Genomic DNA, 140,567 nt, shown 5'->3' on the forward strand with positions numbered 1-140,567 from the left:
TTCTCCCATTTGTAGAGTAGTGTGACATAAAAACAAAAATAATACAGAAAATAGATCTATAATATAATGATATATAAATTTAAAAGCCTACTGATACTGGAGATTCTAATTTATCAGTGTGGATGCCATGATATTCTGTGAGAAATGTGTGTGTTTTTCCTGTGAGAAGACAGCAGGCAGTTGATCCTGCCTTCTTTTGTACATAACTTGCTGTGATTGATTGTGTGTCCAATAAAGTGCAGCTCTCTTGTACAGTGGCGATGTGTGATCTTCGTGATAGCATGTTTACGTCAGGAAAGGAGTGCGTTGCTTTCGGAAACAGAAACTGTGGACGCAAAGTGTGGATGCTGTTTGAAAACACAAATGATGTAACCGATGATGTCGGTTAAAAAGACAGATTTATTTTAAAGTCATGATTGTTCTTTTTATTACTTAACAGGCAACAACATTATAAAAGTCGAGCGTACAAAGTCATTAGGTGCCACGGAAACAATTTGATTGTTTTAAACAAGATTTGGAATCAAATTTATGGACTGTTCATTAAAAACATCAAATATTTCCAACTTAAAATTCTATTTACACAGCACATTCATGCTAAAATGTTGGCAAAAATACACACTGCCATATGGCTAATTATGTTATGTAATTATAATAATGTTTTGATATACTGTATATACAAGAACATTTTAAAGCTTGTTCTTTTGTTTGTATGCTTGAGTGTGATTCCAGTTAAATTTGCAAAAAGCCTTGGACAAGAAGTGGCTCAAGTGTCCTGGCGCTGTGCTGGCCGTCGACCATCTGTCCGTCTGTACGGTGTGTTCCTCAAATCTGAGGCAAAGCACAAATACAAATACTGAGGCAGCATATAAACATCGAACACGTATCGGGACAAATGTTTAAAAAAATCAGCGTGTGACTCCTCCAGGAATTTACTGTACCTGTGATGATGTCCTCCAGGGCGCCGTCCTTCCCCTCGCGTACCTGTGGTTTCACCTGCCTCTTCTTCAGCTCGGCTATCAGGTCCATCTGCGGCATCTTAGGCATTGCAGGCCCCTAGGAAAAGTCACATAATAAAAGCATTTGAAATCAAAGTAAATTTAGAATTTTCAACCCCTTAAGAGTTGGAGTGTCCTGGTTATTAATCACAATTTTTTTTTATGTTTTGTGCTGTAACAAAAACATCAAAGGTTTATACAAATCTCTCATGTATGATTTCTGAAGACTGAAACTTTAATATCTCACCTTTGGTACCGCAGCTTTGTTCGGAGATGGTGTCTGTTTCTCCTCACTGCTCTCACTCTCCATTTTCTTTTTCTGCTCAATCTCTTGCTGTGCTGTCTGTGTTCAATCAGGAGCAAAAGGATTAACAAGCAATGCAGCAACTGTATTGGATAAATATCAGAAGTCTACCGCACATCCTCACCTTATAGGCCTTTATGAAACGTCCAAACTGTGGGAAAAACATGGAAGGCTGCGTGGTTTTGGGATTCTCTCCGAAATACTCCACCACAGAGCCGTATGCTTCCTGGAAGGAGAGTCACAACAACAGAAAATGTATGTCTGCAGGTATGATACAAGTTGTACATGTTGTTCACAGTCATGTGTAAGTTTGATATGAATTGCAGGCTAACCTGTGCTGTCTTGCTGTCTTTGATCAAAGATTCCAGTTGCTCGCTGTTGACTTTGATGAATTCCTTCAGCACTGGGCTGTCATCCTGCACCAGGAATTCCTTTTTGGTCATTTCCATTCCCCGTTCTAATGAGCGGATATCCTGCAGAATGCCGTCCAGCGATACTGGCAAAGAAACAGAATTGAGTTTAGTGTTAAATTTAAATTGCAAGCAACAAAACTGGACGGTCTGACTGTTTGCGTGAATGTACCAAGGGCCGCCTTGTCTACAAAGTGCAGCTCAGTATGGAAGTTGGCCAAGTCTGAGTATTTTTCTTGGATGATGGCGGTGATGAAGTGAAGCAGCGTCTGCGAGCGGTCAGTGGACTTGGTCTCCAACAGCTGAAAAGTAAATATGTTGACAAAGTGGATTTTGGTTCTTGAAAAGACACATAACTTGTGCTTAACAGTGGCCACTGAGATCAATTGCAACAGTTATTGGCTAATGTTTAACGTAGTGTAACAGCAGCACAAATAATGAACATCGTCGTGAAGTCACCAAATATCATAAATGTCAGCTGCACAGAATATCTGTCAAAATAACATTGGCTACCATTTTGCTACGAGTCATACCAGAACAAATAAAGTTGTACCAGTTGAAATTATGAGTGTACTGAACTGAGCAAATGTTCAATTTACTGTTTAAGCGTAAACAAGTAAAAAACAAAGGTTACTTACAAGGTCCAGACTCTGCAGCCGAAAACCGTACACTGCACCCCTCTTACTGCTGTTCATATAGTTGCCGAAAGCAAGAACAATCTGAAGGGGAACACAAGGTTTAGGACTTATGCAAAAACTCCTACATTTAGAGGCTACATTAGCATGTTGTATTCTCTTTTACTTACCTCTAAGATCTTCTTCAGTTTTGTTGAAGACTTGATTGACATGGACGCAGCAATGATGGAGTTTAGTTGCTGTGGATGAAGTAAAAACAAAATCAATACATCTGTTTAAGAACTTGAGTCTAAGTTACGGTGCATTTTATAAACTGACCGGCTGCAGGCGTTTTACAGTGTCCGGGAAGTTGCCCATGAAAGTGAGAGTGTTTATTCGCTGTTTCAGACGAGGAATCTTTCCGAATCTTAGTATAAACTGATCCTCGTCAGCAAGCTCCTCCATCGGGCGGCCATCCTTCTCATAGTTTAGCAGCAGCTTCAACTCAAAATCTGATGGTATGAAGTGCTCGAGTAGTTCCAGGAAGTCTATGGACAAAGACTGCTGGTCATACCTGTGCAGGAGAATGGTGAAAGTCCCACCCGTTAGTGTGTCAGAGACAGCGTGGAGGATAGTTTAGAAATATCAATGTCAACAACGGAACAGATTTTTCATGAAGCACTTACGTCTCTATGGCAGTGCAGATGGAAGATGGATTCATTCCCCCCTTGCGTAAAGTGATAGCCAGATTTTTGGCTTTGTTGGGGTCAATCAAGGATGTCTTGCTTGGGGCCTTCTGGACTACCTTCTTCTTCATATTGGACACGTCTTTTGTGTTACCCTGGGCCCTAGTCTTGAAGTGATCCTCAAATATATCCATATTTAACTCCTGATGTAGACAGAATAAGACAAAGAGAGGAATGAAAAGGATGACATGTGTTTTAACAGGATAAACCATACAAGGAGATGGAAGAAAAATGGACGATGCATCTCCTTACCCCTAAGACCTGCTCATCATCCAGTTCACTGAAGATGGTTCCTGACACCTGGTTTGGTTTTAAGGCCTGCCAGTTCAGCAATGGCATCCTGAACTTGGTTTGAATAGGCTTCTTGCTCTTAAGCCCTAAAGAAACAGAAAAATAAGAGGAATGATGAAACAAAGAAACATATTTACTGTAGCTACCAACTCATGACAGCTTTCAGTATGTTTCACTTTATCCGGTCACACCTCCTTACCAGATTGAGTATTTGGTGCTCCAGGAGGGGGTGGGGGTCCACCACCAGGCGGGGGAGGTGGAGGCGGGGCTCCTGCACCAGGTGGGGGAGGAGGTGGTGGTGGACCTCCTCCGAAAGCAGAGGGAGGTGGAGGAGGAGGTGGAGGCACAGCACCACCACCACCTGGTGGAAATGGAGGTGGCGGTGGTGGTGGTGGTGGTGGTGGAGCAGGAGAGGCAACTCCCCCTGGACCACCAGGAGGTGGAGGGGGAGGGGGAGGTGGAGGAGGTGCCAGAGGGGCAGAGCCAGAATCAGAGACAGGGGCTGGAGTACTGGGCTGGGCGGCTGAGGCTGGGGCTGGGGCTTGGACGTATTCAACCACAGTGACAGGCACAACCTGGATGTCCAGACCTCCAGAGGCACTGCGACCCAGTCGGATTAGCCCCTTGTCCTGCAGCTCCTGGATCTTCTGCTCCAGCTCTGAGGACATCTGAGGGGTGGAGGTGCTCAGACGCTCCCTGTCCTTCTCCCTCTCCCTGTCCAGCTCTCGCTCCCGTTCCCTCTGCTGCAACGTACTGACCTGGGAACAGGACTCTCGCAGGCTTTCCTGTTAGGCACAAACACAACCATAGAAACAGACATCTCCACAAAGATCATGGAATACAGAGACTGTCTTCAGGCTTTAAAGGAGGCACATTCTTAAACAAGAGTCTACAGCTGTAGCAGCGGTCCGAAGATGTTTGAAATAAATTTTAACATCAGCATATTTACAGTGCTAGGTAACGTTTAGCGTGTTATCGTGCTAATGTCTGATAACTAGCACAAACTACAAAGTACAGATTAGGCTGGTGGTTAAAATCAGAAGTATAGGACAAAATAAAATTTTGACCTTTTGCCTTTTGTCCCTGCTCAAAAAGTTAGAACAATCGCCATTGCAACTATTGCTTGTTAAGACAATTCAGTCTCAAGGGATCATGAATGTCTGTCAAAAATACAAGGCAAACCATCCAATAAATGTCAAGACATTTCAGTCTGGGCTAAACATATCACCCCAATTTCATGGCAATTTGAGAAATGGCTGTTAAGACATTTCATTTGGGACCAAAGGGGTCATTGAGACTGACTGACTGCCATCCCTTTTGCTAACATCATTAAAAGCAAAGTCATTTATAGATTTATTTGTCACGTGCAAATTCTCTCAGCTTTTCATTTTAAATTGAAGCTGATCAGATTTTACTTTCGTATTATTAGAATAAAGTGAACTCTGGCTCTTTTGAACTCATTATAACTAATCACTTTGAGAATGCTACACCTTGCTGGGCTAATTGGTCTCATTAAACTCTGTACATGTTATGTAGCAGCACTTACTTTGAGCAGCTCAGTCTCCTTGGTGGCCTGCATGAGCTGAGTCTCAAGTTCAGCTATTCTCTCCGTAGTCCGACTCTCAATCTCCTCAAGGCGGGTGCTCAGCTACAACACAGACAACTCTGCCTTTAACATCTCAACATCAAACCCTCTTTTTGTTCATATAGACTCTTGTATTTCTTCATCTTGCTGCAGACCTGTGTGTTGTGTTCCTGCAGGTCATCCACATGCTCCAGCATCCCTCCTCTGTTCTCAGCATCTTCCAGCAGGGCTCCTACATCTAACACATTGTCCAGGTACGCCTGGATCTGGACCTGCAGCTTCTCGCTCTCTGTTTGCTTCAGACGCTAGACACACAAGCACATACAATAATGACATAATATAGCTATGAATCATAATGTATATTAAATATGATATGGAATAATATGGCATTTATTGCGTGTTTAGAGTGATAATATACATATGGCACAGAGAGTGATTAAGATTAACTTTTAAATGAAGATTTATAGAAGATGTTTGAATTACAGAAACATTTGGTGTCGTGTTTGTGGCTACCTAGCAAGTGTGAGACTAACATGAACTCTCTTTCAGCTCTGTTTTAGATCTCGACCAAATCTGGAGGGAAATATCTGCCTCTGTAGCTGCTAAATGCACCGGTATGTTCACCTGCTAGTCACTTACTGTGTCTGTCTGTTGTTTAGTGTTGGGCAGGTGGTGTAGAGTGGATTTTTTAAGAGCTTTTTCACTGAAAACAGCTGCCTGCTGCAGCAGAAAACAACACTGCGAGCACAGTGAGAGCGAAACAGTAAAGCTATGGCCGGACACCTATTTTTATGCACACTCACCTCTAGATACTTGTCTAATGAAAGGTGAGTGAATTGGTACTGCAGATAAACACGGAAGTTCATGTTCTCCACTGAGTGGACCACAATGTTGATGAACTGCATGCAAGCCACCTGGAAATGGACACAATGACGGTTAAATTTGATGGACAGCCACAACATAAAAGCACCAGTTATTTGTTAAACAAACAGTCATTGTGTGTAGGTAACACATTTGTGGACCTACCAGGAAGTCAATGTTGCTTTCATCGTTGATGAAGTACTCCATCAGCTTTTCAAAGCGGTTCTTTTCCCTGCTCACCTGTGAAAAAACACAAACTTTTCTGAATATGCCCTTTAGCTGTTGCTCAAATCAGGGGACTTGGGGCTCGGGGGGCATAAATGAGAAATTTGTCTTTTTCTGAGAAGTTATATCTATTACATATAGTAGGTGGTCTTATTCAGAACAACATAAAATGGAATATGTTTTTACCCTCGGACTGTCCTTAAATTCAGAATGACACACATGACTGTTGAACATGTGCTAAAACAGAGCATGTGAGAGATGGCTTTTGAATGTCACAGGATGAGTAATCAAATAGGGGAAGTCTGAAACAATGGCAGGACTGAATGAGCAACAGTCAAAAACCAAATGCGACCACTGTAAAATGATGAAATTACCAACAAAAAACTCATTTCACCTCTCTGAAGTTGTCAAAAGCAGAGAGAATGATGTCATGTCCTCCTCTGACAAGACACACTGCAGCCAGCAACTCCAGCACAAGGGCTTTGGTCCTGCAGCAGCATTGGACGGGTCAGATATGGATACAGATAGACAGATAACACACACACACACACACACACTTTGTCTCATACACAAATGCAATCACCTGGGATTCCTGCTGTTGAGACTGAGTGTTATCTCGTTCACACAGCGAGGGTGACTCATCACGAGGTTAAACCCAGACTGAAAGCAGAAGAAGAGCATATGATTAAAAATATGCATGAAAGAGTGGCAAAAACTGAGTAAACAGTGGGAAAATGTGGAATTATATCAAAAATAGGCAAAGAAAATCACGTTTAAGAACACATTTTTATGTTTTTGCACCGTAATGAAAGCAGACTATCTTCAGACTCTACCTGGTAGTTCATGATGGCTCTCAGGCACATTATGCACACATGTACATCATCTCTCTGGTGGGAATTGGACTTCTTATGCATCCTGCTGCCCAGAGTGGAGCTTATTCTGCAGAGGGGTAGCAAGTGTACAGACACATGAACACATGCTTTAAAGAAAAGAGAAGTTTCTGTGTGAGCTAGTGGTCGGAAGTTGAGGCCCAGGACTGAACTCTGAGTTAGTTAGTGTTATCCATTACAAAACATCAAGCACCGTTATAAGGATTCACTGTGTCTCTCTGACACAAACAAATGAGGAAAGAATATAAAGAAATGAGGGTGTAAGACATTGAGGTATTTCTCAAGATCTGAACGTCTCAGTTTCAAGAGGAATTGCTTTCTAGCAACAAGATGACCATAAAAAGAAACAAGAAGGGCAGGAAAATAGTGCTGTACAATTACTAACAAATCAGAAAGGACATTTAGCCTTTTGTACCGTTTGTTTCATGTTTTACTTAGATAAAAAAAGAAAAATCTTTGGTTGGCTGATCAGTCAGGGTTGTCATTGTTCATGACAGCATTTGTATTAATGAAGATTTTGTAGATTTGGAGCTAAATATGTAAAATAAATAAACGATGATTTGCAGGAAAAGATGACCCTCAGTTTGACACCGTTCAGCGCATCACTTCATGACATGGCATCTCGATGTCACCACAACAGCTTCATCAGACCACTTCTCCTTTGTATGACTTGATCTATGTGCAACTTTTTAAGTTGAAAGTTACTTTTTAGACTTGAACAAATACTTTTCTATAATCGTGGAGCATCTCTGGGTCTGAAACTTTAGTTTCTCATAGATGCTGCATCACAACAATCTTTCAGGTGTGGAGCTTCTTACCTTACAGTCAGTGCACGAGCAGCTCTGCTCATCCCATGTGACTGAGAGCTGCCGGGGCTCTTGGTCAAGTCTTCCATGGATCTCTGTGCTGATTTTCCCTTGTCTGACACCGTGCCACCATTTTCAACACTCTCCACATCAAACCTGAAGAGTTTGTACAAAATAAACATCCATGGCGATGAAGAATTTCATCCGAAAGACCGCTGTGAGAACGTTCACATGCTGCTGGTACTCACGAGACGTCACTTTGTGCATGGGACAGGTATTCCACCAGGACATCCAAACCTTTGTTCTGCTCATCGAGAAACTCTTGGGCCCATCTGCAAGAAGGAATAAAGGATGAGGAATGAAACACACAATGCAGTTTAAAGCAAAACGTTAGGAAAAAAAAAAAGACAGAATGTTGAATTCATGAGCAGTAAACTTTATTCAACATTCAAGGGTTGTTCTAGTTCAACCATACTTCATCTGATGAGACCAGTAGCTTATGGTGACTAATGCTTGCAAATTTTAGTTATTGTTGTGTCATTACTGAGCCAGTTTACTGACTTTATATGCCACTAACAGTTATCTTGTAATAGTGGTGTTCATTAAAAGTTAAATAATTCAATGCTCAACACGTCACATTAAAAACATAAAAAAAAAATCACATTACACAGCAAATAATCAAATATCAAAAAAGTAGGGCCCACCCCAACTTAATATTCTCACCCAATGTGATTGGTACGAAGTGATATCTCCAAATCTTTAAGCACCTGTGTGGCCTCTTGGATCCGTTTCTTCAGCTAAAGAAGCAGAGGAGGTGAGAATCAAGACATCATTGAGCATAAGGCAAATTAAAGATGTGTCAAATATGAAAGGCCCTGCACTGACCCTGCGAGACACCCCTCCTTGATCCTGGTAGAAGCTCTTGATCTTGGCCAGGTAAGTGGAGGGAGGACTTTTCACTTGGAAGCGCTCCTGGGGACACAGAGAACCGAGTCAAAGAGAGCTTTTGACTGACTTCACTTTGAAAGATGACTGGACTGCAGATACATTTACCAGTATACAGCATCTGAAGCCATTATAACCCATGGTGATAAACACAACAGTGACAAGCTGCCCTCTGTTTCCATGCCAACGCATCTATCGCTTGCAACCACAGAAACTGTGCTGCAGGGTTTTGACTCTACGCTATGCTCTTCACCACAGCCATTTTGGGCGTTTATGTACTTTGTGTCAACTCTGTCCCCGTGAAGGTGCAGGTGCAAGGATCTTGATCAGTGTGATCACATGCATGTTAATGTTTCACTGAGAAACCAGTTTATTATCCAAAAAAAAAAATAAAAAAAATACAAATATATATGTATATCTTACCTGATCACAGACCAGCTCCCACTTCTTTTCATTGTCATACTGACTCAACAGCTTCAGTTTATCTGGAGGCAAGTTCATGTAGCTCTGACAGAGACAAGAACAAAGAGAATTACAAAAAAATGAAGGAAAAAAGTCTGAACTTAATTTTATAAGCAAGACTATGACTGGATATAAATAAACCACTGTTTGTTATCAGTCTCACAGTCTTCTTTCTGTTATACAATTCATCTTAACACCTCCATTGTCACCATGGACACAAATATTAAATTTCTTCATCCTTCCTGCAAATACAGCAATATTGAAATCTATTAAAGCAACAAATGCACTTTCCATGTAAAGCAGACGCGTGGTGACTACCTGTCGGAAGCAAAGATGACTCAGTGTTTATATGTGTGTATTGATGGTTGTCATTAGGTACCCTGTGCGTCAGAAAACACATTTTTTGTGGTCATAAAAAAGACTTAAGTTTACACCAACGTTTAGTAATGACTTGTACTTTCTTTTTTTTTTTTTGAAAAGATTGGACATTTATCTTAACATTATCTCTTGCTTTTACGTCACAAAATGCATAGAATATGTTTATAATCCTCTCATCTGTATGGAGAATTTCACACAGCTCGAGAACCCCCCCACCTCCACAACTCTGTGGTGCAGGTTGATTCAGCTACTGAAGGACTTGTCACATTCACGCCCAAAAAGTACAGTTTCACTTTGAGTTATGACCCACAACCTACAGTGAAATGACATTTGGTGTAAAGGTTATCCCCCTCTTCAAACAGCCTAAGAACTGAGTTGTTTAATGAACCGTAATTAACTCTTATGAATGATTCAGAAGTGGGAGTTTATGTGTGTGTGGGTTAAGTTAAAGTTAAGATAAAGGGTGATACATTTTTGGAGCAAGAGTTGAATCTACAAGTGTGTACATTCAAGCTGTCATTTGTAGTTTCCCTTTCACACCTTAAAAAAAAAAAAATAAGAGAAGCAAAAACGGAAATGGCCGTTGTTTTGCTTCTGGGGTGTTGCACCTTTTCCTTAGTGGGGCGAGGGAGGGGTTTCATTGTGGTTTCTAAGGTACAGCAAAATGAGAAAAAGAGATAAACATCTGTGTGCACATTCACTTACCTGACAATCACGAGCACATATTAACCAAGTATAAACCATATAGAAATACAGAAAAAAAGTGGATCTTTCATTTCCTTTTAGAGTTTGTTGCAGAAACAACTGGAAGTCTTTTGCTGAAAGAGGAAGTGAGGTCATGCTTTTCGAATCATGCCTGAGAGGGCGTTGTTGGCAAGAAACAGCACAGGCCACAATGTTTTTTATATGAGCAAAATAAGCCACATAGATATGATGAGATAGTTAACCCAAAGCCTCACTAAGTTCATGTGTTTTCTCATGTGACAACAATTGGCAGACGTTTGGGCAATTTCTATGAAAAAAGTCACATGTGGATGTTAACATAAATAAAGTCTTTATGTATAAATGTACACATATCTACTCTCTGTCACACGGCTTTAAAAATTCATAACTTTTCAAGTTTCACATGAATATTTGGATGCATGTTGTCATTTTTGGTTTGCTGTTTTTCAAGTAATTGTTACAGACAAAATGACATATTTGCTATATTTTCATTTTAGTCACAACAAATGCCACAACTGTCACTGAAAAATAAGTAAATAAATAAAACTCCCTAAATTCTAAATTAAAGAACTTATGTATCCAATATTCTTTTTATTTTCTGTGATCTGAGGAGGAAACATCTTTCTGGCTGCTGATGATAGCCTTTTCATGGGGATTGTGCCTCACTGTCCAAAATAAGGCACAGGTAAAGTGGCTCAAAGATGAAGAGAAGACATGTTAATGTTAACATTCCAGCATCTGTTCGCTCATCTGCAGACCACTTGGACACTCCCTGCTATTCACCCAGATGACAAAAGATTTCGCTCCATCCTGTACCCCATGGTGTCACACTTAGCTGGAGCACCATAAAAATTTAAAGATGGGATGGATTTAATTTGTTTCACCAGTGAGCAGGGAGCAAACGTGATATTTGAAGTCCATCTAGTGTAAAGAAATGCTTGAGAAAAAGTGCAGAGATTGACAGTTAGGCTCATTAATTAAGTTAAATGGGCTGCTTCAGGCTGCAGTGTGTCAGCATGACATCTTGTTTGCGCTCAGTTCACTTTTAGTGCTCAATAACATGAGGCAAACCAGCAAGAGAAAAACAGAATCAGAGCTTTAGCTTGTGAGAAATTCTTTTCTGATAAATTAGACAGATTTCATTTTTAACTTGTGAATAAAAATAATCCACAAGTTAAGCACTTCAGCTTCAATGATACTAAACAATTTTTGATGTCTTAAACTTCATGGTGGATGAAATTCTTTAAGTACTCATAAAAAGGTCATTATTTTCCAGCTTGTTGTAACACAGTTGAAATAATGGTGAAACAGTTGCTTTCCGGTCTTATGGGCTCACTCATGTAAAGGTGTTGCTCAACTTCCCCTTGGGGCCATTTGTCCTATCATGCACAGCCTTCCTGGTCTGACATGTTCAAATCCAACACTGAGGGAAAGGACTACGCTGATGAACCTGAGAACTTGTTGAACTTAATGTTTTTAATGTGTTATCCCTGGTTTGCCTGGAGCAGATGACTTTGGTGTAAATTACTCCTTGATAGATCACATTTGATATTTAGTAAAGTTTAACTCTCTGTGACGCACCAGACAAGTTTGCATCATATGCAGTCTGTGTTTAGTTCAAATGTTAGCCTAAATGTTCAAAATGGAATTCAGAACAAGCTCTACAACTTCAAATTACAGCTGATAGGCTGGATGTGGGTTGTTTTTGTGTGCCTCCGAATCATATGTACCTGCATAATTATCCCAGCCTTTACATGTAGCCTCTACTACAAAACTATAGCTGGCATTGGTAACAGTAATTATAAATACTATGGGTGTGTGCCTTTTTGTCTCCTGTGAAGCCACTCACCAGCACCACATTGAAGCGCTCTTCCAGCTCCTCCTCTGGGGGCATTGGCAGTTTGGGGGGAGCCGGCTGCTTCTTCTGCAAGGTTGGAGTGGGGTTGCTCATTCCAGAAGCTGCTCCGACTGAGTTCCTGGCCTCCCGGCCCTCAGCCGGCTCCGGCTCCAAGCTTCCTGCAGCCGCATTCCCCATCACTAATCTCCACAAGTAATCCAGGAGGAAAGCTTTACACAAACCCTTTCTCCTGAGAAACTGGTGTATTCCAACGAGTGAGTGACAAAATGTGATCACTCCAAATGTCTCGAATAAGCAGGCCTAAATCAAACCGAGTCGTTGTACCTTCAGTAAGAGAAACATCAAGCCTGGTTAGGTCCTGAGAACCTAAGTGAGTGATGAAAAAAGGTACTTCGTCCTCATGTTGGTCCCCTCATCAATCTGTCCCTCTCTGTCCTAAAGCACCTTTGAGAATGAGGTTACGAGCCTTGCGAAGGCCTGTGGGACATTAAGAAAGTTTTCTCTACACCATTTGTCAGAAGAGTCCTCTGGAGAGTGAGTTCATGCAGCCGTGTGAGAGGAAGGAGAGGGGAGTGTGACACACTCTGTAATGCAGACAGAAACCACAGAAGCACAAAAGCAGAAGAGTAACTTCCTGTGCATGACAGCAACACAACCAGGGGTGGAGGACGATAAACATGGTAACTGTAAAGCATACCATGCATGCAGTAGGTGAATGATGAGTAAGCTAAAGTAGTACAGGAGTAAAAGAAAGCAATAAGTGCCAAAGCTTAAGGAAACATGCTATCAAAGCAGGTGCAGATGTAAAATGAACTCGCAAGCAAATCAAACTTTCTCTAACTTTTCCATGACTCCACTTTCACTACACTGGAGCCATTTGTACTGCTCCACGACCCTAGAGTTACACTAGTCTCGGTCCTTTCATTCCACAAGAGGCCAGATTGATATGGCAGTCAGGTGAAGCCCTAATTGACAAGGTAAAGAGGATTGTCCTACAGCGCCCCCTTGTGTTTGAAGCCAATTATTGAATGTGTAGTTGCTGCATTCGCGATCTCATCGGAAATTGCGCCATGATCTCCGACGTTGGAGCACAGAGCTCAATTCAAGACGCTTGAAAATTAGTTAAGTGGTTATTTATCGATCCTGTAGCAAAAAAGGTTAGAATTACACCGATGCTAGCTTTTACCGTCGGGTTTTCCATAACGAAGCTTTTAATAGGCTCACGCACACAAATTAGTTTCCCGAGTGGCAGTGATTATACCATGGATGTAAAACATTGATTCAAGGGTATGCGAATAATCAAAGGTTTCCCGATAAAGCTGTGTGGGCGAGAAGTCCTTATTAGCGACTTCAGTTTTCTGCAACTTTTGTCGACGAAGAAATTTACGTGGAGCACGCGAAGGCAGCAGAGGTAGTAGTTATTTTGCATTCCAAAATGACGGACCCGACTACGTCGCCAGAGGACCACTGGAAAGTAAGTAACTGATGTTAGTAAACCTCAACTTTTCTGCTAAATTGATCGGCACGTCTGCCATGTGACATCATTGATAAGTGGCAGACAGCGTTTTGTCTAAAATTTGAAATTGTTCTAACGCTATGGGGAAGTAGGGCTTTGTTAGCTCGACAGCTAACGTTAGCTAGGTGACGTTTGCTAACGCTAGTAAAGTAAACAAAACGTCCCGACCGGACAATTCGTATTTCTCTTTTAGAATTCATTTTTAGTTAACATAAATCTGCACCCATTTAAAATAGCACTGTTTTTATATCTCTCTCTTTTTGTTTAATTTGTTTCAACGTGAAAATGAAGTGCAGATTCACTGAAGCTGCCAGAATGGTGCAGTAAGTGGACCATTTACTGCTTTGCTATTTGCAGCCCCACCACATATAAATGTACCTGCGGGAAACGCTGATCTAGCATAGCAGATTGGCTTTTTGTCACCAGGAAATTACTTGGTCCACTTTTCCTTTGGCAGAGGTACTTTCCTCTGGGCGGCGTATAACTTAATCATTGTCTATGCGTCGCATCTGATAATAATTTCAACTGCCAGCGTGGAAAACTACTGATTCTCCACTCAGTTGTAGTCGGTAAATAAACGTACTTTTAAAATTATGTCTTAATTTTTCCTTATGTTAGGGCAACCTTTTCTATTGTTAGGTCTACTCAGGGAATACTATGTTAATGTGATTCTGCTGTAGGTAGAGAGAAGGTGAAACCTTTGGTTAGAATAATCACTGTCCCACACTGGAAACTTCCAGCAGGCTTTAGTGTTGAAATTGAACGCGTTTAAGTGTTTTGTGCGCTGGGATCACCGGAAGAAAATTGACCGAGCTTTGAGAACCACAAATTAAAGAACCATTGTCGTGGTGCCCCAGATCTAAAGTGGATCTGTGATTGAAGAAGTAAATTGGTGCAGGTCTTTACCCTCCTGCATATTGGAATTGGACAAATCAGGGCAATGCTCAGTGGGGGGTTAAGACCGTCTATCAGGCAGGCCAGCTATTGGTCTTTTGTCAGTGTATTTTGGGCAGGACAATTTTCCCCTTGTTATTCCAGCCTCTAAGCCTTTATTTTCTCCGTTTTCCATTTTGTGTTGTCTGGTGATGGCTCAGCAGACAGACGGTGCTTTCAGTGACAGTGGCTTTGACCCTTGTGAGTATTCAAGTTTGTTCATATCCCGTTGTTTTTCATGTCATTTGATGTTTTCAGTCTATGTGATGGTGACCTTGTGTTTCTGCTCTCTAAGATTAGCACGTCAATCTATTTCTGGTCTTGCAGTGAAAGATATTTGATGTCAGCTCTCTTGCTCTCTAGGTTTCTTTACCGAAACTGCTAGAAAGGGTACAGTTGTGTCCAGGGCCAACAGCATCGGCTCAACAAGTGCCTCTTCGGTACCAAATACAGGTATTGTATTTGTAACAGAGGGGAGCTGACATTGCTGGTGGTTTTAAGGGACAAATTGTGATGTGGGATAGATTGTGATGTGAATGTTTGTTTCGCTGACTGTGCCTTGCTTTAACTGACATATTCCCCCGTCATTCACATACTTGTACTCTAAATTCTGTGAAATATTGAAATATTGCATTTCAAATAATAATAGGATTTATTTATGTCTCACTTCTTTCATATTAAAAGCTCAGTGTTAAACTGAGACAGAGGCTGCTTTCTTTTATTTTGCTTCTTGCTTTTGTTAAAAGGAAAAACCTGAGTGCTGCTCAGATCACATGTTGTATTTCTTAACAGGATATAATAGGACAGTAATTATTAGAGTGCTTTTTAAACCAGTCAGAGGAGTCTATCCTGTTTGATTTTTGTTTAATAAAATGCAGTGGATGCAGAGCTGTGATCAGCCTGATTCGTTTTTGTTCAGACTCTGTCAGCAGGGTTTTTCTTGAGTTTGCTCTGCTGAATAATGTCTTGTGTAGGCCAGTTTAAAGCTGTCAGCGATAGGGTTTGGTTGAAGCATGAATCAGTTTCTCTGGATCCTGCTGAGATGAAAAATGTACAGCATAGGCTAATTTCTGTGATTGGGGAGGTGGACACAGACACAAGACTCATGTCGGAGTTTGACATTTTGAATCTATAAACTAAATAATCTAATAGACCAGCCTTGTAAACTAAAATGTGCCAAATGCTCATTATGTTTCCTAGAAGTTTAATAACAAAATAGTGCATTATGTATTTGTCAGCATTCCTGCTGCTCACAGTCATGGTTCAGAGGACTGTTTCTTAATCCGAGTATTGATATATTTTTGAATAGATGATGAAGACAGCGACTACAGACACGAGACATCGTATAAGGATTCGTATAAAGATCGACGGAGACAAGCACACACGCAGGCTGAGCAGAAGCGTAGAGATGCTATCAAGGTAAGGTTATTAACGATTGCAGGTTTCTTACTTACCGAAGATAAATCGCACACCTTTTGAAAAGTTGTATATTTTTACATTTTCATTTGGAGGTTATTAATGACTTCTTTTTTTCCTAACTGTAGAAAGGCTACGATGACCTCCAGTCCATAGTACCAACGTGCCAGCAGCAGTCTGAATTTGCAGTTGGAGCACAGAAGATCAGCAAGGCTACAGTACTGCAGAAAAGTAAGATGTGGTGTTAAAGGTCACCCAAGATACTGATGTATGTATTTGGAGTAGGAGCTCATAATGCGCCACGTGAAATATCACTGTCTCTATCGAGGCAAGTTAGTAAACAGGAGCAAGTCAGTAAAGGTCAGAGTCTTCAGTCTAACTTTCAGCACTGCCATTATTATCTAGTAGTTTTTCCATAGAGTCCTGTGGTGACTGGACGGGCAAGTCCACAGGTTTATTCACTTAGTTCACCGATAGAAAGAAAGAGATAAAAATATCACAGCATGCAGACATCTGTACACTCGCCGGTTGTCCTTTACAAAGGGAAACAGAGGAAGTGGCAGCGCTATGATACATGGGAGATGGTTGTGAAGGGACCACACCTCTGGGGAAAATGGAAGCCTTAAATCTGCTTGGAAGGAAGAAATGCCTGACTTAAGCATTTGCGTGTTTCCTTTTTGCAGCAATTGACTACATCCATTTTCTTCACAAAGAAAAGAAGAAGCAAGAGGAGGAAGTTTCAGTGCTAAGAAAAGAAGTGATGGCACTGAAGATCATGAAAACGTGAGATTATGGTTCTCAAATTTCTTAGCCAAGCTTTTTTTTTTTTTCACCTACTTTTTCCCCACTTGTTGGCAGACTCTGGATCGAGATGGATTTTAAACTCTCGAGTCACACTATACACAGTATAGTATCGAGACACACTATAGTATAAGGAAACAGTGAATAGTTTCCTCATCGTTTTCCTTAAGCGGACATGGCCATTGACTAAATTGTATATTTTGTAATGCCAGTAAATGGTGAATGTCTTTCCTAATAGGAACTATGAGCACATAGTGAGGGCCCACCAGAACAACCCACAGCAAGGAGAGGATCAGGTGTCGGACCAGGTTAAGTTCAACGTCTTTCAGAGCATCATGGACACCCTGTTCCAGTCCTTCAGTACTTCTGTCTCAGTGGGCAGCTTCCAAGAACTCTCCGCCTGTGTTTTCAGCTGGATTGAGGAGCACTGCAAGCCACAGGTAAGAAATATTCTCAACACATTGTGGACAGATGATCAGACGCAGTAACAGAAGTGATCAGTGCTGCCTTGTTAATGTTGACATATTCATAGTTTGTGGGCTTCTTCTTGTTTCTTTCCTAGACGCTGAGGGAGTTTGTCGTCGGGGTGCTCCGGCAGCTCAATAGTCAGCTTTATTGATCGGGTGAAACCTCTGGACAGATATTGACTTTGGGCTTTCTCTGGCCTCTCAGGGTGGAGTAAAAACTCCAGTCAGCCTCAGTCCACACCACAGTATTCACACTCACTTCAGCTCACCAGTGACCCCGTGGCTGCGATTTCATTACCTCAGCACACACACACACTATGGGCAGAGATGGAAAGTTGATGTAGCAGTTGCGTGTTATGAGTATGTCAAAGCCTGTTCTGACCGCTTGTATTTTTCTTACTGTTGTTCTGCTAAGAATTTCAGGTGACAAAAACAGGAGCTCAGAAGTCCAAGTATGAGTGTGCAAATGAATGTACAAGTCAAATGCATCAGGTACAGTAGATGTGGTCACTGAATTTGCAGTAACTTAAGCCCACGTTGAGATAAATCAAAACCGAGACTCCTCTTGCAGATTGAGCGTTTTGCTTCTACAGCCTGTCAACCTAACAGAAACAGAGAGAAGAGAAAGAACGGAGATGAAACATGTACAAGTCCGCGTCTTCTCCTCTGTTACGTCTGAACGCTTAACTTTGTCTAATGCTGATCCAAAGGTCTTGTTTCAGCTTCAGTGCACAAATGATGTGAGTCAGCCGTACCACTCCTGAACCATACCAGACAACTGTACTACTGCAAGGTAACCGCCATTTCTCCTCAGTATATGCACGCTTCAGCATTTTATCACTGAGGTTTGATTAAAATGAATCTCTTCTGCTGTCAGCGTGACAAAATGTGAGGTTTTTCTTAATGCAGCTTGTGACAATTTGCTGAAATCCGACGAATGAAAGGTGTGCAATGCAGGCAGCGTAAAGGTCTAAGATTTATGAATGATTGTTTATATAAACTTTGTCATGATTTAGCTACAGCACACATCGTGTTAAATGTTATAAACAGGCAGTTATACGTGTTGTGTTTGTTTGGAAAATGTTAAAGTGTTGATTGTGATGAACCTTTCAGATTATTCTACAACAAGATTTTTTTATTAAAGTATGTATCAGTGGCTTTTCTGATCAGGTTCCTGGTGAGAACCACGTACAGAGATGTATAGCCGCTGTACTGAATTCATTTTTTTTGTACTTTGAGTTTTAAACATATGTTATAAAGCAAATTTTTTGCAATGACTTATGTCATTTTTTTCTCATGCATATGGCTAATCTGTTCGATAAAGTTACAGGGAAATATGATCTTGTTTCAATACTTCCTTTTTAAAAGCCACCTACTGTATAACACCACCCAGAGTCAACCTATGTAAAAGAAAATAAATACTTAATGTTTGTCCTGTTTAATTTCCCCAAGTCAAATGCAAATAAAGTGTGAAAGCCAACAGCAGAAACAGACAAATATAGCTTAGCGGTGGTTCCCAGCTCTGCAGCTGATGAACCTCTAAAATCTCCTGATGTTTTGTTGCTGAGACAGAGATGAGTTTGGTTGGAAGAAATTCTGTCAGCACTCCGCATCAAAGATTACTTTCATGAACAGTTAATAACTCGGCAGCAATGGTGAACGACAGTACGAAGGAGAGGGAAAAGGTCACAAAGATACTTGTGCTTTGAACACAGTGATTCTTTTATATATATACAGTTTTCAAAACAAAAAAGCTCCACTTGAACATGTAATAAGAACAACAAAGAAAGTACAGCTCTCAAAGCTATAATGAATGCTTCACTGACATTTTCATCACAGGGTCAGGATTGGTTTTAGGGCTTTAAAAATGGAAAACAACATGACGGGCGTCCCTCAGAGGCATCTAACGTGACACAGTCTTTCACAAATGACAGCTTTTTTTTTTCCAACATACTTTGGGAAAAAAAAAACTTTAGGAGGAATCTGTTCAACAGAAAAGCCTATAAATAATGTGCAGCGGCCCAGGCTGCTCTGTTGTATAATCCACAGTCTCAGCTCAGCACTGCACACACTCACATTGACAAAGTAGCTGAACGAGCATTTTTTTTTTCCCTTTCTTGTTCTTTTCAACTGCTTGGGAGAACCACCTTACAGTCCTCATCGGTCTCCACTCCGGCTTCATCCTGTGAAGGCAACGCCACGTTATTTATTCAGTAGTGCTGTGGAGCACAACATGCACAGGTGATACCGAAAAGTGAGCCTCCTCCACAACATGAGCTTTCTTCACTCACCAGGAACTCCTTTTTGCTCCTTGGATACCCTTCCAGGATTGCATTGATCATGTCTGTAGCCTGAGGGAAACAAAGCACAACAAAGTTTAAGAATTTCAGCTGACTTCTTTCTATTCCAAAGAACACATTTAACGCTTTCTGTTAAGAATTTCCCCTCGGGGATAAATAAAGGAATTCTGATTCTTTCTTCCTTTCCATTTATTGACTATAACACCAGTGCTGACGGGAAGAACATTTTTGTTTAGTATTTACTAATACTGAATATTTAAAATATGAGACACAGCTGCAATAGGCAATTTTTTAAAATGTGTATTCAAAATATACATTTAGTTCCCCAAACAGCTATTATTTTAAGTAAACAGTAAATGGTTTTGCATATAAATACAACTGGCTGAACAATTATTTTACTGATTAATCTTTGATTATTCCAAAACCTGTAGAATTAATTCATTAATTTTCTGCTAAATTGACTGATCTTTTAAACAGCCACTTGGTCTATAAACATTACCAATCTCTTCCTCTTTTTCCACTCCTTCACATATACATCCCGCTCTTTGTAAACCTGTAAATCAAAAATATCATGAGAAATGTAAAAAAAATAAATAATAATAATAATAACAACATATACATAATATGCATAAATAACCTCAGAAATGCATCTTCCTAACCTTCTCTTTCTCTTCCGGTGTGACGTGATTTGTGGCTGACTTTATCTTTTCCAGACGTGCTCGGGACCCAGCACACTCTGCTTTCAGCTCTTGGATCTCTAAAACCGTTTCCTCCGTTGTCAGGGAGCTGTTGAGCTCTTTCAGCTCTGTCAGCAGAGATTACACACAACATGCCCTTTCAAAGAAATGCAGTACAATAGAAACACAGTCCCTTCAGTCTAGAGGAGTGTGATGCAAAACATTAACAACCAGCAGGAAACAGTGCAAAGTTCAAATATGTCTATGTTGTGTACCCCACCTGCCTCTAGCTGTCTGCAGCTCTGGGTGAGGGACTGCACCTCAGCACTGAGCTCTGTGATCTGACAGTCCATAGCCTTCAGGTCTGCATCCTTCACGTCTTTGAACTGAGCCTGAGGCAGAGATTAGCACATAACAGATTCACCTGAAACATTAAAGACTGTGCACGTTACCTTCAGGGACTACTTTCCACAGTCAGCAACACAACATTTCAGAGGAACAGACTAACCTGATCGGCAAAATAAATCTTTTGCTTTCCATATGTTTTCTCCTTTATTTTCCCCTCTATCGCCAGCAGCTCCACGGCTTTGACAACTGCCTAGAGTATGATAAATGCGCAATTATTAACTGCAGGATACACAAACACACACACACCACTGCCTCTCGTGGATACGTGTTATTCTCACCGTTTTGCCCAAACCATGCTGCTTTTGTAAGTTGGAAAAGACATCCTGAGCACTGTAGGGCCGGTTCTTCTCATTCAGATAGGCCAGAATGAGTGTCGCGCCTACAGGTGACAACAAGGGAATCTGATCATGTGATCTGATACAAACACTCTTAAGTGGTACTTGCATTTAACATCATAACCAATACACCCCAAACGTAGCTTGGAATTACAGCTACATTGTTGCGGTAATTAATGGTGCCCTGGCCCCTACTATGGTAACGTTTCAGTGGACACAGTACGTGTTATGTCTGTGTATGTTAGGTAACGTTAGTGTTAGTTCAGTAACTTCACAGGTGAACAACGAAGTTATATTCTATGTAACAAAATGTGATCACACAGTTGCAGTGTTTTAGAACAATGAAACGTTTTTCGAGTACTGTCACATTAAAGTGTCTGGCATCTTTGTGGTCCGCTAGCTTATCATGTTGACTATGTTTGTAGGCTATGTGGCTAACGTTAGCTGGTAGCTTCTTAGCTAGCCTCTAAACGTTCTTATTTATAATCTGTGGTATCTAACGCTCGGTATCAGAGATCAGAGATACGCCAGCTGTCTTGATGAAGTAAAAAACATCATGACATAAAGCTAAACTCTTACCGTTTTCTTTTTTGCTCATTCTGAAATTGTCCACTTAAACTTACGCTACCCAAACCGAGTTTCGCGCGGAATGTGCGTCATCGAAGAGATCGTTTATTAGTTGAGATGCACCACACCAGTAGGTTATCTCCGCTGCTCTTCGATAGGTTGTGGACAACCTTCATACATGAGGTTTTCTCTGTTAACTATCTCTCAAGAACAGTTTACCTCTGCATATTAACAAATCGTAACAGAGGTATAATAATTTGCCCGGAAATAAGCAACCGTTGTGTATAACTTTGGCTAGCGTTTTTTATGTTGTTGCTTTGTTTTTTTTTTAAATAAAATACGAGATAGGAGCGCATAGCTAAGTGAGAGGTCTGTCATTTTGACTGCTCTCAGAGAGTTAATACAGGGTCCCGGGCTAAACCATGTTGATAAATAATAGTATATACATTTAGTTTATGTTGGAAATTTAAAAAAAATAAATATTTGAAAGTGTTGCATGTTCAGTCTGCCCTGAGAAGAATAAATTGCCTTTAAAGACTTTCTTAAATTTTTGTCTTAAATCAGAGACTTCTGATTACTGCACACCTTTCACTTCCCAACACATAAAATAACACCCAAGACAAACTTATACGTAAACATTTTATTCAATATGATTTTCACATCAAAATATATCAAAACCAGTTACAGAGAAGAAAATACACTAATATGCACATTACACTGTCAAACTGAAGACAGATCACTCACACTGAGGAACTGACTCTTCATGGTGAATTGAGGTCTCCAGACAGCTGAGACTAACTTCCTGTCCTCTCTTTTAATAGCCTCAAAATCCCAGCAATTTCCTGTCAGTGCACATTTTTTTCTACTTCATCTCCATGAATGTGAATCCAGCAGGTTTTTTTTTTTTCTATTGTGCTAAATCTTTTGTGGCTATGATTTTCATCTCATTTTCCTCTATTAAAAAACTCAGCATTTTTAGACTTTTTGATAATTGGATTTCAATAAATCTAAACTGAGGCTCATTTAAGTTATAAGTGCCTTTTCTGCTGTGAGGTTTTAACATGGTTGGACACAGTTTGTCCAAAATGAAATCAGATTGACCAGCACGCTAAAGCCACGTTACACCTTTACATACTAACACTTTCAAAAAAAGGATGTAAGGAAAAGTTTTGATAACAAATTTTCATGTAAACATGTTTGCTAATTAACGTAGAAAAAGCTCCATGAATTAAAGAATATTTAATGAATACAAAAGATAAAGAACTCTGTTTAAATATTACTTTTGAAAAAGTAAAACACACAAAGCTGGGGCCTCATTCAAGGTATTAAACACGGACACAATATGTTATCGAACTGTATTAAAGCGCAAGAAAATTGAAATCATTCTGAACTTCTGAAGAAAAGCAAACCTGGAGCACAAGATCATAATAACAATGAACAACAAACATAACATCAAGTGTTCTTCCAGGTCCAGAATTTAAGACTGAAAAGTGACAATCTTTAAAGAGAATGAATTCCAAAGAATGCATGAAAATGTCTTCATATGTTAGACAGCAGAAAATGAAAAGAAAAAAGTAAAAGAAAACCATGCAGAGAAACAACTGAAAACATGTATCCAAATACTATTCAACTTAATCATAAAAGGGAATCGCTGTCAAAATCCACACCCGCTGACAAGAAAATGTTCATCAAATCTCTGTAACATTAAACAAATCATCTTCTAACAGCTCTCAGCCGCATTACTTGAAAGGACAGCAGAGCAATAACATCACCGGCAACATGAAGTGCTCTTCCTTTGACCAAAAGCGGTAGAACAAAAGATCATTCCAATGACTAAAAGAACTTCAACATCAATGTCATTCTAAAAGCAACATGGCTCAGCTCAACTGACAGGAATGTCATATTTGGTCCCATGTTGAATAGCCCTGTATGTGTAGACCTCCATGTAGAAAAGATTTTATGGGCACTGCTGTTTTTATTAATTTATATTCACTAACAAGTACCCTTGTAACTTTTGAGTGCATAAAGTTACAAGACAGTAACAAGGCTCAATAATGCTGGTTGATTCAATGTTTGAATGTAGTTTATTTTTGTTGTTGTTGCATTTCCTATTGCTCAGCCTACAAAGTAAAGGTTTTCTGGATGGTTGGGGTTTCAGAATTCCTTTATTTATCCCCGAAGGGAAATTCTTTAATTCAAAGGATGGAGAAAAGACAGAAAAAAATAAAATCCTTCACAGTGATAAACTGATGCCAATCAGAAACAGGGCTGCTGGAACCTAAAATCATCTGTCTCTCTCTCACACACACACACACACACACACACAGTCGCAGCTCATCAACACGTACACTGTCCATGAACTCATACAGACACTCGTGTGCACACACACACACCTTACTATGGTTTGCCCAGCAGGCTAGACAAGAAGTTAGACCCCTGGCTCTCTCCCTGTCTAGTACCCCCTCCTCCTAATCCTCCTCCTCCTCCTCCTCCTCCTCCTCCAAGGGGATCCATCTGGTTCAGTTCAGCCTGATCCAGCATTTCAAAGTCCTCTCCGTCCAAGTCTGTGTCCAGCTCGGAGCTGGACTGCTTGCGGTAGCTTCGGTGGGCTGCGGCCCTTGAAGAACCTTCTCTGCGCTGAGTAGCAGGGGGCCGAGGCTGCATCGCCCCCATCAGCGCTGCCTGGATCATGTTGCTGGCGATGACTCCGGCCAAGTCACCAGCCAAATCAGAGGCAGGTGGCATTCCACTGAGAGAAAGTTCTGCATCCAGATCCTCCTGGTCCGAGTCCAGATGAGTATCTACATCCAGCACTGAAGCCCGGTGACTACCCAGCCCAGACGGACCAAGACTTGGCAGACCAATGCTTGTGTCATCGTCATCATCCATCAGAGTAGCATCGGGATTTATGGAGGGGAAGTCTGGGAGGTCTTGAGCAAAGGACTCCTCAGCATCACTGTGTCTGTCAAAATCTGATCAAAAAACAGACAGGGACAGAGATAAAGATAAGACCATACCAATAAATAAACAAAAAAAAAATCTGCAGTACCTGTGTACTCACCCTCAGAGCCCTCTGTGAGTGGGGTCTGGCCACGAGATAGGTTGAAAGTTCCATTTTCAGTGTAGGACACTTCGGCATCAGAGTGCTCAGAGTCAGTCAGCGCCAGCTCCTTTGCAACAACAGCATCGTCAAACTGGGAAAAACAGCAGATTCAAAAGGTTAAATATTTTCTACATTTTCTGAAAATCTTTTCATAAACTTATCGCTCTGCCATAAGCAGTTTACAAACCTTCTCTGTTCGACTATGTAGTTTTACTTTCTCTCTGCTTGCTCTCACACCTTTTGCAGGCATCAGTACACACAGACTAACAGGCACATGACAGATACAATATATCACGTGAAGTTCTTAACCTTAACAGGAAGTGGCTCAGATGTGCTGTATCTAAAGCTGGGATGCTTTGCAAAATGAAAATAAAAACAGAATGCTATGATTTGCAAACCCGTTTTGACACGTACTCAACTGAATGCAGCCCTGTGACACAAAGACAAAATATTTACTGTTCAAACAGACTCATTTTGATAGGGGCAATTGAAGACTTGGAAAAGTTGTTTAACGCTCCAAAAAATCTCTGCATGTAAGGGTCATGGCAGAAAACCAACACTGAAAGCATATGACCTTCGACACCTCAAGTGTCACCGTGCTGGAAACCAACATGATTCTGAAAAGCACATAATCAGATGGACTCAAGGAGTTAATTCTCTACCATGCAAAGCAAAAGCCATATAACTTTACTGGGCCTGAGCTCATCCGAGATGAACAGATGCAAAATGGATAAGTTGCTGCGGTCTGGCGAGTGCACATTTCAGATTGCTTTTGGAAATCATGAATGCTGTGTCCTCCGGCCTAAAGACAAAAAGGTTTTTTTACAGGCACATATTTCAAAACCAGAATTTAGTCATTTGTAATTTTGGGAGCAACATGTGCTGCCATCCAGGCGACGTCTTTTTCAGGGACGTCCTCCAAAAGACAATGCCAGGCCACATTCTGCACACGTTAAAACATGGTGGCTTCAGCGTGTGGGTACTGGACTGGACTGCTGTCTCCCACTGAAGATGTGTGGAACATCATGAAGTGCAAAAAAAAGTTTATCTGTTTGAACATTAAATATAATTCCCCGGGCGCTGCACGCGGTCGCCCACTGCCCCGGGTTTGCTGTGTGTGTGTGCACGTCACTTGGGTGGGTTAAATGCAGAGCACGAATTTCGTTGGAGTGAGTTCCCTCCAATGACAAAATATGTCACTTTCATCATCATCACTTTCAAATATGCTGTTTTTGTACTGCATTCAATCGAATACAGGTTGAAGAGGATTTATTCATATATTTTAACTTCTACCTTTCCACATTGAGACGTTAGTTGCTTTAAGTACCCATAAGTCCATTTTCCCAAAGGATAAAAACACTCCATAAAGAAGACAGAAGTGTGTGTCATGGTATTTTAAGTAGAAAAGCTTAGACATGTCTCTACAAGCACGTACATCATCACTTAACTGACTGATGCTAAGGGAAAGTAAAGCTTGGATTTAAAGGCTTTATGTGCGGCATGTTGTCACAACTACTAAGTGAGAGCACGATATGAAACAGTAAACTAGCCCTGACTAGTGAGAGTTAAACAGACTTACTGTTGGACAGAAAGCAGCCAACTCCTCCTCACTGTCGCTGGCTTCACCCGAGGCTGCACCGTGGATTGGCCTCCGTAGGACTGCAGAGTGAACCACAAACACAAATCATAACTAAACTCAACGGAGGTGGTCTTTAAATTAGAGGAGGGGGAGGGAATAAAAGCTCATGTACCACTTACACTGATTATCAATGGGCTTTGACATCATGTATCCATTAACACTGAAGTCCAGCCACTGCAGGGCCGGCTCCAGCTTCACGCACACACGGTGAAACACCCTGTGATAGGCTCCCAGAGGGGCCAGGAGAGCAGCCAACACTAGAGGAGAGGAAAAGAATACCAGCCATTATAAAAGAAAGAGTGAATTTTGTTGGGGATGAACACATGACAGGACTAGAATAACAGCACTGTGGTTGTTGCATGCCTCTGTGCACCAGTCAAGCTGCAGTTTACATGCATGTCTGTCTGTCCTGACTCATTTAATATATGAATGTGAAGAAATTTATTAAAAGGTAGTAAGTGTAGCATAGTTCTTGGCAAAATGGAAGTTGCCACAGTACTGACATGCATGATCCCAATGAGAAACATACTGGCTTCACTTCCGTGGTCATGGTTTACAGAGGAGCACAGAGGACTGATAGAGAGCTTCATCACATGGTGCAACGACAACCACCTGAAGCCCATTTGATAAATAAAGCTGTGTGTGTATTAGTGTGTAAGTTCAGTGACAGAAACAAAAACAGTCAAATTCCTTGGGTGTGTTCATGTGATTGGCCAATAAAGACAATTCTGATACAACACGAAGAAGCTACAACTTCTAAAATGTGAACATTTCACACACTCACACACACACACACACACACACACCCACCTTCAAACACAGAACAGCACAGAAGAGCTATACAATCAGCACAGTTTCAAGGTGGACACCCAAGATTAGTGATTAATAAGGTTGAATAATAGCTGAAAAGTGGCTTGAGGAACATTACAATGTCACTGTGAAGTTGACCTTTGAGCATTTGGATAAAAAAAGTCATGATTTAGCTTCTAAATTATTGTCATCACTGTACGTAGACACAAGCCTGCCCGAGCGTCAGTGGAGCTACAGACAGAGTGAGGCAGAGGGAGCAGCAGGGAGGTAACAAATAGACTACAAGCCACTGTGGACTGCGTCAAACGTGAGTGGACCTTGGCAGGCTGGGAGATTAGCTCCGTCTCAGTATGACCTGCTTATCTTTCTGCCTGGCTCCTTTCCCTCCTTCACTCCTTCCTTGTGTGTCTCATGCCGGCTTTAATCACCTCACAGACTAGGCCCTGGTACCGGGCCCCCCTGCAGATCTGGTTTCACCACCCATGCATTTTTAATAGGACCTGTCTGAATGAGTTTCCCTGTCAGCTTGGTCCTGCATCTGTAGTTAGAAGTGGTTAAACCTCTGGGACTCACCAACCAAGTAGGAGAGCACCAATCCAGGGATGTAGCGTCCAACCATAGCGAAACTGGCAAACACTGCACACGTCAAGATGCAAAACTGACACAGGGAGAGAAGTCACTGTAATTACCGATAATCACCATAGTATGGAGTCTGAGAATACTGAGACTGAAATGACTTACAAAATACTTGAGATTTTGCACAATTAAATGATTAAATAGGGCAGACAATAAAAGATCAATTTAAAAAGCGTGCGTTCCTTACCAATATCAGATGCTGTGATAAGTATATATTTTTTTCATACTGTGCATGGTCCTCACCTTGCCAGGATTATGTTGTTTGTACTGCATCAAACTGGATGAGAAAATTACGACACTGACCCAGGCCTCCGCCATGTGGTGGCACAGTTCAGGCACACTGAGGACCCCAGGCTGCACCAGACCCCAGCTACGCAAAGAGAGAAAATTATTAGCATCTTTCTCTGGGTTCTACTTGTACTTACTGTTGGCATTATCTTTGACCTAATACTGGCTGGTGGTTACAGTAACAAACCTCTCATTTTCTGATTCATCCACTTTTCTGACTGTGTAGAGAGAGAGAGAGAGAGAGAGAGAACATCTATTACTAAACTCAACTACACAACAATGCACATTAATGTTACAAATGCTGAGTATACAATATATAAACGTAGTCCAAATTGTGCTGAATGTCTGAATCTTGCTTCCCCTCTTTATAAAATCTTTGGGACCTTGTACACTTTGTATGCAAGACAAGTTCACAGATTAGCTGTTCCAGATGTAATACAAATCACTTGCAAAATCAAGAGTGTAGGGCCATTGGCTGATGGAATATCTACCCTGACAAAGTACATTTGTTGCAATCACAGTAAACTGGGGAATGACCTATGGCACAAAGAAAGAAAACAAATTAAAGCGTGGGGCGTAAATGGAAAATTCTGGGTTTTTCTGAGTCCCCATAAAAAGCAACTCCTATCACCTCTAATCTTTGGCCAGATCTTATTTCTCCAGGTATCAACACAGACAAGCACAGCCAGACCAGAAGCCAACAGGAACAGCAGGCGCAGTGAGGTCAGGGCAAAGAACCTGGAGGGGAAGGAAAATGGAGCAAACATGTGAACAGACAGTACTTCTAACGCCCTGGGAGAAAATGATAGACAAACTTCCACAATGCAACAATTTAGAACAGAATTCATGACACCACAAAACCCTGATGATCTACGGTTTCCTTTGGCCACAACTAAATAAAGAGGAAGCCAGTCCAACCTCTGCGGTGTGTTACACCCATTAGTTGTCAAAGGTGACTGCACTAATGTAATATAAATAGAATGTAGGGGTGACAAACCAGTGAAGTGTTGATAAATAAATTTCCCACTATCACTAACAGTGAAATGCTGAAGGCTGTGCGTCTAGATTTTGACATCACAGGTGTTGTTCAGATGTTCACATAAACTGATTTCACTTCCTCGAGCCTGAACAGTTAAAATCCCCAAATGTTGCCCCACTTTCAGATCACAAGACTTCAAAATTTGTTGACCACAGTAATGTTAGCGGATTCTGCCAATCAGCGCTGAGAGATTAACCTAACAAAGAATTTGCTGGCAGAATGAGTTGTGTTGGTATTTGGGCTAGCAGGGCAATTAGCTACAGTTCTGTTTTCCTTTTGGTACTTTCCATCCATCCGTTTTCTATACCGCTTATCCGTCAGGGTCGCGGGGGGGCTGGAGCCAGTCAGTTGCAGAGCTGACGCACAAAGACAGACAACCACACACACATGCACACACTCACACTTAGGGGCAATGCAGAGTAGCCAATTAACCTAATGTGCATGTTTTTGGGACTGTGGGAGGAAGTCGGAGTACCTAGAGAAAGGCACTGGGAGAACATGCAAACTCCACACAGAAGGGCCCAGACTGGGACTCGAACCTGCACCCCTCTTTCTGTGAGGCGACAGTGCACCACTGCACCACCATGCCAACCCCCCCCCCCTTTTTTTGGTACTTTCAGAAAGAAAATCAAGACAACCTCTGTGACCTACTGTCAGGGAGTATGCCCACATTGCCTCCGCATCTCGATGTGACCTGCCATCATCAGTGGCTTCATGCATTAGTGTAGGCTATGAATGCATCTCTTGAGGCAGAAACTAGCGTGCACCACTGAGTGTGTACTGAAGCATGAGTAAAAGGGAGACAGGATGAGCGGCCTAACGTGCCCACTGGTCTAACCGAAGAAAGGATGAATGTATGAAGTCCACAAGCAGTTTGGCCAGCCTGGCTTTCCCTATCTGTGTCCCAGGTCGGTGATTCTCACTATACAAAAATTTTAAGGTTACCTAATTTAGCAAAAAATTACTTTCACTTTCAAATTTTGGGGGACATGTTCTCGACTTTGTTCCCAGTGTTTCTTGTTTAATTGTATCCAAAGTTTAAGGCTGACATGATGTTAAAGCAATGGTACACCTGTGCTGCAATCCACTGACATGTGCTTTACAATTTAATACCCTACAGATCTCCTTTACCAAATCCATAAACAAACAGAAATGCTTACAATTAATTTCCTCTTACTCCTGTCGTGACAACTCAGTGACTTGTAAATCGATCAAACCTCAATTTACAGCCTCTCACACTCACACACAGCGACAATGAAACTGGCAAAGCAGCCACACTGTTTTCAAGAACAAGAAAACGATTCAGTTAGGAGCAATTTTAGTGTGAAGGTACAAGTGTGTGCAGGGTGTGTCTATAAATAGTCCCACTAGCCTGCCATCTGTGTTGTCTTGAACTGACAGGTGAAACATTTGCGTTACATAAAAGCACCAGCTGCTGGCAGTCACGTTGGCTTTGCCCTGACGACCAAACTGTCGCTGTATTGTCTCAGTACAGGTTGCTATAACACTAAAACAAAGAAAAGAAACAAGTTTGCCATCAGAATGTGCTAAGTTTAACTGACATCAACTGAAACTCACCAGAACACAACGTTGACCACAGTGTAGAGAAGCACACATTGAAAGGGTCTTTCCCAGACTAGGACGGACTGTAGGTAGGTCAGGACGGGCTCGTAGGGCCCTAACCTGGACTGAAGCGCCGCTTTGACAGCCCGTACCTGACTGTCTCTCTCGCTGGAGCTTGGTCGACTTCGCAAGCAGACACTAGAACCTTGCTTGGCTGAGCAATCCTCCACGGATGCGTTTTCCATTGCCCTAGTGTGTGCCATCTTAGCGTCTACAATCGGTAAAGTAAGCCTGTAAAACAAGGACTTAAGTGAAAAGGTAAACCACTTGATAAGGGGCACCACAGCGCCACGGAGCAGCTTCACTCACAACATCGCCTAACAGACTTACTGAAATGCTAGTGGCATTTTAAGCTAACAGCAAGCAACGCCAGCTGCGCCGTTTTAACGGTTAATGCCAGGCATCTGATTACAGCAGAAGCAACGGTGTTACCATAGACAGTGAGAAAGGATTTCAAAATAAGATGACACTTAACTATTTTCTCATTTTTGCGGGAAGGTAGCGCTGTCTTCAGAAGCTGACAATATGGCGTAACCTGTTTTTCTGAACCCTCGGCTATCCAATCACAATCCACATGAGCCCCTGCGTCATGCTGCGTTCAGGTGGAATAGGAATACAGCCTCTGTTTACGTTGGAGCACTACATGGACAAATTAACAAGCCATGGAAATCTTGAGCCCTTCATAACTCTGAATAAAAAAGATCGTTACTGTCTTATTTTAAATAACGATTGTACATATATCATGTGGAGAGCGTTCACCGGACCATTTGGCATAGAAACACCTGCACTGGATGTAAATACTGTACATGTAAATACTGCACATTTTTAATTTTATTATTTTTATAAGGTTTCTATTTTACAATATTTAATTGTATTTACCTATTTTTTTGGTAGCAGGGACAAAAAGAATTTCATTTCACATTGTACCGCGTGTGTGAGTGTGACAAATAAACCTTGTATCTTGTATCCTGTAGAAGTGAAGCCGTATAGGCTACATTCTCTCCCCTTTGCCTATCTGGATCTCTATAGCCAATGTGAAAATAAACCTGAAATGTAACAGCAGTTACAACAACGAAAATAATAATAAGAAGAATACGAACAGTAATAATAATAATATAATGAATTTTTATACTTCCATGTAGTTACACAATATGGCCGCTGGAGGGCACCGAACAGATGATTGCATACCACCATCAAGGCGGAAATAATGGCAACTAATACTTCCGATGAATATATTCAAAATAAAACTTTAAAAATCATGATAAGAAGCAAATTCAATCTAGAGAAACGATACCGCCTTCGTAGTGCCAGTGTAGTGCTAATGTGATTATTGCTTGTAGAAGAGAGAAATTTATCCATCTCGTCAGGATTTTTCTGCTCTAAATGTGTTGTTTAGTGTGCTTTATGACTCGATGCACTCCAATCCAGTAGACGGCGGTATCTACCTTTACTGTTGGCTTCCAGTCCGTCAATAAGAACACGAAGAAGTCTGTTTGACGATCACATCAGTACCAAGCGGGAAGAAACGGGCTGGTAGTGAAGCGGTTAGAGCAGCAGTCTACTTTTCTGGTATTATTTAGCTAGCAAGCAGCTAGCGGGCTAGCTAAATAAGGAGCAACTGAACATGCCGCGGGAAATTATAACTCTACAGCTTGGACAGTGTGGAAATCAAAGTACGTGAAAGACGAAGTTAGAGTGAAGATTGCTACCCCTTTTTGCTACCCCAGTCTTGAATAACGTTAGCCAGTGTCCTGCATTTAATGTTAAGTTAGCTAGCTAAGATGATCTGTCAGGCTTACTGCTGTGAAACGGCGTTAGCTAGCTGAAGTGTTAGAATGAGCTCTAACTAAACTCAAAACAGAGCAGCTTAATTGACTTCTGACTAATAGGGTCCCTACATAGCAAATATGTAACCTAATACAAGTTAATATTAGCTACCTGTGAAGTGTCATTCAGAAACGCTTTTGTTATGGTAATCGACACGTTAACTGTTTGTCTTACAGGCCACAAACGGCTAATTAACGTGACTTAACTTCAACGTTTTGCTCACCTGCTTCTTGTTCTTGTTTGCAGTCGGTTTTGAGTTTTGGAAGCAGCTGTGTGCAGAACATGGCATCAGCCCAGAGGGAATTGTTGAGGAGTTTGCAACTGAAGGCACTGATAGAAAGGATGTATTCTTCTATCAGGTAACAGGTTTAAGTACTGACCGCTTCATTTCATCACGTTTCATGTCATAAGTTTAAAAATGCGTATGTTTTTTTGGCGAGTTGGTGACGCTTATGTGCAGCTGAAGTGCAACAACACTGTGTGCCACTAGGTGGAGTGGTTGTAGTTTAAATTGAAGTGAATCTGACCCTGCAATGGCACATCAGCCAGCAGACTCTGCAGTGTCAGCCAACCAACTAACTCCTGGTTATTTATAAAACTCCACAGGCAGACGATGAGCACTACATCCCCCGTGCAGTTCTCCTGGATCTGGAGCCAAGGGTGATCCACTCCATCCTCAACTCTCCTTACGCTAACCTGTACAACCCAGAGAACATTTACCTCTCTGAGCATGGCGGTGGTGCTGGAAACAACTGGGCCAGTGGATATTCACAGGTGATCACAGGAAATAAATATAATAATTAATTAATTAAAGACTGAAGTCTAAGTCAGTCTAAAGTCCTGCTCTGCCTTTTTCACTCTTGTAGGGCAAAAAAATCCAAGAAGACATCTTTGACATCATTGACCGCGAGGCAGATGGTAGTGACAGTCTGGAGGCAAGTGTGCCATTTATCACATACTTTCCCTGGGGCTGGGAGTGATCGGGGATGTGGCTGTGTGGAATTTTAAAAACTGATTTGAACGTAATGCAATATTGCTGTGAGTAGAAGTATTACATAGTCATCTTACCATTCTACCTTGCTCAAGGGCAACTTGCTACTGGAACCTGAACCTCAAACATGCAAGAAAATATCAAAGGCATTTGTTGTTAGTTAATGTGATGAGTTCATTTCAGATTAAATCTGTAGAAATAGAGGGAGTTTTGTCTAAATTGTGAACTGATTATGAGACAAAGGGTCTCTGGACAAAGACATGAAGAAGGCGCCTCATTTCTCCTACACAGGAGTAAGACCCAGACTGAAAGAGACACAACATGACCACACTTTATCTTTTTGTGGTCATATTGTGTCTCTTTTGGTGGTTTTGTGTCTCATAGTCATTTTGCATCACTTTGTAGTCACTTTATGTCTCTTTATGGTCATAGTACTTCACTTTGTGTTTGTTTTGCATCTCTTGGTGGTTGTTTGGTGTCTCTTACAGTGACATTTTCAGGTAAAGCTCAGGTGGCCCAAGGGCTTTTGCCCAGTCACCACATGTGGTGTGAATAGTATTTGACTGTATTCAAACATGACTTACAGCTAGACTCTTGTATCTTTCTTGTGGTAAAATCCATCCAGAAATGAGTGACTGCCTGTCATCCTAAAACTAGCAAGGCCCCATCCATGTCTCATTATTATTCTTAGACTTGTCTTTTTTTTTTCTTTTCCCCCCCTTTGGGTGAACTTTCTTCAGCTGCCAACCTCCCATGAAATAACACTCACATTTCCCCTCTAAGGTCTGCAATTTCTCTAACTCGTTCACATTATGACCCTACATTATTATTTAGTGTGTGCACTTGTGTGTGCGTTGGATAGGAAGGTGGGCTGAACTGCCGTGACCATGTGTATGTTGGCAGGGTGTGGTGTGTAGAATGTCTGGTGATAATAGCCGGGCGAGTGTAGAAGGCAGGTATTACAGGGCAGTCTTGGGGGGGTTGAGGTAGCCTATTTGTGAGGTGGGGCTGCACTCCCATTTATATAACAGCCTAGGAAGAGAGGCATTTGCTCACCCACACACATTCAGCTTTCTGCATCAGTAGAGTTTACAGTAAGCTTTATACACATGTGGCACATGCTGTGGCTGCAAATTTAAACTGCAAGCACTAAGTAAGTCTTTTGTCTTTGTAGGGATTTGTCCTGTGTCATTCCATTGCTGGGGGGACAGGATCGGGACTGGGATCTTATCTGCTGGAGAAACTCAATGACAGGTCTACAAATACATATGCAACTTTTTGAAAAACTTTTTTTTTATTTATTTATTTTTTTTAATTCAAGCAGGAGTCATGACTGAACAGCCCCAAAAGATCTCATGAATAATCTATACATGTTCTAATCTCAAGGTACCCGAAGAAGCTGGTTCAGACCTACTCTGTTTTCCCAAACCAGGATGAGATGAGTGACGTGGTTGTTCAGCCGTACAACTCGCTGCTCACGCTGAAGAGGCTCACCCAGAACGCAGACTGTGTGGTGAGCAGCAGCAGCACTCACAAACAGATGTTTGTTTCACAGCGCGGCCCAAAAAACACGACATAAAAATGATTTGCTTGTAATTGTGCCACTTAAAATACAGCACAGTGACTAAACCGTTCCACTATCACCAAGCTGAAACTTGGCTGAAGCAGAAGCAAAAGTAATTTTACTTAAAAAGCGGTAAAGTTGCCAGTAAAATTATGATGTTGATGTCAGACTGTTAAATAAATTTGGCCTCGCGTGTTCTGACGTAAATGGCAGGGGTCAAAATGCTGCAAGTAAGTGCTAGTGCACGTGTCAAAGTGGGTTAGGACATGCAAGACATTTGAAACTCTTGCATGAGTAAAGTTTAAATCTCACAGCCGTGTTACACATTACGGCCACAGTGCTTTGGAAAACTATCCACGCTGCACTGGACTCGTTTTGGCAAGGTTTAATATTATCTTCAAGAGATTAAAGGAATATTCACGCTAAAAAAGAATTATGTATTACTTCAACCTTTAAACGTGTGGTTTGGTAATCTCACTACCTGCTTGTCTTTTAAAGTCCTGTAACGGATATCACAACACACTTTAAGCTTACAATTGAAAGTGTTTGACCACACACTAATACAAGCTTTGGAAGGCATTATTATCCTCAAAATAGAAAAACTACCTTTTAGTCAAGTTCGGAATTCACTGACCAAATTCGTCAAACTTTACAACAAAATCTCAGTTTTTTGGGCTCGATTCAGTGCTTGTGTAGCAGACTAATAAAGAAGCAAACTGCAGGTCTAGCTCTAAGGCCTTACAAATCAAACTCAATAAATCTCTGTCTCAAATTGGTGATTCTATTAGTCTGAGATGCTCTGACAGTCTAATGGTGTTCCCTCTCTAATACCTACTTCCTCCAGGGTCTTGCATAAGGCCCTCATGTTGATTAAATTAGCCAGAGGGCTAATAGAATCTGCCCAAGAATTGGTCCCCCTGTTGCAAGCATACAGTGTGTCTTTTATGTTCAGCCCTCCTAACAACAGCACACTGTGCTGCTCCTTAAGAGGTTCCTTGACTGCGTCATTATTCCGATACCCTCTCATTCCTCCTTTAACAGTGTAGCCGGTTATTGACTTTGACCCTGTTGTTCCGCTGTGGTGAATCTCTTCTGTTTGCTCTTCATATGTCGAATAACTGCCCTCTTTCTGTGTGTTTTGTGTGTCAGGTGGTGTTGGATAACACGGCTCTAAATCGCATCGCCACAGACAGGCTGCATATCCAGAACCCCTCGTTCTCCCAGATCAATCAGCTGGTGAGTGACAGAGACATCAGTGGTTTTCTCAGCTTGTCAGTCTGCAGCTTTTAGTTATAGACTTGGATTGCAGTCTGCCTGACTATTTATACAAAGGCAAATGACAAGACAAACTGCACTAGACATGTGTCACTCACTACAAAAATTACAAGATTCATTCAAACTAGTTTGGCAAGTCAGTTGCATGTCAAACTGGATCTCAGCTTTCTCAGAAAAGAGTTGCACAAGGCTGCATGCCCCAAGTTTGTCATCTTGCTTGACGGGAGCTGCACTCACAGATTTTGAATTTAGGGCAATAAGTGCGAGACTTGCATCGCTTGCAAGGCTATCATTGATTATGCAAAACAGAGGTTATCTCATACAGCTGTCGGCTGTCAGTATTGGATGGTACAGCAAGGTAGAGAGCAGGGATCCAGTTTTAATAATCGACTTCAGCACAAGCAGAAAACTCACACTCTCACAAGTTCATTTCCTGCTGTTTGTGTTTCTTGACGGGGTGGATTGTGATGACAGTTAATGCCTCTGGCTATCGTCAGATTTACTTTTTCATGATGTAGACATTTTACACATTGTGCAAAAACAAAAATTTGAATCGAATTATTGTGATGTATTGCCTAACTCAACTTTTGCTACCAAACTGTAGGTAACATAAATCCATGTCTAACTGAGCCTTCATACACACAGGTTTCCACCATCATGTCTGCAAGCACGACCACTCTCCGCTACCCGGGCTACATGAACAACGACCTCATAGGCCTGATTGCATCCCTCATCCCCACACCACGCCTCCACTTCCTTATGACTGGGTACACACCACTGACTACAGACCAGTCGGTGAGTCAAGCCCAGCGCTCAAAATAAAGTCAAGTCAAGAAAATGACACCTGCTCAGGTGAAATAATCCAGATGGTACAAACTTTCTTTTCATGTAAACCCAAAATCAGTGGACTGTAATGGAAAGTACTCATGGATTTAGCAGTTAATATTTAAAATACTTAATGTCCCCTAAAGTGCTGCCTTTGAATCAGTAAATGCACTGTGTTTCAGGTTGCTAGTGTGAGGAAAACCACAGTACTGGATGTGATGCGGAGGCTTCTGCAACCCAAGAACGTGATGGTGTCCACAGGAAGAGAGAGACAGCCGAGCCACTGCTACATCGCCATCCTTAACATCATCCAGGGAGAGGTTGACCCCACCCAGGTACCAGTGCACAGCATCTCTATTCTTCTGAATTCCAAATGTCCTAACACGTTTGGAAAGTATTCAAACTTGTTTCGCCTGACACCCCCGTAGGTGCACAAAAGCCTCCAAAGGATCCGGGAGCGTAAACTTGCCAGCTTCATTCCCTGGGGTCCTGCTAGCATCCAGGTGGCTTTGTCCAGGAAGTCGCCGTACCTGCCCTCGGCCCATCGAGTCAGCGGCCTGATGATGGCCAACCACACGAGCATCTCCTCTGTAAGTGCCCATCTATTTACTCCTCCAGTGTGGATTTGTACAGTAGAGACCTGTGTCTGTGCGTTGAGTAGTTAAGGATATGCTTTGTCCTAAAACTGAGGTCAGTCTGAGGGGAACTCCACAAAAATTAGGTTTTGGTTTGTTGTTCTGTCAGGCTAGACAGTTCCTTGAAATTGGAGATGTTTCTCATCATTAAATTACTTAACCTTAGATGATTCAGAAAGTATTTACTCATATTACAATGTCTAAATTAAACTTTTTTTGTATTATTTTAGGTCTTAAATTTGAGTAAAGGGAAATTAGTCATCCAGCGAAGTGAAACCGCAGATTACATTTTTCTCTCGTAACATTGAAGTTGAAACAGAAAGTGCGAGTTCTAAAGAAGCCTGAAAGGGATGAGTTTCGTGTTCCCATTCTGAGAATCAGATTTAGTTTTGATGTCCTTTCTGTCACTGTCCCACAGCTGTTTGAGCGGACGTGCCGGCAGTACGACAAACTGCGTAAGCGCGAAGCTTTCCTGGAGCAGTTCCGCAAAGAGGACATATTCAAGGACAACTTTGACGAGCTGGACAACTCCCGCGAAGTGGTCCAACAGCTGGTAGACGAGTACAGCGCAGCAACGCGGCCTGACTACATTTCCTGGGGAACACAAGAACAGTGAACAGACTTTTATGTCCTGTATCTCAACCACAAACCAGTCAGCATACAGGCGTAGCTCATTTACTCTCACTCGGTTTATGTTCCCTTTTCAGTTTTTTCCTACATACAGGTGCCCCAGAGTAGACAGGTATTTGGACATAGCTACTTCTCTTAAAAAAAAAATATATATTTATTGGCTTGTTTACAGCATGTAGTAATATAGTGTGTTGGCGTTTCAAAACTGAAGAGAGACTGAGGGATGAGTGTTAACACCCACTGTTGTTATGTTAAACAATAAAATAAAATTACAAGTGTTTTTTTTCTGGATTCTATCACATCCCGGAGATCGTCAAATCCGTTTTCAATAAAAGCCTTACTCGGTAGTTCAGTGAAGTGAAAGTTAAGTACTTCTTTCTTGCAAGTGTGCAGAAAACATCGATATGTGTTGTACAAAACAATCTATAATTGTTTAATAGTTTTTTCCCTTTGTCCTTGGCCTTTGATCTGTACTCAGCTTCCCCTCCTCGTAGCCTGTTTTTCAGCACTGTAACACAACCTGTTGGTCCCCCCCCCCCTTTCTGGTCTATTTTTATACATGAGTACAGTACTTTTTGTGCAGTTGATTTACAGTACAAACGTCCATGAAATGATTGCCTTGAATAGTGGGAGCATTACTAACCGAATGCTCGCTGGTTGCTGCAGGTTCTTGCGTCCTAGATATTTTTGGCATGGTGCTTTTTACCGATCTTGTCTGCTGCTGATTCACACTGCTCATTTGTTACCACTGTACACGACCAACAAGAATGTCGAGTTGAAGTTGGGCTTAAGCCAAAAATGTCAAATGCTTGCCATATTCACCACAGTGACATTGTAACAGCATTAGATACAGTTTGCACAAATGAACATGGCATGCAAGGATCTATCTCATTTTCACATCTCTATGCGTGTAAATATATTTGAAAGAATTCTGTACTGTCTAAAATGAAAACTGTTTAATGTCGCTTTGCTTGTTGGACCTGTTTAAAACGAATAAACACATTTCAGTTATTTGCTATTTGAAATGTTTCTTGGCACACTTGGTAGGTTTTATGTAAAGGTCATTTTACTTCCCATTAGTTAAAACCTAACCTACCGACAAAATGATAAAACAACATTCCCCCCTCCCCTTTACCTAGAACTTCTGTGTCCTGGCGGCCATTCATCTAACTTGGATAAGGCTCATTACTACAGGGGAACATAAATGCACATAGCAACGCTTGCTCAACCAGCTATTGTTTTTAACCAGAAAAGCTTGGGGGGAGGTAAGGCCCTCAGCTCTGCTGCTGGCGCCAAACTTCAGACTTTCATAAAATGTGCCTGGTTGAAAACAATAGTGTGACACTGCTTCACTACTCATGACACAAGAAAGCACATTTTCTGCTAATGAAACAAAGGAAATGAGCACCGCGACTAAACAATACTACAGACTAAATATGGTAAAATGGTGATTTTTTTTTTATTAATTACATACAGTATTTATAGTTTTTATTGCACTTCCAAGTTAGTTAAAAACAAACAATAGTGCAAATGACTATACGCACATTACATAAAAAGGTACCATGCAGCATACAAACAAGCTTAATACAAAGCAACAATATCCGCAGTTTGATTTTTTTTTTTTTTCTTTTCGTACATGTAGCTCAGAGCTGCCTGCAGCTGCAGTAGAAAAAGCAAAGACCTGCTTCAGAACAGGAGTCAGGGCTGACTGTGCAACGACTCGTCAAGGCCTTTCATGGTGAGAGGTTTTAAGTCTTGAGGCTGGTTATAGCAAAGGGTCATTTAGTAGACAGACAGTACTCTAAAAACTATATTTACAAGGCCTATCTATGGTCTCAGATTCCTACAAGGTCGTCTAATACATCAACAAAAGGTGTACAAAGCATACGACAGGATGTCTTCATATTTTGTCTGACATTCAAGTTTCAAGAAAAGAAATAAGTAAATGTGAGTCAAATATAAATCAGGGGATCTGTCTGCTTTGGGATCATTTCTTGTTATAAAAGCTTTTTTTTCTTCTTCTTCTCCTTTTTTTCCTTTTTTTTTTTTTTTTTTTTTAAAAAAAGCACATCTTTGGTCCATCCTCAAACCCATGACTTGGCGAAACTTTGGCTTCACAAGAAAACTCAAACAGTGAACACAAAGAAGGAGCTACACAGGATTTACACATCTGAACAGCTTCAAGGAGCAGAACCAAAAGCATTTATGGCTTCTGGTTATCAAAACACATGTGGGTATGCAGTTAAGACATAAAAAAACAGTAACAAAAGAAGCATAAATAAAAAAAAATGCAGGGGACAGATAGGGAACTGATTGCTAAATATCTTCTTAAATGATACAGATCTCTGGGGGGGGTTATGTGTACTCTTTAAGCTGAATTTCTTCCATTATATATACAAATTGTGAAAATAACAATAACAAACAGAGAAGCACCTGTTATTTTCAGCAGAGTAGAGCTGCATTAGGATAATAACTGATGTAAGCAAAACTATCTAATCAGTCAAGTGTTAACCAAGTTTCGTGTCAAGGATTACAGCCAAGACAAGCAGCACAACAAAGGACGCATGAGAGCATTTGGTGGAAACAATGTAGAAACAGCTCCAAAAAATCCTTTGGTTTATGTGAAACCCAATTAACTCAGATCCTGAATGTCATCCAGGAAATGGTTTTCTTGATCAAATACACAGACAGACAGACTCACACGCACCCACATACACACACACGAAATCCCCATAGGTAAGAGTCTATATGGCCATGGCAGCCAAAGTGACTTAGCTACAGAGTTCAACATCTGTTTCCAGTTCCAAGTTCACATGGCTCACTGCATCAACAGTTCCAGGTAATGCAAGCCTGGCAGAGACCTTATGAAAACTGACCGTCTCTGAACATGTCAGCATAAGGGCACGTGAGAGAGTGGGTGAGTGAGTGAGCGAGTGTGTGTGAAAGAGAAAGAGAGAGCCAGACGGGAGGGTGTGTGCATGTGTGTCACTGAATGTTCTCAACACTATTCCAGCAGTGCATGAGGGACTGCCTTCTAGGAAAGGCAATACAAATATGGCACACTTAGAGAGGGAGAAAGAAGAGAGTGAGTAGTGTTTTCATTCTAAGCCATACCTTCACGAAGGGAGTACCACAGCTTATTGTTGCTATTAAGTCCTAACTCTATCTCTCCCTGATGCAGCGAGGCTCACGCCAACGACTCACATTGTCAAGGGCGGTTGGTGGTGGTGTTGGTGGTGGGGGGGTTGTTGCCATGTAGGGTAACAGAGGTGGTTGCGTGACAGGATGAGGTGGAGGGTGTGTGACAGCTCATCAGCAACCGCATTGGTTTCTGTGGGTTTCTGGCCTCCCTTGCAAAACAGAACTCCTTGCCTTCCCGTCCCCTCCCCGCCGCCCCCACCTCCCTCCTCCATCGGCCAGCTCCTTCAGCTGGAAAGCTCAGCAAGGGTTTATTTTCACGGATGGGGAGTGAAAACAGCGCTCTCTTTGTTTTGGCTGCCGTGCTGTTCCCAGTGGAGGAGGCATGTTGTCCTGAGGACTGGGGCTGGGCCTCACAGGGGCCACGTGGAGGAGGACGGTGAGGGGTGGGTATGGGTTCCTTTCAAACGGAGTGCGAGGGCAGCTCCAGCAGGGTGGGTGTCAGTGTGGAGGCCAGGTGATGGAATCCCACCTCTGTGCGTTCTGCTATGGTGATGTCTGCATCTTCCCCTTTCCCTTGCTGGCTATGGATGGCACTGAAATATGCATTCATCAGCTGCATGATCTCAGTCAGCTGTGACAGAAAGAGACAGACAGAGACAGACAGACAGACAGACAGACAGACAGAGAGAGAGAGACAGAGAGAGAGAGAGAGAGGTCAGATTGGTGGCAGTCTTAGTGTCGGTCTGGCACTGTTACAGGAGGGTGGAGAGGGATGATGTCATTGAGCTGCTAGAAAAACTGGATCCTCCAGAAGCTGAGGATGATGCCGTTTGGCAAATTGTGGACGACACACACCCCTCCTTCAAGAAAAAAAGAGAGGCTTTACACGTGTGTGTGTGGATATTTCATCATTTTGACATATTTTCTTTGGCAGCTGTTGCAGAAGAAAGGGGAGAGCACTGCGGTGGAGTTCATTTGTTCATCTCTCTCCCCACCTTACCCTGACCTTGGTGGACATGACCACCAAACCGTAAGTCATCATGACCATTACCCTTTTTCTAGTCCTGCTAATACTTGCCTAAACAGGCTGTGCGAGAATACTGAATAATGAGCTTCCACCTGCACCTGCATACTTTCAGCTTTAACTAACCCTTGACTCAGCAGCTAATCATGTTCTCACCCTTAACTCCAGGTCTAACCATAATCACCCCATGCTAATTGGCCTCCTTTTTTCCTGGCCAGTACCTCAAATCCCTTCATGTCAATGCAATATGAGGCCTTAAGTTCATAAAGGAAGTGGCCTTTCTGGGTTGTACTTCAATTCGCCTGTGTATCCAATAAATAAATAAAAGCCACTTTTGTGCTCCCGTGAGAGATCACAGAAGGATTTTTTGTTCTGTGTGGGAAGATGCAAGCAAATCTATCCAGTGAAAGGGAAGATTTGTCCTCTACTGAAAAAAAATTAAAAAAACTCTGTTTGGAAGAACATCCATGTTTCTGAGAAATGTTGCCTCATATTTTAATCTAACCGCTGCAATAAAACTCACCCCCAGTTGCCATTTAATGCCAGGAAGTTAGATATTTGGTGGTTAGCATCGGTTGGAGAGCGGGGGCAGGTTGTGTGCTCTCTATTTAGACCAAATTAATGAGTGTTTTTAAAGTGGGTCAGAGAGCTGAAGGGAGGGGAGGGGGGATATCATGAGCAGACAGCGTGCTTCTTTCACTTACTGTGCAGAACACTGCATGGTGATAAGGCCACTTGGCCCTGCAATGTACACAAACTAAATCCTGACTAAGGTGGAGATGAATTGTGCAGAAGGAGAAACAGTTCCAGTAACATGAGATTTTACTTCCTTTAACTCTAAGCCTGTAAATACGAACCTGGGGTGTGAGCTACTATACCTTGGTGGTTTCAAACAGCAGATCCCGATCCCCAGCTGTGATTTTGAAGGTGTTGCTATCAGATACACCATAGGAACAGATTTGGCCATAAGGGAAGGACTCCAGGGCCTCTGCTTCTCCCTGCCGATACAGAGACACCGATGTAGCAGCAACACCCAACCACAATTTCTGGGAAAAACTTCCTGTAGAACTCTGAAGGGAGGAAGAGGTAAGCAGACGTCAGAACAGATTACAGTCATGCCCCAAGAGTCCAAGTGACTCTTAAGGGCTGAAGGAGTAAATCCAACAATAAAATTAAAGGGTAACTTCATAATACTCACAATATAGAAGTCCACTTCATAAAGAGTGCATCCAAAGCCTGACCACTGACGTGCAATTGTGAGGTAGGCAGCCATACTGTCCCTGCGGCTGTAGCCAGCCAGACCTTTCCAACGCTCCAAAATGGACCCCATGACAGCCGCGGCCTCCTCCTTCAGCCGGCTCCGCAGACGCATGTCCTGCTCCACCTTTTGCTTGTGTGCTGCTGTAGCTGTGTGGCTCCACAGTGCTCCTGCCAAGAGGCCCGAGGGGAAGCGCTGCGTAGCGGGGCAGCCCTGAGCCGCCACCTGACAAGGAGGCAAGGCCTGGGGTGCAGAAATGGACATGAGGACTCGGGCCTCTAGCATGTGACTTGGGAAAAGCTCGTCCAGAGATGGGCAGGGAGCATGTGTGCTGAAGTCACCCATCAGACACTGAAGCCTCAGGGCGGCTAAGGCTTGCAGGTCTTCTTCACAAGCTGGCAGCTGGCCACGCACCACCATTTCATGGCACTGCAGCGCCAAGGCCAAACCCAGGACAAACACGGAGAGACCGAACAGGAAGAAAAGAAGGTACAATTTGTCAGTAACAGCCTCACTCCTGCCATCAATCCCTTCTACCCCACCCTGTTTTATTTTGTCCCATAATTCTTTTATGGGAGTCCTCAGGAAAAATGTTCTAATGAAGCCAGTGCTGGCTGCCTTGTGCCCCCTCTGCACCACAGCCAGTGCTCTTAGTCATGCTTTTTATGCGGCATGTTTTATTGCAATCACCGCCCCTAAGACATTAATGATTGTTAAGTAAAAACACAATAATCCAATGAAATACGAGGAATGAATCACTGCAGGACAATAAATTATATCTCATTATCAGCACCGAAATCTGTCAGAACAAAGACACTCCAAAAGGAGGACTGTGCCCTTTGAGGAGGTGCGTTCTGCTCCATTACCTGTTCAAAGAGAAGAAGATACTCTATGCTGTCCACTGATATGCTGTCAGCATCCAACAGGCAGTAGAGCTTGAAACACAATTTCCACTGGGCTTTAGACTCTGTCTCTTTGGCAGAGAGGCTATACAGGAGAGGGACAGAAAGGGTTAGAAAGTTGGGACAGTGAACAAATAAACTACCATACAAATGGCATACCAAGAATTTTAAGCCGAGATGTTAATGTGTTACATGTTACTGCCTCCTCAATGTGTAATGCTGTTGTTTAGTAACTTGGCAGTTTGCTGAGTTTCATGTTTACCCTGTCACTTGTCACTGTGAGGACAGGGAGGCGCATGCTTGTTAAGAGAAAAAAAAAAAAAACAGAACCCTTTTATTCCAGCTGGATGCCTTATCGTTTCATTCAAGACCCTGCCTTGTACAACCAAATGATATCATCTTCACCTTGGCTGGCTTTGCTGACAGAAATAGTGACACAAGTCCAGTTTCCCAGCAGGGTGTCATGTTTGACCAACAAGACAAGAAAGGGTCACCAGTTATCAAGGATACTGGATAACATTCAGAATGGGAGTCGGGCTGGGGAAGATAAATATACAATCTACTGCTCTGCTCACATTCATCTAACGAGTGACAAATAGCTCAGACTGTTTCCAGACTTAGACAAGGTGTTGATAGCATGTCTGCCTGTTTGGTTTTATTGTGTCTGACTTCCTCATGTTGTCTGTCTGTTGTGTTTTACAAGGTGAAGACTGACATTTACTTTTCAAACCTAGTCAGGATGTCTGCCACCAGAGCACCGCCTGCAACCGGCTGCTCCCACAGTGCATTCTGCTCGTACAGTGCAAACGTGTTTTTGCTCTCATGCAGGCCCAGCTTCTCTTGCATCCTTCGGACCACCTGGTTAGGGCAAAAGTGGGAGTGGGTTGAAAAGACAGATAAGACACACAATGGTTAAACTTTAAAGAGTGAAAACAGAAGAGGGAGAAATGCATCTGATTATCGTGGCTTAGTTAAGTCACTAGACTACAGTTCAGGCTAGGAAGTTTTCCAACAGGAACATGTGAAGAGCTGAAAGGTTAAAAAAAAAGTTGTGCTACAAATTATAAATACAGACAAATGTGCCCAAACCTCATTGGCAGTAGTGTGCGAGCTGATGTAAAGCTGGCAGGATCCGGGGCCAGGATAGTGCACAGTGCACAGCATCTCCTGTCGGCTCATCAGCATCTGGATCTCCTCCCAGGATGGCACACACTCACGACACTTTGTCTTCTCCAGAGCCTCGCTGATGAATGACGCATAGTTGTCCATCTCAGACTCAGGGCTCTGGCTCTGGATCCTGAAAGAAAGAGTGAGAGTGAAACTAGTGGATACATATAGCGTGTGCATGTGGGTGTGCTTGCGCAAGCACATTTAGCACTAAAGGCATTGGCCTGCAAAACGAAAATGTTCAATACATAAAAGTGAGAACTTGTTAATTCTCCCGATGTTAACAATGACTCAGTCTGAAAAGTGTTATGCTACGGTTATGGACTTTCCATCATCTTTCTGATTCAACAGAGTTCTTTATTTTCTTTGGGCTGGCAATGCTTGAAAGTCAATGAGGCGAAGAATGACAAATGTTCTCACTTCAGCTCTTAGGGACTTAAAAGGCTCACCATCCCTCATTCCTTCAAAGAAAAGGAAAATGGCAAAGAAAACATGTTTGACTTTGGGTAGCACACGAAACAGGAAAAGGTGTTTCCGCTTCTGTGAACCAGAGTGACCTTCCACTTCCTCCCCGTGGAGAGTCCAGGAGTGGTAGGTGAGGGTGTGTGTGTGTGCTTGTGCTGTGGTTTAAAAAGAGGGGACACAAAGACAGAGGACAACACACTCCAACTGAAGCCTGAAGTCTCACACACTTTGCAGAGTGTAGAAGGTGTGAAATACAACCTGATGGAGTTATGAGCTCAGCCATGTGTAAACACAGAGGGAAAAAATAGGAAGGAAACAATTATACTGTGATGTTCATCCCAAAATACACAGAACAGGGGACAGAGAGGCGCACAAGAGGGCCTCAAACGTTCTGCCAGACAGAGTGAGGCCATCTCATTCCCTGATGTCTCACTCTCTCATAACTATATGGCCACAGGGTGGGATTTGTCCTGCTGAAACATAATTAGGAATGTACCGCTGAGCTCGTATGATCCCTCCTATATTCTCCTCTCTTCGTCCCTCTCTGCTCTTTCCTCCCTACTTGTACCCCCCTTCTCCTGCTCTACGTTCTTCCTCTCTGGCAGCAAACTTCCTGGGGGTTTCTCAGGGCACTGGGGGAGTGTCAAAGGGTTTCTGAGCGCACTGGCCAGCTCCGGTCTTAGCACTGCCCAGCTGCAGCCTCAGCACTGATCCACACAGTGAGAGAGTGCGTGAGAACGACAGTAAGACATATCAAAACACAGAGGCAGCGAGTTCCACAGTGTAATTATGAATCACCATTGCATGCAACTGTTCCATTAGCTAGTGGGTGATACCCAGCACAGACTTATAGATAGAAAATTCTAGTGGTTAGATGGCATGGCGTTACACAGAACATCTAGAGCAGGGGATTAGCACTGCTAATAACTTAGATTAGCATGCTTGACAGAGGGGCTAATTCAGAACTGCAAATCCAGCCTTAAAACACTGGATCTGTCTGAGGGAACACGCTAACAATGTGAAGGCATATCACGCTACTATATCTAAACTGGTGGTCAGTGCTGCTGGCGCCTGCTTTTGGTCCACTGTCTAGACCTTATGTTTTCCCTGCTACTACACACTACTGGTTCACCTTCATCTCCCAGCAACCAACTTGTTCACTCTCATACGCTCCTCCTCCTCATAAGCAACAAGTGAGTCCTGGACTGATGCACCAACAAGCAAAGTACAATGCAGGATTTTTTTTGTCTAAATCAAACCTGAATGAATCCAACCTATATATCATAGATCTCTCAAGCGAGTATATTCTGCTTTTCTTAATCATAACCGGTATCAAGCATCCTTTGTGTTCATCTCACCTCTTGAGGTGGAATCGCAGGTACTTGAGTACGGTGGGCCCAGGCAGGAAGGTGCAGCTCATGCAAGTGAGGAGCTGCCAGTAGCGGAGGTGTGCGGCAGTATACGGTGTAGGCGTGTAGCTCGTCTGCTTCACCAGCTGGCAGTAGACCTCATCACGGAGGGGTCGCAGGTCCAAGCAGGTCTGCAGCACGCCCTGGATGATGGGAACCGGCTCCCGGGCCGACTCCAGCTGTTGCAGGCAGTTGAAGAGCTTCACGGCCTCTTCGCGCACCGAGCCGTAGCCTTTTCCGCTGTGATCTACAGAAAGGAGGAAGATGAGCAGTGTCAAGGTGTGTTGTACACATTGATCTTCTTTTTGTTTTCTCAGGATAACCTGTATGATGCTAACACTTTGTTATGTACACATAACTGAGTTGCAGCTGGCGTTTAAGCTGCAATACAAACATGTATTACATCATTTTTTCTTACTGTCTTTAATCAGCCTTTTGTTCTCCTGTTTGCACTTGATTTAAAAACAGTCATGACAAGAAAGCTTGTTCTTATCGTGATCTGCAGTGCACTGTGTTAAATGCTGCCTCTAAGCAATTCAAACAGCATAGTAATCAGAGATTACACTGCTTCTTTTCAACTGGCAATAAAGCCTTTGAATGGTACTAACAGAAAATGGTCACTAACAGCATACACACACACAGGCTTGGTGGTTAGTTTCTGTTAGATAGCACAAATAACTTAATATAGTTAGAAATATTATATACAAGATATGTAACATATTTCATAACAGTTCTAATATAGTCATCAGCACTAAGAATCCACTTGTGTTATGATGTAGTAGTTTAAAATGATTTACATTTCAAGCAATTTGTAGTCTGGACCAATTTCTGTTTACCATTTTTATCATTTTTACCTTGAACTTCACACATTGCTATGAAAATACATATGTGTACATCTTACTTACATGTGTGCTCCAGGCTGCCGTAGGGGAAGGGCAGCAGAGGAGCATATAGGGGGTCCTGTGTGTACTTCAGGATGGGATTGTGCTGGTAGATGTGCTCCACTACCTCGGGGTGGAACTTATTCTCCTGAAGTACAAAAATTATAAAAATTAAAAAAAAAATTAAATAAATAAATAAAAAGTCACAATAAAATCAGTAGACACAGTGAAGAGCAAAACTTCATTTGCTTTCAATATGCCTGCAGCCAACCTGGAAGCAAGTCAGCGAGTGGGTGATTGAGTGTGTCCGTCTGTCTGTCAGAGGTGACCGGGGTCGAGTCGACCAGGGTCAACATTCAGCTCTGGCAACTTTCAAAGCAGCAGGAAGGTCAAGTGATGACCCAGCAAACCACACCAGCATGACTGACATGTTATATTTTATCTGCTGGTGTCAATGAGTTTAGTGTGAGGTGTTTGTGTCTTTCGCTGCCTATGTGGATAGATGCCTTCCAGCGGTACAGATGGCTCCCATGCTGCTGCCCTCCAGCACCTGTTGCTCATTAGAAACGTTGCCATCGCACTGGCTCTCTCCTGCCTCTGCAACCCCCCTCCAACCAGCCAACCCTTCTCTCTGGATACACGCCCACTTTCCCCCGTCCTTAGTAGGGCAAAGTTGACAGATTCTTCTGAAGTGTTTGGTGCACATTGATGACAGGCTTGTCTGTTTGAAATGTGGGACTGAGATGCTGCTCTGTAGACCATGTGCAGATGGATACTGCACAACATCCAACATCCATGATATTTCTGCACTGTACACAGATGGTTAGGACCACAGACTGTATCTTATTCCCTTTGGTCTTCCACTGACACATAAGTAGCAGTTCAACATTTTGGGGAGTACGTTTATGTTCTTTCTTGCCAAAAGCTGGATGAGTGATGATTGTGATGACTGCTACCCCTTTCAAGTCGTCACAGTAGATAAGAAGCTACACTGGGTTAAATTAGCTTAACACTAACACAAACAGTGAAAAGGGGGGAACGGCTAGCGTCGCTCTATCCAACAGACAGTAAGAAAGAAAGAAAAATTCAGTAAGAAAGAAAGTTCAGTAAGAAAGAAAAAAAAAGTTAACACCACAATGTACTGTTTAAGATTGTGTTATGTACCAGACTATTTCTTTGCTAGGACCAGGAACTTCTTGAAGTTTCCACTGGTTGGTGGCCTAGCAACTGGCCAAGAAATAGTCCCATAAAACAGTGTTGTGTGGACAAGTGCACTTCCCTTTTCCCTGTAAGAATGTATTTATTCATTCTCATTTATTCCAGTTTGGGTTTTGTTTTTCACAGTTTTGCCCATCATTCCTAACACTATGCTCACCAAAGTAATTGCTGAGATCTGGCAACAATATGGCTAATGTGACAACAAAGTGAGCAGAGGAAGGATATGCAAGCTGTTAGATGAAAAAACAGGTCATAAACAAACCAAGAGTTTAGCTATATTACATAAAACATCTTATTTGGAGGTAAAACCGATACTGCATGTCCCTGAAATATCACTAATAACTCCACAGTGCACAAAAAAATAATGTGTTTGTACATCTACTGTCAGTCCAGTAGGTCAGAGCTGAGCTTTACAGTTTGCTTTCATTTTCTCTTCCAAATAAGTTAAGCCTGTAAGATCATCTGACTGCTCGTGTTTCTTGCTCTGTCAGATTTCATTACTTACACTAACTTGGTGAATACAGTGTTATTACAGACAAGAATAATAATATGACCTATGGTGTAATGAACAGGAACTATCCTTAAAACATAATGTGCGCCATCTGTTCTTCAGAAGTTCTCTTAAGTTTTCTCTCTCTTTTACACATAACCTCTGGTTGCAGGTAAAAACTGTAATCCCTGCTCTCCCTTGTGTCTGTGGCCGGAGCATGAATCTATGCTTTAAAGATAAGCAAGCAGGCCTGTTCACACAAAGCCTCGACTGTTCATTCTCTCTTACATTTTTGCAGCAGAAGTCCTAATCTCACACTCAGGGGGGAAAATACCTCGCCTTTTTGAGAAAGTGTGCCTATGTGTAAAGGTAAGAGAGGGGGGACATTAACAGACTGAGAGAAACTGTGATAGAGAAAGACTGAGGATGTGTCTTCATAGGGGGGGGGGCAAGACAATTAATGAGGAGCACTTTAAAAGCAGGCTTGCTCCGTTCCTTCAGAATAGAAGTATGGCCCCTCCTGGTGAAGCAGACAGGGCCAGACGTAGGCAAGAAGATTAACCACTTTCTTTGAGATTAGAGACTCTCGTTGGGAGATTACGGAGACGGGAGGCCAGGCAAAGGACTGCTTATCTGGCCCTGCTGCTTCACGCCAAGCCCTCCTCCACCTCATCTGACAAAGCTGCCCCTCTCTTCACCCCAGGGGCAGACTGATGCAAAACGAGTCATCCGTCTGCTCAATGAGATTCCAGCACACTGCGCTCTATAGCAACCCCTGGTCTAAAAATATGGCTGCCCCTTATAAACACACTTCATTCTCCTTTCATGTAAGATGGTAAAACAATACGCATCCGTTCAATGTCTATGGATAAAATCTTTCCAAGCGCTGAGACACCTTTACCTTGAAAGGACCTCTTTGTCTTAGGTCTGTTGTTATGTCCTGTCCGAGTGCGGTCGGATATGAGATCATTCAGAAGAGAAAGGAAACCAGAGAAACTTAGTGAGGCAAGTGTGACCCACCTCGATGTCTCGAATTAGGAGCTGTGTTGGTGTCTCCACTGGTGCTTTTGTGTCAATGATTTTCTGGATGGCACACGCCCAGTACGCAGCCTCGTTGAAGTGCTTGGTGTACAGCTTGTAGCAGTGCTTTCGCCCATATACTGTGATGCTCCAGTAGCCTGAAAGACATGCACCCAAAGAAATTTTGTATGACCGAGAAACGGAATTCAAACTGTACCTAAGCACACAGGGAAGAGAACAGTAAAATATTCTCTACACAGGACACCTTTGATATCTGTTGTGACTCTCCCTCCCTGACTTCCTCTTTCAATTTCCCTGAGGATCAAAGGTCACCCTGAGAGGAACCTCAGACCACGGCAAAACCAAACAAGAACAGCAATTCTCCAGATCAGTTAGGACACAAGTGTTAAACCCCTGAGAGCGTCCTGAAAACACCAATAAAAGTTAAAAAAATCTGCACTTCCTCCTTGTGCAGAGGAAGTATTAGACATACCCCAGGCAGCCTGGCCTGATCCGCAGCTCTGCGGCTGTTATCAGGCTTTCCTGCTACGTGACTTGGCACCACATCCTTCTTTGTTTAGGTTCTTGATGGGTACAAACCCAAAATTAAGAGGTTTTACAACAGAGATTATGACATGGTCTTATTGGCCACTTTGAACCTGTTTGGTGCTCTAACATTAACTCTGCTGAAAAAAAAGTCAATGAAGCCAAAGATGCAACCCTTACAGGGAACTAATATTTCATGGTAACAACCAGAAAATACACAGGGGAAGTAAATATTGCATGCAACTCTAATTTCACAGCAGCTTAGGAGGAACACAACAAACTTCAGTAGTGACAGAGCCAACAGAGCTCATGACAAAGTCACTGTTGAAAGTGCACTTCTGTCTAGAAAAGTCCCCTGGGTATGAGTTAGTAAGTACTACGTTTAGGTCTGGGTTTATGGAATGATTTGGATATTTTGCGTGGTTTGTGGAAGTCAGCAGGACATAATCCCCTTCATTGATGGGCAAGCAGACAGACACATACAGAGGGCAACACAGACTTGAAAAGGACAAGTCATCCCTTTGTCGATTCCCATCTAGCAAAGTCTTTCTTTTTAATGTTCTATGGCTTTTGTTTCTTTCATCCGAGAAAGGAAAGGGAGATGTCCCAGCTGATTACTCAAATGTGAGGTTTCTAAACCAACCTTGAGAGATGTTTTGGACCAAACACAGTTGGGGTTTCCCAAACTTACTCAGAATTCCAGCACTCACGGGAAGTTAAAGGGGACCACAAGACGTCATTTACATATCAAAAAACCCAGAACAACTTTCTAGATATTTTTGAAAACAATCACAACACCACAAAGGGGATTAACACACATCTTGCTGGACTCAACCGAGATTACAGGCAAGTACACACAAGCGTGAGTCAGCTATGCATCAGCCTGTCTGTGTGCCCCTCACCCGTCTCCTTGTATGTCTGCTTGTCTGGCCAGATGACAGAGCAGAGGCTGGTGAGGACCAGCGTGCCGAGTCTGCGCGCTCCTTTCTCTGGTCCGCTGTAGTAGTCGAGGGAGTCCTGGCTCAGCACAAACCAGTACCGACGGTGCTTGATCCAGTTGCCTTGCACCTCCCGCAACAGCCACCCTTTAAATGAAGATAAACGCGTGTCATATGACAACTCAGCTGCAAAAATGAAATTACACCAGTGGTCCTTACACATGGCAGCAGAACAGTGAAAATAATTTGATTATTCAAACAAAGGAAAATTAATTTGCAACAATTTTCATAAATAGATACATAGTTTAAGCCATTTTCAAAGTAAAAATGCCAAATAGTACATGGTTACAAATTCTCAAATGTGAGTTGTACTGCTTTCCTCTCTTCCTACATTGAAGGACACTAAATACATTTGGCTTTTGGACTGCTGATTAAATAAAAAATTTGAAGATGTCACTTTGGACTCTACGCACCAGACATTGTGATGGACATTCTTCACTGTTATCTGATCTTTCATAGAAAAACAATTAATCTGCCACTGATTAATGTTTGTTGATTTGTCAGTTTACTTACAGCTTTACATCCCAGCATGAACCCCATGCATCACTGCAGCTGGGCATCATTTGAAATGTTTTGACACTCATGCCAAGATCCTATTTTGTATTGCTAACCAAACAATATTTTCCAATGCTACACTGCTACTCCTGCTCAGAGACCAGGGGCAATCTTGCCAGCATCAACTAAGATGTCAATCTTAAGTACACTGCAAGACAAGCATTTTTCCTGAAAGGCCTGGGTGGTTCGTGGGCTAGTCATGGAGCTACTAAACCAGTGCTGCCACACCATGTCTTAACTAAGAATAATCCCCACGGCTTGTAATTGTCCATAAAGTTTGCTGCAGTCTGTATGTGACTGTCTTGTTGGGGTAAATACTAGGGGATAAAAATATAGCCAGCTAATGGCATTAAAGCCTGCATGCAGCCAGCATAATTACCACTTTAGAGGTTTACAGAGTGAGAAAAGGGGAGAAAAAGAGAGCGAGCGAGCGAGAGAGCGAGAGAGAGAGAGAAAGAGAGAGAGAGAAAGAGAGAGAGACAGACAGACAGACATACTGGAACATTGTGAACGGGACTAAGAGAGTAAAGCAGACATGCCCATTGGCCTTGCCAGGCCTGGCTTTACTACGCAAGATTGTTCTGAAAGTCCTGAGGATTTGGAAAGACTGCAACAGCCCAGAGCCACTGTTCCAAAATAGCAGTGACCTTCTTCTCCCCCTCAGCTTTGTGTGCAAATTGTTCCTTATAAATATTTAATCTCAAAGTAGATAAATAAACTAGTTTGGCAGTTTGGCCGATGCTGCCTGGAGAGAAAGTCAGGAGGTCTGCAGAGTCTTGATGGGGGGATGGGGTCACAGTTCATCCAGAGGGCTGATGGAGAGGCTGGCTAGAGGGTTCTAACAGGCCACCTGGACCAAAAGTAGGAAGGGGGGACCATCTGCGGGGGGCAGGGCACTGCTATGGCAGCCTGCCACTTGTGCTGTGGCTGTGCATATGTGTTCATATGGCTTGTGCATGCATTTTTGAGAGTGGTTTAAAAGGAACAATTAGACAATGTACCTTCAGCTTTCTACCCTGTGAAGACGGCAATGACGCCACACCAGCATCACAACTTCCTCTGTGGTTAGCAAGCTGCGTGCCACCTGTTAGCCAGCGCTCATTTCTCCTGCATCTTTCTTCCCTCTGCACTCACCCTCCTTCTATATACTTTCATCTCTCCCTTTTCTCTTCTCTCCCTGTTTTCATCCTTGCCTCAAAGTGGTTTTCTCAGTCAGCCCAAAGCTTCCACTGCCTCACTTTTAATCCAAAATAAAAATAAAGAGAGAGGAGGGGGCCGAAGAGTCAGCCTCTCAGATCATGTTTCTTGTTTGAGAATGCTTCTATATGATATAAGTGGCGGGTCTGAACCCACCATAAACTCACCCAATATAGCCCTAAGAAAAAACCTTGGAGGTACTTAACACCACATCAGAGGGGGGCAGCATCAAAACCCAACGTGAAATGGATAAATAAAAACCATGAGGTAAGTCAGGCTGAGCTTGCTGACATACTGGATGTGGGACGGAGAGGAGGCAGACAAGCTGACTGGGTGTGAGACATGGAGAGAAGGGCTTGCCTGCTACATTGACACCTCTGCCACAGACACGGGACACCCCACAGATACTACTCTTTTTGGGATCTTTATACAGTGTGATAAGGAAAGGCAAATAAAATAAAAAAAAATAAAAAGCAGAGTCTTGACACCCACTGTATACCTCTGTCATGGTTCCATCTGGATCCCATCTCTGTGGCCTGCTAATGTCTCCCCCGGGGGCCACAGCTCACCCTTAATTTGTTTCATTTGTGACCTCCGACCCCCCAGCACTCTGCCCCCTCAAACACAGACTGAGCAAACAGTCTTTCTCTGTGCATTTCCAGTTCTTTAACTGCAAGCCTCCTGTCACTTTCTGAGCGCTGAGTGTTTGTTCTATTAATGTTTAAATAGTATATCGAAATGAAACATTGCAAACAAAGGTTCGTTCTAAAATTTGTTCCATGCACATATTCGAAGAATTGCTCTGCAGGCAAACATTTCCCTATTTAAACCCTAAGGTCAGCCCCTGAACCAAAGGCCATAACACTGGTATTCACTTCATGTGAGTTTTATAGATGACGTTGTAAAACCAGACAGAAATTATGAGAGTCTACGCTTTATTAATTGCTAATGTTATCATCAAGCTGTTCATGAATTCATATTTTGGAAGTCAAACAATGTAAGTGGACCTCAACAGGAAGAATTTTAATCATTATGCATTATAAACTGGACCCAAACATTTGTGCACAAGAAACTAAACTTTTTCTCCCCATATGAGGTGCCGTTCATTTTGACTGTAAAACAACTAAAGGGTCAGCCAATGTCTTAACATGTATTTCTGTCAGCACTCATGGGTTTTATTATTCACCCTTCTACCATCAGCCTGCTCCTCCAATGTTGGTGACCTGATTTAGATATTGGGGCAACATCGAGCCCATATGGCCTCAGGATGTACTGAGGAAAAAAAACAAACAAACATACAGAAACAAGGAGAATGGTCCTTAAGAAACTGCTGAAAACATATCAGTGCAACACACAGGGAGAAATCAGGCGGGGGATCAATCGCCCTTAGGAATCCGACTGTTGTGGTCGCTCTGCTAGTGTGGTTGTGCTCAAGGACAGGAGAGCTGGTGCAAAAGTTGAGATCTCATGTGACAGTGCAATCAATGGCCCAAGGAAAGTAGCTATTCTCTGTTTTGGAGGGAAAGTCCTCTCCTCCGCCAGTGAGACGAGGACAGAGAGGGGGACAGCTGCGGTAAAGGAGGGGCACTAGCCCAGAGTGCATAGAAACTGCTGTCAGAATTAGGCAATGTGACTGTCGCCATTCCAAACAGGACGTAACTTATCTAAGTGCTGGCATTTTACTGCTCCCTTTCAGTAGCGGACCAAGAAGAGGGGAAAAAAAGAAAAAAAATACACAGAAATATCTTATGAGATCATTCCTCAAAAGCATCAGACACACTAGACGGTGCTCCTGATGCCAGTAGCTATCCTTACATGAACACTGATGGGGGGGGGGCAGCTGTGGGCCACATGTGGTCAGAGAAGGGTTGGCTACAGGGCGACAGCACAGCATGGAGCTGCGACAGTACTTATTAGGAGACAATTAGGGTAATGAAATATACACTACACTTAATGAGATGAACAGCACCAACCTAAGCCTGCAAGGACCTCATTTGTTAACTGAAGCACAGAGTAGGGCAACTAAAGATTATTTTAATTCTTCTTTCATTTTTGGATAGCTTTTCATTAGTTATATTTAATGTTTGATCTGTAAAATCCCCCTACAAAAGAAAATCCAACAGACCAGGTGTTCAAATTGCACAGCAGTTGACAATGCAAAGATATTCCATCTGCAGTAATATAAAACAAGAAAAAAAAAGAAAATGCTGACATAAAAGAAGCTGAACCAGTGAATTTTTGCTAGAATAATCAGTTTCTATCAACTGACTGACTAATCGTTTAACCTGCATGACTACGTTCACCACAAACTAACTTTGAAGGCAGAGGCATTCAGTCAATTGAAGAAGTATTATATTCCCACTCACCTTTGACCACCAGTTCTGGGTCTTCCACCAGGCCCATCTTATTCTTCTCAATTATCAGGCTCTTCATCTCCTCAGACACCTCTGAGACCGTGTGCCTGTGTGGAGGAGCAGAAAGAGAATGTAAATAACTTCGCTTCCCTCTCAACTCCAGTCTTTCCCTGACTACTCCCTCCCATTGGGTAGCTAATTGGCCCAGAGACACACAGTTGGCTGTGCCCCCCCCACCCCATATGACACTGTGCCAACTACAAGCCTCTCTGATACTCAGTCACACGGGTGGGGGGACTGGAAGAAGTGCCACGAATATCTGTCGTCCAGTGTTCTCCCACTTTCCCTCTCTAGCAGCACGCAAGCTGAACACACACCGATACATACCACGCCGCTGTGGACAGCTCGCCTCTCTTTTATCACTTTGGCCGCCAAGCCGAGCGAGCGAGCGACTGAAAATAAACGTGACAGAGCGACGCCGGTCTGACTCCCAGCCAGCCAGCTCACGCCAGTCAGAGGAAGGCAGAAGGTTCAAGAGGTCACAGCCTTGGATAGTTAAAACCAGAAACATCAAAAACATCTGTAAATCTGCTGAACCGCTGCTCTTTCTTTGCCTCTTTAATGACTCATGATCATGTTTGCAGCTACCTCCACATACACGGCGCTTCAGCATCTGTTCATGAAATGTTGTGGACAAAATCAAACTTTGTTATCTTAGGCTAAGGCCCATTTCCAGTCTACTAAGTTGTTTAGAGGTCTTATCTCTCCTCAATTATTTATCTAATTATTTGTTTATTTTCTCCATTTCCGGGGTCTAACTAGCATGTGAAGTACAAGAGACAAAGCCCTCTTTCCTTCCTTCCTGTCCTCCTCTGCCTCCTCTTCCTCTTGGGATTATTGCACAGGAAATGAACCAAGCCTCGTCTCCCAGGGACATTCGGCCTCTACTTGCCTACCCCTTCAGGAGATGATTTACGTAGGTATTGATCTGCAAGGTTCCTCGGCACAGGAGGCAGCAGTAATCAATGAGTCCAAGTATAGCCTTATCTGTTTTGGCTCAGATTGCATGTCTGCAGAAGCCATTTCCTCTCTTTTTGTGTGTGCTGGCCTTATCAGTCTATAGAATGGTTTATCAGTTTAACCTTGATGACATTACTCTCAAACAGACCCTATTTTGCTTAAATGAAGACAGTTTGTTTCCTTTACAAAATGTCTTGACAGATGCAGATCTTAATTGACCGCCATTAGTTTCTGATTTAATAGTCAGACACAATCAAAGTCTGGTTTTGTGAGCCAGTTTTTCTGTATGCATATGTGAACTGGTTCAGGGCAACATCAGAAAGCAGAAGAGAGAAAGAGCGAGTCAGGATCCTGTCACACCATACTCAGTCAGGCTGTATAACTAAGCCAGATCGCCTGCTACAGTGGCAGCCCTCAGGAACCTCTGACAGTCCCTACATACACAGACCCCACTTAGAGACATTAAAATAAACACAGAAATGTGACGACGTCTCCTATTTTAGGTTGTTAATAACCCCGGCTACATAATGGAGACATGCACGCAGACAGGCAGAGTTAGTCAATATGTAGGCCAAATAATTTACGGAAAACCTAAGCCTTGACTGGAAGTCTGTTGTGCTCAGCAGGGTTGTTAATGTTAATGTTTATTAATTAATGTTAATAATACCTTATGATACTTATTGCCTGTCACTAACTTGGCCAAATCTGAATTTCTCAACTTTATTCGCAACTGGTGTAACCTGCTGCAGGATTGGAATCCACAATTGAAGAGGTACTGGTCACACACCCTGGGAGGAACATTCTTGGAGTTCAAAATCAAAGTTGGCTCTCATGTGTGCAGATTTTCAGCCCCATTTTAAAGCTGAAATACTTTATAAGTCAACCTCAGTGTTTCTTTCAGGCCATGGAGAGAGGAATAACTGAAAGGGGACAGAAGCACAGCTCCAAACCCAGGCTTTGACCTTTAGCAGCACTGACCTTTAATTTAAATGCTTCTTTAGCAGAGTCAGTTTGACCATTGTTTCCAAAAAGCCGGGCTAATATCCAAAAGCTCACTGGCCGGTGACCACAGCAGTATAAAGCTGTCTCTACAGAAAAGTCTGCTTCGTATCTCATTATGAGAACATACTGTTCTAAATATTCCAATTCTAATAAGTTCTCTTTCTCTTTATTGCTCCTTATCAAATTGCTTTTTTTAAACTTTATAATAATATAAGAGTAAAAGATACAGTCACAGCGTAAAGACATTGTACTGTATATGAGAAGAGTCTATTAACAACTTGGATGTAGTGAAACTGATCAATCAGTTTTAATAAAGGATTATCTTGTCTTATCTTAAATAAAACAGAATGTTAAAATTTGCTCTTTTTCAACTGAAGACAGGACAATGACAACATATTTAACGTTTTAGCTCAACAACTTCTGTGATTTTTGTAAATAAATGCTTATTATTTTTTCTGAATTTGATGCCAGCAACATGTTTCAGGGGAAGGTTGTGCATTGCTCAAAAAATAAATAAACAAAAAAAACAAACCTGTTTGGAACATTTCACAGGTAAACAGCTTAACTGGTAACAGCTGATAGCATTTGATTTAGTATTATAATTGGGAACGAAAGAGGCATCTGTTCACCGAAGACACCGAAGTGATGTTCACCACTTTGCGAAACACGATTGTACAAAAGATGTTACTCCATGGACTCGGGAACATTTTGTAAAACCACTGTTGGTTTGCAAATTATTGCATTGCGTTGTTATTGACGTTTTACGCAGCGGCCCAACTTTTTTTGAATAAATACAGAAAAGTAAGTACATGTGACATAGCTCGAGGCAAATGTTTGAGCACTGTTGATGTCAGGGCTTTGGGATCTCCACAGCTGTCCGGCAGCCCTAAAACCCCCTACCTTCATGCACCCCCCCTCCCCAGCCCCCCATCCTACCACCCCCACATTCCCAGAGGTCTCCGAAGAGGCCATGACGGTGGGGCCTTTGGCGGGCAACTTCCTGTGGAGTGCAGGAAACAATTTGACATGGGGGATTAGACAGCAAGTCCAAGTGAACATCTACAGACATCACCTCCGTCTTTCTCTCTCTTGCCCTCCCCTTGAGGACTGAACATCAGCTACCTCAGAGGTGGAGCATCATCTGAACGTCACGCAACCTAACCTAACTGTTAACTAGCTTGAAATGTGCTGAAAAATCAAGCAATTTCTTCTGCTCTGTCTGTCACATAGGTCAGACTCAGCATAGAAAATAAACTGCTAGCTTCTTCACATAATAGGAGGGGTGGAAGTCCTGAAAACACACGTCAGAAAAGAAGAAATATGAGAGAGAAAGGGGGACATTCCTATACTGCTGCACAACCGCACAGATCTGATTCTATAATAAATCTAAAGAACACATTTAAATCATGTGCACTTGTGTGGGTGTAAATGTCCTCTAGCTGAGAGGAGATAGTGTGTGGTGCAAAGCCACTGAGGCCCTCAGATATTGTGTGATGTGTGGCTGTTGACACTGTAAAAGGTCACCAAATTCCATGTACTCCAAGTACTGTAAGGTGTATACTGTCCCGCCCTAACAGGTACAACAAAACTAACAGGAGAGTCAAGGAGATGTCAGTGAAGTGCAGTGTGTCCACACCCACAGAGAGAAGAGGTCTAATCAGTCACATTAGTGAAAACACGTGTGTGGCTATGAGGTTAGGCTGCAGGCTTTCTATCAGCAGGAAACCAATTCATTTTACTGCCACTGTACTAAAGGCTGTTGGGAATTCAGCTTAACTACTTGTAGTGCCAGCTTTAACGCTGTTCGGTCTTCCACTGTGGTTATGTGATGAGTAATAATAACTGCAGTTACTTGTTAAAAACTACAATTTCCAATTCTCAAAAACAGTGTAGGAATCTGTGACCTTGCGGCCAGATCATTTAAACCATAATTACAAGCGATCAAGTTGGCAAAACTGTTCACATCAGCCTCCCAGTTTTAATTACAAGTCAGACATATCTTATGCTGACAGCGACAGCATCTACCATTAGGGGAACAGAACTAAAGCCTTGTAAACAAACCATTTGCAAAAGAGGCTGCAACGCCTTCATAGCTGGTCGTTACGTCTAAACACTAATACAGCTAGAACTAATTCAGCTCTAACTGCAACTAATGATTGTTTTTATTATTGATTAATCTGCTTATTTTTTCAAATATTGATAGTGTTTGGTCTATAAAGTGTCAGACAACTGTGAGAAACATCCATAGACAAGTCGTCACACATAAAAAGAAACGTTCCGTTAATGAATTTATTTTTCATTCATCATCATTCACCAGCTGCAGATGAATGTTCTGTTGACTGACTTATTGACTGATAGTTGCAGCTAGACTAAGCTATTCTAAAAACGCACTATCCACAGTTTGTTTGTATCTGATTTCAGTTCTTAAATGAGGCCACAACTCTGCCCCACTGTTAGCCTACATGTGAAAGTATAAATAGGTTCTTCCTATTCTACCAACATTGAATGCAGCATTATTTACACATTAAAACTACAGACTGATTCCAATCACCAGCGTTTCGGTTCTTCCCACATACTGAAATAAGGTCATCTCAACTGGTAAGCATATTGTCTGCAGTCATTTCATGGTGACACACTTAAATCCACCATGTACGAACAGCACAATGAGTTTGTGTCTGTCTGGTGGTAACTGTCGGAGCGATGAGTAATTGATTTCAGTCTAAGGTCTAATCAAAACGGCGAGACGCTAATTAAAGTTAGAAAAGTGGCGTCCTTGCTCTCGGGCTTTGATGACCGTGGGGGCCATGCTGCAGCATACAAAGCAGGTCCTTGTGACCACAAGAACATGCACAGTATCAAACATGACCTTTATGCAGATGTGCCACAGAAATACAGAAAGATTTATTTGGTGGATGAAATGCCAAAAAAAGCCACTCAAACAGATGACCTCATGACTTCAAAGCAGCTGTCAGGCTCACATACACAACTGACGGCCATACATCAAGATAAACACTTAAGTAGACATCCAAACAAGTACCAAGGATAAACAACAGCAAGGGTGAGAGATCGGGCCAAAAAAAATAAATACATATATATATATATATATATATGCCCTTGAAATGCCCAGAAGACTATAGCCAGACTTGAAATAGCCCAAGAATTTCTCCATTTGCACCATGAAAACACAGTATTGCATTAAAAACAGCTCTTTTCTTGGCGAGAGCTCCTCATCTGCCACATTGCTAGCTGTAACTCATCTTGCATTGTTTACAAAAAACAAACAAACAATAAAAATGACCCAAGGAAGAGCCATGTGAAGTAAACTGTCGAAATAACATAGCCATCTAGTCGGCTGCATCTCTCTACTGATTTGCTCATGTAGCACGGATCTACTGGTCAGTGAGGTTATCTGAAGTTTGGAAACACAGCAAAGAGACACTAAATACCACAATCTCTACGATTTGCTTGGAAAGTAGATTGTGGACCCCTAAATAACACTTCATTAATATACAATGGGACATACTGATGCACTAAATAAGCATTTCTCTTTGGAGAAGTCCATTTCTGTCTCTCTCAAGTCTCTATCCCCTCCCCCACAGTGCATGGGATGGCTGCTAGGGCCTCTGGCTGGAGCTGGGCTGGTGGGAAAATGGGAATGTGGTGATTAAGACTGGGCCTATATGACCTCCCAGCTAAAAATACGCTGTTTACTCAAGACCACTGCCAAGAAACTCTGGACTAGGCAGAGGGGAGAGGAAAAAAGTCATGTTTTGAGAAAGGAGGAGAAGGAGGAGGGGGTAGGCTGGGTGTGTGTGTGTGTGCGTGTGCATGTGCATGTGTGTGTGACAGGAAGTCTGAGCTTGTGACTAAAGGAGAGAGTCTTGATCAGCAAGAAATTTTATGACAGAGCGTAAGTGACTTCTCAGTTTAAATGAAGCCATCCTGATGGTGGTACTTGGTGATGGGATCTAAAACTTTCTATATTTGCTGATGTTGTAGACAGGGCCAGTTGTGATGGTTGGATGGCTGACAGACAGGCCGACAGACACTCAGACAGGCAATTATCGTGGGGCCCACTTCTAAGCTTTTCACGCAAACACACACACACACGAAATACATTCTGAAACACTGGTCTTTTTCAGACATTATGGCCTGGCAGCTCACACGTTTGACTGTCAAAAGCTGTCGGGGGGGGCATGAAGAAGTGAAGAAGTGTCCACTTTACTTGTTGTACAATTTGCACTCTGCTCTGCACCAGCTATGAGAAAGAACTCAGGATGAAAAAATAGTGATGATGTAAGTCAAATTCGAGTGCGAGCACAGCAGGAGGGAGCGAACTGCTTGGCACTCAGCACTGACTGAGAGACTGACAGTGGAGGACTTGCACCATTGGCCTGCAGAGACTCGTCCATCACTCCCACCTTCAGTTAGCTAGACAGAATGGTCATTGCAAACACACAACAAAGCCATTACAGGAGTCCTTCCATAGGTCGACTAACATTATTATTTGAAAACTTTATTCCAGGCTCTTCCAGATGAGTCAACTAATCCACTGTATTGTAGGGTGATCACATATAAGCAGAGTCATGACCTATCAAAGCGATATGTCGAAACTACTACAATAGTATATTCACACACTCAATTTAGCATGTTATATAACAAATATTTTCATGATATATACCATAATTATAACCAGGAACTCTAGCTTAGATTTGTGTCTGTAGCCTGCACTCTGTTTTGACAAAAGTGGGCCTCCCTAACCACATCATGCCTGCAGCGTGACAAATTATCTCAGCATTACCATATTAACCTCGGTCTGGTCAGACAAACATAAATCTCCCCCAGTTTGTCACAATCAAATCCAGTTCATTATTCAAACTAATAGTTGAGATTAATGTCTCCTTCTGGACAATTCAATTCAATGGCTCAATGAGAGTGCAAAGTAAACGAGAACTGCCCTGCCTGTAACAGGAAACTAAAGATAAATGGATATGGCACCATTTGCTTCATCACAATACCCTGACTTATCAGAGCCTGGCTTGGCTTTTCCCTTTATACTGCTGAACGTGTGGGTGTGTTGAGTCATTGGTCAGGTAAAGCACTATGCACTCTAATCTCTGCCCAAAGTGTGATGATTACTGCCAGGCTTTTAACACACTCCCTTCAAAACCAGTAGTTAGTTGTGCCATGCCTCTACTACATTGTAGTATTATAAAAGTAACACACACACACACGGGCACACATGCATGCACTCACACACACACACGCTCACATACACACACACACAGCTGAGCCACACCTCTTCTGGGAGTGCTGCTGAGGTAGGTCTGAGTCACCAAGTTAAGTTAGCCTGCCTCTGCCCTCACGTCTTTCCTTCCTTCTTTCCCTCCAGCTTCAGGAGACAGCACGTCCTGTATGACTGCAGCAAAAAGTCTCAGATTCAGCTCCCCTACCCACATCCTGAGGCACCTCTCTTCTTGCTGAGAGTTGTTGCAGGCCCTCGACTATTCATTTGTGGTGTGCGATAGTCCAACATGTCGAGCTTTCTGACTCATTGCCTGTGAGTCGGCAAAAGTACAGCAGAGGTTGTGGAAGAGGGGATGAGGGCTGGAGGAGTGGGGGTGGGGGTGATAGGGGCATGATGCCAGAGAGGAGCAGAGCCTGGCTACATCACTGTCTGAGATCACAGTCCTGCACTAATAATCTGGATCAAGCCCTCCATGAATCACTCCTTTTCACTGGCACCAGCATTCACTCGTCAACCACATGACCATTTGAATTTCATTATTCTTGACGCACAGTGGTTCCTTGTAGCCGGCAGTTCGAGCGTACAGCATTCAAACTAACAAAGTGATTGGATTTGTTGGTTCGAGTTAACCTGTCATTAAAACTGGAATTGATCACAACCATCTCAGTTGAGGACTGACATATAATTGGCCAATGCGGACTGTAACAACAGCCAAGCCAACCTTTGAATGGCAGAACTCAAACAGTCAGGAGGTTAACGAGTGAAAACTGCCTGGCGTTTCCTGACAGCAATCAAAAGCACAACAGCAGCTTGGAAATGTCAGATGATGTACCATTTGCATGCACACACATGAGCATGTGTGTGGCTATGTAGTTAAGCACACGTGTCATTGCCAGGCACATGAGGAAGGCCCCATGAGATATCATATACTGCATGACAAGTGAAAAAAAAAATTGAGTGACTGGCCTTCAGTTACACATGTGCCTGCCTCAGAAGACAAAGAAAAATCCCCAGCACTCAGAGGAAGTGCAAGAGCAAAATAAGGAACTATTACTTCCTAAAATCAAGGTTAAAAAATCTCTCTCTCTCTCTCTCCTTACCCATTTGTTCCATTGGCTGTGCGAGTTGGTTGAGAAACAGTCACCTCAGCTGGACTCTGTCAACAGAAGAGAGGGAATAGGGTAAATAGATGATAATGCAACACAAACAGCAGTCTGTCCTTAGGACTAGTCCACAGATTGGAGTGATCCCTCAGTAGTTTGCCTTTGGTGGATATGTTACAGTAGAGCGTGCAGCAGTTCCTGGCAGTCATAGTACATAGCTGCTCTGTTCCTGTAATGCTTGGCTTTCACTTCCAAGGGGTGAGCTGGTGGAGGAATATATGGCATGCAAAACAGGCTCATTTAATGTAGGAATAGGGAAACAGAGGAATCTTTTGTGCAATGGCTGCATGCACCCCAACTAGCAAAACCCCAAAATGCTTTTATTCAGATCAGTCATTTCTCTGAGAGGACTGTTAACCTAAAAATAACCCCAATCTTTGAGACTGCGCTCATAACAGAGCATAGTTCCCTTGATGTATTCTATGTACATGCTAAAAGTGTCACAAGATGGTGATCAAAAGCTTGATGAAAACAAGGGAGAAAGAAAGACCTCAGCCATTTACTACACAAAGTGGCACTTTGCATGCTAAAATTATGGCACACTAATGTTGATTATCTGATGAACACAGCCACCATTCTTACACAAATCACTAGCTAAATGTTTGAGAGGTTATCGTGACTGCAAGCCAGACACTCACATCAAATCACATTCCCTCTGTCTTAGACATCAGTTTTGCATGGAAACTGGTGCTAGTGCTACTGATGATTACAAATGGGGCTGCCACTGGCAGACACGTAAAATCAAATTTCATGGGTGGAACAATGAACTTTTCATTCCAGGACTCCCCCGTTAACCAGAAGATGGGAAAGGATGTTTCTTTTCACAGCGCTCAGGCCCCTAGATTCCCGACCTGACCTTGGAAAACCCCATCAGACATCAGAGCTTGCCTGTGTGCAATTTGGACAGATTCCCTGGTGGCCAGAGCAGCACTGTGTGTCCCTGTGGCTTAACTTGTTGTCTCTGTGAGCCACAGCCTTGAGCCAGCTCCTGTGGCTGCCCCAGCCCAGCTTGGGGGTGTTGGCCTACCTGAAACACTATCCAGGTCAGCTCTGGGCCCCTCACAGTTCACACACCACACTTTACTATTGGGCAAACTAGGCTAAGTATAGTCCTTGCCCAGCAAAAAAGTCTCTACTGCTTCTTTTTAGATGGCTCAAAAATAACAAAGAAAACACAAATTGCAAATTTATAGGGCCGTATGGTGTGTTATATTTATAAGGCAGATGGACTCTGAGGCAAATGAGGAAAAGATGGGGGGTTGGGAAATGAGATCTGATTAATGTTTAACTCAAAGAGAAGTACTGTAAAAGTCAAACCAGACAGTTAAGAATAACTGAACAGTGTTAGAAAGCAGCATGTGAATGGAGGACTGTGTGTGTGTGTGTGTGTGTGTGTGTGTGCGCGCGCGCGTGTCTGTGCGTGTGTGCGGTACTTCCCTACCCCTGACTGTTAACCATAAATGATTTAACCAATTCAGACAGACAGCCATGACTGCAAATGACAAATCAATACTAATCACATCAACCGACTGCAAAGCTGCAATTCCATGGTATAAACTAATCAGGGGATCAATAAACTAATGGGTCAGGTAGATCAAGTTAGAATATTTTGAGTAATTCTCCACAAAATGTGACGATTTACAGAAAAATAGTTTTCCAATACAGTTAATGGGCTGTGGGATGAAGAACAAGGATAGCGTGCGATGCACAGCCCTGGCAAAAGCTCTCCCTTTGGACGGGCAGGGGATGAATCACTCCAGACTAGAGCAGAGCGTGGAGGGAAAGAGGGAAAGATGCCGTGATGTGTTCGTTCCGTGGCTGACTTCCGCTCTCGCTCCCCCAGTCCTCTCTCTCCCTCTCTCTCTCTCCTTCAGCTCTCCTGGGAGGCTGAGTAACCAGGAGGAAATGCTTGGGCTCAGCCAGTGTCGGCCTGAAGACCAGATGTGTGGCCTGGAGGTGGTGAGGCAGAGACGCAACGGAAACCAAATATAAACCAGCGTACCGTGACACCTCTGAAGACAGAGGGCAGCAGTGACGGTTAATGGGACCCGCTCTCAGCACTGCTGGACTGTGCCCATTTGTTCCAATCTAACAGGATGCACTGCGGTACTCCAGCCCACACTTACAACTGTGCAGGCCTAAACACTCTGTGGCGATAGTTTATTTGTAAACGTGACTTCATGTTACATTAAAACTGAGTAAAGTTTCAGTGGAAATACGAAAAGAAAGGAGAATGACGGATGTCCCATCCTAAAATTAGTGCTTTGCTGTCCCAACACTGGAGGCATTCAGCTCAGTGTGACTGTTTGGGCAGCTGTTGGAGAGTAGTTTCTTTGAATGAGGACTGTAAACATGAAGGGAAAAGGTTCTGACATGGCCCTGTGCTCTTAAGTAAGCACTAGCACTGACTCATGATTCCAACTCCGCTGAGAAGACTCCTGGCAAAGTACAGTGTGTTGCTTATGGCCTTGGTACTGTGGATGCTGCACATCGTGGCATCCTCTGGCAGAATGTTGAAAAACAAGGCAGGAGATCATGGGGAAGGTTTTGGATGCCTTGAATGAGGGAGACTCCACCAGACCCGTGGGTTACTGTGGTCATCCCTGGCAGGAGCTGGACAGAGGCCTACTAAATGGACTATTTCAGTGTTAAGAGGTCCAAAAGACACACACACACACACATTCACCCAGGGAGGTCTGACCTGCTGTCTGAAAATGTGGCTTGTCAAGCTCTGGATGAAGGTTCTCTGGATAAACGATGGAACACAGCCCTGAGGGGCTTTCCCTGGATATCACTGTAGGCCATCTTCAACTTTCTACCCCACCCCCCTACTGACACCGTAAAAAACCAAACAGTACCAGTTTGATCTGCATATTTGGAGAGGAGGAGCTTTGGGGAGTACAACGAATCTGATTGGCTAATAGTAGGTCAGTTGATAATATTGACTTAGAGCAGTTCAACTGTGGTGTTAATTATTGTCTCAGTGTGAACTATTGACACAGAGTTACAATACTCAGCATAAACCAGTGACACAGATCAAGAGGAAATAGGATATGTGGAAGTGGATTGATTACTAGGAAGCACTGGTGAATCAATAATCAATAACTTCAGAACATCTGGTTGGACTTTTTATAACAAAAAAGGATTATTTGGTCCAAAGGAGCAGTCTGCTGCCTTTGTTACTCGTTCAAAGACTGTCAGTTACATCAGTCAATGAAGTGCTTCCTCTGATTAAGAACTAATGTGATAAACTGAACAGGCATAACCACATGACAGATTAAGACAGAATGTTCTTCAAAGGGAAATATATTACTTAGGTAAATACATACAAGCTAAATGTCTCAGGAAAAGTCAGCTCACATTTATTAATATTTACAAGCAAAAAATAAACAAAACCAAGACGCCAATGAGTGATGGAACACAAGTGTACGCGAGAGAGCAGCTCCACAGACAAAGAAGCATTATGAGCAGGACATTAGTAAGTTTTGCACTGCCATGCACAAGCTTATATTAAAAAATAATAGAGGCGTTGTTTGTTTTAGGAGGTATTCTTGTGTATAAATTTCAGTTTCACAAGGGTGAACTGCCCTTGGGAAGAACTGTTAAAATGTACAAATAACCCATGCTACTGCTTCTTCAAAGAGGTTAGAGATAGGCCAGAACCCAATTACTCAATCAAAGCCATCATCACATAGTGTCACGTTCTTCTCAAAACAACATATTGACAACTCAGTAAACCAACATTAAACCCAAGTCACCCACAGGAACACAATTCTGCAGGTGGAGCATATTGCGTTTTAATGAGGGATCCAGCAAAGTTACCACGTTATGCTTTAAAAGGCCATCAGACCTCTCCTTTGGGACATGTTACTGTGATCCTGTATTGATCGTGAATATGGAGTACAGTTGGGTTCCTCTGACCACCAACGGCCAGGCAGATGGTACATTATGACCAAAACGGGGATGTTTGCCAAGAAGAAGAGGGCTACGCACCGACACCTCTCTGAATGCCCCTCAGCAACAGATGTTGCTCTTATCTGGCGGCTGCTGGTGCTGTTAGACTTATGCTGAGGCAATAACTGTGTAAAACTTATCTGCTCCAAACGTTTTCATGCAAACTACTGTGGTGTCGCACTGGTTGGTTGCAAGCAGACAAAGGGCCAAGAAACAGGTTAGCAGGCTATGCAAGTTGTAGCTCCAGGTACAGGTTACTTTCATCTACAAGGCCATGCTGTTCGGTCATGTCTTAGCAGTGCAGAATAAGAACAACTATATACAAACATAATACATGAAAAAAAAATTGAGCCTGCACTCAAGTCAAAAAATATATGAAAATATTCCACCTTAAGCCTGTGTGTGAGGAATAAAAAAAACGCACCATCCCAATGAATTTTTAAGGGTAGATTTTTCTAAAAGACTGTACATAAAGAGCTGTAAGTTGAGTCATACAGATAGAGCCTACCTCAGTTCAAGGCAACAATGCCCCCTCACAAAGTGGGTGGACAATGCTGAACTCTCTGTGCCTGATCAGATGACTAACATTACAGAGAAGACAAGGCCGCAGTCTTATTTGCAATTGAGCGAACGGAGGCCAAACACACACAGGATCAGTTCAACACACTGGGTTTTACAGCTTGCATCAGAGAGTGTGTGTGTGATTGCTCAATGTTGCAAACCTGAATGTCAAACTGGCCAGTCGCAGCAGCAGCAGCAGCAACAGCAACATATTCTGTATGTGCACATTGTTAAGGCTTGTGCTGAACAAACTGATGATTCTCACAGACAACAGAAAACATGTGAACACACTTCAAAATATGTTGCATTTTATCACTTTGAAATGTACACTATTTACTTTTCACAAGTAACCATTTTCACGTTAAGAACTGCAGCCACATCTGTTTGCACAAAATTGAACTCGTGCTCCCGAAGCTGCCTTTGTTTTATGAAATGTTTAATTTATAGTCTAAAATGTGCAAGACGTGCGGGGACCGTTTTTACAGGTAGTGCTTATTCTCTTCAACTGTGTATGTTGAAAAAAATATGGCATAAATCGTGTACATACAGTAAAGCACTCATGCACATGAGTTATCATGTAGTGCAGGTGGAGAGTATTTACCCGTCCATTGGGAGTCAAGTCGTCCTTGTTGCGCAATTCAAAAGACTCTTCCTCCTCTTTCTCCCCATAGTCCCGTCCGAGCAAACTGAAGCCCTGCCTGCAGCACAGAAACCAGCAAACTCCTTGCAAAGGCATTCAAATGAGGTTAAGTGTGTCGTCTTCTGCTATCCAGGTCGGTGAATTCAACGCTCACGGTGTTGCCTTGGCCGCCGCAAGTAATTCCAACAGCTGCGTGAGAGGATACAGGACCCCCCTCTCCATAGATATCCAGCGAGGAGGATGAAAGGTAGCATAAGAGTAAATTCTCCTCTCTGACAACGAACATGTAAAGTGTCAACTAAGTGTACATGACAGAAGCCATGCTCCAACGACAGCTGGTTTTAAGCAAAATCCTCTCTTCTTCCAGGAATCCAGTTCAAGACAAGACACCTTGCTGTCCTTACTTGAACGACTTCACGCGACCAAAGTACAAAAAAGAAAAAAAAAAAACCACTAACAACAACACGCATTTAGTTTCCAAAACTGACGCTTGAATGTTAAAAATACATCGAGTTGAATGCGCTGGACAAGAGCGACACTGTATGTGTCAGCGTTTGATAAACACATCTGGGTAAAGTAAGAAGAAAGCACACCTCTGAAAAGGAGCGACTATCTGACTTCTGAGTTTGAACAAAAGCGTGCTGCGGCTGGGACAGGATGGAGTGGGCGGGGTGGCCACGCCCACTGACATCGCGTTTGAAGTTTGATTGGCTGAACACAGACACTCCCCGGAATGACACGCCCACAGCCAAAAACGTATGAAAGTTGCATATCTGAACAGTCAGTATGAGTAATAAACATAAAAATAAATCAAAACGCACTTAAAGGCACTTAAAACACCATAAAGTGCATTTTAACGCACTTTATGGTGTTTTATAATCAGTCTCTGATGTTATCACCCCAAGAATGATCCTGTCAAAGTGAATTCAAATCACATTACACTCGAATCCCAAATACAACAAAGCAAATTTTAGATAAGATACGAAATAAGAAATTGCATGTATGCATATGAACCAACCAATCAGCCACGAGGCCATTAGAGTCCTTATATAAACAAACCATGAAATAAAGCTAATAGATTTAGCATACTGTAAAAAATATAACTGAGCTGAGCTGGTAAAACCTGATCAAGCATGCAAATTATGTCTCAACTCTTATTCATAGCATCCTGCTCCACTCAACTGCTGGTTAGGCAAAAAGTAAATACAAGTCAGATTAGAGGAGGGGTCTCGTGAGGAAACTGCGCTATCACACTAAGAAAATTTGCTTTCAGTCAATGTGCCTTATCAGTTAAAGCAGCACATTAAGGCAATGCTACCAGCCCACACCAGGGAGCTTAGCACTTATGAATTCTTTACTAGACAGGCACAAACATGGCTTACAATATCTGGCAAATGTCTGTCAATATACAACTTGTATGTTTCTAGGCATCTATCTTCTTTTATCAAGTTCTGCAATTTACTATTGCTCACATCTGAGCATGTCTGACATCAACTTGCACCCAGCATGAACTGATGAGATTTTTAAGGGTCACTGTGACCTCACAAAACATGTTTTCATATTGAATTTCAGGTGACCACCATGTGACCAAGTCACCAAGTTCTCCATCAGTCACTACATACAGTATATGGGACTGGACAGATGTGTATGTGCAGGACGTAACTCTAGTTTCTAACTTGTTTCTTGATTTTAGGTTTAGTTTAGGCTTTAGCATCGTGTCCTAATATCCATTAAAATGATATAAATAAAAAGTATAAGGTAGCGTAGAATGGCAAAGTCCCTCAATTTTTTATTTAAATACAGTGCATTAGTAAAGTATTTAGTTACCGCTGTGAGTGTCCTATGATATTTGATTAGTAGACTTTTAAAAGTGATATAATTTACTATGTTCGGCATACTTTTTCCTATCATCTTGAAAACTGTTTTCATCAGTAATAGTAAGTATTTGGTGATTTGCTTTTTCTCTGCATATCTTCCTCTTTCTCTTATTTTACTCTTTTTCTCTTGCTTTTCTTACGCACACACACACACACACACACACACACACAGTCCTCCCCCGCTCTTCCCTCTTCCACTTTGCTGAACAGTCTACAAAGATACAGCAGTAGGAGGTAGGAGGACTGGTGCTAAATCCAGACACGTGATATATCCAGCCCCCTCTGCACTCATGCTCATTTCTCCCTTAATATCCCTTCATTTCCCCTTCTCTGCTCTGTGCCAACTCCCCCCACACATCTCTGTCAGCTGGCTTTAACCCATTCCTCACCAAGAAGAGCCCTTAGCTGCTGGATCACTTTGACTTGATGGATACACTCCTTTGATCACTTATCCTCACAACACACACATTATATTCATTTTTTTTTTGCAGAGTGCACACTTACGCACACTGACCCATCAGATACTTTTAACCCTTGTCCCCAGTGGATCCCTGAGGGCTCAGTAAATCAAAAGGTTCATGGAGGCATCCTTCCAGCTGGGGCTTACTCAGCCTTATGGACAGAAATCCTGACCACCCCTCACCCCAACTCAGACACACACATTCAGTTAGTACACACAAACATGCTGCCCTACATTTCGACCCCAAATGGTTACAGGAAAGGAGAGATGGCGATTTGCACAGCAAGAACAGAAATGGCTTTCTTTCAGTTTCCTTTAAACATGTGCAAAAGAAGCTGCACATAACTGTATGCAAGAGAGAATATTTCCTTAACTCTTTTCATGAAAGTACAGCAGCCCTGCCCCCTTTGCTCTCTTTCTGTCTGTATCCACTCTGCAGTCTCTCTCTCTCTCCAGGCCAGATTCTCCCTGTCCTCCCCCATATCCCAAAACAATACGCTGGGGGCCCCTGCTCCCACAGACCTGGAGGAACATGTGTTTTATTTTTAGAGCTCACTCCCGCGGCCTACGCTAGTAAAGTGAAAAAAAGAGAAAAACCCTCCCTCCATATATGGTTTCTGAAAGAGCAGAAGTCAGTGCGAAGAGTGTTTAGTGTATCAGCATAATCCTCAAATCGGTAGAAACCTTTAAATATTGACTGTGATTGAAAGAAACAAGTAGAAGAACTATGATGATATTCGCCTGGCTCCCCTTAAAAGCCCCCCGCCCACCAGCCTTTCAGTCTCTTTCACTGTCTTCCCCTGCCTTCTCCTCTGTCGCTCTCTTTCCATGCGACGACACATGATTCTCCAGTAGCACACAGGCGCATGCACACACATTTGGATACATGCAGGATAACCTGATACAGTGTGTCAGGTGGAGGCACCAGATCAGGAGAAGGGCAGATGATTTGGTTGGGCTCCCAGTATGAACACAGTCCAGACTGGCTAGCCTGAAGCAAGACGACAGAGAAGTCTGACTTTGGAGAAAAGAGGCGTATAATGTGAAGGGATGTTGATGCTGGGTGTGGTGGAGCTCTGAAATTTGCTCCGACACCTCTGACAACAAGGAGAATGTGATTTTGCTCGACAGCAGCACAGTGAAGATAAGGTTGTATTTAATTTGAAGTTGTCAGTAATCTTTTGCTTTTCATATACCTTGTGGTGTTAATAAAACTTTGCCCTTCACCTTTTCTTTTTAATATTTCTGTCCGGTTCCACCCACTTCCTGCCTGCCACTCCCCACAGCACCGTTTGTTGAAACTGGCATGTGGGCTTTCCTAAGGAGACGCAGACACGAGTCGCACATGTCAAGTTGATTGGAGGCAGAGCACAGCAGTGCAGTTTACTCCATTCTCTCTCTTTCTCACTCTTTCCCCTTTGGGTTTCTGCCTGCAGGGTCCTGTTTCACTGCAGCCCGCATCACACTCCAGACTCTTAGGTTGGTGAACCAGATTGATTGTCAACAGAAAGGGATGTGAAGTCTTGTCTGCCAGTGAGCTCTTTCCATGGTTCAGAGTCGGGTGGCTGTATGTTATGCTTTTCTTTGGAGTGTTTGGAGGGTGATGATTGATCAAATCTTTTGATATGTTTGAGGAGTACTGTGGGATTTCTCCTTTTTGAGGTTTGAAACTGAGCTTCCAGTGTGGTTTATGATTCAATACGGAGCTTCATGTCTGCTCAAAGCAGCTGCTCTGTCTGTGGTGATCTGCGTGAGTTGCTCTTCAGAAGAGCGGTCCAAGGTCAGCGTTTATCTGACAACCCTGAACTAAGGATTTAGGATAGGAACTGACCCCCAGTGACCCCTCACCTATGCCTCAGACAGGATTTCCTCCCTGCTGTGTCCAGCATTGAACTTAACCCCCATCCTGCTGTGCCACCACCCCCTTTACCACCAGCCAAGTGTGTTTAGGTCCAGCAGCTATGGGTTAGTGAACAGAAGACTGCTGTTTGTCGGGTGCTGGCCCATGTAATGGGATAGGGCTGCTGTGTGTGAAGCCCTTTAACTCCTGCACCACTTGACCCGATGTTCCCACTGTGAAATATCCATCTGCGCGTGTGGATCGTCTGTGATAGATAAGCTTCATAAGGGGCAAATAGGATGAAAATATGATGAAAGGTAATTAAATGAATAATAAAGAAGAACTGTAAGATCTGCTCTCAACTGCACACAACATCCTGCCACAGAGAATCTTGTCACAGGTAAGTGGAAGCAGTGGGATTCTTAGGCACGCAGCTGAGTTCTCATCGATATCATGTCCAGTACCTTCTGTCTTTTCCTGTTCTGTCCTAACGTGCTTCAGGAACAGTGTTTACCAGTAATGGTGACACCACACGGAGGGAGGTGTTTCTAACTCTGGCTCTGGATACATAGGCTTGTGTCAAGGGATGGCCAGGCTGCGGAAAACATTCCCAACTTCAACTTCTGACCCTCTCGCCCTACTTAACTCCTAGCATTCTCCTTTTCCCCTCCTTCATAGGCTTCATAACTGTAACCCTTAGCGCCCCAGACTCTTGCACACTGGATCGGCTTGTCAACGCTTAAACTGCCTGCAATCTTGTGCAATGCATGAATAATTGTCTTGCAAGGAGTCTTCTCAGGTTTTAAGAGACTGAGTGATATTCTACACCTGAGGCATCTGTTTCAGGTACCATTAGATTATGCATCCATTATTGACTGCGTATTACAGCTATTTTTCTTCTGCAGTCTGGAAAATACACAAGGAGAGGACTAGTCCTCGCTAGTGATCTTTAAAGAAATTTCTCTGTTCTCCTTTTAATGCGGCTGTTTCGTGCATGTGGGCAGCAACTTGCTACTGTCAAGAAACATAATATCATCACTCTTTAAAATGATTTGCACCCGCAAGCTTTTAGATATGCCACGGCCGTTATTCATTCTGTCCATTAAATTTAAGTAGTTACACAATTCAGTTTTTCAAAGCTCACAATTCATCTATAGTGTTACTGGAATTTGAGAGGCAGACATTCCTCAGCTTGGGGAAAAAATGAAAATAAAAGGAGTCACAATACCAGATGCCTTATTATCTTAGCTGTCATCAAAAGCCAAGTGAGTTGTACTGGAATCAGAGAGGCAGTAAGAAAGATAGGAGACTGATAGAGATGGAGAGTCAGCCAGAGCAGATAAAAAGACAGCACGACTGAGACTAAAACCTGGAGAGGAAGACACAACAACTGCACAATGCAAGCAAACAGTAGAGACATGCCCTTTTCATATTGTCTGGTATTTTCACATCAAAGAGGAAATAAAACAAAACACAATATTCCTGTAGACACTCAGGATGTCCTCTTAACAAAGAGAGGATAATTTGAGTTAACAAATTATAAAAGACCCTGACCAATCAAGGTGGCTCTTGGTGCACTATCACCTACTTGAGGAAGTCCAAATCAGAATAATTTACAGTTAACTTGTAGTGTTTGGGAGATGGTACTGTAGGTTTAGTTTATTGTTTGTGTGAGAGAGCAGATAACTTATTGCCAGTTAGGGAGGCTAGGCAGAGAGCCAAAGTCCTTCAGCTATTTTTAGGATGCTGACTATGTGAAAGTCCACTGAATACAGAATTGATGACACATTGCCAAAATCTAAGCCAGTGCCAAATTAGCAGTCTCTGTGTGACCTTGCATTTGCACATGTGCATATCTACAAGTGTGCTTGTGCAGAAAAGGACATACATATACATATGCATCCGGTACAAGTAATGTTGAAGTGACTGTTTGTACACTATATAGACAAAAGTATCCAGACACATCTCTTTATTTGGCTGTTTTTCAGAGGTTGGGCTCAGCACCTTGCCTCCAGTGAAGGGAAATCTTAATGCTTCAGCATACCAGGACATTCTGGTTGGACATGTTGAAAGGATTTGTAGAATCACTGGACAAGCTCTGCTATTTGTGAGGAAGACTAGCCCTGTGGCTCTGTGTTCGGTCTTGCTCTTGTTTCCTGTGTTTAGATATCAGCCTTGAGAGTGGCTCTTAGCAGTACAAGCAGTATAATTACTGAATATGGAAAAGGTGCCCACTGCTTTACCTCAGTCTGGGCAGCAGCCCTTCACAGAGCAACTGAATAAACTTCTACTCCTTTGGTCCAACTTGCGAGCGTGTATCCGGGTGACTTTACAAGGAAACCCACTCCAAAAGAGAACTGCACACTCCTGTGATCTTCCACACTTAAAATGATTATTCTCTAAGCATGAATCTAAAAAGGCTCCAGTGTTTGGGACAATGAATGTGAAGCTTATCTTACATGTGTTGTTGCATTTTAGCACTTAAATGACTTTTATTCAAAATTTCAAAAAAGATCTGACATTTATATCAGCAGGAAATCATCATGACATTATGACACTGCACACAATGGAAATATGCTATTAATACTTACGTGTATAGGTTAGCTTGGGAGACGACAAAGGAGGTGGAGTCTTTCAAGAATTTTCATCTTTATCAGACAGTTCAAAGGAGACAGAGACAAGATAGAGACAGAGAGATGAGGGTAACATACAGCAAAGAATGCAAACACAAAAGCAAAAGTTTTAGCATGAAATTGATAAACATTTGTTTGTGTTATCCATATACTGGACTGTCTCCAAAAGATATCATAAAACATGTTCTTCCGTGTAGATAAGTCAGTGATTTGATCTCAAATAACCACATCAGTCATACAGACACATGCACACTATAAAGTGAAAATGCTCTTCTCCTCTGCACTCCAGGTCAGCATCACATCACCAGAAAAAACATTCCAACAAAGTTAGCTTAATATTGGTGTATTTAAGAGAATGCATGTTACTATATGAACTGTGAGTGCATGCCTGTATGTCGTCTCATGTTTCCCTCAGGACTTGATCCAGGCTGTTGCTAGGTGCTGTGACCTCCAAGAGCAACATTCATGGATGCAGAGGGTGAACTCTGAAGTCTGCGAGTATGGCTGTATTTTATTTCTACACCCTCCCCCCTACTCCAAACACATACCCCCACTCACACATTGTATACCACAAACTCCCCCATAGGCTGAGCCTGTGGCTTGTTCACCATCAGGCACAATATCCACTCCCACCAAAACTAATGATCAGAAGAGGTTCTGTCTTTTTCACCCATGAATAAAGGTTGGGGTACATCACTGCAAGCTTTAATTCCTTTTCTGGGTGCACCAATCACTTCCCTTCAGATGCTGCAACCCACACTTGCACCTGGGTGGAATGGGGCCCAGCACTGAGAGGACAAGCCGTTCTGTAGCCTTGCTGCCAAAGGTATACTGGAGCTCAAATCCAAAGAACTGAGCTGAGAAGGGGAAAGACACAGTTTGTATGACTGGCCAGAAATCAGTGTGTGTGTGTGTGCATAGCACAGCACACCGTAGAAACAGACCAACAGAACTATTGACCTTAAGAATTGCTAATGTGAGAAAACCAAGTAAACGTGATGAGAACCATTCAGTTGTTACTTTTTGAACACAAACAGAAACACTGCTGTTTATCCAACCTGACCACCTTCATAATTTGTCATTTGGCGTGACCCTTTCTATTTTCACTCATCATCCTCCCAGCTGCAACTGTCATTTGCTACAGTCAGCAGTTGACATCAAACAAAGCCCAAGGCAGAGCAACAAAAGAGAGAAGACAGTGGGCAAATAAACTGGGAGGCAGACTAAATAACTGCGGCTTGTCTGCTGCGTGAGGGAAACACAACCCAGTGGTGTGTGTGTGTCACTGGCTGTGGTTCCGCATCTATGTGTGCTCACGTTGGCAGCAAACATGAGAAACAAAAGTGTCTCAGCTTCATGCATCTCCACTAGGCTGCAGCTGTTGCTGGTATTTAAACTTAATGCAGGTGTCAGCACTGTTGTCTTTGTGGAGCTGTCGTTGTGCATATAACCCCTCTGTGAATTAACAAACGTTCAAAACATATGTAAGCTCCTTTGTAAGCTGTTTTCATTAACAACACTCTGTATGTGTGTAAAGATGGGCCATAGGTGTCATGACTTGTACATCAACACACAAACCCCACTTGGTTGAGTAAAGTAGAATCTCATGAGAGCTTGAATGGCTTACATGCGTTTCTGCTGTACTGATATTTTATATTTTCTTGACATTAACATTGGTTTTACAGTGGACATCAGAACAAAGTTCATAATGTGCTTTACATGAGAACCAAAGGGTAAAACAAAGAGAGAGGGAGAGAGAAAATAAAAAAGGCCAAAATAATAAGATTACGCCACAGAAATGTTAATGTAGAAAATGCTGAAATTCCAACAACAAAACAGAGTGAAAATGACATAAGGGAACTGTAAAAACGTCAAGAGATCTGGACTGTATGCTCAAGTATCTCAGAGGACTCAGACTACTTTCAAAAGATGCATGTTTGTTAAATACACGTATTCCTGTCCGTATGGTAAGTATGAAGTTTCTGCCAGCCAGGGGAAATAGCTGGAAAATCCACTTCGAGAACCTCTACAAGCTCACTAATTAGCATATTAGATCTTGTTTGTTTTATCAGTACAAAACATGGAAAACAATTTTCCATTGTTTCCAGGCAGGTGGAGAGACCAGTAAGTCACACAGCGATGAGCTGCTTTTATGCTTTAGTTTTTGAACGGATGAAACAAAACAGATCATGTTAATGATTGAGCTTTAGCAGTGCTGGTAGCTCGCTGTTTCCCGGCTTTTCCCGTCTTTGCGCTAAACTAACTGCCATGTCTGCCTGCATGACAACACTATCAGTTTTCAGTTCTTGTCAAGAAACAAAGTTTTTTTTTTTCCCAGACTCAAATTATCCCTTTAAGATCTTCAGCAGAAGCCACCTTTAGTTGGTTTTGGAACATTTCCTTCAGTTAAACTAAGTCAGTTGGTGTGTCCACCCTGAGGTGTGGCAGGTCGAACAGGTTGCAGCAGCTGTCCTGGGACACGCCAGTTGAGCTAACACTAGGGGAGAGATCTTCAGGGGTGGGATCCCAGTTTGTGCACCCCTTACTGGGCTTACTTTCAGCTGGGATTGGCCCCAACCAGCAGGAGGTCATACCAGCGTACGGACACCTGACAACAGGCTGTTTGAATAGTCCTGTTTACAGCAGCTCACCCGCCTGTATGCAGGGACATCAGGTTCCCGTAGGTGGTGGCCAAAATGAACACCTGTCACAGAGTCTGACTAGAACACAATCTTGCTGAATTCCCCAGTTTCTGACACACATTTTTCAAACCAGCCAGCATCAACATTGCCCACTGCTGTTTTGTGTTTGGTATATCAGATACACATAAATCCATCCATCCATCTTTATGACAAGGAGCACTCAGCCATGATAAAAGATCAGCAAAATTATCTGTTGGAAACATCTGGCCATGAGTCATGATGTGACCCCTGCTTGTGAGTAGGAGGTTATTTGTGCGCATATGTGTGAGAATGTCTGCAAATCTATGCGTGGTTTCATGCTCATATGCAGTGTACTGTGGCACCCCTATGGAAAACACTCGCATTGCTAATGGGGGCAGACCAAGGTACAATCTGATACTTTAAAAAAAAAACAAAAAAAAAACAAACTCTGTGAGAACCACGGTCATCGTGAGTCTCCATCTGTGAGTTTGTTTTGCATGTGTGTGTTTCTAAAAGAAGCTTGAAAAAGACATAAAAGAGAACAAGAAAACACACGTATGTGTGTTTTTTGTCTTTTCAAGCTTTTTAAAACTCTCTGAATAACTACTCTGACATATTGTCCCATCAGACCCGTTTTATTAACACAAAGATCACTTTTATAATTTATGTGCAGGTTTGGCAGCACGAAACATCTTTTTAAGACCCGCAGGATAAAGTTGAGTGATGAGCAGATTAAGGGAGAGTTTGGACAACAATATATCAGTCAAATTGTGCAAACTGACACCATGTGTGAGGAATCCAAACCTGAGCTTTTTCTGCCATCTAGTGGTCAGTTGTGGTTGAAGGCTGAAACTGCAGTCATACCTGCAAAATGTAAATTTAGTTCAAAAGCACGTGAAGGAAAGAGTGTTGCGTCATATTGTGCAAAAAAGCATTTCTCTTCTGATTCATGAACCCATGAATTCCAACTTATTGACTGAAAAGTATCTGTCTAAACAGGCTATTTAATCCTGTATTACCTTGTATATAAAGTGTCATAAATAAAAATGTCCACCAATGAGCTGACATGAGTGTTTCACAGATAAGTCAAGTGGCAGTTGGATGTAAAATGAATGTTGTGGCATAGCGTCTTGCCTTATTTTAAGACATTTTAGAGATATTTAATCGAGTCTCACTTTGAAACAGCCTTCACTGTGAAAAGGTGAAATGATTTCACCTCTAACGCAGAAGTATTCATGTGGGAAAAAAGAGGATCGCAGGACTGATTTGGTGGCATATTTGCAGGAAATTCTGCCTCTGATTGCTCTTGTTAATCAGTTTATCACTTAAGCCTATGTGTTGTTTTTTTTCAAGATGAGTAGTTTAACCCCAACCAGACCCTATTACGTCTGCTCTGAACCGGTCTCTGTCGTTACCATAAGGTCAAATGTGAGGGGTCAGCGTGGAAACAGATGGCAATCCAGTCTAACCGCAACCCTCACTGGGTGTGCATGTGTTTGTGTCTACTGTACACATTATCTGAAGACAGCAGAACAGCAGTTAGTGGAAGATAACACTGGTTTTAAACTCTAAGTCTAAGAGAGATGACTCAGTGAAGAAGCAAAATAATACTTTTTGCTCGTTGTTTTACCTTTAGGTTAAATTAGAGTATGATCAGCTTTGTACCAGCTGTGTTGTGTTGAAGCCTGTTTGCATGGCAGTCTTGTGGGATAATTACACAATTTAAAATGCCATTGCGCCTTCTTTGAGTAAATACATCGGTGAAATAACACAGATCACTTCACATTATCAATCAGAAAACCTCCAGGACACTGGGGGAAAATATTATATATTATATATAATATATATTTCCACCGTGACTGAGATAAGTCACCTAACCAAATCCTTTTTTTCCAGCCTTCTGTTGTTAGATACCTTTGAAGTGGTTGGGTTGCATCTGCGACCAGTTTCCCTGCTGATTTGATGTCCTACTTTACCTTTCCGTTTAATTTGCCATTGTATTCTTTCTCTGCAGATATAATTCTATGCTGTTATGGTACTTTAGGGGTGTGGGGTGGGGGGTGCTTACAAACTGACAATCTGATTTGATTGAAAACACAGTAAATCCCCCACTGGCCCAGGCATTCAATCTCACATCATCACTGACACACGGCTGTCCCATAAACCCACTTCTTAATCCCAAAGCCTTTTTTTATTTTGTGGTCAATGTGCCGCTCATCGCAAATCCCGCCCTGCCTCAGTCTCATCCCGCCCTCATCCCTCCTGTGAGTGGGTGTGTGTGCATGTGCGTGTGTGTGCGCGCGCACATGCAGGGATGAGTCTGAGTTCAGGCACAGCTGGCATCATCATCCCGTAACCTGTTCTGGTCTGGGTATATTTGTGAATGCGCTTGCTCGATCCGAGTGCTTCAACAAAGTCAGACAGACGACAGGCAGAACGGTGCAGCCTGCTGGTCTGCTGAGTTGTCATGTCCTTCTCTGTGTTTCTGCTGCTGATACAGGACACTGAGGACTTCCATCCTTTTTTGGAGTTCAAGGCCAGATTTGCATTCCTGGAGAGAAAGACTTCTTAACCAGCTCTGTACTCATGCAGTGCACTATTGGCCAGCTGGCAGCTATGCAAAGTGTGCCAAAGGATGATATGTGGTGCCAAGGCAGAAGACAGAAGGAATACATTTTTGGTGCATTGGTCATATGATCCAAAGCACAAGCGGAAAATCATTGTTTTTGAGTTACACTAGACTTATTTGGATATTGAAGACAACTGCATGTATTTTTAATTGTTTTTTTTAGAAAAATACTCTCAATCTGCAGCAGAAAAGTTTTTTTGTTTCCCTCCTCCCTTCCAGTCTCCTCTGCATCCAGACTCCCCCGTGAGGAACCAACAGAATCCCACTCTCAACCGGTCTCTGCTCGTTAAGCACACTTGCAAATATTTTGACTGTTATCATGCAGGAGCCACACCATTACACGAAGATCATGTGAATAAAAGAATTTAAAGGATATAAAAGAAGAAATGCGCGCTCTCGGCTAGGGGCAGCATCAGCACCAGCATCCAGTGCGCGCCCCCGCTCCGGTAAAGGCTGCCCGAGATCCCGGGAAGAGGAGTTGGAGCTGCGCTAGTTAAAGTTGGTCCAAAGGGGGGGTGAAAGGATGCTGAAGAACAATCTACGATCTAATTAACATAGTCTATACGGAGAAACGTGTCCTAAGTGAAGGATGACTTGCAAAATACTGAGCATATGCCTCTTATTTTTGGGTTTTCAACATTGCTTATCACGTAAGTCTTGTGAAACAGCAACTGTTCATATATTATCTGCTGCTAGAATGTTATTAAAATATTTCAAAGTGTATTTACATGCCTAATCTGCATACTGTTTAGAATCTGATTCGCTAAGAAAAAGATAAGCTTTGGTATTAAGTAACAAATAGGACTGCAGGGCCAAATGTAGCCGGGGGTGTTGGGATCTTTGAAGGACAAGACACGTTGCGATAAAAGTAGACATCCTGCAAACAGAGATCGTTACATTTCGCTGCTCGTCTTGGCTATTATAATCACAGTAATGCATTGTTTTGTGGGACCTCATAAAAAAAAGTGTGGAGCAAACCGCGTCGGTCCTGCAGAGGTGCGCACGGTGATCTCCATCGCACTCAACTGTCTGCATTGCAGTGCTTTCTGTCAGTAGGCACGCAAGTTTCTGCACCGCGCGGGTTAAACTCTCGATTTCTTTGCAAAGCACGATGCACCTTGAGCGTCTACTTTGTTGTTTAGAGCTAATATCATCGTCCCCAAATTGCTTCACCGGTGTATGTTGCTGTTGTCGAAAATCCGCTTTTCAAAGTAGCGGCCGAAAGAGCAGAAGCTCAGCGTCCTGACCGGGACCAGCCCACTGCAGTACTTTTTTTTTCGGGTAGCCTGTGTTCCCATCACCTGTCCACACACGCTCTGCATCCTGCGCACGAATTCACCTGGCAGGGAAATGATTACTGCAAGATCAATGCAACAGTCATGTGGTGGCTTTAGTTGGACAGAGGTGGGGCTGTGAATGGGTTTAGGGAAAGGTAGCATCTACCCCTCTGTCACAGAGCTGTGCATACTAATAAGCTTTATGCGTGATGTCAGTGTCAGGATGGCCTCAGAATTTTGACTGTTAGTTAACCCCATCCAGAGCGATGCATGACTCGTTAGTTTTGATCGCTTGACGATCAGGAAAGAGGGATGCTTGGTCATGTGACTTGCTGATGGCTAAGAATGTGAAATTTAGGAATCGAAGGGTTAGCCACCCCTGTTGAGAATTTGCATGTGTGAATTTTACATTGACATTGTTCACCTTCCTGAGCTCTCTCAGACAAGTTATTGCAGGAAAGTAATATTCCTGTCAAGCACTGTGCAATTATTTGAAGGTACATCAAGTTTTTTGTCTTGTCATATGCTGCTGAAGGTCTCTCAAGTGGTATGATGGGTGTGATCTTGCTGTAGCATCAGGAGAATTAAAGAATGAACAGGAAAGACTGAGAGGGGGCATCATTACATCACTGAAGTGTGGACTGAGATCCTGCTGGTTCTTTGTTGCGGCCCAACTGGAAGTGGACAGTGGAACTATGCCAGATTAAAATGGAGCCTGCAGATCCCAAAGTGCGGTGACTCAGTCTTGGGTTTAGCTGAGACTCACTCTGTAAAGCGTGTGTGTGTGTGTGCGCGCGTGTGTGCTTGAATTGGAGAGTGTGATGCATGCGAATAAACCTTAACTTTATGCTTTATGCATTCTGTCATGGTTAGCAGCCCAAGCAGCAGGAAACCAGCTGTTTTGGTCCATGTGAGGGGGACTGATAGCTGTAAAGACGTTGATCTGTGTGGAAACGTAGCTGTTATGTTCTTTTAGACAGAAAGATTGAGCCATTTCAGAAAGTGATTCTGATGTGCTGCTTTGTTCATGCTTTTATTCCTGGCAGCAGGCACCACCCACTGTGATGCCAGCCTGGGCATAAATGATTTATTCAACCCCTTTAACAGAACATGCTATATTTTTACTATCCCTATGTGCTGTTCTATCGCAGCTTTTTTTTTGATATAATGTTCATGGACATCTGCATTCAGCTGCACACATATAAGGCTGCTGTCTGAATCTTCAGCCACACCTCACGGACCAGTGACAGCCAGAGGAGGTGCCTCTCTGCATACTGTATGTGACCAGCAGTAATGTTGTGTCAGACCAGACGGAGCAGCCTACACTTACAGCAGACTGATGATTCAGCAAATGTGGTGTTAGAGCTCTGCACAGCCACGCTGCTCCCCACAGCCCCTTCATGATAAACGGAGAAAGAGACTACGCTGTGTGGTGCATAGAAGGGTGGAGTGGGGTGGGATGTGCAGGATCACAAGCAGAGGGGTGACTTTATTCTCTGCACAGCCGTCAGGTACACTTTAGGTGCTGCAACATGACAACTCCCGCTTGGGGAGAGAGAGCAAAGAGAGAGAAGTAAAAAATAGCGAGATGATAATTAGGAAGAGTATGAGGCAATATGATGCAGTGAGAGCAAGAACGAGTGGATGCTTTTCGGAGTTGAGATAAAGATAAAGACCGAAGACGTGAGATGTTGAAAAGGTGGGGGTTGTAGAGTGCGTGACTGTCATGAAAAGGAGGAGCCGAGGAGATGAGTGTCCCAGGTTAACCTGCTGTAGCTTGGCATGGAGCTGCTCTCTACATTCAACATCAAATCCGTTTCCTTGCTAATTGAGGAATTGAAGCAAGTCAATATAAGCCATTAGCAGCAAATGAACATTGTCTAACTGCAGGACAAAGATTCTAAATATTTTTGCTTGGGTAGCCATTTCAGCAGTGCATCACTTGAAATGGCTCCATATGTAGCAATGGAGTGGTGCACCAGAGATCTGTTATTGATCATGTGCAGCATAGCAGGCATTTCTGTATGACAAAGATGGTGAGAAAGCCTCTAAGGGAGGCTGACAGAAGTAGGCAGAGACTCAAGGTCATATTTCCTTTGCTCAGCATGTTTTTTCCAGCTGAATGTGCCGTGTGTCCTTGCATGAAAGGTGACTGAACTCCTGCTGGTGTGGCTAACTTAATCTGGCCAAATGTAGCAGAAAATGGCATATTTGTACCTTAAAATGGCTCAAATTTCATGTGTAATTGTGTAATTCAAAATAGTGTAAAGTAGTGGTTGAAAACTCCCTGCTCATTTCAGTGTTTTTTTGGCAGAAACCACTCACCTTTCTGCTCTCTAATTCTTTCAAGTTATTGAAAACCTGAGTATATTCAGTACCCTTCTTCATCTTACTTCATCTGCAACCTGCATACTAATTCTGCTAATGCCTCCTGTTTCCAGTCACTGTCTACTGCCTTTTCTCCTGTGCTCTATGACCTCTGTGACTGTAAGAACAGGGATAACAATGCCAGGACTCCTGTTTAACAGTAAACATCTCCAAGTGTTAGAAGATGATTATACTGATAAGAGAGAAGGAAGAGGAAGATTCAGATCAGATTGGAGCTGCTCTCATTTATGTTATTTGTACTTAAACTGGTCATGTACACACTCAGATTAAAATGTATATAGTGTTCTTAATATTCATATAAAACCTGATCCATCTCTCTCTATATTTTTTAGCTTAGCTCTTAAATCTCTTGGGAGCATTAAAGAGCATACTTGGGCACTTAAAATGAGACAGTGTTTCTCTTGCAGCTTAAGGTGAGGGCATCACACATTTATCCTCAGCAGTGACACAAGCAAGATTAGGCAGAATTATGGTCAGTTTTAATAGCTGTGGGCCAGGGAGCGAGCCTGAGTGGATGGACGGTGGTTCTGTCAGTCTCATAACCACTTTCAGAATAGCTACTTAGCATGGCAGAGCAACAGTCCCAGTTTGATTTTGACTTTCTGGCCCATGAAACAGCAAGTACTTTTTAAACAAATTGCACAGAAATATTCAGACAGACACTAACACACACACACACACACACACACACAAAGACATTCATGGTGTGCATCTTTTTCATTTTGCTGTTCTGAACAACAGAGATCCAGATCCATTTATGTACTCTGCTGTGGCTGTGCTGTGTAAGTGCACAGCATTTACAACATTTATCCCAGAGATATCAGTAGATATCAGGTTTTATCAGTAGCTGTTAGCCATATTTTACTGCTAGTCCCACCCAATCTGTCAACAAATGAAGATGCAAAGATAGTGCACTCTAAGAGCAGAGCCTTGGTTCACCATCTTATAAGGACATTCTCGAGGGACTGTGCTCTCCTGTGCAGTATGAATCTGGGACCCTCACTATCTGTATGCCAGAAGACTGAACATGTTTGTGCTATGCTTTGAATTTAATTGGATTGATGTGGCAACATTTGTTTTTTTACATGTAATGGCACATGCACTAGCCTCTAATTAAACTCCAGATAGTCTTTTTTTTATCAAGCTGTGCAGCTCTGCCAGCCTTTGTTGACTAGAACTGTATAATTTTGGATGAGAGAAATCCTTCTTAATAACTCCTGACCTTGCTGTCCTCCTTATTATCACTGCAGGAGAATGTGTCGATCCGCTGGTCTCTGGGCTCTATGCCTCTTCCTTCCTGGCCTCCTCGAGATATAACTTCCTTTATTCGGCCAATTTTGCCAAATTATATGGTAAGTTCCTAATTTAGTTCATCCATGATATCACACCATTCGTCTCAGACCTTTCTAAAGGCGAATGTTTTAACTTTTCATGGCAGGAAAAGCACAAGTGTATCTAATAACATTAATAATGATTCTGGTCCATTTGGGTGTGCAAGTGCATTATTATGTTATTAGTTACACCTGTGTTTTACAAGTCAGAGTGGTCGTGGTGACGAAGAGCTCATCATACAGTAGCAAAAAAATGAAACCGAATTAGGAAAAGTGATAACTTTGTCAACTAACCTTACAAATTAACTAACAGATATTTTTCTAGCATGAGTAATTGGCTACATTAAGCTAAATAATTTTGTGTTCCTAAAAGCTTTTCCTGTCCCAGGCAAAACAGTGCCTGTTCCCCCACCCCAAATTTGAGTGAGATTTAAAATGGTCGCCATAAATTACTGGTTCACTTGATGTCACACTTGCTTTATAAATGATTTCATCCCTGTCAAACTGTATCTGTGACTCTCCAAATCAAATACTCCTCTTTTTCTGCCTCAGGCAGCAGTGGTTGGTCCCCATCTCCCAGAGACAGACAGCCATGGCTGCAGGTGGACCTGGGCAGGAAGTATCGATTGAGAGCCATCGCCACTCAGGGGACATTCAACTCATATGACTGGGTTACCAAGTACACCCTGCTCTATGGAGACCGTCCAGATTCCTGGACGCCATACATAATGAAAGGAGGAAACTCTGTACGTGTCACTAATCCAGAATGGTTGGGGCGGGAAGAGAGCCATAACAGGAATGAAGCCAGGATTAACTAGTCAAATGTAATCTTTACAGTCAATTCTCCAGTCAGTGGGTGTTCCATTTTATTCATTGTCACTGGCACAGAAACAAAGACAGAGCAGCATATTATCTCTCTCAACACTGACAAAGCTAATCTCATCATCAGTTTATCCCAGTCTCTTAATAAGGCGGTAACACTATTGCAGTGAGTCAATAACTCTCACCCCTCTTTCCCTGTCCAATTTGTTTGCAGACGCTGCCTGGGAACTGGAATTATTATCAGGTGAAGAGGAATGTCTTCCATTACGCCTTTACTGCTAAACACATTCGTCTGCTTCCTCTGGCATGGAACACAGAGAATGGAGGGAAGATTGGTGTGAGGCTGGAGCTGTTTGGCTGCTCTTATGGTAAAAAGGACTGATGGACGCAACACAGGGATTTTCTGCCTCTGATTCACATCCAGGGACATTCTACAATCCCAGTGCTTAATCATATTTGATAATATGCCACTACATCTAAGTGCCAAATATTCATATGATATGTTCCTAGTTAGTGAATGACTAAACTCACCTGATTCATACTCTGAAAAAATAATGCCAACTCATCTGAAGAGCTCTGGGAAATGTGCCATGTAGCTGTTACTTGTATAATCCTTAAAACCCCAATAAATGCTACATAAGACTCTGTATAAGCTAGCCTTATTTGCACACTGTATAAAAATTGAGCAATTGATGATTTTGGAGGTACTGAATTTAGAAATTTTGTCCACAGATTCCTATGTGCTACAGTACAATGGGGATGACTCAGTGGTGTACATGTACCCAGAAAAGAGGTCCCGTACACTGCAGGACCACATTGCCATAAACTTCAAAACTCTGGAGCAGGATGGTCTGCTGTTACACAGTGAGGGGATTCAAGGAGACCTCTTCACCCTGGAGCTCAAGAGAGGCCGTCTTTATCTGCACATCAGCCTAGGTACAACCTCAGTTGTTCGTTGGATAAATAAAGTTGGACATGTTTTGGGCATACACTAGGATACGGACATGGCCACAGGGGAGATCCATAACGTTTAAATTTATGGAAGAGATTTTCTTCTAGAGTTTGGGTAGAGTAAGTATTATCACATGTGACAATGATATCCATCTCAGAGAGAAAAAGTCTTTGCTATATCCTGCAATAAAGCTGAGTTGTCTAAGAGACAGATCTGGTTAGAATGACCGGGGCTCCATGGTCTTTCTATTGTGAAAGTAAATTTATTGTGTCCTTTATTTTTCAGGGAGCAGTGTAATACACAAAGTTGATGGTCGAATCACACTGACTGCTGGCAGCCTTCTTGATAATCTACACTGGCATTATGTCACCATCAAGCGCTATGGTCGACAGGTGAACTTCACAGTGGACAGTCAGACAGTGACAGGCATCTGTAATGGAGAGTTTACACACCTGGATCTGGATACACAGGTACCTTGCAAATCAACCTTGCAATTCAACTAATTTGAATGCTCGAGCCTGATTTTTTGCATTTATTTACAATATGTATTCATTTTCTGGGCAATGACAATGACTGGGTGCCTTAATTACCTTTCACCTAGTTGTACGTAGGAGGTGTCATAGAGCAAAATTTGCCACACCTGCCCACCACACCAAATTTCCGGGGCTGTCTGGAAAATGTGTTCATCAATGGCATCAACATCATCAACAAGGCTCAGAGAGAAGAATCTGACATCCGCATCCCACGAAATGTACTTCATACCAGTAATAATATCACTGTTTCCAATAATCACCATCAGTTGTAATAAAAAAAGATTACTATATCTGTCCCATGCTCACAATACCATTATAATCTGATCTGATTTCTCTTTCTTCCCTCAGAAAAAGATGCATTTTGCCTGCAGGGACATTCTGCTCAAACCGATGACTTTTGCCGGCCCCAACAACTACCTGCAGGTACCGGGCTTCTTCAGGAGGCCCCGTATGTTTGTCAAGTTTAAGTTCCGCTCATGGGACTACACAGGGCTGCTAATGTTCACACGATTTGCTGATGACCTGGGTGCCCTTGAGCTGGGTCTAAGCGAGGGACAGATCAACGTCACTATATTCCAGCCTGGCAAGAAGAAACTCCAATTTGCTGCAGGTGGGCTAATGCATTTTTTGGCCTTGCCTGATATGACAGAAAAGATTGCATTTAGAGTCAAGAGGAAATGAAAAACCCTTTTAGATCACATCCCCAGTCATATTGCTTCCTGGAAAACAAAATATATTGTTGCTTACCTAGGCTTCAACCAAACAATTATATCATGATATCCACCAACTCAATAACTTACCTCTCGATAATTCACTGAGAATCAATCCTTGAGAAATGTTGTGCATGTGATCTTTGTAGTGATTATACTGATCTAATTGTAGAAACCTTGACAAGATTTTTTCCAATCTCTAGGATACAGATTAAATGATGGCTACTGGCACACAGTGGATTTGGCAGCTAGAGACAACCTTCTGACCCTCACAATTGATGAGGAGGAGGGGTCTCCACTAAAGATCACTAACCCTTTCACAATTCGGACAGGAGACCGTTACTTCTTTGGAGGTGAGGTGATAATTTTAAACAGTTGTTGCTCCTGAAATGAACTTACAAATCTGTTTGCTTCATATGTTTGCCTTCATATATTTGCACTCAGGTTGTCCGCAAACCAATAACACAATAAGGAAGTGTGAGACCAAGCTGAACCGCTTCCACGGTTGTATGCAGCATATCTTCATTGACAATGAACAGCTTGATATCGACATTATTTTGCAACGGAAATGGGGGCGCTATGCTGAGCTGTTACTGGGCACATGTGGCATAACTGACAGGTAAGTAAAGTCAAGTCAGTTTTATTTATATAGCATATTTAAAAAAAACAGGAGTTGACCCAAAGTTACCAATTATGAACCCTTATCATATCATAGTGCAATAGGGATTCATTACTTTTGTGTATCTACTTGACTATTTTATGGTGTTGTCAAAGTGCTTCACCACCTCATGCAAGTTTCACTTCATAAAGTTTTATCTCAGGCACAAAGAAAATAGGGATTGTTACAATGAAAGAAAGAAAATGACAAATTTGTCTCATTTTTGTTACACTTAAACACTCAATATGAGCCTGTGTTTTGTTTCCAGATGTACTCCAAATCCATGTGAACATGAAGGCAGATGCATCCAGTCCTGGGATGACTTTATCTGTCTGTGTGAGAACACAGGCTATAAAGGAGAAGTCTGTCACATGTGTACGTGTTGGCTGATAGTCTTATTACTGTAACAAATGTTTCTTACAGTTAATTAACCTTGGTCCATGCCATAATTTTTCTAACAATAATAAATTGATCATCTTGCTTGTCAAACAGCGGTTTATAAAGAATCATGCGAGGCGTACAGACTCAGTGGCAAGTATTGGTCTGGAAACTACACCATCGATCCTGATCTCAGTGGGCCGCTGAAACCATTTGAAGTGTACTGCAAAATGAAGTGTAAGTAATCACTGTCACTATTAAAATACAGCTTCATCAGCAACATGTTCAGTATTAGCTGGATCCTCAGTGGACTGTTAATGAAAAGTTGGGAGAGTGAAAAGTCAGGTTATCATGTTCCTGTAATGAGAACTGTGTACTGAAATTTCATGGGAAATAAAAGAGCTTATGAAACAAGATGAGGCCAGCTGTTTCTCAAGTCTGTTGAGGTGTATTATTATGCGTCCTCTTTAATAGTCGTCTGTGTCAACCTTCTGTTGACATTCTTTTCAGACGTTAATTCAATTTCTTTTCATAGATTGTTGTTCCCGCCATCTTCCTTGAATATTTTATCACTATCACCTGTATCTGTTGTGCCTCTTCACAGCATACAAAGCTTGGACAGTGATTATGCATGACCGTGTGGATGGCACCAAGGTGACTGGGAGTTCTATAGACCAACCATACATAGGAGATGTCAACTACTGGAATGCCTCCTGGGATGAAGTCACTGCTCTAGCAAACACTTCCCTATACTGTGAGCAATGGATCGACTACTCCTGCTACAAGTCTCGTCTCCTCAACACCCCCAGTAAGTGGCCCTGGTCAGTTTATTCAGCATGTAGTGTGCTCATGTAAAACTAAAAGAACAGGAAGCTTAAATTATTGACACCATTTTCTTTTTCCAAATAGATGGAAGACCTTTTGGTTACTGGATTGGTCGCAACAATGTGAGTCACTACTACTGGGGTGGAACATTCAGAGAAATCCAAAAGTGTGGCTGCACTATCAACCAAACCTGCGTTGATCCCAAGTTTCAGTGCAACTGTGATGCTGACTATAGACAATGGTGAGAGAAGGATACAGTGAATTGGTTGAGTCTGTATCTATGGCACTCATGATGAGGTCTTAACATCCCCCCTGTGGCTTTTCAGGTACTCAGATAAGGGCTACTTGGACTTCAGAGACCATTTGCCTGTCAGGAGGGTGGTAGTTGGGGACACCAACAGGACCGGCTCGCAAGCACACTTCACCGTTGGGCCACTCCGCTGCCATGGCGATAGTGAGCTTAAATACTGTGACAGCTCACATAAGTTCAGTTTAGTTGAAAGGTTGAAAGCTGTTTTTGTAAACATGTTTTCATTGCAGGAAACATCTGGAACACCATAGCCTTTACCAAGCCCACCTACATAACCTTCCCTACCTTTAGGCCTGGCTCCAGTGCTGACATCTCCTTCCACTTTAAAACCTATCGAGACCATGGTGTCTTCTTAGAGAACTCTGATGAGCAGCTTCGAAATTTCATACGGATAGAGTTGAATAGTAAGTTGACTCATCTGCTTGTGGGGAGGCTATGGAACTCCTCTGCATATACAACTGAGAGATCTAAGAATTACTGTTTTTATTCTTCCTTTGTATGTCTTCTTTCCTCCTGCAGCCACCCATAACCTTGCATTTATATTTATGGTTGGTGATGGCATCATTAATGTGACACTACACTCCCCTGTGCCACTGAATGACAATGAGTGGCATTTTGTTCAGGCTGAGATTAATGTGAAACTGGCCCGGATCAAGGTTGATTATCAGCCTTGGGCTGTCAGGCGTTTTCCAGGTCAGACTTTCGTCACCATGAAGTTTACACATCCTCTCTTAGTAGGTAGGTTGCTTGAGGTAAACGTGGAAATTTGAGATTTAAAACTAGCATGACACAGTGTGCATTTAATGTGTCCTTTCTAAATTTTTAAATGAGGATGAATTGCCACTGATAAAAGTATTCTTTGTAATAGGTGCTGCCAACCGTACCCTAAGACCATTCTTAGGGTGTCTTCGAGGGTTACGAATGAACGGTGTTCCTCTTGATTTAGAGGGGAAAGTAAATGAAGAACAGGGTGTAAGGAGGAACTGTACTGGACAGTGTCTCAATGCTACTATACCGTGTCGAAACAGTGGCCAGTGTATCGAGGGCTACGCTTCCTACACTTGTGACTGTAACAACACAGCTTTTGATGGCTTCTACTGCCACAAAGGTAGGTGCATACATGTTTCTTTAGGCTCCTTTGAAGCCTTGACAAAACCTTCACAGAGTGACTTACATCATCTGCAGTAATACTTTGGAAAAGATCTCTAATTCCACCATGATCTTTTCTAAGATATCGGTGCTCACTTTGAGATTGGCTCTTGGTTGAAATACAACATACGAAAGAAGCCTGTATCAGATGAAGCAGCATGGGCCAACTGGATTGACCCGCACTATGACAACTTCAGTCTGGGCTACAATGACACATCAGATGACATAGAGTTCAGTTTCAGCACTGTTCACACGCCAGCTGTGTTGCTCTACATCAGCTCCTTTGTCCAAGACCACATCGCTGTTCTCCTGAAAACTGATGGTAAGAGAAACTAGAACTTGTCAGAGATTCTTCACAGTTCTCAGAAAATCTATCACAGCAGTTGATGTATTCATCAAAACATATGCTGTCGGTGTCTGTCATCTCTTTTATCCCGACAGGTAGTGCAGAACTGAGGTATAAGCTGGGTCTGATAACACATAAGTACGAGCTGACTCGCCGAAACCTGGCAGATGGATTCCCCCATTATATCAACATAACCAGACACAACAGAACCATCAAAACACAGGTTCATGCTCTCTCTGCTGTCACTGTGTAAACTGTGTAAAATACTGTATTATGTCTAACTAACTGTTGTGCACCCACCCATCCCAAGGATGTGCAACTAACAGATCTTTCCAAAGAAGACTCCAGTTTTCTTAAAATAACAGGAATACAATAATCCATGAATTTTTACACATCTTGAAGGAATTCTTTAACATTTTTGGGTATATGCTTATTTGCTTACTTGTTAGTTACATAAGAAGACTGAGTCTCATATGTGAAGTTTAGCCTAACATAGAGACTGGAAGCAGAAAAACAGAAATAAGCATATTTCCCAAAGTGTCTTTGTTTTTATGAATCAATTCCCATCATGTAAAGATGAGGTATATGACTTGTTTTGCTGTGCTGACAGGTGGATTACATGGAGCCCATTGTGGAAAAGATAACTTTGGTGGAGGACGCCAGGTTTGATTCTCCAAAGTCCATGTTTCTGGGCAGAGTGATGGGTAAATATTTAATTGACCACTTGTTGGTGAGAACATGCAGTCTAATGTATTTATCTTGCTATCAGTATTATTAATGCATTCATTATTCTAAGTGGGAACTGTTGAGGTTTCTGTTTGCTCTTTCAGAGGTTGGTGACATTGACTATGAAATCCAAAGGCATAATGCTCCAGGCTTCATAGGCTGCATATCTGGGGTGAGATACAACATTTACGCCCCTTTAAAGGCCTACTTCCGTCCAAATGAAACAGACCCTCCTGTAGCGACACAAGGCTATATCTCTGAGTCCAACTGTGGTGCTTTCCCTCCCATCCTGGGTTATGTACCATGGGAGGCAGACCCATGGTTCACTGGTATCGGTAAGTTTATATGTCCCATATTGCATCACTACAAAAGGAAAATATTATTTTGTGTTCCTTCACTTACTTATTTATTTTTTTTTACCTCTGCCTTTCAGAGTATTTCTATATCCATGATGACCTAGGCCTGCTTTGGATAACTGGTAAGACTAAATGTTTCTCTCTTCTTTAATACTCTTTGGTGAGATGTTGCCATTTCTACACAATTACTGCATATCTACCCTGTCTCTGAATTGCTGCATTCAAACATAATAATATGACATTTAGCAGTTTATTCAGTTCATCGTGAAGCAGTGCTCCTCTTCCTCATTTCTGTTTTACTCATAATTTCCCTCTTGTCCCAGATGACACAGATCTGCTGTTTGAAATTCTCGTCCCTTTTTCATAAATCCTCTAATCCTAAATTAGAGCAAGGTTGTCAGATTCCAATGTGTGCTTTTGAATGTTTATTCAAGCATGGCTGCTTGCATAAATTTATTACATGTGAGACAAAACAGAAATGATACTTACTTCTAATCATTTATTATTTTACTGTAGATGAGATTATGTTTTTAATCTACTCGAATATGGGAGTGAAATGAATTTAACGGAAACCTATTTGCCTTGACTTGAACGTTTGTATACTTATCCAGCAGTTGATTATTTACAGTACAATAACTTGTACTTAACTGTGAATTAAGTCTCCTTTATCACCACGAAAACAATCCCTAAAATTATACAGCAATAACAAAAGGCAACAAAACATTAAGAGATGATGAGCTAAGGAGAGACAAAAGGAAATTTTAATAGCTATAATGTAGTTAAAAAACAAAATGCTATTAGACAGTATTGGTAGTTAATGTGTCGACATAGATATTCATTAATTTTAACGAATTTTAAATTAATTCATCATATTGAATGAAATGAATGGAGTCGTCATATCAAAATTAACACAGATATCTGACAACACATACATGAGTACATTAAAACAAGTGGGGTGCTTTGCACTATGTTACAAGAGCACATGTTGACCAGACCATCGGCATGCAGCAGAGTATTACAGATGAGGGAAATAATTAGAGCAGGTCCCCCTGATGAGCAGGAGAGGCTGGAGTCTCAGGATTAAACTGCAGCACAGAGACTCTGTGCTCCATCCCCGTCTGAGACCTTTACTGGATCAGCTATATTTAGTCTGCATGGGCCCGGCTTACCATTCATCACTGATGGATGCTTCAGCTTAATAGATCATTCAGATTCAGAGGTATTATGCTAATGCGGGACATCAGTGTCATTTATGTTTGGTGCACCATTCGGGCATCCCAACAATGGTCCCCCATGGTTATCAGACATCATCCCTGTCTGATATATTGCTCGGGATAAAATGGTTCTGACAGGGAAATTACACCACTTGTTTTAAATATAGTTGATAAAACAAAATGGCCAGTGTTCTGATGAGCTAATTTCTGTTGTGATGTTGAAGACATATGTTTTTCCTTCATGTGTCTTGTGACAACATCTCTCTAACAAAAACAGAAATGTAAACAGAAATAAATACATTTTGCTTCCTTGCTGCTCTAAGCTCTGTGTTTGGTGCAAAATATCTTTGCAACAGCATCAACGGCCTCCATTCTCTATGTCCATTTATTGATGATATGAACCTGAGGGGCTGAGACCTTTTCTCTACGTGCATTGGGAGAAAGGCTGGGAAAAACATTTCACCAGTCCATTGCACAGTGAACATACTGACTGACAAACAAACACACATCTACAGGCAATTTAATGTCTCCCATTTACCTGACCTGCATTTGCTGGACCATGACAGGTAACCCAAACAAAAATGGGGGGCCATTAAAACAACACTCAGGAGGGACTAGTGTAAAGACTTGCAGGCAGCCATCTTATAAAACATGTGAGCACATTACAAATCTAGGAATCATTTGACTTGACCTTTAAAAAAATCATGAAACCTCTTACAGACTCCAGCTAATTCAGAATGCAGCAATGTGTATGTATAAATTCAGAATTGATCAACCAAAACATGGAATATGGTATTTTGAGGCCTGCAATCATGCTGAGTTAATTTGTGATCATCCCCAGTTTAGCATTCTTATTAATAGTTTTTCTGTCTTTCATTGCTATGTACTGTATATATTTCTCTTCCTTTTGCCCTATAAAGCCCCTTGAAGCCCATTTGTATGAAAAGGTACTATACAAATAAACTTGAACAAAAAAGATTACAAAGAAAAGGAACATGGTAGTGTGGGCAGAATAAAAAAACAGCAGAATTTGTACCTCATAAACAGAAAAAGAAAAGATTAAAATATTTAGTTAATAATACTGGCCAGTCTGTGTCATTGACAGGTGAATTTTGTTGTATGAAATACAATAACATGGTGGCACAATGGTGAGATGGTTAGCACTGTTGCCTCATAGCAAGAGGGTTCCAGGTTTGAATCCCGGTCTGGGCCCTTCTCTGCAGAGTTTGCACGTTCTCCCTGTGTCTGTGTGGGTTTTCTCCAGGTACTCCAGGTTTCCTCCTACAGTCCCAAAAACATGCACTTTAGGTTAATTGGCTAAACTACATTACCCCTGGGTGTGAGTGTTTGATTGTCTGTCTTTGTGTATCAGCCCTGTGACTGACTGGCAACCAGTCCAGGGTGTATCTCGGCTCTAGCCCATTGTCAGCTGGGATAGGCTCCAGCACCCCGCGACCCCACATGGATAAAGCAGTATAACAAAATGGAGGGATGGAAGTACAATAACAAACCAAATACAAAGCACACAGCCATAAAGATGTTGTAGAAATCCTGATGTAGTTATTTTGCGTGCAGTTTGGGATGACTTCAGTTTCAGATAGTGGTGGTTCTGGGACTGGGCTTTTTATGTCATTATAATGTCAATATAGATCATTTCAGACCTAAATTCACTATTTTGCCTGATATAATGTAAAAATACTGCATTCAGATCAATTCAATTCAGCATTTCAATCAAATGGTGCCTGTTCTCATTAGTATCTCTGAGAGCAGCTCTTTCCTCATTGTGCTGCAGAATAACTGGCTGTGCTATTTTTATCCTTTATAGTCATTGTAATCCTGGCATTGCTGCTGCTCTTTGGAGGCCTGTATAGCATCTACGTCTATGCGTATCAGCAAAAGGGCAGCTACCGCACCAATGAACCCAAGAACCTGGAGTCCCCTAGCAGCTCCAGGCCACTGACTGAGACCCTGAGGAGAGAAAAAAAGAACCTCCCACAAATTGAAGAGGAGCTCAGGAGTGACTAGCATCACTGGACCTTTGGGACAGCGGGTGGGGTTTGACTGAGGGTTGGGCAGAGGGAAATAGCTCTTACAATAACCACAAAAACCTGTATTAAGTTTTCTAATTCTTTTGTTCTGTTTTTTCACATTTTAGTTTGTATTTCTTTCTCTGGTTGGGTGGGATCTGATGCCTGGTGCTCTACATAGTATGTATTTTGGTAAGGGTTTAAAAAGTCACCTCAAGCCCCATGTTGCGTGAGTAGCCAAAATGTCTCACACTGTAAAGCAGGGTGAAATACTGAAGTGCCTCATCTGAGCAAGCTTGACATGAAGTAACCACAATAGCTTATTCAGATTGGGTTTAGATTTGATGCTATGGGAACAGGAATTTAAGGGATGTTTAATTATAGTTTGAACATCAGTTTAAAGTATTCAGGCTCTTATTGACTGATTTTTTTTTCCCTGAGTCATTTTTTTAGACCAACTAAAGCTATCGATATCTTACTGTATAGATTTATTGCCATCTAAAATATACCTTTTGCAGACAATCTCTCATAGAGCCATTTTTGACATCGTAGCTCACAATCCCAGCTTGGGTTTGAGCTGTGAATATATCTGGGAACCGGAGAACCAAAATCCAGATCACTGTAACCAAAATGGTTTTCATGAATAAAAACAACCAACTGAAGGAAGAACATAGTGACAAGCATGAAGCTTTGAGATGTTAAGCTTTGAAATGATACACATAAAGATTGTAAAAGGTATATATGCTTATATTTGTTGTACAGCAGCCTATAACAGTACCTATACAGAATGGCACGTGTAAGTGGTTCAGAATTGCCATAGTGTCAGTAGATAGCTGCTTATGCTCAGATTCCTCACACATCCTCTACTCTGTGGAAAATGAGAGTGTGATGACCATGTACCTCTTAGTGTGAAAGCTAACAGACTGTCAGTTTGCTGCAGAATGAAAACAAAAGCTGAGGTGGTGAAGCTCGCCTGGGATGTGGTGACCTAAATATATCCGAGTTCTCACTCCTTCTGTCTTACTTCTGTCTGCTTATATTATGGTCAAGCTGCCAATAGCTGCTCGGTGCTACAGATTGTTTGACGTGGCAGACATCTCTAACAACTGTATTAAAAAGAATCTTCTCATAATCCTTTCATCCCAGATAATAAGCATATTTCAGGAAACAGTTGATCCCAGTGGCCATGCGGAGAAGCATACACACACACACACACACAATATGTACAGAGGACCACAAGAGTGTAAATGCTAATCTTTTACTTCTAACTCATACTGCTAGAATATTTTTTGCATTAGGACAGTAGCCACCATGCTGTCATCGCTGATGCTGTTGCTCGTCTAGCTGCTTCCTGTGGAAAGTTTGAAAATTCTACTGACAGTCCAATGAATGAAATTTCCTACTCTGGCGAGATGAAATTTCGTTTGATGTGGAGTGAAACAAAAGCTTAGGGCTACCATCGCTCACTGCAGCTCCTCCTGATTATAAAGCACTGTTGTTTATGTGAAAAAAAGGGAAAAAAAGCAAAACCTTTGTAACACATTAGCTATGCATTTGTAGAGCATGAGCGCACTTTGCAGTAACATGCAATAATATGAGCTTCTGTCAGCCGCCAATGATGTTAATGTTTAATTTGCATTAGCAAGTGTGTAATGAGTGTATACGTGAATATATGAAAACAGAGTTCAACAACTTTTTTATTCCTGTGGTTTATACAAAACTTAAAAACAGTTATGTGGAGTACTTTGAATGTAAATCCTCTGACTCTATAATGTATGAGCAGACAATACAGTGAAGGTTTTCATTGTATAACCTGCATAGCAATGAAAGTAAAAGTATGAATGGTAGCTTTTAAGAATGCTCAGGACAAAGAAAGTGCAGTCCCTGTTCTCTGTAGCACTGATACATCTCCAAAACTCAACCTCGTTGGATTCTTCCATTACAGATGGGCAGAACTGTGCGAACTTGTACAGTGAAAGCATGTACAGAATATGTAAAAACTTACTGTACGGACATGACTTGCTAATAATGTATGAAAATGTACAGATTTGGTCAAAACTGGCACTTACAGGCTATATATAAGGATGCTGCGTGGGAAAATGAGTGAAAATGAAAAGTGAACAAATAGAGTGAAACTGTTGGTTTGTGATTGACACAAAGAATAGTTTGTGTTTTTGTTAACTGGACAATCACCACTCAGAGTTCATATTAGGCACAAGCCAACAAACTTCGTTGCCTATTAGGAAATAGTTGTCTTATGTATTATGTAAATGTATACACCTTGTTGTACTCATTGGTAAAACTACTATAAACACTCAGCCTAGCAGTGTCACTTCCTTGCCACTCACTACTTAATCATGTGTGGTCCCTGAAGTGTGTGTATGTGTGACTGACTGGTTGTTCAGCTGTTTGTGTATTCAGTTTGCCCACCAAGATACAACCAGCAGCTGTTAAAGAATGAATCTTGATAAACAACAAAAAGCAAAAAAGAAAGAGGAAAAAACTAAATAAAACGACGTGCACTGATGCCAATTATTCAGCTTACTTATTGTAGTGCACCAACAATGCTGGTAGATTGATTATATGCAGAGCAGTTCCCCAAGTGTCCATCTGGCAACCCAATATTGAAAGCAAGGGGGTAAATTAAAAGGAATAAGACAAAATGGCCAGTAGAGGGGGTAGGTTAGCAGGATCTTGCTGGCTCAAACAGGGCATCTGCTGATTTTATAAGACAACGAAACATATTTTAATTCAATTCAATTCAATTTATTTATATAGCGCTAAATCACAACAAGGAGCACAAAGGAGCATTTTTAAGGATTTTATGGAGCACAAAGTTAAATTGGAGTTATTCAAAACTCAGGATTGCACGTAATTCTGCTCTCAGTCCTGTCAACATAGAACATAGAGATGTTAATGCTCACAAATGCTCTAAGACTCATGCTTTAAATGGCTCTAAAGACACTCTGTAACAGAAAAAAACGATAAAGCACCAGAGTGAGGAGTAGGCAGGTTACACCAGGTTAGACTTCTCTGCACCATCAACTGAATCCTTCTGCAACAGGTAATGATCATTACAGTTGTGTTTGCGATCACACTGAAACTTAGATTTCTTTTTCTGGTCTTCGATATGTTTGATTTTTTTTTGTGATACTGTCACTGTAAATGACCATTACTGTGTAAATCAAGGCCAAACTGTCACCTCAATAAAAGAAGCTTGAAGGAAATGCAAGCTGTGTGTTTGTGGTGTTTTAGGTGAGATGCTTTCAGCACTGTGACAGTTAACAGACTCAAGGAGTAAAACGGCAGGTCTTAATGTATAAAGTTAAACTTTTATTTTTATAGGCATACACTGTACATAGCAGTAAACTCCATTTTGTTCATCTCTATTGAGAAAGATCTCATTTTAAAGTGGGCTTTAATGTTTTATAAATGAAAAACAGGATGAGTAACAAATCTGGACATATTACAAAAATAAAGAAAAGATGACAAATTATATTTTACATTTAAAAGTGGGGGACTTTTATATTTGGTCAAACACTGATAACTTTGTTTTAATGTGGTCATAACCTTGCAAAGGTTACCGTTACACTCTTCTGTTAATTATGCAGCACATCCACACTGTTTCAGCTGTTTTCCGCATGGAATCATTTGGCACTTATATAACTTTTAAAGGAAGACATTTACTGTGTGACCATGTAATTCTTTAAAATGTTTCCCTCACAAGCGCGAAGGCCTCAAGATCATGTTAACATGATGATGAAATGTTTGATGTGCACGTAAAGTTGAGTACCAACACAATGGGTTAATGTGTAAAATGATAAGAAGGATGAGATCTCTTCACCATCACCTACAGGTTACATTCAGTCAGTCGGTTTCTTGTCCGGTTGCCTATTTTTGCAGAACAGTGATATAAATGCACAAGAACTTATTTGCCATAAAGATGTGGTGGTGAAGCTAGTCGTTGAAAAGGTTTATAGAAGAACATACCAAGCAGTCAAACCAGCCTGCTCTTCAAAAGTTTTTCTGAAGAGCAGAGACTGGGTAACATCACACTACAATACTGAGTGACTGCACGGAGCAGCATCTGACTGAAACTAATGCGGTGACTAACATGTTTAATGGTTTGCTTATCCAAGAGACAGCACATGCATTTCACTGATGATCATTAGGTATGATGTAAAAGCTTGCGTTACTTGTTGAAAGGTCAAACAAAAGCCGGTGTATAAGTACAGTAACAAAAACTGCTGAGAGAGTAACACACTGTATTATGGTTAATCGCAACCTCCTGGTTTTGACGATATGGAACAAAAACAAAGAAAAACATGTGATCCTCTTGGTGCACTAAGCGATAAAGATTAATAGTATTTCCACTTTAAATAGTTTAGTTTCATGAGTTTGGCGTATACAGTCTATTGCAGGTACGTGGGTGAGTTCGGGAAGATGAGCGGGAGGGCTGACGGCTGTCACTGAAGGAGGTGGTGTGGTCTCTGCAGAGCAGGAGTACCTGCAGACAGCAGCAGGGAGGGACTTTCTATTTTTGGAAGTGCAGCAGAGAGGGTAGAGACAGTGACTGATCACAGAAACTCGCCAGCTAGACGTGATGCGGCAGAAAGGAACAGAAGCATTAGTGGGAGGCTGAGGAGTTCAGGACAGGCTACGGAGGTAGGCTGCAGGTGGAGTTAACTCATGTCTACCTCCCTCTCTATCCCCACATACTTTAGAGCATCGGCTTGGCTGTATCTGTGGGAGGAAGCAAAGAGTTTTAGTTGGTACACAGTATCTGCAGAAACCAATATTTCAGTCACATTGTACAGGTGACTTGTGTTCTTATTTTTACTTTGAAGACGAGGGAGAGTCACAAAAAGGCCCGTGACTCTACCTGTAGTCAAAGAAGAGCTCCTCTCCTTGCAGAATGGCTCGTTTAGCAAAGATTCCAATGCGGTGGTCTCCATTCACCATCACCACTGCAATGGCATACATGAGCGTTTTCATCATACAAAGATGCTCTAGATTCCCATTTGACGTCACAGCAAAACATAATGACTCTGTCGTACCTTTCGCGTAGCAGTTGGGATTAACTGAATGATTTGCAAAGCGGATTTTGTTCCCCTTTCGTGTGGCATCCACAACAAAGTCTACTGAGAGACACAGAGCGCATTAAGGATTACTTAAAAGGCTGTGACAGTGGTGAGGTTATGAGCAGGAGTGGGGAATACTTGCCATTGTTCAAGTTGAAAAGGAAGCTAGACATGTATTTGTCATAGATCCTTCCACGTCGGTCTGCCTCATCCTGGGAGATCAGCTGCTCAACCACACGCACACACACAGGAATATTAAACACTGTAAGCACAACGACAACAAGCTAAGAGCTCATAAATAAAAATGTTCACGAGCTAAACTGCAAAGACTTGCCTCTCCACAGTATTCAGAGATGAACTCATTCTTCTGAACAGGTTCTTTGATGAAGGTGCCCCAACCGGCAACATCTGATGGAGCCAAAAGCAGGTGCTGAGAGAAGTCAGACGCAGGTTAAGACACCACAAGTCATATGAGATACTAACTTTTCTCCAGAATAACAGAATATAACATTTGAAAAATCTAACCCTTTAGACCTTCAAGTGTCCTTGTGTACCTTTTTTAGGCCTCTCTGGATGCTGCAGTTCTTGCAGGAGACCCCTTTGCTGTCCCAGTGGTCTGCAGCCCCACAGGTCATGCACAGATCTGGGTCACACTCTCTCACTGCCAGGTAGCACGGACACTGTTTAGTGTTGCACTGCGTCTTACACCTGCAGCCTGGGAAGCGGTTCTGGCCTGGAAAACATTTAGACAGGTGCTGAGAACATTTAGAAGCAAACTGTATGCAGCAGCACAGAAGGATAATACACTATATGACTTGGCAGAACACAATATGATTATCATAAATAATTCTATCTCAAAATGCTTTGCAGCACAGCAGCTCAGTGGCTGAGTAATGCAGAGAAGCTCATCTGTCCGGGACCTCTGCTGGCAGAAATGCTGAAATGCAATTTTGCAGGGTGTAACATAACACCCTCGAGGCACATGAACAGAAGGATCAGGCAAGAATAACCAAATTGTCTTTCCAGCAGCCTCTGCTTGGGGAAAACTGTCCATAGCAAGAGCTCCAGGCGGCATTTGTCTTCTCCTTTGTGTCGTTTTAACCTCCCATTCCCAGCCTGTGTGGGTTTTATGTGTCTGTGTCATCAAGCATTGTTTAGCTGGAGCTGTCTGACTCATACTGATGTTGGAGATGATGTTGTATATCAGGCACAGAGCCTGTCACATCCCTTTGATTTCTCTCCAAGTCTTCAGAGCACACACATGTGCGACTGGGGAGATGCTTCCTGTTTGGCCCTGACTCTCCTCTGCTACGGGAAAAGGCGAGGTAAAAGTCGGGTGAGGGGGGTGGGGGTGGGGTGGGGTGGAGGGAAGACAGAAGGTGACTGAACCACAACAGATGAACAAATGAGGCAAAACCATCTTGTCCAAACCATAGCAAAAATGTTTACTTTGTCTTTTCCTCTTTCTCTGTTGTAAACTCTCCAGAGAACAAAACACAAAATGCATTCCTCCACCATGTGGCCATTTTGGAAAACACAGTTCTGGGTCATCGCTGCTGCAGCAAATGCCTCATTGTGAAAGCAGCTCTGTATGAAACAGACACCCACCTATCCCCGCCAGAGGACAGTCTCTCCTCTGACCGCTGCCAGAGTACTGCAGAATCGTTTCGCATTCCACTGCCCTGCTCTATTGTGGCCTGGCAAAAAAGGCTTTGAAGCTACCGAAAGCTTTCAGTGGAAAATGTAGTTATGACAAACAACTTTCTTTCAGCATGGCAAGCTCAGAACAAGCTTCTTGTTCGTGTAAGCAAGCGAAAAGCACACAGTACACAATGACTCGTGGTCACACAGGTGAATAAAAAAAGTGACACTCACATTCGTTTTCGCACTGGCAGAACTTCTCACAGAAATTCTGGGTCATCACACAGGGGCAGGAGCTGTCGCATGGATGGTCGGGATGGTCACATGGCTGGTAGTTGTACACTTGATTGGACGAGTTATCTGGAGCAATGGAGGACAAAGCCCTCAGACTGGCACAGTGAGGCGTGTTGTATTTCTGAGGGCGTAGTGTAGTGATAGTCACGCTTGTGGTGTTTTCATTTTGAGGTGAACATACCTTTCTTTAGTTGAATCTTTGCCCATAACCTGCCACATTAAACAAACACAACAATAGTGTTTAGTCTGGAACTCTGATTTGTTCCACACCTATTTGCTTATGATACACTTTTCATGGCTAATTAAGTGATGAAGGTTTAATATATTTAACATCGATTTAGGTTTCACTAGATGTTAAGCTCCCTTTTACAAGAGATCATGAGAATAACTGGTGATATCATGCCTGTGTTTCCTTTTCTTCTTCTGGGGCGAGATGCCTCCATCAACAAGAGGGACACGATGAATCAGGACCTCCTTCACTGCAAACTCGTACACCTGCGGGATACAAAAACAACATGAACAACAACAACTCATCCTGCTAATTTACAGTAAATGAAAACTACTGTGAAGAAAGTCTGTTTTCTTCATCGTAATTATGTTGTGTAATGTAGTGCCGCTCAAGCTGAAAAGCACATTGCCTCAATTACACCACAGAACATCCTGCCCCCTCCATTTTCTGCTATCAAAACTCCACTGCAGCGGCCAAACATACACATGCATATGCACGCACGCACACACAACCACTTCTTGCTGCCAAAACCCAGACTTGGCCTCTTCCCTGGGACACAGACATACATAATGATGCAGCTGGTTTCAGCATTTCCACTCAGTTAAGCAGTGGGCGGAGCCTTTGGGTGCCAGCAGGGCCGTGACAGACCGTCCAATACAGGCTGTGGACTGGTCTGGCCGTGTGTAAAGAGACGCTGCAAGGGTCGAGACGTTAACAGTCCAGGCTGCTTCAAAAAGTCTTAAATATTATATCAAGATTTGTTTTACCTGTTCTTTACTGCATGTACTGTACTCAGAGGTACAGGGTTATGAAATCTGGTTCAGAAGCTGTAATATTTTTATGCACAGTCGAACATGATGCTCAACTGACCAAAGTCTGGGAATGTCTAAGGTTGTTTGACTTCATCATGGGAGAATATGAGAGACGTCACATCTGGCGAGCATCCCTGTTTATGGTGCCACATGCCATTCTCTCTGTAGTCAGCCCAATAATCCACACCATAAAACCACAGGCCCAGGATACATGTGTTATTACTCGTTCACTGACGCAAAGGCAAAAGAAATCAGCAACGTTATGCATGTTGTCTACTCCATTCCAAAACATCAATGCATCAGATGAGACAGCGAACAACTCATAATTTTACTTTTAGTGCTGCGCTCTAAAATAAAGACCTCATTTCTCAAATTGTCTTGCTTCTATTTCCTGTTTGTCACCATTCACTTATTTTATGTGTGTTCCTTTTCTTTTCAGCTCGACTTAAGTGCTCAGATTCGTTATATGTATTTTCATCTCTTTTTCTCATTCCACCATCTGGCCTTTTAAAGGAGAACTTAACCAATTTCACGCATCATCTGTTTACAGGTCTTGGGGAATATCATTGCACATGTGAAAGTTGTGTGAAACCTTCTGTGGCTCCGGAGGCAACATCAGTGAGAGCTGAGGACAACAAGTTTAGTGCAGTTGGGAGAAAAAGCGAAGCGACCGTGGAAGAATGCGTGGAACAAAAGATGAGCCTGAAAATGTTAGTACAAGACTAAATGTCCTATATATAGCAACTTCTACTTCAGATCTAAGCCGCAATTTTTTGAACACAGCAAAGTTAGCGCAGCATCTGTGGCTTAAGGACCCAGAGGAAACACGCTGAGGTGGGAAACCTGTTAAGTGTGTTAACAGTTCACCTCTTTGCAGTTCTTGGTACCGATGAGGCGAGCGATGGAGCAGAAGTTGTTGAAGTATGTGCCGTGTAGCACCCTGAACAGCGACTCCTCTGCCCCGCTCCACTGGACCACACAGCACGCCTGCTCTGCTCCGTCATCATCCCCTGGACGTAGCTTGGTGGGGGTCTGGCATCGTGAATTCCCCTCTGTTACACACACACACACACACACACACACACGCACAGAGAAAAGCACTTCAGCATCACTGGCTAACTGCTCTTGGCAGAAAGTTTGTTCCATATTTTTGTTGAATCTGCACACATGCAGCGGCAAACACGAACACTTTTCTATTACTTGGTCTTGGCAAAAGGTTTCCGACAGCTTTTTATCTGCACACATACACATAGGTCGCTCCAATGTAAGACAGTGTCAATACACTCATTGCTATTTCTGGGTGCCGTATCAGCGTGTACACGCACACATTTGCAAGGGGGACCTTGGGCTTTGATTTTGCATTTTGGATATTCAAGAGTGAAGCTTGTACACCCACAGCTCAAGGCAGAGAGCTGGATGTTGCCTGGCAACAGGCTAAATGCAGCATTGCTCCAGCCACATGCTCCAGCATTGAGTATCTTTATTAATCTGCTTAACAATCTGTTTTTTTCCACATTATCTAAACACGTGCGAGAGAGTCTGCTGAGTCACTGGCTGAGCATGAGCGGTTTCCAAAACTAACAGAGGCTTCCAGTGAGGCACTGATGGCGATGAGCTCCAGGGGATGAGAGGATGACAAAAAGAAGAGGGGAGACAGCTCTTATTTCCCTCCCACTGCTCTCCACATGAAGATGTCAAAAGAAATGGGGTGGGGGGGGCAACTCAGTAAGAGGAAGGGGGGAGAGGGAACAAAGTGTTTATGTTGGGGCTGAAGCATTCAAAACTAATGGCTGGTTTATTTTGTTTGGCAGGGTAGAGCTGATATTGAGAGGAGAAGGACGAAGGGAAACAGAGAAGAGAGCAGGATATGACTGGAAAGCTGTCATCTTTAGCCAAATTTCACTTTGCTGAGGGGCCTTCCAGAAAGGGAGGGATTTTGGGGAGATTATGGTAAGTGATGCATTCACTCAGTCCTACAGTGACTCAGAAACAGATTAAAATAACTGTGTAAAGAAGACAGTCATTACAAAATCTTTACATTTACCTACTCTAGAGTAGCTGAGAAAATGGAAATGTCTAAGGTAGATAGATAGATAGACAGATAAATAAATACTGCAAAATAAGAAGCTGAACCTTTTCCATAACTCCCTTAGTCATCGTGCCTAGAGCAGAGAAAGCACCTGTTGGTTTCAAAAGCGATCTCCGGACCCAGTTCCTGCGAGATCAGACTCCCACCTGAGGAGGAGGTGGTTTCGTGGTCACTGTCGCCCTGTTTGCCGTCCTCAGCAGACTCAGACGGTCCAGGACAACTGGAGCTGGTGGGACGCTGCTGCCTTCGGCGTCTCCGGGTCCTCTGTGATCGTAACATATTCTGATCCACAAACTCTTTAGCTCCTTTCTTCAGAGGAGCACAGGGATGGGAGAAACAACAAAGGGTAAATATTAGCATGCAGCATGTACTACAGTGTACAGAATGCAGAAACAGCTTACACAATGGTGAGTTTTGTGTACCTGTAACAGGAAGCAGTCTTCACCACATGGCTCTGTCTCCATGTGGATCTCCTTACTCTTCCTCTTGTAAACATTGGGTGTAGCATGGAAAGCTTTATGAACACAAACAAGCATATTTTGATTCTGTGTAGCAAATACAACATCTAAGGCACAATAAAAGAGCTGAGAGGTCAGCATATAATCTGTATGTATTCATAACCTGTAAATCTGCAATCTGTAAATCAAAAAAACCTAAACCACAATCCATGTGAAGGAGAAATAATAATAATTTAAAAAAACATAATTCAAGCCCTTACGGTGGAGGAAACAGTCATATTTGAAGCAACGTCTGCAGAAGAGCGTGTGAAAGGAGTGTAACGACTGCTCCCGCTGCACAGACTTCGCAAAAGGTCCATCCAGGTTGGGGGTGCAGAGGGGCGGCAATTTCACCGGGTTGGGGGGCTCCAAGAGGTCCTTGTACCTGTGGAGGTGACAGGATGAGCTGAAGCGGCAATATATATCGCCTGAGTACAGTTCTTTTGCCGCAGTATTAGCATGCACATTTGAAGGAGAAGCTGATGTTTCTTTGTAAGCGAAGCTCTTTCAGAGGCTGATGCAACTGCTCCTTTGAGTCAGACAGGCTGAGAGGGAGCCACCATTATTACTTTCCTCCCCGACAGCTTGCGTCTCCATGGTGAACACTAAGCAACGGCCTGTTCAGCATTGTGCACGCAGAGATCCCCTGTTTCACTGCACTTTTCTTACTTTTCCTTCAGCTCCTCCATGGTGCCCTTGTAAGGGAACATTGAGGCGATGGCCGTAAATATCTTATCGTTGGGGACCTTCTTGCTGCTGGACGACTCCCTCACTTTGGAAGACAACAGAGAAACAGAGTTGGTTACACAAATAACCCAGTTTTGTCCACACATCAGGTTTTGATACAGATTCAAATATGGTTTATGTAATGTGTTCTTTTAAACATTTTGCAATGCTACAGAAGTTTTCCCAGTGCTCAAGGCCAGTTAACAATAACATGTCAATCACTATACTCTCAGTGTAGCTTTCTTTTTTCCAGTCTCTTTGTTTCATGGTCCCCTCATCCACGGACAGAGTTGGGTAGCAACAGATTACATGTCATTGAGATTACATAATCAGATGACAGGAAACAAATGACTTTCTTCATCTGTCATTATATATGAAAAAAACATGTTTAACTGAATCATAATTACAATGTCAAGGATTTTTTTAATGTCATATTTAAAATATTTTAGAATATTCATATCAGAGTAAGTTATTCATTTCAGGCTGTCAGGATCATTAATGGTGACTTAAATAATATTTAACTAATGACAGAAATTGAGTTTTTTAATTCCTTTTTATTTACACCTGAAAATGGAAGATGATCATTTTGAACATGACATTTTAGGTCATCCAGCAGCAGCAACAGCAACAAAAAAACACAAAAGAGATAACATCCCATACGTTTCAGAACACACAGTATACACCTGTAGTTACCGCTTTTAAAGCTTTATAGCTGCGTCCAGGCAATATTTTCAAAGTTTGATTTTCGTGCAGTTCAGTCCCAAACTATTTATTTTATTAGATCATCTTTCTTTATAACCCAATGGATTTCCAAAAAAAACATGCAATTTATATTCAGGAACTGACTACTCTTAAAAGTAATCTGATCCAACACTGTCCACTGAGATATTTGTATACCATTAGCTGTGTACCCAGGTGTGCTTCCGTTTCACTATCACTACACAGCCTAGTTTTCCATAAAGCCCAGCACAAAGGGTCATTAAGTTCTGTAATTAGAGCTGGACCATATCAGTGTCATGGACAAACAGGTTCCCTCACACTCAGTACCCCTGCAAGAACACAGAGACAGCTTTAAAGTAAACAATGCCTGTGGCAAGAGCCACTGTGGCAGGGCGACCTTGTGGCAGCTGTGCAGTGTGAAGGGAGGAACAGAACCAGCCTTGTTCATACTGCAACCCTCTTGTTCTCAAAGTCTGAACACACAAACGCACAGCTGAAGACTTGCTCACCCTCAGTAGTGCTCCTCCTCTTCCTCCTGATGAATGCCACAGTACTGGGTTTGGTCTCTTCTGACCCCTCCACTGAGCTCCTCCTCATCACTCTCTCATCCTCCTTCTTTCCAGTCATGTCTGCCACCATCGCCGCTGTTTCCTCCTCTTCCTCCTCCTCGTGGTCAGAGTACTGGCTCAAGGCCTCCACCAGCTCTTTAAAGATCTCGTCGCTGATAAATCCTCCCTCTGGGACACAATTAATTTGTCAGAATAAGTGCCAGTCTCTCAAATATTTGTTTTCCACAGGCTGCCAGAATTGATAAAGGATGACATCAGCTGCCTCACCAGCATATAATTAAACAAAGTTTCCAAGTGAATGCAGCCCTGATGCACAGCATGAAAGGGGTCAGATTATAACATCTCTGCAGCCATCTTAACGGAAAAGATGACTCAACACACACCTCTGTCGCCATGAACACCGTCATAATTGTCGATGAGTTCCTCCAGGAAGGCCTCGTCCTGCTCCAGCACCTCGTCGCCCATGTATGGGATGTTGTGGAGGAAAGTTTCATCCTCCACCTGAGGAAGAAAAACTCCCATCAAGACAGGTATGAAACCAGCTTATGCTGCTTGTCATATCACATCACCTGTAATGCTTTCAAGGACTGAACACAGTAACCTGACCTGTTCACATGGTCAGATTGACATTTCACTGTCCAACAAGTCTACACAAAAGGTGTGGAAATGTAAACCAAGGGAGAAAAAATGTTTTTAAACTGATGAAATTAATTCATCCAACTGTTTTAGATGTTCCATAAACGCACAACTTGAAGGATTTAATCAGCTCACAGAGGATCATGTCCATTTCCAATAAAAACAAAATGAACATCTTCAAAACTGGAACCAGCTGAATTGGTAAAGTGTTACATAAGATTGCGGTGCACCTGCAATAACACTGTAATTGCATTATCCACAACACAATGAGGTTTAGTTCATACCATGAAGTTGTGCTGCAGAGGCGACCAGGAGTACATGAAGGGGATTCCTGCCACTGTTGACAGGGGTCTCATGGCAATGGCTTGGGCTTTGAATGCTGGGAAGCCAAACTCCACTGTACACATCTGTAAAAGACCCAGAAGTGGGTTGCAGGGGAAAAGACAAAAGAACAGTCCTCAGCGTTAGTGGACAATTTTATAACAGATACACACACAGTTCGACCCCATGCAGGGAAAATAAACTCAGGAAACGCAATAAAGTGAAGCCTGACAGCATGTGGGAACAGAAAGATGCTGTTATGCCCTCAGTAGCTCCCACAGGGCCAGAGAGCACATTTACGCTGTCAAATGATCCACTTCTGGCACACAGCTTTGTCATGAGATATTTTAGTAGAACCTGACAGCCAGGTGGGAATCAGGGCAGCGCACCAGGGGCTGGCGAAGACGACTCAACACGATGGACATCCAGAGTTTTCTCACAACATATGCACACAGTAATAACAGATTTGATTACTGGCTCAGCAGGAGTATGAAAGCAGAGCTGGACAGAGCAGACAGGATAATATTTAAAGTTAAGATGCTGCAATGGACACACACACACGCACACACACACCACCTTCTTGTTGGCCAGAGCTCCAGTAGAAGTTGACAGAGGGATGGACTGAATCCTGAGCCTGGACCACTCTGCATTCAGGAGATTTGTCTGCTGCTCAATCTTTTGTCTGTTAGACATGAACAGGGTCTTAAAGAAAACAGAACAAGGAGCAGGTCAGACACTGCAAGTCACAACACAACATTTGTTTTTTCTTGTAGAAAAAATCTTAATATTTGAGTCGACCCACCTTGACCTCCTCCGCTTTTTTAAGGCGCTTTAACTGGCGAAGCCGCATATACTCAGATTTGACCCTCCGTCTCCACTCCAGCAGGCTGCGAGAGGGTGCAAAGGAGGAAGGCTGAGGTCTTGGGTTTGGTGTAGCTGCCCCGCTGCCAGGGGCTGGAGCTGCAGCAGCTGTTTCCTCCATGACTCTTTAAAAGGACAGAGATATTATGTGGAAAACCAGTCCAGGGCATTGGGACACATGATGCATTGAGACCACTGGACAGGTTAGACTGTGTTGTCAACTTAAGCTTTTAGAAAGGTCTGAAAGGTGCATCAGAATTTGAGCATTTTGGGCAAATAATTTGTTTTTCAGTCATTTTCAGTTATATTCCTGCAAGGCTTTACAAAGTGTCTCATCATCATGTTAGTTCTCAATAATGCAACTATTAAGCACCGATTTGTTCATAACTGCAGTTTTCATGTAATATGCTTACAATGGTTTTCTACCTACCTATGTTTTGTTAAATTACCATTAAAGTCTTAAATACTACATACAATAATGACTTCACACTCTTTCTCTGCCTCTTAGACATTTAACTTCCCCATCCACTCTCAGTGGAAGTCTATTTGAAAGAGCGCCCCCTTCTGTTGGCAAAACAAAATTGACATAAAAAAAAAGCCTTCCACACTGGTGCTTTAAACTACTCTGCTACTGTCGTTGGCCATTTTTTTCAATCATGGCTGGCAGATGTCCAAGCAATGACCCAACAAGACTCATCGTGTGCACTCAAATAAGCAAAGTCACTATTAATTTAACAGCACGGGGGCACCCACATTGCTCAGGAGTGGGCGTGCCTCTTCAGAAAAGCAATATGAAGCGAAGCAGAAAAGTGCGTAGTACAGTTTTTCTGCGTTTCATAATCACAGCCGTGAACATCAACTTCCCTGTCTGAGCTAAAACACAGTCAAAAATAGGTACAATGCCAAAAGTGAGCTCGGGAAACTGCCACGGTGCATTTTTACTGGACTATGAGTCGTGCACACGTTTCCAGCCACAGCTATGAAGTGCGCTACGTCCTGTAAGCTGCTGCAGCCCCGTTCACACAGAGCTGCACAGCACCCATTTAAATGTGGTATACTTTAAAGCCGTGCGCAGCGGCCACCACAATGACAGCACGCTATTCTAGCGGACGCGTGTGCACGTCTACCTCCAGAGCCAGTGTCGCAGTTATTAAATACCTTCAAATCCACGTCTTGCGTCCTGTTTGTTGCGACAGGAGCCCGCAACGCGATCAAGTCCCTGTCTGTTTTTTTGTTTCTTTTCTCTTTTTTGGTAGTAGAGAGATCCGGAGCAATTAAAGGCTGCCTCTGCTATGGATCTGACGCAGATATATGGTCTTCGTACGGCGAGGGGATGTCAGAGAAATCCCTACGTTATCCACGGGCATGGTGCTGGAGGTTGTTGTTGTTGTAGCTTACAAATAGCTGCGCACTTAGCTCGCTTAGAGCCAACCGGAGCTGGAGAGTGACGTCTTTATTATGATCACAGCCTTTCCTAGCAGAGGAGGATTTATGACTACTCTGCGTCCTGGGAATAAAAAGTAGCGTGGAGCAGCCACAGTACAGCCGTTTACACGCACCCACAGGAACTGATGCAACTGTCTGGAGTGCTATCGCCGTCCAAACGCGGGAGGGCATAGCGCTAACACGCGTTTTAATGGCCGTTTTGATGTTTAAAATAAACAAAATTCAGCATTCTCACAGGAGTGTTATAATGATTTATGAAATAGCAAAACACAAAACCGGAAAACATATTCACACAGGACTCATTGTGCAAGTTGTGTAGTTACACTAAACTTTGTAAAAAAAAAAAAAAAAAAAGAAAAGAAATAATTGAAAACTATATTAGATCGGTCTATGGATGGAAAACAGTTCAGCTGTCGTTCTTCACTCCTCTACCAGAGAGAAAATAATGCTGTATGAAGGTCCTCGGCTCACTGATCCCCGTTACGTGGATTATTCCACGTAAATCCCTAACAGACAACTGAGGTTGAGCACGTGACAAAAGCACGTTCTTGCTTTATGCTGAGTTTCAGGAAATGAACAAACTAAGACACAGCATCTTTAAAGCTACGATTTAAAGAGAAAAAAAGACTATTTCACAGATCGTGGTGGAGAATATCTTTTAACAAACCAACTGTTAAAACTGGCGGTAGAATTACTAGATCAGTTAGACTATCTGTTATCTGTCTAGGCTAGGTGCTATCTGACTTTCTAACTTGACAACAAATTACATTAGCAACTGCTAATAATGAATCTAAAACATACTATCAAAAATCATTGCTTTTTCGTATTGTGATTATTAATAATTAAAAGGATGTGTTATTTCCTTTATTAATTAATAATTTAAAAGGATGTGTTATTTCCTTTATCCACATTTTTCAAGCCTTGGCTTGTGTCTCAGATACTTGATTGTAATACGATGTTTGTGCGGAAATTAAAATATAAATAAAGCACATACATTACCTTTAGAAATATACGTGAAGGGATAAGCTGTAGTGTAAAATATAACCCTGTGTCATAACTCATAACAAGCTTCACAGTTCTGAATGGTTTTTATTCCGTTGATTTTTCCAACAGTTTAGTTGATGTTCTAGTGCATTTCTTCAAAATAAAATGCATATGAAGAAACCACAGGAAGTTACTTCTCTAGCACACAAGATGGCACTGTTCAGCTGCTTTTCATCTCATGACATATCGCAGGCTCATGCCTACACATCTAACATGGGTAAAGAAACCTGTGTTGGGGTGGTTTGGTCTGATATCATGTTTCAGTATACTTCCTCGCTATGTTTCTCTCTGATGACTGTAGTGCTGTTATTTATTTCTACTCTCTGGTTCTACTGTTTGTGTCATAAATTTCTAGTTGTAAATTGTGCGTTCGGTGAGCAAAAGAATCTCAGATGATAAAGCGTGTCTGGCGTCTGCACAATAGTATTTGAAGTAGCCCGTGCCATGTTGATACTAAACTGTCAAACAAAAGCAAACACACACAGGAAGATAAACTTGGGGAGCGAGGCTGCTATCAGCAGGAAGTTTTTAATTCTTTCTAATGTAAACTATGTGTGTTGGTCTTGGCTCCTGTCAGTGTGGGACTCATATCTATAAATGTGGTGTTCTGTAAGATACCTATTATGATCTGTAACAAAGGTTTGGAGATAGAAAGATTCACAAAGTCTCTGATTAAACAGTTACCTCTGCAGTCATTTAAAATATTAACTGACTTTAACTGATTTAAGAAGCATTTTTTCATAGAGGAGGGACGTGCCAAGTAAGCTTTCACTCAGCCTATTCTCTGCTTTTCCTCAACAGAACAGCCCCTCCTAACAGTCAGATCCATTCAGCTGTTCAACTTCAGTCACACTGAAGGTTTAATTCAAATGCATTAAAGTGTGTATATGTGGGATTTAAAAAAACAAACAAACAAAAAGCATTAATTCAATTATGTAAAAAAAAAAAAAAAAAAGAAAAAGAAAAAAGAGTGGCCTCTTTTATCTGACATGAAATGTGGAAGCAGTTTTAGGCCAGAGCTGCCTGGCTCCTTCCAAATCCAGCAGCTGAGAAAGAGCACTCATCCTTCAGTGACGTGGATGAGGGCCATCGGTTTCATACTGGAGATCCCTGCCGCCCCCCTTTACCACAGGAGCTCAGTGTGACGTCAACTCCAGAGGCGTTGGGGAAGGGTGTTTGTCATCGTCACTGATGGCGTAACACAGCACAAATATAAAAAAAATGTCATTACTCACCATCAGTGTTATATTGTAGGATACCGTGGGGGATACTCTAGAAACCATTAACGTATGGAGGAACTGCACCAATTTCACACATCAAAAGTCTGTTTACAGGTCTGGAGTACCACTACATAACTGAATGAAGGCTCCGGGGAGAGCTGCGCAAAACTGATGCCTCAAATGATGTCAATTGAGTCATCATTTCAGGGCTGAAGAACGGAAGTTTAAAAAACTGGAGGTGTAGATTTAGAAAGAGGTAAACACCACTGTGGTTCCTCATAGTCTATAGTCTAGCTTTTGAGTTTAAGTGTGGGTGAAGGAGAAAGGTGCCAGGTTTTGACAAGGAAGAAAACCAGAATAAAAGACACAATATCTCTGGTTGTGCTGCATTGATTTCGATCATCAGCCTGATAGTAATAACGATGGGCTAACACAGCTGAGTACTTGTTTAAAATATCGCAGGCCTGCCATGTTTTGTTTGTACTTTCACTGACTGCTACTGTTGGGCCAAAACAAGCAAATATCTCTTAACTCTTAGGATTGTGCAACCATTAATTTTTCCTGGTGATAATATTTACACACCACAAAATCACTGTTCCAAGTTTCCATTCAAGCGAAGCATACAACATTACAACACACATAAAAAAAAAAAAAAAATCAGTTGTCAGATACTCAAACGGCAGCACGAGTCCTTTCAGTCCAGGACAGCCACTGGGTGTGTGAAACCATTATTGACTTTTAAGCAGAAAATGATAAAAGTATTTATCAAAGGTAAAAGAGTAGACACAGAGAGACACAGAGGGAGAGAGAGAAAAGAGAGTGGGCGGGGCTTTTCCCAAATATTCTCACTTTTGTTTTTTCATTTGAAAGCACAGGATGGGATGAGAGAAGATAAAGAGAGAGAGAGAGAGAGAGAGAGAGTGATGGTGGAGAACCAGGGGACCACAGTAGTTCTAACGTAATCAGAGGCTCCCATTGTGTGAATCCACCCATCCTAGGAAATGAGGGCTTCCTGTTGTTTCATAGAACCTTCCTGCAAAAAGGTTGAGATCTGTAATCCCTACCCACCAGGGAAGAAGGACACAGCATTGTCAGGCAAAATGACAGCCGTTAGACTCTCGCTTATGTTTTCTGGGTGTTTGGTGACTCTTCTTATCTGGGGTAAGTAGAGGATTTACACTGTCCATTTCTTCACTCTTATGATGTAACTTCTTTACTTGCCCTTTATGTTACCTCTCAAGAGGAATTCTTAGGAGCTCTTAGTGAATGAGTGGCTTTTAGAAAGCTTAGTGAGTCTTATGATTGAGTTTTATACTTAAACAGTTTGGTTTAAGGATCATAGAGTGATTTTGATCAAGTTGAGAAAACAAATTCATTTTTGTGCCACTGGAGCTATTGAATATATTGTGACCAGAATATTATCTTTTATTCTTCATGCTGTAGTTATCATTTGCTCCTATCTATTAAATAACACCTTTTATCTTGTGAGAGAGGAATGTCTTGTAAGTTTAAATGTCCTTGAAGCAGTGGTAAACAAAGGGCGGATGCATTGACCAGGTTACTCCCCACAGCTTACTCCTTGTTATTTCCTTTAGCACCTCCATTTTCACAAGTTCTGGACATCAAAATTCAGTGAAATGATTCCGGCACAACTGTGTGTAACATTTGTTTTTACTTTAATATTCTGTTCTTTTATTATTTTGTTTCTCTGATAGCAGGATGCACAACAGTGGTTTGTCTGGTTGATGAAAAGTTAGCGGTGCAACCCGCCACAACAGTAGGTATGTGAGAAAAAAAAAAAAGCCATTCATGAGCACAAATACTCTGACTATAACCTGATTGTCTTTCTTTGCAGGTTATCACTCAACGGGGGCAATGGTTGCCAGTAAGTTCACTACCTTTTTCTGTCATACATTATTACAGATTGTTGCCCAGGCATCCAGAGAGATGAAATCTATATATATATATATGTTCAGGTTTCCATTTAATTGTATTTTCATGATTCACTACAAATATTTGAATACATTTCACAGTCACAAATAGTTACCATGTATTTGTGTTCACTGGATGATTGTTTTGGATCAGTTCCTTAAAGTCATTTGCCTGGCCTGAAACTGACAAACACAGAGTACAGAACTCGGAGATCCTTCTGCCAAGATCTCCTTGTGTGTATTATCATGAGAGTCCAAACTCCTGGGGAGGTCTCTACCAGTGAGGGGTCAGCAGCAGCAGACACGAGGCCCATAATGGTTTGGGGTTAAGGGTTAACTCAAACCTCGTTATGAGCAGACCCCACCTGGCTCAACTTCCTGAATTTGTTCGTCATTCACCCCATGCAACGTCTGTGATCAACGCATGAACTCTGAATTGTGAAACAACTGGAACTCTGGAGCAGCGCCCCTTTCACTGTTCCTCATCCTGTGCCTTCTCTTTTTTTCTTTCCGCTGACTGTCCCCCCCCTCCTTCCCCTGCCAACTCCCCCCCAATTCTGAGCTCCTCCTTTGCTGAAAAGACACATTTCCTGATGTCATTACTAAATCAAAAAATCTGCTCTGCAAACAGATGTTTTGAGAGGCCCCAACATGTGGATTCAGTGACATAAATTAACAAGCTGGTCGTGAGAAAACATGAACCATACATTTTATTTTTCACTCAATCAGTGAAACTGCCTCTCGCTCACACTGCTCTTTAAAGTGGTCAGTGGTGACAGTGAGAAACTACCTTACAGATGTAGCACACACTTATGAGCTCCTCATGACATGAAAAACAAGTTTCCCACATTTGTGGTAGAAATATCTTTACCAGTACGTGTGTTTGAAGATCACTGGCCTTTTAAACAGCTGGTCAGCTCTGACTAATAACTTCTTCCAGGTTTGTTCAAATTAACCTAAATATGAAATCATGGCTGTCTGCACAGCACACCCTGCAGAGTCATGATTACATCCACCCCAAAACGCTAAGCCCTAAATGTTTACTTATGTTTCCTATTTGGCAGAGGCAGCCCAAAAGGCAAATAAATCACATGCTGTGAGCTGGCCAGGCCTTCGACTGTGAGAAACTGAGACTAAAAAGCAGAACAAGAGTTAAAGAGTAAAGGGTTTTCAGATGTGAGTCCAGCCCAGCTTGGGTGTGCTCCCTTTTATTCGAGAGAATGGAGAGGACAATCTTAGCTGCCTCCACCCCTTTAAAAAAGGAAGAAAATCCAAAAGAAACGTGTGCTTGAGAGGGGAAGAGCTGCTGGCAAAGCACTGGCCCGTCAGACAGATCTTCGAAGAACATCTGCTAACCGTGGGTAACACTGTTTGGACATCTGGTAACCGAAGGTTACACTGCGTCTATTCCATCCTGTCGGGTTTCCTGTTATGCCTCGCTGTACTCAGTCTAAGACGTTTAGGCTTATCATACATGGTCATCAGCTGGGGAAAACGCACCTTTATTCATTTTTTCTGACATGAAGGGAGCGCTTGGTTTCATTGGGGTATTCCTCTCCTTTCTCTTCGGTGAGTGTGTGGTCTCTCTTTTACAGCTACAAATGTCTGCTTCAGTGCTAGAAACATGAAGGATCTCATGAGCTACAATGGACAAAAAACTTTTTGCACTGATATTAGGATGTCTTTGATGAACTTAAATGAACTAAACTATCTTATTTTTCTCTTTTTTTAGATGCCACTTATGGAGAGTCCACCAGGTCGTATGGTAGGTGACATAACTTTATAACCATACAGAGCCATCCAACTTCATAACATTCTGCAAACAAAGACTTTGATGGAGATCTTTTGATTTATGATCATTTCCTAATCTGTCTCAATGTCTCTCTGCTTTTGACTCTCTTTCTCTCTCTCTTTCTTTCTCTCATTCATGCAGCTTGTGGGAACAATTCTCACAACTGTATGGAATTTTGCGAAATCTGCTCTCTTCTTGGTGAACCCCCAATGAAGTGCCTTCACGAGCTGCTTCAGCATCTATGTCTCAGCAATTATAAGAATGCGATGGCATCACTGAACAGCACTGACTGGTGCGTTTGGGGCAACGTGAGCGGGTAGGTAACGCGTGTTTATATTCAAAGTAAATTATTTTTAAGGTTAGAAAATATTGTGAAATATTTGCCAACGATTAATCTTCACGTTTCCACACTGCAGTTTGTATAGTAACCTAAGCCTTTGCACCGAGGAGATTTCTGACTGTCTCCTGATCCCATGGCCCAACCCCCTGGTGGAACAGACTTTTGTGGACATTCACACCAAGTTTTTCAAGGACTGTCCCACAGAAGAGCTAAGCGACCCACCACCATTCATTGTCTTTGCCCTGGTGATAACTCCCATATGTCTGATACCCGTCATGGTTAGTCTGGTGGTGCTCAAGACCAAGAATGGGGATGGCAGCTCCTGAACTCCCGAGTCTCTGCTCACAGTCATTAAGAATATCATATTTTTGACCCAAGCTCTCCTTCATTTCGTAACCCGGGGACAATAGCTTGTTTACATATACACTGCTGCTGTGCTTTCATCTCGTCCGTGACTTTGCAGAGGACTGAAACTTTCCTTACTCGTGGTTCACAGCTCAGAGGACTTTTCAGCCACAGAAAAAACCTAATTGATTTAGAGTAAATATCTAATAATCTGTGGCATCACACTTATTGCGGTTGTACAAAGGCAGTCTCCCCAGTGTTATCAAACACTCACTGTGATAAATTTTTGTACTGTGACAAATTTTACTTTCCTCCTGACCACCACCTTGACTAGAGATTTGAACATGTATGTACTGGTCACATCCAATTTGCATGCACTATTCAGAAAACAGGGCTAAAGTTTTACTGGAGAACCAATTCAGGGTTATGATAACAAAAGCTGTGGAGCTTGCAAAAGTTAAGGAAAAATATATTTGTGCGTACAGTTCTTATTATGTTGGACTGCAGCTGTGTTGACAACAGACAAGGTAATTTTTAATTGCTGAATTCTCATTATGTACTTCTTCTTTGCTCCTGTTCACACTTGTACAATATGTAAGCAGGGGACATGTACAAGGTAAGCAGTTGTTAAGTCTGAATCGGATACAGGTATGTGTCCATGTTTGATCGATGAAAAGGTTGTTATATGTGTATGTGCAAAGGGAGGACAGGAAAATGAGTTTAGTTTGATGCATGGAGCTGGTTATGTGAGTCATAGCCCATGTAAGGTTTGGGGTCAGAGGTTGCAGATCGAACACAACGAGTGTTTACACCCACAATAGGAGATCTCTTTCCCTATACTGTCCATCTCTGAACAGAAAATCCTGCACTCTCCTCTGTCCAAATGACAATCCTCACGACCATATCATGAGTTAACTGAAGAGAAGTTTATATAACATCTCCACCCACTTCAGAGATAAAGACATTTTGTGTATCTTTGCAGTATGATGATAAACACTGAGTGATGACAGAGAGATAAAAGTGTTATCTTTAGCCTGAATCATGAAAATGTTGTTATGCAATGTTCAATCTTGAATGACGGTGAAGCAATTTTAAATGCTTTCAGATCAGAATCAAAATGTGTATTTATATACTGTGTAATATTTCCGCCATTGTCAGGTCTTAATGGACTTACTGTACGGTCTGAGAGAACATATTTTGCCTGCTCTCCACACCACGTACTGTATGTATTTTGATATACTTCTTATATTTTATACTATTAAAACTACAGTTGGATTGTTGACTGTTGCTTATTTTTACCCATGTGGCCTGTCAGGTAAATGAAAAACACAATTTTCAGGAACAAAACAAGAAAGAAGTAGATTGTTTCAGCTGAGCTCATGTTCACAAAGGTACTTTAACAAAGTTGCGGCATCATTCTGTCAAAACTACCCTTTAACCTTTGTCAGTTTTTGATTAAACACTGCTTTCCCCTGAGGGTAGCACAGATGGCACTGCTTTGTGCCTCAGGTTGTATTTCACTGTATCTTCGGTGAGCAGCACAGTATATTGTGGTGCAGTTGCTATGCTGTGCAAGTGCTGATGTAGTGAAGGAAGCGGTGACAGCAGTCATGTATCACACCCTCATCTGGCAAACACAACATTGCAGGGTGGGTCTGTGTGTGTGTGTGTGTGTGTGTGTGTGTGTGTGTGTGTGTGTCTGGCAGGGCTGGGTAGGAAAGTGTGTTCGGTGACCTTCTTCCTCTGTAGATGTCGGGTCTTCCTCGTCTCCACCCCCTTCTGATCTCATGCATTTCTGTGTTCCTCCTCATTATTACAGTAAGCCAAAAACCATTTCTGATGCCATTATGCAAGATGTAATTGTGAAAACAACATTAATCATATTTTATTACTCGCATTACCTCAGTTGTTTCACAAAACAGTATGTGCATGTGTGTGTTCAGTACACAAGTCCAAATACGTGCGTCTGCATTCAGTCAGGAAACTTTGCCCTCTACTGGTTCTATGTGACACAACCTGTTTTATGACTCTGTTTCAAGGTGTCATACCAGCACTTTATCTCACCCAAAAATTCCAAAATCAATGTTCTTCAGTACAATAACCATAAGCCCCAGCTGACCCTCTGCTGTTAAAACTTGTGTATTCAGTGTGGTTAGCCAGCCATAAAAGAATGGAAGACTAGTGAACAAAGAGCTAATTTACGTACCTGCTGTTGTGTGGCATGTGAAGTTATTATGATTTTTTTTTTGATAGAAATAAAGGTTTTCACTGTCTGATCCTGAAACATTTTCCCTCTTAATCGCAGAGAGCATCAACTTATTCTCTCTACTTATTAATTTAGAGTAGAATTTAAGATCCTCCTCCTAACCAACAAAGCCGTGCATAGTCTGGCCCCAATCATATATCACTGATCTCATTGAACCATATCAGCCCTCTAGGATGCTGTGTTCCTTAGATTCAGACTTACTGGTAATACCATGAATCTCCAAATGTAGACATGGAGCCAGGCCATTCAGTTATCAAGCTCCTGCTCTGCTCTGTTCTCTCTATCCTCCCTGTCTCTCCTCTCCCCCCTCTCCCTCCTAGCCGGTCGTAGCAGAAGGCCGTCAACACCGAATCTGGTTCTGCTCGAGGTTTCTGCCTGTTAAAAGGAAGTTTTTCCTCGCCACTGTCACCAAATGTTTACTCAGTGTGGGGTTTTGCCCTGCGACCTGTTTCTCTTCTTCTTCTTTTTTTAAATGTGTTGTTTACACACCTTTAAAGTGTCTTGAGATAACTCTGTTATGAATTGGAAATGAACTTCAAATAAAATTAAATTGAATTGAATTGAATCAAGTTTGTCGTGGCAGAATGCCTTTCAAAAGTATACACAGTGACTTGGCAAAATAAGGAAACTTTCGGTCAGTGGTTAGCACCGTGTGCACGCAATTAAATCATTTTAACAGCCTGTCATGCTGTCACACCTACGTCAATATTTCCCTTTTAAGACTTTATCATGCATCCCTCACCAGGAATTTTTTTAGCCTATATTTGTGTATGTTTAGCCAGACACCATTAACAGTATTCCAAATTAGCTATTAACAATCTATGGTTTCTGAGAGGATGTATAGATGGTTATTTGAAATGGGATATTTCCAAAAATGTTGAAAAGGACAATTATTTGAATGCAAATGACAGAACAATAGCACCAGTTACTGTAAAAACTCACAAGAAAGAAAAAAATGGTGTGCCTGAACAGATCTGGGCATCTCCTCACAGCAGTACTGTAAAGCAGGCTATGCTATCACCAGGAATCCTTCAAAGCATATATGAGGCCAAGAGGTTATGCTCCAGCTCCTCACCCACAGCACAATTACATAACATTTTGAGATGTCTCAACTTGTATATAAATCAGTTGACACAATCCCATGGGCCTCAGTTTCAATGATCTGCACTGACACTGAAGTGGGTTGACTTGAGCCTGTGGGGCTGGAATGCTCTCTGAGACGGACCAGAGAGCCTGCAGGGCTTCAGATATATTTTGTTATGTATAATCTGACAGACAAACTTATGATTGACAAATTAGGAGTCAGGAATATTCAAACCTTTGACTTGATTGACGCAAATCTCATTGAGGGGATTCAAAATATTAAATACTATGTCTGTGACTGGTGAAGGTAATTATTTTAAAACATATTCAAACTGAACAAAAAAGGAAAAAAAAACACTTTCATGCTGTAGTCAAATTGTTTCAGATGTAGAAATAACAACTAACAACTTAAGCTGCCAATGCCACAATGCAAATGTTACATTAGAAATCAGAATAGTCTTATTGCCTCATTGCTGCCCTGCCACTGGGTTTTTGCACCAAAATCATTCCTAGAATGAGACATAGACAGTGTTGTCGGAAGATACCAGAGACCTTCCCCTCTGTGATCACACTCTCGTGCCGCAGCTGTGTCTCCGATTGCAGGGCGGCGGGTTTTGGCTCTGGACCTTCTGTTGGGGCCCCTGGGTCTTCTCTCCGTGTCCCCGTGATCTGGTAGAGTGATTGGAAGGACAGCGAGTATAGGGGCATCTGTACATCAACTGCTGGTTCCTTTGGCAGACAAAGTAGGGTGGCTGGGGACACTGGCTGTGGAAATAATTAAGGTAGCTGACAGTGTAAGCTTCACTGCTTTATATGAAGGAGCATTCAGCAGCATCAGTGACAGCTGGTCATCCTCCACACCTGGCCAGAGAAGGTCAGCTTCATGTAGCATGCCAAGTTATTGATGACTTATTGATATCGCACTGCATTTATAGATGTCTTTATTCATAAAACAAACCTGTTTGCACAAATGTTTTTCTCATGAACTAGTTTGTTGGATGTTACAGACTGGGGTTTTGCCAGACTTTGATGAAAATTAAAAGATTGCACCCATTGATGCGAGTCATTGAGAGTGACATGAATTAATTACTTTGCTGTGCGAGATCCAGGCAGCTGGCACAGCTGTGTCAGAGCTGACCCTTCAGCCGAATGACGCCAAGCTGGCAGCAGATGACTGTACATTCAAGAAGGTTTGACATCAAAACTGCTGCTCGATCAGTCAGAATAAACTCAAAGAAATACATGAACAACCGTGCTCTACCGCCAGATGAAGAGTGACAAGAGGCAGAAATATCCTTCAGTTCGTCCATGATGATGGGAAAGGAGCAGGGCCTGGACCAACCAGGCAAAGAGGATGCAACAGAAGACGTGCAGTCACATCACATGATTGCGGAATAATCGAACTTGCGTTTGTGGAATCTTTTGATGGATTATGGAAATTCTCTGTAAAGTTTTGACTCATGAATAATTTCAATCTGCAATATCTTCTCACCACTTGGTGGCAGTGAAAACTTAATCCATCTGGAACCCGAGGGAATTATCTGGCTTTTTAGCTTCTAAATGCTCCACCATAGCCCCCAATTAGTTACTAAGTGTGGTTTGGTGCTGGACAGGTAGGATACATTTAAATAAAAATAGGCAAAAATGCTGGCTTGGGAGCAGTTAGAGGGAACCAAACAGTGAAGTTTCTGTCTGCATCTGTCTGTTTGTCAAGATGGGAAGACATCTTTTCTACTTAAATCAGTCCTTTAAACATTCTTGACCACTATGAACGTATTATATTTTGCAGTCATTGTGGTATTAATGTCAATTAGTCAAGAAGACATTTTGAATGTTGTTTTAACAATAGGATGAAAAGTGACTGGAGAAGTTGAGCTGTGAAATGTGTGAGGTGGCCTCTAGATGGCAGTCTTTGAGAACATAATTAGCAGTTGAACATGCTCAAAAACTGCACCTTTTCAGATACTTCTTTTCACTTTGAGAGAGGTGAATATTATAGCGCTGATTGTAACCTCAGTCATGGGCATGCACTGGTTTAGGCTGTTGAAAGGGTTGCAGTTCGCACTAAAACCTCAGGTCACTGAAACTAAATTATTTGATGCTTCTGTTTGGACACTCCCAGTTTGAGTCAATATACAATACAGCTATCATGTCTTTTCGGCTTAGTTGCAAAGCAAATAGAATGAGTGAAATTCAAACAAACTTGGAAGCTGAACCTTTAATGCAAATACATTCATGTGGTATTAAGCAACTCTCCCATTAAATACCCTGTGAGCTTTGTGCTGCTCAGCCCAGCTTTGTTGAGAGTGTGATTAAAAATATTAAAATGGATCAAAAATTTTCTCTCACACTCTGAAGAGACACAATCAACAAAAAGCCTTGATAACAGCTGGTGATGGTGGCAGGGAGAGACGACGGATGGTGTTTACTTCGCTGTTCAGCTTTTTTCTATTCACAGCACAAAAACTAAGCACCAGCTCAACTAAGTAAACTAAACAGTTAAACTTTCTGTTATGTTTTTTGTGTTTTTTTTCTCATCCACTTTTCTCATCCTCTTCCAAGAGGAGCCTTACTGTTGTTTTAGTCTGATCAGCTGATTTTTTTTTGCGTGAACAAACCTGCCAATATAATAACTTCATTGGTGCACCTGCACTCATGCACCTCCTTTCCCCCTTAATACCCTGGAAGGATTTTGACGGAAGCTCTTGCCATGACAAACAGCTAGATTCACTCCTGTTTGCTGGTAAATAGCGTCAGTTTCAATCCACAAATGCTGAGCTTCTTAAGTTTATCTTCACAGGAAAATAACATATCACCTATCGTTTGTTTCCTGTTTAAGAAGTCTAATCTCAGTCTTTTCTTAAAAGATTTTTTCATACTTGCTAAAAAGCACATAATACACTAAAGAACGTATTTCATACAAAAAGCCATCTCTGCATGTGCAGGTGCATGTGCGCCTACACTCAGAGATGCTCATCACAAAAGCATGCAAACACATTTCCTGGACATACAAACACAGACACAAACGCAAAAGCACTCACTGACAGACAAACACAGTAAACATTAGAATACAAAACATGAAGGAAGACTTATATGCGGGTGTAATAAACACTGAGGAGCATTTGAAAAGAAAAACATGAAAGGAATGTGCAGAAACTTATCCATTTAAAATCCTCGACAAATAGAAGTTTTTTTTTAAAGTCCCTGTCTGTTTATAGGGACTGTGTGTCATTTCTCAAATACAGTCCTCCACAATGCTTCAGGGATTGAGCCTAAACAGACCTAGTTTATGCCTCTATGTTGTGTACGGTATTTACACAAATGTAAGGCTGACAGTGAGCAAAAACCTTTGATCTGGGCTTCTTTGTGGCTGGTACAGTGAATGCAATGAAAGCATCATGAATCCAATGGGAAAAAGAGAATCAGGAATGCAGTGCTGAGATAGTAAATAGAATCAGGGGAACCTGATAATTTCGCCTGTAATGTAAATTAAGAGTTGATATACTGCCTCCTGCCCAAGAACCCCATGTTCTCCTCAGGTTAATGACTGCAGCTATGTACAACTGGCTGTGCCATAACTGCAAAACAAATTATTTGAGGATGAGATCGCACTTCAAGATTGTCATTTCCCCAATTATAGAATTATAAACCATTTAGTCAGTGTAATGAGCTGCTGAGAAGTCATGATAATAGAGTCTTCTGTCACCTAAGTTCATTCTCATTCACCACTATGTCATAGTTCCTGACAAAAATCATAATTGCAAAAAAGCACAAATGCTGCTGTTCTTTTCTCCTGTGTGTACTGATTCATAACAAAACTAAAGTTGTTTTAGTGTTGCAGGCGTATAAAACAGCTTTACCTCTTAAAAAAGACATTCTAACGACACATTTTATTTATAGCCAGTAATTGACTGCTTATTTTTGTTTTCTTTGTTTTCTTCTAGCTTCTTCATTTTTATTTTATCTTTAGCGGCTCATGGAGACATTCCTCTGAATGTATTTGCCATAAAATTCGGTTTCTGGGCAGTTTCTTTTCTTACTTCTACGTACGTTTAGCTCTGAAGTTTTCTAATTTAGCTGCACTTTACAAAAAACACAGACTTTGTAATGCTCAACATTTAGAGACTACAGAAAAGATGAAAAAATCCATCATCTCATGATCTGGGAAAAAAAACCTGCATGTTAATTCTGAAAACTTTTTCCGTTATGAAAACGACTTAAATATGGTGCATGTTAAGCCAAATTCTGTAAAATGTGGTTAGAGTTTTAGATCTTTGGTGTGCCGATATTATTTGCAATGATTGATCTGCTTTAAAGCTGTGCAACATGAGATTGGGTGTGTCCCTGTGTGGAAAAAACTGCACCCTCTGATTCTGTTCCAGTCTGAATGTTACCTCAAAGTGATCCTTCTGAATCGAATGCAAACATACAGAACATTCACCTGGATAGTATGCATGCACAAAAACAAAATTTCTTATTCAAGAATTTCAATCTCATTTCTTTTCAAGCACTTTTGAGCTTTTCTGAACTCAATCAACAGACATACGCAAATAGCTTCAGCAAAAAGGTTTATTTTATTCCTCAGACTACAGTGTCAAGGTAATACAGACAAGCTCTCAGTGTGTTTCATTAAGCGATGTGCCCTCATGCTCCAGTGAGTCATCCTTTGATTTTCATTTCTAAAGATACCATTTTAAACCTGGGTGTTATTCAAACAGACAGAGGCTTCTGTGATTTGGGGGGGGGTTACTGCCTGGATTTATAAACAAACTAAACTCTGATCTTAAGCAGATTTTCTGAAGGGTAATAGCCAGGTATACAGACACATGTCAGAAACAATACGTCTGTTAAATCGTGCATGTTGGCTGTATTAGAAACAGTCTGCCTGGTGAAACTTGAGATGGAGGGGATGAATTCTGCTGCGGGGGCTCATGACAGAAACTGGTTAGGCAGGGTCTCTAGCATGCCTGCTGGCTCATGGGTGGTGTGAAGAGCTTATCCCACACCTCCACCTTCATGATGGATTTGCCCAATGGACTCATGGTGGCCTTGATATCTAGGTAGTCGCCTACATAATTGATTCCTGAGCCAGTGGATTCCTCCCTGACGAACCCATGCTCTTTCTGCTTCTTCTCATAGTACATTTCTTTGTACAAATCCTTGTCACAGTTACGGCCCTTTTTATAGATGCCCACTGCGAACCAGTTCTTGTACAGGTTGTAGTCCCAGGGAACTGAGAACATGATGGCCAGAGTCTCAATGTAGTCGTTCCGTGACCTCTCAAAAAGGTCGTAGGTCAGTACACCAATGCTGCCCGTTGCTCTGCCGCCAGACTTGGAGAAAGTGCAGACCTCAGTCTTTAGAGGACGCACCGAAGGTTGAGGTGGGTTGTATGTTTCCCCATTTTCAAGGTACACCCTAAGCAAAGAAACATAAACATATATCACAAATATTTCTGTGGATACATTTGAGACACACCTGAAGATATCCAACAGAGTCGGGGCTAACCTGGGGTTGATGAGGCAGTAGTTGTTGGTGATGTTTGAGATTTCGATGGTAACACTTCTTCTGCTGGCCACATCAGCCGCGACAGCTTCAGCTGACTCTGTCATGTTGGATTGGCTGTGAGATACGCTTGGAAAACGAAGACAATTTATATGTTAACCCACTGAACTGAGCAAGCTGTGACTAGCACTTCCCTCCATTCCTGAACACACTGGGAATCACGAAAACCACACTCAGCACAACATAACACATGATTCTGACCTCTGCTCTGTCGAAATGCTGCATTGACATTAAACTGACCTTCAAAACGCATAGACTGGAACTGAGTATGAATGATGCATTTTAGAGGCTAATGAGCTTTTCAAACACTTGTGAATAGTCAGAGAATAGCTGCCGCCACTCTTTGCTCCATTACAGAGTGTACCTCTTCAATTACAGCACTGAGTAGTGTGCAATAATGAAGTTAGAGTGAAAACACTAAAGAAAATGATCATCCATTTTGTCTACAGATACACAATACAAATCAAACAAATGCCCCATCAGACTTCTGTATGTAATTGCTTTTCCTGTTAGAGTCCTGAGCTAAAGAGCCACTCTCTGTACTGTCTCTTACATTTTCATTTTTTATAATATATAAATTATTTTTTTAAGTTTACAAAAAATGTTTTAAGCAACTTACCTGCTGAGTCTCCTGCGTCCCAAAGAGTGAAAAGTTACCTGAAAGGGAGGTGCTGGCAGTTTTTTCTTTAATGTATGCTGTGATCCCGGAAACCCTCCCACGACACAAGTCCAGTTAGACAGCACACGCCCTCTTGCAACACATGTTTATCACCAGCACAAAACGACTATGAGAACAAATATTCCTGTGTTTTTCCCTATGAGATGAAACTACCACACCCTGGTCTGTGTCAGTATGGGAGAATTTCCAACAGTTTCCTATTAGATCCTGCTCTGTTAGGTAAGCCTGGATCCTTCACTCAGCACACTGCTACAGGACTGCAACATGAATGTCTGTCTAACTGAACGATGTGGTTTGGAAATCTCATTCTTGTGGTATTGTGCAACAGAGACAAAAACAAGCAAGTTAAGGCAGACCTCTCTGGAGCTCTGTGTGTTGTCTCTGTGTTTTGTTTAACCACTTGCATTACAAATCGTGCACAACAAAACATGAACTACAGAGCAAGAGACAGTCTCATAACCAGTGACGACCAATATTGTTATCACACCGATTAAAAAAACATGCAAATATGCAGATATTCCATCTGTTGCTACTCATTAGAATTGGATGGATCCAGCTAAGAGATTAAAAAATGATGATTACTGTTCATCAGTAATAATGAAAGCACACTGACTGAGAACATATCCCACACAAGGCAACAAGCACTGGGTCTGATGATTTTATTAGCATAATCAAAGATAAAAGGAGTGCAGAATACACATAAGCTCAAGAAATAAGCTAATGTAGAATCAATGAGGCTGGCAGTCAGATATTGATATCTTTCAGCAGACACAAAATACAGATGACAGCAAAATCACTCTTCCTCTCCTCTGGATGTTTCTCTGATGACAACATGCAAAACAGTCAGATCAAATTAAGTTTATTTATTCTTTGAGGTACAAAGGCAACAAAGTACAAAGAGGCAGAACACCAGTAGACTTTTCTGCACTAACGACCCATTTTATCATAGATCTCCACTTTAACAATGGCTTTGCCAATACTAGACATCGTAGCCCTCAAATCAACATAAGTGGCTTTATACTCCAGCCCACAGCCACTTGTCTCAGAGCGGGTAAAGTTACTGAGGTCTTTCCCGTCATACATCTGGTTGTACAGATTTTCATCGCAGGCACGGGAATGCTCAACCACACCCACAGCCAGTCGGTTCTTGTACAGGTTGTGGTCGAAGGGCACAGAGAACATGATGGCCATGCGCTCAGAGCAAGTGTGTTTCTGCATGTGGAACAGGTCATAGGTCAGCAGGCCGACGGCTCCTGTGACCGTGTGGTCGTCCTTGGTGAAGGAGCAGACTTCGGTCTTGGTGGTACGAATGGTAGGCTGGGGTGGGTGCTGACAGAAGCCACTTGTCAAATACACCCTGCAGGAGAGAAGGAGACAAATCCTTACCATCACTACTTACTAGCTGATAATGTTTATGTCACACTTCCCAGACTTTTGATGAAAAACAAAAATGCAGTTTTGTAAGTTTGGTGGAGATTGTCAGTGTACTTTTAGACTGTTGGGCTTTCCAGGGTACCTGAAATAGCTTATACTGATAGATGGAGTGTAACTGTAAAAGTACTGCTGTGGACTTCTAAGCAACCTGCATATGATGTGCAATGAGGCAGTCTGTGTCACTGCATGATGGATAGGTGGATGTTCTCTGCAAAGTGATGTCACACATGAAAACTACCCATCCGAGATATGGTCTGTCCTGTCACAGCTGGATAAATGTAGAAGCATGACAGAAATAACAATAGACATGGGCAATTTTTATTCATTTTATTGTTCTGTTGAGTTTTGTTTTTTTTTCCTTTTTAGCTGAAGTGGAAGAGACAGATTGCATCCTTGAGAAACAGGCGGAAACCAAATCTAATAATTTATGCATGTTAAATAGGTTCACTGGTACACTGACATTTCACTTGCACAATCACTGAGCATTGCTTATAATTAAGTACACTATAACCACTCTGAATTAACATAGATTTTTCATGCAGGAATACTCTGCCATTTTTCCTATGAAAAAAATTGTGTATGCTTCATTTTTCTGCAGGGATTGCTTGCTAATAGTATCAAGATTATGTTTTGGAGTTATAATCAGGCATTGCAATCTCAAAGCACTTCAAAGCAATGCATTAAGCCTCGAATGAATCCCTGGAACCATTCATGCTTGAGCGCACACACAGGCTATGGCACTATGCTGAAAAAAATGTTGATACAGGCAAATGACAGACTCACCCGCAGAGAACTCCAGACAGTTTTATCACAATTTCTTTGCATGTAGTATATATTTACATTTTTGTGTTTCCCTTCATTCAGGTTTGATCTCAGTTTTTTATTCATTTAATCACTTTTACATGTTTTAAATTGGTAAATACATTTACAGACTTACTTGGGGTTGATGAGGCAGTAGCTTGCGCTGATGTTGGTTATTTCTATGGTGCAGTTCCTGTTGGTAGTGAGAGTGGCTGACACGGCTTCTGCTGTTTCAGGCATCTTGGCTGTGAAAGGAACGGGACTGAAAGCTTAGGACATTATCTCCTAATAGGTCACCATTCTGCAAGTACTGCGCAGTAAATGCATACTTTTATTTTATGTAATAGACACTTCTGTCATTTGGTTAGAAGTAATTTGGTTACAAAAATCAAAAATCTGTCATTGTTGTAAAGGGAAATAAACCTTTCATAAGTAAACCAAGCTGACTTTCTTCTTCTCTTGAAAAGAATTTATCAGTACATGCGCTACGCTATTTGTATATAACATGTGGATATAGGAAAACTGCTCTTCATCTGAGACTACTGAGAAAAAACTGTTTTCTAAAGTATAACCAAGAAGTAGATCAGAATCAACTGTTAATTTTGATATAAATAGGAATATTTATATTCACCTTTTGGAGTTTAATACGCGAGGTGTGCTAGACAGCAGAGTCAAGTTCCTCTTTCTCAGATCGTGCAGAGAGGTGGAGAGTCTCTCTTGTGTGATTACACCTCTTCAGCTCTTGTTCTGACACAAGAGCGGGCGTGTCCACTGTGAAATGAGTAACTGTACCACATGAAAAAGTTATATCTCAAAAATAAGTGCTTGAGCCACCTAATATCCCATGAACACAATGTATAATAACATTTTCAGTTAGGTGAATCATTGACTAATCCATGTATTAATCAGACAGTGTCTCTGTGTCTGCATTTCCCTTCACATCAGACATGGGTGGTACTGATATCACTTTAGATTGAAGGATTAAGGACAAAAGGTGTTTTGGGGAATATGACTCCAGTGAATCATTTTACTTTAAGCAGCACATGGTTGTGAAATCCCATCACGTCATCTGCTTTCTCTTGTTGTTTTGTATTTCACAACATCATTTTAGTTTAACTTTGTTTTTTTTGTTTTTTTTTTGTTTTGTTTTTACTGAACTCACCATTTTGCTCTTATGAGACTTGTCTCAGTCAGGCAAGACCCTCATGGAACCTTTCATGTTCTGACTTGCTTAGAGTGAAACTGCAAACTCTCAGGTGTTGCTCAAATGATTGCTTGCTGTTGTTACAGGTGATAGCCTGCAATTCATTCCTGTAGGAACCTCCTTACATCAGTCACAAATTTCAACGCACTGTCTAAGTTGTATTTACTTCTTTAATTCTGCTACTACTGACTCTGCTCCCACCAGAATGTGGAGCAGGATCGGGGGACACTCCCTTCTGCCACACAGGAGCAACTTACAAAAACAATGATTTGTGTTTTGTAGTGATCCCCAAGGTTACAGGGCCTGAGACTCTTTCCAATTAACTATGTCTTGCAAACTGTGCGCGTTTTAAGATGTGTTCATTATTCCAACCAATTCAAGTTATATTACGGCAGCTGTTCTTTTCCATACAGCAGGCGCCTGGAGTTGATTTCGATCCTTCAACTCCAATGCTTGAAGTCACCAGATGGCACCAAACATGCATTTACAAAAATACACTTGCACTACATAGACTTTGTCAGCTAATGTTTGCTTTCTGATGGTTATCCAGCATCCATGGCAGAAAATCTCTGATAAACACTTCATATTCATCATGCCCTTCATTATGTCCTATGAAAAGGCCTTGCATTCAAATAGTCATAGCTGGAATTCTCAAGAGCTCAATGAAGATCTGTAAGTTGACTGTAAAAGAACAAATCCAGTTGATATAAACCGATCCATAATAGTTGGTGAAGAACTGATTTTTCTGCCCAAATTTGGCATTTCTTTGCATCACTGCTAAAATTCTGGAAATGCAGTTTTCAGTACACATCCATCCCAAAAAAGGTATGTGTGCAGTGAGCATCACAGCCTCGCAGATCCCGTAGAACCACAAAGCCACAAGTGTTGAGCAGCCTTTTTTTGAACTCTTTTGGGGATTTAAAATTCAAAAATCAAACAAACAGCAACAAATCCCCTCACTTTCTATTGGCATCCACATAATCGGCCATTCAGAAGCACACAACATTCATCAATTGATTTATGTCACAATGTATTCAAATTTCCTCCTCATTTTACTGAGCAGGTTCTGTTAAATTTAATCAGGCTGAGGAGTTATCTTTGCAGTTTCTGAGAACAGTAAGAGGCAATTAATAAGATGACAAAAGGACAGAATGTCAGTAATATCTATTCATAGGTCGCTGAAGCTTTTAAAGTGTTATGATGACAAAGATAAATGTACGCTAAAGATGAAACCATATTTAATTATAGGGGCTGTGCTATCAGTATCTCAACCTTGTGTCAATCACGTCCCTTTTAGGCACCTTTACTTACATCCATCTCTCAGTCTGTTTCATGTGAGAAAAGTGAGTGTCAGGTTAATGGCTTATTGAAATGAACACAGAATTATAGATTGTAGGAGCCAGCACAAACCCCAAATCTGAGTTAAGGCCGAGCAAAAGCAACATTCAGTGAATATTATCAAACATTTAAATAAGATTGTCTATTCTGTCTTGATTTAACTGTAAAGTGAAATGCACTGCACTGAAATTAGCTGAGCCATAGACTGCAAGTTGTTTATCATTTGCTTTATAGCCCCTATGTGTGATAAATACAGTAAGCCTACACCTCTGTGACAAGAACCACTGCAGCTTACGAGCTGACGGTTTACTCGCTCGCTGGCCTGGCTACTGCTCTACCACCACTGGAGCTTCTCTCTGTTTTCATTCTACTGAATTTTGGTCACTATTCCTTGAATGTAAAAATATTGAAGAGAAAACAAAACAAGTTTGCCAGTTAGCACCAGTTAGCAGCAATCGCTAACAGAACAACACTCACTGCTTGCTAAGTATCCGCTAAACATTGTTAAGTTGTCTTCTTACTCAGAAGACACAGAAGAAGAAATTACTTGGCAACATTGCTTCCTCCACTTTGGACTCTCCAACTCTCCGTCCCCCCCAAAGGGTCAGCTATTTCAAGACAGCTTGCTTGCAAATTTATGTGTCAAGGTTCTCCAAAGTTAAACTCTTCAGGTTTTGATTTAAAGGATGAAAACATTGGCACAGTGTGTAAGGAAATAGCTTATACCTTCTGTGCTCCTGCCACAGGGTTGCACGTGACAAGCACAAACTGTAGCTAATATGTGCAGAGTCAATTCATGGGGAAGCTATAAACACATAATGTGGAATTGTACTCTGGGGTTGTGTATCCAAAGCTTTGTCTGAATTGATGGGTAAGGTCAGACCATACAATCCAGTTTTATTGCTCCTCGATGATGATTCACAGTATAAGTTGTTGTGGAGATCTTACAGCTGTCAAAAGTTTTAGTCCAAAGCTGGCTGCTGTCCCATGATCTTAGCCCCAGAAAACGGTCATATTTTCACAACACTGTTACTTCAGCTGTCCCCTGCATAAATTAACAAAGCAAAGTCCTCCGCTTTGGACACATCTAGTACTGCAAATAAATAATAAGCACCATGCACCATGAACACAGTACACCTGAGCAGTTCACGGGGTTGTTGGGGAGTGCTAATACAGAATATTTATACATGATATTTCTGTTATTTGTATATGTCATTTTCTGCAACATTTGCATAAAAAGATTTGTTGACAAAACAAGTTGAACAATTTAGACAATTTTACCTCCTCCACGGGGTCCTCTGATTGCAGCAATTCATTTGGTGAATTTAAATAGTGTGACTTAAAGAGACAATTCACCTTCAACTCACCAAACTCAGAAATGCATAGTTAGACATTATACATCTGTGATCTCCAAAAGTCAAGCAGCTCAGACAGTTGAAAAGGACAAACTGCAATACAGGCAAAATGTAATTTTGATTTTGGGGTGAGATGCAGTTGTGCGGGCAGATGATGCGTCAGGTGACAAACTGAGGACACCTGGTGGGCAGGTGCGGAACAGCATGTCAGAAACAGCAGGAGAGCTTAGTAAACAGCTAAAGGAACTGCTCAGTGGAATCGCATGCAGAGGAACAGGGATGGAGTGGATGAAGCAGCTGTTGCCACGACAACATCAGTAAATCATTCACAAATAATTTCGAGAGCGCGTAATAATCTGTGTTGAAATATGAGACTGTCACAGGCTTTCTAGGCTGGTTTATGATATTTGTCCTCAGATCAGGTGCAATTGTTAGAAATTTTCATGACTGATTTGTAACAAAAGCATAGGCCTTGAAAAAAAGTAAAAAAAGGAAAAGGAAAACCTGGCGGCGATCATTTGCACTCACATTAACTCACAGCATTAAATTAGATTAGCTGAATTCAACTACTTATTTTGTGATCTTGAATTTTTAGTTTACATGCTTACAGTTTGATGTTACCACAGTCACATCATATATGCATTTTCACGCAAATCTACGGGAATGTCCTGCTTATTCTTGATAGTAAAGCCGTGAAAAAACAAAACAAATCCTATTTCCGTAAAATGACCACAAATTCCTCATTTCATGTGTTATGTGCATGAATGTAGCCACATTATCATTCCCACTTTTTATGTCCATTATCAGCCACACAGCAAAGCCTTGTCATCCAATGCTTGATGTCTGATTTTGTTTTGACCTTTTTCCCAGCATCAGTCTTTCACTACCAAATGTGATATTGACGTTATGGAGCTCTGGGATGTAGAATTGGCCACTTAGGATGTGTGAAAACAACCATGATTGTAAATTGCTCCTCTGGTGCTAGCTTAAGCAGATGTGCCGGACCGATACATTGATATGACTTTGTACTTCCAAATATGCACAGATAAAAATAACACAGCGGACAATGTTAGCACTGCTTGTTTGAAAAGCCCAGCAAAATGTTTACACAGAGACTCCTGATTATAGTGAAGATTTGAAAGCTTTTTAAAGATTTAGTGATTGTTAAGTGAAAATGTTCTTTAATAAAACACATCTAACTTTAGTTAAACACTAAGACCTTATGATTTGCGATTGCACCCATTTTTAAACAATTACTGATGTGTAACATTTTACTCTCACACTTCAGTTCTGTATTAATCACCTTATCTCTACTGATAATGATGATAATGGGTTTTTCGCAGTGCATTTTAATTGTCTTTTTGTTTTCTTTTTTTTGCCAAGTCATTTTGTTAAACAGTTCCCAACCCAAGCTGCCATCTTAAATATTTGACTCAGGATGTAAAATGCCACCAGCTGCCAATTTTTGCTGTTTTTTTTTTTTTAACATTTTAAAAACATTATTATTTATGTAGGTTACTACAAGACAAACAAAATGTTTACTATGGTATCATTCAGAATTTTGCATATCATTTGAGAGTAATTGTTTGGGACACACTTTTGTAGAGGATACACACCATTTTTACTTGAGAGACCACAAACTCTGAAATCTAATTCTACAAATGCATGTAAATGTAAATGTACCTGGTGGAAATGAAAAGGGCAAGCCAATGTTTGTTTGTTTGTTTTGAATATGCTGTTTTAATATGTAACATCGATGTTTTGTTTCAAAGGTCTGACGTAATAAGTAACCGAATGTGTCACATTGAGTGAGCTCATTAATTCTAATGATGACTTTGCCAGGTTAATCAGTGTGAAATTGAAATATGGTTAAACTATTAAATGGAGAGAAGGGGAGATATGTATCCTGACTGAAAAAATGTAATATGTGGAAGATAATATAATAACCCTTTACTTTTAGGCCAAGTATTTAGCATTAAAACAGGGTAAATAAACATTTAATGAACAGTTTATAACACCTTATAATGTAATTGTATTCAGTTATGAGGATGACTATGGGCTAGAGATAGGGTACACCCTGAATCATAACAGGGCTGACACTCAAAGACAGATAACCACAGTCACACCTAGGGACAATGTAGAGGAGCCAATTAACCTATTGTACATGTTTTTGGGGTTATGGGAAAAGATGTGAACTGGGCAGAGAAGGACCCAGACCGGGATTCGAACCTGGAACCCTTTTGCTGTAAGGTATATTTGTCAGTAATTATAATTATGTGTTTCATTACATTGTCATTGATTGTCTGGATACACCAAAATCCACCTAACTGTAACCGTAGAATAATATATACAATACACACATACAATATAATATGTGCTTAGAACTACATTAAAGTGTGTTACAATTCACTGTTAAATACTGAGATGTCGAATAAAGTGGTGCCAATAATACATACACAGCAGAGCAGCAGTTGGTTTCAGCCATTAGTCGGATTTTTCAGTTCTCTGGGGGCCAATATTTTGCAAGGCTGAGTGTTTTCATAATATTTTGTTTATTTCCAGAGACCAGGTGCATGTATTTTTCCATTAAGTAAGGCCTAAAAGAGTTAGGAGCTTATTTTGACCATTTTAATTAATCTCTCATTTAGCAAAAAAAAACAAACAAACAAACAAACAAAAAATCCCTCACATACACGATTGTGTGTTCTGTGTTGCCCTTCAAGACTACTAATGCCATTTATAGGTTTGCTTCCGCCTAATAAACAGTGTTGTGCTTCATTTACTGTTCGGTGATGTACTGTCGATGTTACTCTCATCGCCATCCCATTATTTCTGTAGACTGATATCAGCTCTATTTGTGTTTGCTAGAGACGAATCTGTTCTGGTCAAACAGACTAAAGCTGTGGAATTAAGCTGTGCAAGAATTCAAAGGGTGCTTGTTTTATTTCAATAAGACCATGATATTTATTTTGTATAACTTAGTTTATCCCGTTTAATCATAAGGATCTCTGTCCATGTCTTACTATATAATTTTAATAGAACATTGTACTGTAGATTGTCCATGATGACACCTCATGAGCAAAACAAAATCCTCTCCTCTGGTTTAATGAGGGATTTAAAGAGGCAGTGTAGGACAGCTGAACAAAAATGGAAAAAGTGATCCAAAGCATCTCTATATCCCCCCAAAATCTGCTGTTGGCCTATCAGCATGCAGTTAAAGAAGCTACTCTTGTTTCTCAAATTTGATCAGTAGCAGCAGCCACAACCCAACGCTTTGGCTTCAGGCAATAAACTCAGCAGTGAACACTCCTCCTCACCACCATACGAGCTCCACTGGGATTTTCAAGCAGTTTCTCCATCATATGGATGACATTAGACTTCATATCACACCTGTGACCGGAAATCTCTTCATCTGTACTGAACGCTCTGCCAGCTTGTCTCCCTTTAAGCAAATTTCAGTGCAAGAATTAGAGAAGTTAATCTCCCACTCAAACTCCTCCAACTGTCAACTAGGCATTATCCCCATAAGATTT

At 41.9% G+C, this 140,567-nt stretch overlaps 11 protein-coding genes across 23 annotated transcripts; 4 read left to right on the plus strand and 7 right to left on the minus strand.

Annotated features, from left to right (window-relative positions):
• Nucleotides 1-381: 381 nt before the first annotated feature.
• Nucleotides 382-12,688, minus strand: fmnl1a (formin-like 1a). Its single transcript, XM_046416623.1, has 25 exons — nt 12,085-12,688; nt 9,096-9,179; nt 8,613-8,699; nt 8,451-8,524; nt 7,976-8,059; nt 7,740-7,883; nt 6,865-6,970; nt 6,615-6,691; nt 6,426-6,519; nt 5,972-6,046; nt 5,749-5,859; nt 5,101-5,250; nt 4,907-5,008; nt 3,560-4,145; nt 3,322-3,446; nt 3,010-3,212; nt 2,663-2,897; nt 2,515-2,583; nt 2,348-2,428; nt 1,882-2,011; nt 1,632-1,795; nt 1,424-1,525; nt 1,243-1,338; nt 939-1,053; nt 382-828 (listed from the first exon to the last, which is right to left on the minus strand). The coding sequence occupies exons 1-25, from the start codon at nt 12,268-12,270 to the stop codon at nt 764-766; spliced, it is 3,345 nt and encodes a 1,114-aa protein (XP_046272579.1). The 5' UTR covers nt 12,271-12,688; the 3' UTR covers nt 382-763.
• Nucleotides 12,689-13,209: 521 nt separating this feature from the next.
• Nucleotides 13,210-18,719, plus strand: mlx (MAX dimerization protein MLX). Of its 2 annotated transcripts, none has more exons than XM_046416625.1 (8): nt 13,210-13,567; nt 14,707-14,743; nt 14,906-14,995; nt 15,852-15,961; nt 16,087-16,189; nt 16,642-16,741; nt 16,998-17,199; nt 17,322-18,719. In XM_046416625.1, exons 1-8 carry the CDS (start codon nt 13,529-13,531, stop codon nt 17,376-17,378), a joined length of 738 nt encoding a protein of 245 aa, XP_046272581.1. In that variant the 5' UTR covers nt 13,210-13,528; the 3' UTR covers nt 17,379-18,719. The 2 variants fall into 2 exon arrangements, with proteins under 2 accessions (XP_046272581.1, XP_046272580.1); XM_046416624.1 differs by having other exon boundaries at nt 13,213-13,567; nt 14,704-14,743.
• A 618-nt stretch (nt 18,720-19,337) lies between these two features.
• Nucleotides 19,338-21,676, minus strand: LOC124074009 (PSMC3 interacting protein). Its single transcript, XM_046416626.1, has 8 exons — nt 21,526-21,676; nt 20,890-20,990; nt 20,712-20,801; nt 20,484-20,595; nt 20,186-20,331; nt 20,026-20,079; nt 19,518-19,577; nt 19,338-19,409 (listed from the first exon to the last, which is right to left on the minus strand). Exons 1-8 carry the CDS (start codon nt 21,542-21,544, stop codon nt 19,353-19,355), a joined length of 639 nt encoding a protein of 212 aa, XP_046272582.1. The 5' UTR covers nt 21,545-21,676; the 3' UTR covers nt 19,338-19,352.
• A 462-nt stretch (nt 21,677-22,138) lies between these two features.
• On the minus strand, nt 22,139-31,276 carry retreg3 (reticulophagy regulator family member 3). 3 transcript variants are annotated; one of them, XM_046416458.1, is made up of 10 exons: nt 31,127-31,276; nt 30,607-30,882; nt 28,621-28,727; nt 28,177-28,207; nt 27,945-28,071; nt 27,639-27,723; nt 26,375-26,512; nt 26,196-26,275; nt 24,575-24,707; nt 22,139-24,485 (listed from the first exon to the last, which is right to left on the minus strand). In XM_046416458.1, the coding sequence occupies exons 2-10, from the start codon at nt 30,852-30,854 to the stop codon at nt 23,911-23,913; spliced, it is 1,524 nt and encodes a 507-aa protein (XP_046272414.1). In that variant the 5' UTR covers nt 30,855-30,882; nt 31,127-31,276; the 3' UTR covers nt 22,139-23,910. The 3 variants fall into 3 exon arrangements, with proteins under 3 accessions (XP_046272414.1, XP_046272413.1, XP_046272416.1); XM_046416457.1 differs by lacking the exon at nt 31,127-31,276 and adding an exon at nt 30,982-31,119; XM_046416460.1 differs by lacking the exon at nt 31,127-31,276 and adding an exon at nt 30,401-30,535 and having other exon boundaries at nt 30,744-31,112.
• Nucleotides 31,277-31,935: 659 nt separating this feature from the next.
• Nucleotides 31,936-40,451, plus strand: tubg1 (tubulin, gamma 1). The gene is made up of 11 exons (XM_046416461.1): nt 31,936-32,324; nt 32,725-32,837; nt 33,085-33,252; nt 33,345-33,413; nt 34,644-34,723; nt 34,856-34,982; nt 36,183-36,269; nt 36,954-37,103; nt 37,316-37,468; nt 37,562-37,723; nt 38,187-40,451. The coding sequence occupies exons 1-11, from the start codon at nt 32,276-32,278 to the stop codon at nt 38,382-38,384; spliced, it is 1,356 nt and encodes a 451-aa protein (XP_046272417.1). The 5' UTR covers nt 31,936-32,275; the 3' UTR covers nt 38,385-40,451.
• Nucleotides 39,969-71,258, minus strand: plekhh3 (pleckstrin homology, MyTH4 and FERM domain containing H3). 3 transcript variants are annotated; one of them, XM_046416455.1, is made up of 13 exons: nt 70,573-71,258; nt 65,394-65,449; nt 57,036-57,130; nt 52,822-53,004; nt 51,374-51,531; nt 48,670-48,793; nt 47,714-48,011; nt 45,813-46,020; nt 45,454-45,581; nt 44,688-44,808; nt 43,762-44,250; nt 43,442-43,633; nt 39,969-42,170 (listed from the first exon to the last, which is right to left on the minus strand). In XM_046416455.1, the coding sequence occupies exons 1-13, from the start codon at nt 70,705-70,707 to the stop codon at nt 42,000-42,002; spliced, it is 2,358 nt and encodes a 785-aa protein (XP_046272411.1). In that variant the 5' UTR covers nt 70,708-71,258; the 3' UTR covers nt 39,969-41,999. The 3 variants fall into 3 exon arrangements, with proteins under 3 accessions (XP_046272411.1, XP_046272412.1, XP_046272410.1); XM_046416456.1 differs by having other exon boundaries at nt 43,442-43,561; nt 45,445-45,581; XM_046416454.1 differs by having other exon boundaries at nt 45,445-45,581.
• An 11,505-nt stretch (nt 71,259-82,763) lies between these two features.
• On the plus strand, nt 82,764-101,269 carry cntnap1 (contactin associated protein 1). The gene is made up of 24 exons (XM_046415041.1): nt 82,764-83,363; nt 87,629-87,730; nt 88,262-88,455; nt 88,746-88,899; nt 89,264-89,467; nt 89,769-89,953; nt 90,085-90,234; nt 90,365-90,626; nt 90,930-91,079; nt 91,171-91,345; nt 91,653-91,759; nt 91,877-91,999; nt 92,367-92,570; nt 92,672-92,828; nt 92,914-93,041; nt 93,128-93,301; nt 93,417-93,635; nt 93,766-94,005; nt 94,129-94,368; nt 94,488-94,615; nt 95,003-95,096; nt 95,223-95,453; nt 95,552-95,596; nt 98,514-101,269. The coding sequence occupies exons 1-24, from the start codon at nt 83,303-83,305 to the stop codon at nt 98,711-98,713; spliced, it is 3,927 nt and encodes a 1,308-aa protein (XP_046270997.1). The 5' UTR covers nt 82,764-83,302; the 3' UTR covers nt 98,714-101,269.
• Nucleotides 101,270-102,027: 758 nt separating this feature from the next.
• ezh1 (enhancer of zeste 1 polycomb repressive complex 2 subunit) lies at nt 102,028-114,924 on the minus strand. Of its 7 annotated transcripts, none has more exons than XM_046415042.1 (20): nt 114,350-114,924; nt 113,133-113,316; nt 112,904-113,032; nt 112,294-112,416; nt 111,757-111,874; nt 111,314-111,541; nt 110,028-110,130; nt 109,580-109,743; nt 109,284-109,375; nt 109,008-109,170; nt 107,640-107,824; nt 106,135-106,226; nt 105,913-105,941; nt 105,672-105,797; nt 104,351-104,529; nt 104,131-104,226; nt 103,939-104,020; nt 103,773-103,856; nt 103,598-103,682; nt 102,028-103,458 (listed from the first exon to the last, which is right to left on the minus strand). In XM_046415042.1, exons 2-20 carry the CDS (start codon nt 113,310-113,312, stop codon nt 103,398-103,400), a joined length of 2,319 nt encoding a protein of 772 aa, XP_046270998.1. In that variant the 5' UTR covers nt 113,313-113,316; nt 114,350-114,924; the 3' UTR covers nt 102,028-103,397. The 7 variants fall into 7 exon arrangements, 5 of the variants coding, with proteins under 5 accessions (XP_046270998.1, XP_046271003.1, XP_046270999.1 ...); XM_046415047.1 differs by having other exon boundaries at nt 103,556-103,682; XM_046415043.1 differs by having other exon boundaries at nt 112,907-113,032; nt 114,350-114,923.
• A 2,921-nt stretch (nt 114,925-117,845) lies between these two features.
• On the plus strand, nt 117,846-122,589 carry ramp2 (receptor (G protein-coupled) activity modifying protein 2). Of its 2 annotated transcripts, none has more exons than XM_046416171.1 (6): nt 117,846-118,062; nt 118,617-118,682; nt 118,757-118,786; nt 120,565-120,597; nt 120,766-120,940; nt 121,041-122,589. In XM_046416171.1, exons 1-6 carry the CDS (start codon nt 117,903-117,905, stop codon nt 121,288-121,290), a joined length of 714 nt encoding a protein of 237 aa, XP_046272127.1. In that variant the 5' UTR covers nt 117,846-117,902; the 3' UTR covers nt 121,291-122,589. The 2 variants fall into 2 exon arrangements, with proteins under 2 accessions (XP_046272127.1, XP_046272128.1); XM_046416172.1 differs by having other exon boundaries at nt 117,849-118,062; nt 118,620-118,682.
• A 6,624-nt stretch (nt 122,590-129,213) lies between these two features.
• apnl (actinoporin-like protein) lies at nt 129,214-131,016 on the minus strand. Its single transcript, XM_046416510.1, has 3 exons — nt 130,843-131,016; nt 130,167-130,292; nt 129,214-130,076 (listed from the first exon to the last, which is right to left on the minus strand). Exons 2-3 carry the CDS (start codon nt 130,268-130,270, stop codon nt 129,617-129,619), a joined length of 564 nt encoding a protein of 187 aa, XP_046272466.1. The 5' UTR covers nt 130,271-130,292; nt 130,843-131,016; the 3' UTR covers nt 129,214-129,616.
• Nucleotides 131,017-131,546: 530 nt separating this feature from the next.
• On the minus strand, nt 131,547-133,926 carry LOC124073942 (bryoporin). Its single transcript, XM_046416512.1, has 3 exons — nt 133,769-133,926; nt 133,274-133,382; nt 131,547-132,259 (listed from the first exon to the last, which is right to left on the minus strand). Exons 2-3 carry the CDS (start codon nt 133,375-133,377, stop codon nt 131,830-131,832), a joined length of 534 nt encoding a protein of 177 aa, XP_046272468.1. The 5' UTR covers nt 133,378-133,382; nt 133,769-133,926; the 3' UTR covers nt 131,547-131,829.
• Nucleotides 133,927-140,567: the final 6,641 nt, after the last annotated feature.

This window comes from Scatophagus argus, chromosome 16 (genome assembly GCF_020382885.2).
Source record: "Scatophagus argus isolate fScaArg1 chromosome 16, fScaArg1.pri, whole genome shotgun sequence".
NCBI lineage: Eukaryota > Metazoa > Chordata > Actinopteri > Scatophagidae > Scatophagus > Scatophagus argus.

Excerpts from the sequence above, each read along its gene's own strand:
- fmnl1a (XM_046416623.1), bottom strand. The coding sequence starts at position 12,270 with ATGGGGAATGCGGCTGCAGGAAGCTTGGAGCCGGAGCCGGCTGAGGGC. Across the intron at positions 7,884-7,975 it reads CATGCACAAAGTGACGTCTC|GTTTGATGTGGAGAGTGTTG; the intron begins GTGAGTACCAGC and ends CAAACTCTTCAG. Across the intron at positions 5,251-5,748 it reads CATTAGACAAGTATCTAGAG|CGTCTGAAGCAAACAGAGAG; the intron begins GTGAGTGTGCAT and ends TTGTGTGTCTAG.
- mlx (XM_046416624.1), top strand. The coding sequence starts at position 13,529 with ATGACGGACCCGACTACGTCGCCAGAGGACCACTGGAAA. Across the intron at positions 15,962-16,086 it reads AGCGTAGAGATGCTATCAAG|AAAGGCTACGATGACCTCCA; the intron begins GTAAGGTTATTA and ends TCCTAACTGTAG. Across the intron at positions 16,190-16,641 it reads GGCTACAGTACTGCAGAAAA|CAATTGACTACATCCATTTT; the intron begins GTAAGATGTGGT and ends TCCTTTTTGCAG.
- LOC124074009 (XM_046416626.1), bottom strand. Across the intron at positions 20,332-20,483 it reads CTGCAGACAGCTAGAGGCAG|AGCTGAAAGAGCTCAACAGC; the intron begins GTGGGGTACACA and ends CTCTGCTGACAG. Across the intron at positions 20,080-20,185 it reads CACCGGAAGAGAAAGAGAAG|GTTTACAAAGAGCGGGATGT; the intron begins GTTAGGAAGATG and ends TTTGATTTACAG.
- retreg3 (XM_046416457.1), bottom strand. Across the intron at positions 26,513-27,638 it reads GGTGCTCTCCTACTTGGTTG|TGTTGGCTGCTCTCCTGGCC; the intron begins GTGAGTCCCAGA and ends CCTCTCCTCTAG. Across the intron at positions 24,708-26,195 it reads TGGCTGCTTTCTGTCCAACA|TTTGACGATGCTGTTGTTGC; the intron begins GTAAGTCTGTTT and ends TGTTTTTCCCAG.
- tubg1 (XM_046416461.1), top strand. The coding sequence starts at position 32,276 with ATGCCGCGGGAAATTATAACTCTACAGCTTGGACAGTGTGGAAATCAA. Across the intron at positions 33,253-33,344 it reads GGGCCAGTGGATATTCACAG|GGCAAAAAAATCCAAGAAGA; the intron begins GTGATCACAGGA and ends TCACTCTTGTAG. Across the intron at positions 33,414-34,643 it reads ATGGTAGTGACAGTCTGGAG|GGATTTGTCCTGTGTCATTC; the intron begins GCAAGTGTGCCA and ends TTGTCTTTGTAG.
- plekhh3 (XM_046416454.1), bottom strand. The coding sequence starts at position 70,707 with ATGCCTTTGCAAGGAGTTTGCTGGTTTCTGTGCTGCAGGCAGGGCTTC. Across the intron at positions 48,012-48,669 it reads CGGCAGCCTGGAGCACACAT|ATCACAGCGGAAAAGGCTAC; the intron begins GTAAGTAAGATG and ends TCCTTTCTGTAG. Across the intron at positions 46,021-47,713 it reads CTGCGATTCCACCTCAAGAG|GATCCAGAGCCAGAGCCCTG; the intron begins GTGAGATGAACA and ends TCTTTCTTTCAG.
- cntnap1 (XM_046415041.1), top strand. The coding sequence starts at position 83,303 with ATGACTTGCAAAATACTGAGCATATGCCTCTTATTTTTGGGTTTTCAA. Across the intron at positions 91,760-91,876 it reads AGGAGAAGTCTGTCACATGT|CGGTTTATAAAGAATCATGC; the intron begins GTACGTGTTGGC and ends CTTGTCAAACAG. Across the intron at positions 92,829-92,913 it reads GATGCTGACTATAGACAATG|GTACTCAGATAAGGGCTACT; the intron begins GTGAGAGAAGGA and ends GTGGCTTTTCAG.
- ezh1 (XM_046415042.1), bottom strand. The coding sequence starts at position 113,312 with ATGGAGGAAACAGCTGCTGCAGCTCCAGCCCCTGGCAGCGGGGCAGCT. Across the intron at positions 113,033-113,132 it reads AAAAAGCGGAGGAGGTCAAG|ACCCTGTTCATGTCTAACAG; the intron begins GTGGGTCGACTC and ends GTTTTCTTTAAG. Across the intron at positions 105,798-105,912 it reads AAAGATTCAACTAAAGAAAG|ATAACTCGTCCAATCAAGTG; the intron begins GTATGTTCACCT and ends CCATTGCTCCAG.
- ramp2 (XM_046416171.1), top strand. The coding sequence starts at position 117,903 with ATGAGGGCTTCCTGTTGTTTCATAGAACCTTCCTGCAAAAAGGTTGAG. Across the intron at positions 118,063-118,616 it reads GGTGACTCTTCTTATCTGGG|CAGGATGCACAACAGTGGTT; the intron begins GTAAGTAGAGGA and ends TTTCTCTGATAG. Across the intron at positions 118,683-118,756 it reads GCAACCCGCCACAACAGTAG|GTTATCACTCAACGGGGGCA; the intron begins GTATGTGAGAAA and ends CTTTCTTTGCAG.
- apnl (XM_046416510.1), bottom strand. The coding sequence starts at position 130,270 with ATGACAGAGTCAGCTGAAGCTGTCGCGGCTGATGTGGCCAGCAGAAGA. Across the intron at positions 130,077-130,166 it reads TACTGCCTCATCAACCCCAG|GGTGTACCTTGAAAATGGGG; the intron begins GTTAGCCCCGAC and ends TTCTTTGCTTAG.
- LOC124073942 (XM_046416512.1), bottom strand. The coding sequence starts at position 133,377 with ATGCCTGAAACAGCAGAAGCCGTGTCAGCCACTCTCACTACCAACAGG. Across the intron at positions 132,260-133,273 it reads TACTGCCTCATCAACCCCAA|GGTGTATTTGACAAGTGGCT; the intron begins GTAAGTCTGTAA and ends TCTCTCCTGCAG.